We start from the raw sequence: 144,179 nt of genomic DNA on the forward strand, positions 1-144,179 counted from the left end.
TGAGAGAGCTATGAGATAGCTAAGAAGAATGCTGTTAAATTAGCAGAGCGTAACAAGAGAAGGTTTGATGAGCAGGTAGTTGCTTCTACTTTGGAGGAGGGTGAAAGAGTTCTTGTGCGCAATGTTAGGTTGCGAGGGAAGCACAAGCTCGCTGACAAGTGGGAGCAAGGTGTCCAAGTAGTAATCAAGAGAGCAGGAGATTTACCTGTATACATGGTTTGGCCAGTTGGACAGAGTGGTCTCCTCAGGACGTTGCATCGTGATTTGTTGTTGCCCTGTGGATTTTTGCAGTCAGATCAACATGAGCGGCAGCCTAAGCAGAGAGTTTGCAGGCCTAGGACTAGAGTTTGTGCAAATAATGAGTCACAAGAGCCATAATCTGTGTGTGAGGACTCTGGGTCTGAGGATGATCAGTTTCTTAGTCCTCTGTTTAGGGATAGGCCGAACTTTGAAACTCGAGTTTTAGTAAATCCTGAGCCATTACCCTGCCCAAGACCCCAGAGCGTCAAAATTGACCTACCTGTTGGAGAACCTGTTGTAGAGAGTTTACCTACCTGTAGGTTATCAGGGGAGAGCTTAGAGGAACCTGTAAAGGAAGTCTTACCTGATTGCAGACCTGTAGAGGAAAGCTTACCTGAGTCAGGAGAAGTAGGAACGTCTTCTGATGAGTTAGAGTTAGGTCACATCGATACAGGACTGGATCTCTGTTCCAAGTCGGTAGATGAGTTGCCTGCCCAAGAGACTGAGATGGAAGCAGATTGTGAGGGTGAGAACAGTAGAGAGAGTCCAGTTCAGAGCGAAACTATGGATGCTGTAGGTGACCAGAGTGAACAAGTGAATGACACCGAGTTTGAGCAAGGAGTGATTCCCAGGCGTTCACAAAGAGAGAGGCAGCCTGCAAAAAGACTTGAGTATCCCCATTTGGGAAACCCTCTTACCGTGGTGATTTAATCTCTGTTGCAAGGTCTGTGTGCCACATTCAGCACTTCTTTAGAGACGAATGTTGCTTCTGCTGATACTTTGCCTGTGGTTGCAACCCCAAAAATATGCAGATGCAGCGGGACGTGCATGTATTCAGGAGGGGAGGGTGTAACCCAGGTTACCAAGAGCCCTATTAATGTGAAATAGAAAATTTAATAAAAACTATAGCACTCGAATATGTAAAGTCAGTACTTAATTTTAATAGCATTTGAGAAATAGAAAATAGGAAAATGCATAAAATTGAAAAAGATATAAAATTCATTTGAAAAGTTGGATGTTTAAATAAAGCAAAGTGCAGATTGGACCAATGAGGAGAGCATAGAGTTAGCCCCGCCCTATGATCAGAGCTTTGCGGGAGAGATGCACGAGAGAGAAGCAGCAGTTCCAACGCGGTCCTGGAAAAGAAAGGAGAAACAGAGTAAAAACACTTAAAATAAGTGAGTGTGTCAAGAGAAACAACATATTTTGAGAAAAAAAGTGTGCGTTGATCATGGCTGTTGCTAGCACAAGCTGTTACTGAGGAGAGAGAAACTTCCAGAGGTTGGAATTTCGCCTGATTGGAAACTTCATAAGTAGAAAATTTGAATTAATACAGAGGAATATCGAGTGCATTTGTTCAAATAACTAATGTTCAGGTTTAAAAACTACTTTAAGCAGTTACAAGTGTTATTTAATGTTTTTTTGTCGTGTATTTGAGTTATGTGAAATGGCGGATGGTGACGCACATGTAATACGGGCAGACGAGGCCTAAGCGCGCCATTTGAAAAATGCTCTTAGCATGTCTATGCAATTTCAATGTGTTAAGGTTAAATGAACATGGAGTTAAATATGTTGAAATGTTGTTTATTCACAGATTAGCTGCTGTGATGATGTACATCTTGAACGGAATTGTCTAACTGTATCTTTGCCTTGTCTTTTGCAAGGTTTTTTTTTTTTTTTCCATTGCTCCCCTTTTCCCGTTCTTCTCTTCTATTCTTCTATTTTCCTTATCACTTCCTGAGTCGGATGCTGCACGTTTGATGTACACTGGACGAACTCTAAAGAAGATTTTGAACCTGTATTGTCCCTGCTTCACTTCGAGAGTTACTCTTGCAAGCAGGAACTGGCGAGCCATGCCCATATAAGGATCGAGCTACAAGAAACTGAGTGGTATGATTGTGCACACGCTTTTCCTTCGCTTTTCTGACCTGAACTGTGTTGGTCAGAACTAAATTGCGGAAGAAGAATCTCATGTAAACAGCATCGAATGGGAGCTGAACTCCAGTGAAACCCTAATTCACATTGGGACTGGTATTGTAAGCAGCAAGATTGATTAATTGTGATTCCCTTACGAGAGTACTCTCGTATTGCGTTTTGCTAAAACGCTATGGGGAATTCCTTTCCTCGAGATATTGAAGCAAATTTTTATCCAAAAATACCATGTACACGCAGTGCAGCTGCACAACTCTCAGCAGGAAGCAGCTGCGTGCTGATTGGCTGTGCCGCTGCAACTGCAGCAACCTATGGCGAGACCGTGGGGCGGGACGGACCAATCAGGTCCTTCCAAATTCCCGCCACAAGGGGCAACAGAATTTGCATAGCCAAGGGTATATAAGACCCACTCTCGCAAGGTTAGTCAGATTAATTCTTCTTCAGCGACTTGCAATCGTTGAGCTCCGGATCGAAGCCCGCCGTCGACACGCACCCAGCGGAACACGCAGCCTGAGGATGTCGGATTCTCCGCCTTCAGCCTGCCTTCCAGCTGCGCCATCCGGCGTTAAAATATCCTTTATACTATGTATGTGTGTTTATGATGTGTGCGTTGCTGCCAACGCCACTTCTAAGAGCTTCTAGCTCTCCACCTCTCTTCTCTCGTGCCGCCGCGTGTTTACGCCGCGAACAGAGAACATTGGTCCTCCGCCGCTTCAAATAAAGCCGAGGACAGACGGAGCGCTCCTCTTCTCTCGTTCCGTCGCGCTAATGCGCCGCGGACCGAGAATGTGATACCCCCCGCCGCTCTATGGCGCCGCGGGCATACGGAGCTCTCCCTTTCTCTCGTTCCGTCGCGCTGAGAAGCGCCGCGGACGGAGAAGGTTTTCCCCGCCGCACTGATGACGCCGCGGGCATACAGAGTTTCACTCCTTCCTCTCTCATCCCCACCGCTCTAAAATGGCCGTGGACAGAGAACATTATATCCCCGCTGCGGACATACAGAGCTCTCCCTTCCTCTCATTCCGTCGCGCTGAAACGCGCCGTGGACCGAGAAGGTTATATCCTCGCTGCGCTGATGACGGCGCAGATAAATGGAGCTCTCCACGCGCCTCCCTCTCTCTCCTCCGCCGCTCTAAATGGCCGTGGACAGAGAATGTTATTCCCGCCGTGCTAATGGCTCCGCGGGCATACAGGGCTTTTCACTCGCTCCTTCTCTTACTCCGCCGCCCTGAAATGGCCGCTGACAGAGAATGTGATACTGCCGCCACGCGGATGGAAGATGTGCACTTCTACACACGAGTGAACTCAACATAAGCTCTCCTCACTCTTCCTTCTCTCTCGCCCCGCCGCCCTGATATGCCGCGGGCAGAGAATGCTAGAGGAGAGGTATGCGAACTCAGGCTGCTGGATATACCGAGAACGCGCTTATGTCACAGCCGTTCTCGCTGCAGCAGCGCGCGGTCGCTGACTAGAGCGCGTCATAACACGCAGAGCGCTGCAGCGCTCGCAGCTGCAGCGCCCTATTTCCCGTCTGAGCATAACGATGTCATAAAATGGCTGCCAAGCTTGCGCCTTTTTTCCCTCAAATATCACTTCTCCCAGTTCCCCTATTCAGGCGGCTGGAGATGTAACATTGCAATAACTAGCCTGTGGCCAAACATGCTCAGTTGCACATTGACGCTGTTATGCGTTTACCTCTGTGAATTCGCTCGCTGGCGTACGCCGCGAATACTCTAATGTAGTGGCGCCCATTATACAGTGCGCGCCACCACACATTATTTACAATGAATCAGAGCTTTTCTAGTGGCTAGGTAGACCCGCGCCTGCAGAGCACGCGCTATCCATTAGCCCTGCCGCTAACGTGCACGTGGACTAATCCGCAAGAATGCGTCCACTTTACAGTAACACTATCTAAACACAGTGTTACGAGTTCGTCTGTAGGCAGGTGCCAACATCAAAGTTGTACCCCTACACTCAAGCGCTTCCCTATGTTCCCCAGCTCCCTGCACTCAGGTGGCTGGAAACATTATTCCTACAATCGACGAGCCCGCAAACAAACGCGCTCGCCTGTACACATGCACCATTTCCCCGGCGACACAAGCGTTCGCCGCTATTCTGCGTTCTCCGGCCCCTTGCACTCAGGCGGCTGGGAACACTATTTCCCTATTTACTATTTATGAGCCCGTGAGCAACGTGCTCTTCTGTACACAAACACAATCCCCTTTGGTAAGCGCCACTTCCAAGGCGACCCAATAAGGCGTGCGTCACCATTCAGTGCACGCCGCCTCTCACAGTGCTACTAGCACAATGCATCCGGGCTAACAGGTCCCTGTTATTCAGTGACCCGCCCCACAAATTAATTCAACCCTTGGCTTCGATAACAAGGTTACTCGCTACAGTTCGCTCACAGACCACCGTGCTTTCGCACTGTGGTAGAGACAGCGGTGAGAAGTGACATGAGTCACGTGCTTCGAACCGAAATATCAAACTGTTAAATTAAGGGAGCGGTGGAAACCGTGCACCCCTCACAGAGCGAGTCAGGCTTTTACAGTCGCTACTTCCTTGTACCAAAAGAAGGGTGGTGGTCTCAGGCCATTCTAGATTTCAGACATCTGAACAAAGCCCTTATGAAGCGCCCGTTCAGAATGTTGAGAATGAAACAAATCCTCACGCACATCCGCCGGGTGATTGGGTTTTCACTGTGGATCTAAAGGATGCCTTTTTCCACATACAAATAGCCCCTCATTACAGGCCATTCTTGAGATTCGCCTTCGAGGGGAAAAGTTTACCAATACAAGGTGCTAGCTTTTTGGTCTATCTCTGACTCCCCGCACGAAGTGCATGGAAGCGGCGCTAACCCCGCTGAGGCTTCGGGTACAGAATTCTCAATTATCTCGACGACTGGCTCAGAATAGCTCAGTCAGAGATAAAGTTGTTAAACCACAGATCTTGGCTTCTCAACCATTTAGAATGCTTGGGACTCAGAATCAACGTGGCAAAGAGTTTATTGTCTCCCACACAGAAAGTTTCGTTTCTGGGAACAGTATTGGACTCACTGCAGATGAGCGTGCGACTGACGTCACAGCGCGCGCTCTCTGTTCAGAACCGAGCGGTTTCCCTCAGGTCCGGTGCACACATTCCTCTCAAACACTTTCAGAGGATGCTGGGTCTCATGGCCTCGGCGGCGCTAGTTCTCAGACTGGGTCTGTTGCACATGCGCCCCCTACAGCACTGGCTGAATCGCCGCGTTCCAGCTCACGCATGGCTCTCGGGCCGATTGCAAATCAAGGTAGACCACAGCTGTGTGTTGGCTCTGGCTCCTTGGAAAAATCCCGTCTGGTACCAGACGGGCGTGAGTTTGGGCACTGTTACGAAGTGGAAAGTTATCTCGACAGATGCATCCAACCTAGGTTGGGGAGCCCTTCACGAGGGCAGGCCAGTCTCCGGTCTCTGGTCAGACTCGGAGAGGAGCCTTTACATAAACTGTCTAGAGATGAAAGCGGTCACGCTATCGCTAAGAGCTTTCCTTCCGTACATAAAGCACCACCATGCCCTGGTCCGAACGGACAGCAGGTCGGTGGTAGCCTATATAAATTGCCAAGGCGGTCTGAAAATTATCGATCTGCACACAATGGCGTAAGAAGTCCTAATATGGGCAGAGCACAATACGCTGAGAGCGACTCATGTGCCAGGCATTCTGAATTTGGGTCCGGACATGCTGTCCAGGTGCAATTCAGACAATTGGGGAAGTTCTTGGAGAGGCAAAAGTGGATCTTTTCGCCTCACAAGACTATGCTCAATGCCGAATATAATTCTCTAAGCACAAGGATGCGTTGGCCCACGAATGGCCCAACCTTCTTCTTTATGCTTTTTCCCCAATCTCAATGTTACCTCAGGTCATAGAGAGGATTAGGGAGAGCAGATGCGCTGTGCTTTAATAGCCCCGCTTTGGAGAAATCAACCTTGGTTCTCACTACTGAATCAGATGTCGGATACAGATTCGTGGCCGGTCCCGATGAGGAGAGACCTCCTCATGCAGGCGGGACGGCAGATCTGGCATCCCCGTCCCGATCGATGGGCGCTTCATGTCTGGCCCATCAGCGGGTACATGAGAACCTCTCTGAAATTTTTTTGAATACCATTACTGAAGCTAGAGCCCCCGCGACCAGGCGGCTCTATTCAGACAAATGGTCAGTCTTTTCGGACTGGTGTTTCACGATTACACTTACAAATAATCAGATAGTAAATATAGTATACATAATAGTATGCGTGGTAGTATGCGTGTTTGGCGTGCTGTCCGAGGAGAGGGCTCCGAGCTCGGTATTTGGCCCGAACCCAGAGTACTCCCCAAAAATTGCAACCAATGCAGGACAGCAGCCGTAACATTACTGATAGCCCCCCAAAAAATGCAATGCGTAGGCTGAATGTGCTCATTGACCTCCTGCGGGAGCAGAGTAAATCATCACTGCTGCGGCAGTGGAGAATTAGTCAGAAGAGCTGGCTCCTGCGGGAGCAGAGTAAACATCACTGCTGCGGCAGTGGAGAATAAGTCAGAAGAGCTGGCTCCTGTGGGAGCATAGTAAACATCACTGCTGCGGCAGTGGAGAATTAGTTAGAAGAGCTGGCTCCTGCGGTAGCATAGTAAACATCACTGCTGCGGCAGTGGAGAATTAGTTAGAAGAGCTGGCTCCTGCGGTAGCAGAGTAAACATCACTGCTGCGGCAGTGGAGAATTAGTTAGAAGAGCTGGCTCCTGCGGGAGCAGAGTAAACATCACTGCTGCGGCAGTGGAGAATAAGTCATAAGAGCTGGCTCCTGCGGGAGCAGAGTAAACATCACTGCTGCGGCAGTGTAGAAATAAGTCAGAAGCTGAGCTCCTGCGGGAGCAGAGTAAACATCACTGCTGCGGCAGTGGAGAATTAGTTAGAAGAGCTGGCTCCTGCGGTAGCATAGTAAACATCACTGCTGCGGCAGTGGAGAATTAGTTAGAAGAGCTGGCTCCTGCGGGAGCAGAGTAAACATCACTGCTGCGGCAGTGGAGAATTAGTTAGAAGAGCTGGCTCCTGCGGGAGCAGAGTAAACATCACTGCTGCGGCAGTGGAGAATAAGTCATAAGAGCTGGCTCCTGCGGGAGCAGAGTAAACATCACTGCTGCGGCAGTGTAGAAATAAGTCCGAAGCTGAGCTCCTGCGGGAGCAGAGTAAACATCACTGCTGCGGCAGTGGAGAAATTGGTCAGAAGAGCAGAGCTCCTGCGGGAGCAGAGTAAACATCACTGCTGCGGCAGTGGAGAATTAGTCAGAAGAGCAGAGCTCCTGCGGGAGCAGAGTAACATCACTGCTGCTGCAGTGGAGAATTAGTAGGAAGAGCTGGCTCCTGCGGGAGCAGAGTAAACATCACTGCTGCGGCAGTGGAGAATTAGTTAGAAGAGCTGGCTCCTGCGGGAGTAGAGTAAACATCACTGCTGCGGCAGTGGAGAATTAGTCAGAAGAGCAGAGCTCCTGCGGGAGCAGAGTAACATCACTGCTGCGGCAGTGGAGAATTAATCAGAAGAGCTGAGCTCCTGCGGGAGCAGAGTAACATCACTGCTGCGGCAGTGGAGAATTTGTCAGAAGAGCAGAGCTCCTGCGGGAGCAGAAAAAACATCACTGCTGCGGCGGTGGAGAAATTAGTCAGAAGAGCTGAGCTCCTGCGGGAGCAGAGTAAACATCAACGCTGCTGCGGTTGAGAATTAGTCAGAAGAGCTGAGCTCCTGCGGGAGCAGAGTAAACATCAACGCTGCGGCAGTGGAGAATAGTCAGAAGAGCTGAGCTCCTGCGGGAGCAGAGTAAACATCACTGCTGCGGCAGTGGAGAAAGGAAATTTCCATTTATTGGAATGATTGTATTGGCAGTGGATATGTCTGATAAAAAATGGATTTAAGGATTTAAGATTTGGAACCAAAACCGAGTGACAGGGCTTGAGTGAAGTGTTTAGGAGGAATTTCAGTGAATGGTTTATGGGAATATCAACTCTGAATAATGAGGTACTGGGGTTGGGAATGGGTCCGCCTCTGGTGCCAACAGCTTGAATCTCTGAAAAGAAAAACGAGAAAGAGAGTCAGCTATTTGATTTTTGCATCCGGGGATATGTTTGGCCGTTATAATAAATTGATCGCATGCTGAAATCCAAATGAGGCGCCTTAGGAGAGGCATCAGCGCAGGCGAGTGCGAACGACCTTTATTAATGCAATGTACTGTTGCTTCATTGTCGCAGTGCACTACGATGCTGTTGGCAGACCATTCTTTCCCCCACAGGAAGGCTGCTACTACAAGAGGGTATAGTTCGAACATCGCTGAGGAAGTTGCAGACTCCTGTGCATCCAAAAGCTGAGGTGGCCATGTAGACGCAAACCAGCGACCTTGGTAAAAACCACCGAAACCGATGGAGGGAGCTGCGTCAGTGAACAGTTGGATATCGAAAGGGAGCGCGAGCAGATTGTTATAGAAAAAGGAAATACCGTTCCACTGTTTAAGAAAGGTTATCCATAAACTAAGCTCGTTGCAGCATGAATTATTTAATGAGATTTTATCTTCTAACGAGTGAAATGAAGACGCAAGGGAGAGGAGATGAGAGATGAAGGGGCGGCCTTGCGGGATTATGCGCATCGCAAAGTTTAAATGACCGAGCAAAGATAACAGTTCGCGTTTAGAACAGTTTGGACTGTCTAAGAGGGCGGATGCGATCAGTATTATCCTGTCAATTTTCTCTTTGGGCAATGAGGCCTGGAAATGTACTGTATCCAAGTTAATGCCCAAGAATTCAATGGTCGTGGCTGGACCCAAGGTTTTATCTTGGGCGATTGGGATCCCGAGCTCAGCGAAAGCTTTTTGGACTATGAGAAGATGTGCGGCTGGAATGGCTTCGGGAGGCGAGATGATTAGAAAATCGTCCAGCAGATGAATCACGTACGGAATTGAATAGTTATTAGATAGGATCCAGCAAATAGCTTCGGAAAGCATGTCGAAAATCTTAGGGCTGCTTTTGCAACCGAAAGTTAAGCGGACGGCAAAATAACACTTCCCGTGCCAGCGTATGCCAAACAAGTGCCATGAGTCCGGGTGTATGGGCATCACTTTGAATGCAGAAGTTATGTCGACTTTAGCGAGCCAGGCACCGTGGCCGGCGTTTTTAATCAACGTTATTGCTTGCTCAATGTTGTGGTAATGAAGAGAAAATTCCTCAAGCGAGATAAGGCTATTTATGCTTGGAAAAGGCGAATTGTGTGGGGCTGAGAGATCAATTATTAATCGCTTTTTGTTTTTTTTGTTTTTTGAGAATTTCCTGGTAGCCACTCCAATAGGGCTAATACGGAAAAAATCGAAGGGGGGTATGTCAAAAGGGCCAATCATGAAACCTGATTCCACTTCTTTTTTGATTAAGAGGCTTACTGTGTCTGGTTCGGCGAGAGCAGACTGAAGATTATCGCAAATAATGTTCTGCGTAGGTAGGCTTTCCACTCCGGGTTTGAAACCGTGCTCGAGACCAGACAGCAAATACTCCTTAAAGTTCTGCCAGAAAGACTCGGGAGAATAAATACTGTGACAATTATCCATTTATTAACAACCCAGCAAGCAATAAAGTATATTGGCATAGGCCCCGTCCGTAGCTCGCAATCTGAGGGTCCGGACTCTGCATATCCTGCCTGAAGACGAAGGCAGAGGCGCAGCCGACCCCCACGTGAGGTATGGAAGGGACCATCCTGGTGGTGGTGGGGTGGATGTAGGGAAGGATTTGACTTGGAGGTGGTGGGGAGGATGGCGGTGAATGGGAGCGTCAGCATCTGCGAACTCAGACATGAGTAAGTACCGATCTTTTATACCCAGGTATTTAGCATGTGATTGGATAGATAAAATTAAAGTGACATGACAATTAAGTCTTCCTGGCAGAACTTACGCTAAAGCTTCCATTTCTGCCAGAAAGACTCGGGAGAATAAATACTGTGACAATTATCCATTTATTAACAACCCAGCAAGCAATAAAGTATATTGGCATAGGCCCCGTCCGTAGCTCGCAATCTGAGGGTCCGGACTCTGCATATCCTGCCTGAAGACGAAGGCAGAGGCGCAGCCGACCCCCAAGAATAAGTGGAAGAATACTTCCACCTGGACAGAGCCTATCCTACCCCCAAAAAATGGTGAAAAATAAAAATAGACCCACCGGTCTTGTATCCTGGGATTCCTACAAAGAAGAAGAATAAGAGTTAACATGTTAAGCGTGAACATGGAACGCCAACTGCTGATGGCTAAAGGCCGCTTCATGATTAAACAGAACTTGAATTTATAGTTGTAGATGAGTACTACACGTGAGCAATTCATATCTGCTGCTGCATAAATGTACATTTGGCCATTTTTGTTTTATATAATATATATTTATATATAAAACATGTATAACCACAGAGACAAGGCCGCAGGGCCACGAAGACAAGGCCGCAGGGCCACAAAGACGAGGCCGCAGGGCCACAGAGACGAGGCCGCAGGGCCACACGGCCTATTAGACCACAGAGACGAGGCCGCCGGGCCACACGGTCTGTTAGACCACAGAGACAAGGCCGCAGGGCCACAGAGACAAGGCCGCAGGGCCACAAAGACGAGGCCGCAGGGCCACAGAGACGAGGCCGCCGGGCCACACGGTCTGTTAGACCACAGAGACAAGGCCGCAGGGCCACAGAGACAAGGCCGCAGGGCCACACGGTCTGCTAGACCACAGAGACAAGGCCGCAGGGCCACACCGTCTGTTAGACCACAGAGACAAGGCCGCAGGGCCGCACGGTCTGCTAGACCACATAGACAAGGCCGCAGGGCCGCACGGACTGCTAGACCACAGAGACAAGGCCGTAGGGCCGCACGGACTGCTAGACCACAGAGACAAGGCCGCAGGCCGCAGGCCGCACGGACTGCTAGACACAGAGACAAGGCCGCAGGGCCGCACGGTCTGCTGGACCACAGAGACAAGGCCGCAGGGCCGCACGGACTGCTGAACCATAGAGACAAGGCCGCAGGGCCACAGAGACAAGGCCGCAGGGCCACAGAGACAAGGCCGCCGGGCCACACGGCCTGTTAGACCACAGAGACAAGGCCGCCGGGCCACACGGCCTGTTAGACCACAGAGACAAGGCCGCCGGGCCACAAGGACAAGGCCGCAGGGCCACAGAGACAAGGCCGCCGGGCCACAGAGACAAGGCCGCCGGGCCACACGGCCTGATAGACCACAGAGACAAGGCCGCCGGGCCACACGGCCTGATAGACCACAGAGACAAGGCCGCCGGGCCACACGGTCTGGTAGACCACAGAGACAAGGCCGCAGGGCAGCGCGGTCTGCTAGACCACAGAGACAAGGCCGCAGGGCCGCACGGTCTGTTAGACCACAGAGACAAGGCCGCAGGGCCACAAGGACAAGGCCGCCGGGCCACAGAGACAAGGCCGCCGGGCCACACGGCCTGCTAGACCACAGAGACAAGGCCGCCGGGCCACACGGCCTGATAGACCACAGAGACAAGGCCGCCGGGCCACACGGTCTGGTAGACCACAGAGACAAGGCCGCAGGGCCACAGAGACAAGGCCGCCGGGCCACAGAGACAAGGCCGCCGGGCCACACGGCCTGATAGACCACAGAGACAAGGCCGCCGGGCCACACGGCCTGATAGACCACAGAGACAAGGCCGCCGGGCCACACGGTCTGGTAGACCACAGAGACAAGGCCGCAGGGCCGCGCGGTCTGCTAGACCACAGAAACAAGGCCGCAGGGCCGCGCGGTCTGTTAGACCACAGAGACAAGGCCGCAGGGCCACAGAGACAAGGCCGCCGGGCCACACGGCCTGATTGACCACAGATAAAATAGACCCACCGGTCTTGTGTCCTGGAGTTCCTACAAAGAAGAAGAATAAGAGTTAACATGTTAAGCGTGAACATGGAACGCCGCCTGCTGATGGCTAAAGGCCACTTCATGATTAAACAGGACTTGAAGTTATAATTTGTAGAGGAGTACTACACATGAGCAATTCATATCTGTTGCTGCATAAATGTAACAGGTTTTATATATATATATATATTTATTTATTTATTTATTTATTTATTTTTTTCCAGAGACAAGGCCGCAGGGCCACACAGTCTGCTAGACCACAGAGACAAGGCCGCAGGGCCACACGCCATCTTTGATATAGTAGAAAGACCATGCTATCATAACGTACCGAGCCGAATTGGCCGGAACACCACCACCAGTAGTTGCATAGGGATTTACCAGAACCATTACTGGAGAGCTTGCTGAGCTTCAAGGATGATTTTAGAAACTGTCTTATATAAGACTTGAATGCAGAAGAACATCATCTTCACGGTAGCTTAAATGCTGGCCTAGAATTTCCGCTATCGTAGCTGTAGAAAGTCTGATATGAAGAGAAGGAGGTAAACTGCAGCTTTTAAGTCAGTATAAAAGTGGGTCTGAACCAGGCCTTAGAGAGAGGTGCTCCATTAGATAAAAATAGGGGGGAGTGGTCAGAAGTCTTAGGATGAACGTGAAGATATTTAACCTTAGAAGTGAAGGGACAGTAATTATTCTTCATCTTAGAAATTGTTCATGTGATACCAGAACCTTTAAAGTCATTCTAGAATGCTTAAGTAAAAGAGTAAATAAATTGGGTGAGAAGTGACGATCAGAACAGGAAAGACCGAGAGTAGAATCAAACTGATTAGTTTCTAAAGTGAATTTCCCTGGACACATGAAGCCGAAAGGCTTATAAAACATGGCTTCTATCGGAATATCGGTGTAAGTGGAAGATCAACCTTAAAAGCTTTGAACGTACCTGATGTTTGTTAAGACAAGTAGGTAATCCTAGTTTTACCTTTGGAATTATGGGAGAGTTTAATGAACATGCCTGATGGTTTAAGCATTGCTGAAGAAACCATCTTGACCATCATGGAATCCTGCATTCAAATGCTTCTTGATAGGAGAGACCTTAGTAGAGGATGCCAACTCTGCGCGTTGAGCTATGTTCGTAGCAACACCAATCTGAAAGAATGGCCCATGCACAGGCGAGTTAGAGATCACACATCTTTCCATCTGCAGTTAGGAGGATTCTAAACCCCTGGGCGTAGCTCCCGCTCACATCTTGATAGAACACCATCTAACCGTCAACCTGCTGAGAGAACCCCCAAAAGAAAATAAACCAGAACAGCATGACAAATACATAACATGCGCATGTGATTGAGAACACCGGACGATGCCCTTGCAAAAGGAAAAATTATGTTTTATATGTTTAAGCTTTACTAGCTAATAAAACCATAACTAGCTATATAGGAACCGACACCGCTACCGAACCTATGGAAGAGATCGAAGCGAAATCTTCATTTGATACCTAAGCCAGGATAATACTGTGTGATTTTAGCCACGTTTGGCAGTATGAGACAATATCGCAATCCTAAAAATTCCTAGAATAAAATCTGATGTCTTTAATAATTAGTTTGACATGTTCCCCAACGCCATGATAATTTAGTGAATTAGTTGATGTAAAACTCCAGACACGTCTTCGTGCGTCTGATTAACATACAGCCTGCTGTAAATGCACTGAGATCCCCCAGGGTGGCATCAGGATCGCAGTCTGAAAAGCAACAAATCACAATGGCCCTCATTTATCAATCTTGCGTAGAAACGGGCGTATATGTTGGCGTAAGATTATGCTTACACTCCTCTCACCGCCTGATTTATGAAGCTGTGCGCACTTCTGAAATCCAGGCGTACGCAAAACCTGCCCTTGATAAATGCAGCGGCTGAAAACGATCGTCATTAGAATAACACGCCCCGATATATTCAAGTCTCTGCCTCCCCCACGCCCTCATTTTACGCCATGGACACTCGGAAGACGGCAAAGAAGCGAAACTTCTCTGACGTGGAGATCGAGACCATCACCAGGGAAGTGGAAAAAAAACTAAATTGTTTTATTTGGGAGTTTAAAGAGTGGAATTAAAGGCGCCCATAAAAATGTGTAAGGTGGAAATCCAGTTTAAATAGCTTTTTGGATGAGAAATTACCTATCACAATTCATTATTTTACAGCACGTGTTTTGAAATAATATGCATTTAATTTCGTATCACATCACATGTATTGGGGTGTACAATAGTGATGATGATGATGTGATGTGGAGTACCATTCATTCACATTAATAGTTGCATGACAATTTGTTAGATTCTTATTATTATTATGATTTGTATTATTAATGACGCTTATTGCTATTTAGAAGAAGAATGTCGTTATTATTATTATTTATTTTATTATTATTTAAAAGAATAAGAATGTCACTTTTATTATTTTGTCAGTCTGGATTATGTTCAGTCCCAGTCCGTGCGCAGCTGCCGGGCCTAACCAACGTCAGGTAAAGCGCACAGGCTCGCAACTGGAGGAATACATATGCCTACAAATCAAATGCTTTGGTAAAGTCACACAAATTAAACATTGAAGTCCATGTTGCACAAAAATAAACACTGAAGTTTATAATTACTTCCCTATTCGCACGGGATTAGTATATGTGGGGAGCTCTGGTGATTTGTAATAATTGCAGAGAATGTCTGTGATCTTAATCCCGAGCGAATCGGCCATGTCTGTAATATGTAAAGTAAAAATTCCCCCGCAAATGACCTACCATATTTCGCCGAGCACGAGGTCCTGTGATAATATTAGTCCTGTGCGAATCGGCATCTATTTGGCTGGGATTAGGCGGATCGTAAATAATTTTTGCAAGGTTTTTGTGTCCTGTGCGCATTTCTATCTTTATCTTTCACGAAGAATGGAGCTAGTGTGCACCGTTATGAATTCCTGTGCGGCCGCGCGGATTATAGGCTATACTTTCACTTTAGAATGAGCACAATTTGGGAGTAATTGCTTGAATGGTGTGTTTAATATTATTCTTAATGAAAAACACAAAAACAGAACAGTACAATGACAACTCGCTTAAATGGGCACTTTTACATTTAGCTTTGAAACTGAATCTTCCTATATTGTTATTATATTGCTCAGTTACGTTTTTAATTGCGTCTGTTCTCTAACTGAACGAAATTATTTGTATTCCTATAAAACAATCAAAATGATATCGATACGACTGTTTATAATTTCATACAGCTATATAACGAAAAAACATTTTCAAGTAACATCATATCCGGGAGATAAGTCAGTAAATTCGAGTAAAATCACAGCTTATCCCGTGCGAATGCGCCACGCAAAACTCAGATGTGGGGGAGTAATTTCTAAATCACACGAGGTCCCCAGATAATACTTATCCCGTGCGAATAGGGCTTTATTTGTTGTTGTTGTTGCTGTTTTTTACAGTGGGTCATAATATAGCATATCTTTGTCAGTGCGTTTTGTGGTGTTAGGAATTGTTTTTCTGCGTATTTTCGCACTAACTCAAAACGTGCGTACACCACCTCCTGAGCTGGCGTAGGATTTGAGCGTGCCGTACGCCAACGTCCATATTGATAAATCTCAAAGTTACCGTGGTTTTGGGTGTACGCCAGGTGTACGCTGGAAAATTGGTGTACGCACTTTTGATAAATGAGGGCCAATGTCTATAAGCGCACCGTGTGTGCCAGCTTTAGTGAAGAGAAAAACTTACTGCGAGAGAACTCGCTGTTTGCGGCGCAGCCAGAAATCAATACGCATATGCAGACTGTGCAACAGTCAATGCTATATTTACTCCCCTGTATATTGTTTTAGTCACGATAGAATTCAGTGTGAGTGTAACTGATCACAGGCATGTCTTTTCTGTAGCTCAAACAGTAGAGCATGGCACCAGCAACGCCGAGCCGCGGGCCCGATTCCCAGGAAAAGCAAGACCCGAAAACGCCAAATGTGCACCCTGAATGCAACTTAAGGTGCCCTGACAAAAGCGTCCGCCAAATGCATAAATGTAATGTCCGTTGGGCACTCGAATACAATGCCCAATTGGAGGCGCTACACAAAACAGAAAACACACAATCAGGATTGAATGGTTCAGAGCTTGTTCACCGCTAATTCTGCCTTCCAGTGCATACGTTTGACCAACGAATAGTAGAACATCCAATAGATCATGATTCGGTGTAGTCAGATTGACCACAGCAGTTTCCACTGAGTTTATCTGAACTGAAGCATCTGGCAGTTTCATGCGTTTATAAAGGAGTGCACTCTGCTCACTATATTCATAAAAGATTTGAATAATTGTATTCCCGTGCTGCCATTTAGATGCTGTGCGATGCAATCTTATGTTAACAGGTCGGATTGAGTAAGGAATTAAATTAGTACTGCTATCGAATATCAAGTCAACCTTGTTTTGTATGCAAACCTTACCCAACATATGATGCTGAGAGTACAAGCGAGATACACATTTGTTTTATTCATGAATGTAGCCATGGCGTCCTAGCACGGAAGACCAAGGGAGACATAACACCAAATTCTAAGTTTCTAGAAATATAAGGGTGATTCTTCAATTGGGGGCTATTTTGCCATCTTACATTTTGATGAATGAAATTTGGTTGAATTTTGTTAAAATTATGTCAAGACAATGTTTACATGCTTTGATGTAAAGATATAAAAATGGCCACGACTGAGCTTAAATGTAATTTGAGTATTTTATATCCATTTGCCAACTGGCACTGCAAAACGTCATTACCATCACAACATCAAAAAGTATCATAATGCAAAGAATGTATCAAGGAGATAATTTAAACTCATTTATCTTGCAAACATTGTTAACCTTCAACAATACGTATAAAAAACGAAATGTTTCCATTCAGCGAATTACATATATTTTCTTGTTCTCACCATCAAAATGTGTTTTTCTGTGTTCATCAAAGCACACTTTTGTTTAATTTCTGGAAAATTAATTTGAGATGTTTTTTTCTTTGAATAGGTGGATGAGTATTTCATTAGGCTTTCCATGTAGCACCTGAAGATTGAACATAAAACAGCACCTTTATATGAGCACAGAACGCTACAGATCTTCCTCATAGGGAAGGAAGCCATATCGAATCACGAAAGGAAGCCGGTCCAACGCTTGGTGCCCCGTATGTTTGAGCAAAATATGTACTCTGCTGGATGACAGCCAACACTTCAAGCTTGAAACTTTGTTGTGACAGTTAAATTGCATATGTGACGAACTCACAACACTTGGAAGATGAATCTAACGCCATTGAATCAGACCGGATCAAAGCACTGATGTCGGTGCTGTACCTAAATATGCTTATTTGCTCAGCATAGTTTTTAAATTCAATTTTAGTGATCTGATAACACTGAACCCAATCGCGATTTCAGCTTAACTTCAGTTCAACATGAAGCCCCGATTAAATGGGTGCATGTTGCTTTAAAACCCGTGTTAATTTTCCTTGCATTCGTAGGGAGAATGATAGAGTCAAAATATGCTGTGCATATCTGTTCTGTTTCAGTTTTATAACAAAATACTATCTATAGCGGTAACCGGTGTCATGCGAATCATTTACGAGCACTATGGGCACAAACGAGTCACAACGAGAGATCACGTTGCACGAGCAGACCGGCAAACACCTGTGCGCGTCTCACACGATGCATGTGTGTGCTCTATACAGACATGCTTGCGACAAAGTTGAAAAAGAGTAATATACTACACCCAATCGGCATCGGAATGCATAACCATATTCATATCACTGTGATAAATGCTGATGTAGTGATGTCGCCAGAATGGTGATGAAAACCACAGCCGTGTCTTTGATAACATGCCCAGATAGTCCTCATGAAGCGATTGATCTGAGTCTGACGTGAGACTTGCTCTTGTTAGTGAAGCACTCGCGTCTGTTACTGCGGTAACCCATTGAACAGAATGAAAGGCTGACATGGACTTAGAACGCCACTGTAAACACATTATTAGTTATCGTAGGACCAGCGATCGACCACTACGGAACGCCCGGATCGTCAAGTGAATGGGAGCGTCAGCATCTGCGAACTCAGACATGAGTAAGTACCGATCTTTTATACCCAGGTATTTAGCATGTGATTGGATAGATAAAATTAAAGTGACATGACAATTAAGTCTTCCTGGCAGAACTTACGCTAAAGCTTCCATTTAACGTCAGGGTGGTGAGACAATTCGGCCGACAGACGAGAAATATTCACAGGAGTCGACAAGTAATTTTTAGAATTTTTATTTTGTGATCTTTTAACAGGGCAAATGGTGCGGGAATGAGCACCGCCGCAGTAATTGCAGATATGCAGGAAACGGCACCGCTGTCGTGCGCATCCCCACGAGTTGAAATTGATGCAGACTTGATCGCGGGAGTTGAAATTGATTTTCTTGAAATCTTTGGTTGAAGAGTCGAAATGCACTGGTCGTGGGACATAACTAGTGGATCTTTCCTGGGAAGGAACTGGACAAGGGGGAATTGAAGGGTTAACCAAAGGACATGATATGGTGGAGTGGGCGAGTGATCTGCAGACTGCGCAAGATATATTACGGCAGCCCAAGAACACTTTGTTGTGAAGCTCTGTATCCAGAGCACCCCAGTAAGGACACTGGTTCCATTGAGAAACACGCACAGCGCATTTTGCTGAAAACAGTTTGATATGTGTAGAAATGGGATCCCCCGTAAGACAGCGCAAGCTCTGCAATTATCGCAAGATAATCACTCAGCTCTCGTCTCCTGTGGGGAAATGCGCTACAAATAATTTCGCTGAAGCGATTTAAAGGCAATAGAGAATTCAGTGAAAGAAAGGAGGCGAGATGGATTAACAGCCGAATTTTTTAAAGTAACTGAAAAGTCACCTACGTCAATTTGGCGGTCTGAAGCGGACGGAGGAAGTAGAGATAACAAGGAGGATAAATCCACGTCCACACCTGATAGAATTTGGGTCCTGATGTTGTGGGCGACGGGAGTGGGTTCCAAAGCTGTTGCGTTTGGTGGGATGGCAACGGAGTTGCTGAGGACAGGGTGAAGGGAGTTTTGGTTTGGGGAATAGTAGGAGGAAGAGAAGCCGGGGCAGAAGCCGTTAGCGGAGGCAGCCTCACACTCGGATCGACCCCTGAGGCCTGAGGAGGAGCGAGAAAGTTAGGAAAAGAAGGAGGCTGAGAAGAAAAGTAAGGCATCTGGACCGGCGCCGTTAGCGGAGGCAGCCTCACGCTCGGGTCGGTCCCTGGAGCCTGTGGGGGAACAAAGATATTAGAAAATGAGACAGGCTGGGAAGGAAAGTAGTGCGTCTGAGCCTGTACGGCTAGCGGAGGCAGCCTCGCGCTAGGGTCTGATGATGGGGCTGCAGGCCACAGACAGGGAGGAGGAATGGAAACAGTGCGAGAATTTTGCGGCGGCCGAGCCTGTACTTCTAGCGGAGTCATACTTGCATTAAAGGAGCTGCCTGCGTGCAGAGCGGAAGGAAGAGGAGTATTAGGCCTGGCAGACGCGGAGTCCGGGGTGCGGCCCAAACTTGCTGACGGCCTACTGCCACGGCCAGAAGCGCGAGGAGGCCCTGGACTTGCGCATGAAGGAGACAGAATTTTTTTTGTGGACGTGAAGATGGAGCTTTGCGACTCATGCTCGCTTTACTCTTCTTGGAGAGAGAAGTCGATTTGGGAAGAGAGGTTGAAGATTGAAGAGACACGTACAAGGCATATAACTGTGCCTTGGTCATTTTTTTTTTTCGGGAGAAATGGACCTCTGCGCTGATGAGTGCTTGTCTTAGGCTTAAGACGGTCCATTTCTCTATTGCTGGAATTGTCTGATGGGCTGAGGTGTAAGAAGATGCTGGAGATGCTGGTTGGTGTCTTGTTGGAGGAGGTGAAGGTAATCCTCTGCGTCGTGGAGTACGAGAAGCGCCCCGCATGGGCTGACGTCCACGTATTGGTTCCGGAGTTTGAGAAATGGCATCTGGTGGAGCATGGATGCTCATGACATCTGGTGTATGAGGTGAAAATTCCCTGGAGATGAGGGACTCATCGTCAGAGGGGTAGAGTTGGATTTCTGACATTTTGCAGACAACTAGAAGAACAAAAGCTGGGAACCTGTCCAATGCTGGGAAACTGTCAAAGAACTTTGGTGAGTTGACTGGGTATTTATGTAGTCCTTCCCTTGTGCTGATTGGGTAGACATGTTGATTGCTGATTGCTGACAGCTGGTTTAAATGATGTGATTATTGGATAGATCATTTGAATGTGTTCCTCCCGAACTTTGTTAGTAAAACATCATAAAGCGCAAAGTCTGACCCCACAGGATTGTGAAGTGTCAGAAGTGCTTACATTTTACAAGAGCTTCTGGACGCGGGTCGTTCCCCCTCCACACTCAAAATTATGTGGCTGCTATAGCAGCGTATCACATTCAAGTGAACGGACTAACATTGTTCGCTTCCTTAAAGGGGCTAGAAGGCTTCACCCACCTCGCCCCCTCTTCAGTCCCTGTATGGGACTTGTCCAGTGTCTTGGATGTCATGAAGAGCTCTGCACTTGAGCCTCTGCATTCGGTGAGCTTTAAGCTCCTGTCACTAAAGACCGCTTTTCTGCTGGCGATCGTCAGTTAAGCGAGTGGGTGATCTGCACGCGCTCTCTGTGAGCGCCTTCGTGTCTGGAATTGGGCCAAACGACTTCAAGTCGTCCTCAAACAAAGACATGGATATGTACCTAGTGCTTTCAACTCCGTTCAGAGCACAGGTCATTTCACTCTCAGCACTTTCATCACCGATAGATGAAGAAGATGCTAATTTGCTCTGTCCTGTCAGAGCGCTGAGGATATACATAGAGCCAGGGCCGGCCCTGACCAATTTGCTGCCCTAGGCAAGATTTTACTTGGTGCCCCTTGTATCAAGGTTTAGCACTACACGTTATCAGTCTAAGTTGTGGAAACACTGCTACGGTTTTATTTTTGTAATGCATTGATGTTTTATTTTTATTGTTGTTGATGTTTTATATGATGTCCAGTCCATTCTACCCCGTCATTATGTTCATGATATTTTTATATTATTTATTTTTTACTGGAGAACCCAGAACAGCTGCTTGCATAAAGTTTAAGGTAAAAATAACTGGAATTAATTAGCAAACATTAGTATTTTACTACTATGCAATTAAATAAACTGTTCATTAATTTGCCTACATCACTTTACTTTACACTGCAAAAAATGCTCTTCTTATTTAGAATCTTTTTCTTGTTTCCAGTCCAAATATCTAAAAATTCTTAAATCAAGGTGCATTTACTAGATAAGTAAAATGACAGAAGAAAATTTTCTTGTTTTCTTGAAAATAAAATCAAAATGAAGTGAGTTTTTGCTTAAAACAAGCAAAATTATCTGCCAATGGGGTGAGAAAAATAATCTTATTTCTGTTTGGGACAGAAACAAGATTTCAATCAGAAACAAGATTATTTTTCTCACTCCATTGGCAGATAATTTTGCTTGTTTTAAGCAAAAACTCACTGCATTTTGATTTTATTTTCAAGAAAACAAAAAAATTTCTTCTGTCATTTTACTTATCTAGTAAATGCACCTTGATTTAAGAATTTTTAGATATTTAGACTAGAAACAAGACACAAATACTACTTAAGAAGAGCAGTGTATCCCTTATCTTCCCTGCATCAGAGGGCTTCTGTCTTTTTCGACACTTCAACTCGGCCATCCGTCATGAATAATCAGGCAACTTACACCGTGTCAACACCTGGCGCGAACGGCCAAGCACCCTAAAAAATGAAAGCAATCCTGTATGCGTTGGATGCGGCGAGAGGTGATGCAACACAACAAATTCCCCTAACGATAAACTGATCGCGCGTTGTATTTCTGACGCACTTCAAGAAGATCTGCGGGGGGAGATTGATGAGGCGGACCGGGAAGGGGCGGGGGACTTAGTTACGTTTTTTTTGCGCTTTATTTGGTAATATTTCAGATTAATATTAATAAAATAGTATCATTAATACATTTTGGCGCCCCTATGGATGAGTGGCGCCCCTAGCATTTGCCTATTCCGCCTATGCCACGGGCCGGCCCTGCATAGAGCGTTCCGCTGCTTAGGCAACTGAACAGCTCTTTGTATGCTTTGGCGGCCGCACCCGAGGGTGCGCGGTTACAAAGCAGACCTTGTCACGATGGATAGTAGATGCTATCTCGCTGGCTTATGAGTCTAAAGATCTCAGCTGCCCTTTAGGCATTAAAGCCCATTCTACTAGAGGCATGGCCTCTTCGTGGGCTTGGTCTACTGGCATTTCTCTAAATGATATCTGTGTGGCGGCAGGCTGGGCCTCCCCGTCCACTTATCAGATTATAATTTAGATGTCCCGGCCTTATAGGCTGGGCTTCTTGCTGTGTACAGTTTTAACCCCTTAAGGCTCAAAGTCCGGTCTGGGTTAAGTATTGTATAAGTCATAGCACATTCCTTATACGGCTCGAATTATCTGGCCATTCATTATTCCTGGCCCGACTATGTCAGGTCTATACATTATATTACACGTATATCGTGTTCATTCTCATTAAGGGCTTGACTCAGGTCTGGCTCATTTTGGGACTTCTTGATATCATATTACGGGCCCACCTAGGTTGGCCTGGGTTTGGTGTCGTCGGCGTTAGAGCCGTTAAGCAAGCACGGCGGTTTGCATTGGTCCCCCATAGCGTTTTAGCAAAACGCAATACGAGAGTACTCTCATAAGGGAACGTTTCGGTTACTAACGTAACCTCGGTTCCCTAAGATGAGGGAACGAGTATTGCATTTTGCTTGCCGTGCTTGCTCACTCGCTCAGGAGTCGCTTCAGTCGATTAACCTGACTAACCTTGCGAGAGTGGGTCTTATATACCCTTGGCTATGCAAATTCTGTTGCCCCTTGTGGCGGGAATTTGGAAGGACCTGATTGGTCCGTCCCGCCCCACGGTCTCGCCATAGGTTGCTGCAGTTGCAGCGGCACAGCCAATCAGCACACAGCTGCTTCCTGCAGAGAGTTGTGCAGCTGCACTGCGTGTACATGGTATTTTTGGATAAAAATTTGCTTCAATATCTCGAGGAAAGGAATTCCCCATAGCGTTTTAGCAAAACGCAATACTCGTTCCCTCATCTTAGGGAACCGAGGTTACGTTAGTAACCGAAACGTTTTATTTTCCACTGATTTTCTACTTTCAATTCCCCTGTTCTTTTGTTTCATTTATATATTTTGTTTCATTTAATTTTTTGTTGTTGTTTTTCTGTCGAGCCAGAGTGAAAGGGTATTTCAAGGTGTCATTTGGGGTAAATTGTACTAAAATTCAAAGTTATTCTCTATATTAAAAAAGCTAATTAAAAACAATTTGAATAAATAAGTGAAAATAAGTCAGTTAATTTTATTAGCTTGAACCTAAATAGGTCAAAAATAAATATATCAATAATAAGAAGTACTAAAACTAAATAGAAATTTAAATATATAAGGATTATAAGAATACATTCATTCCTATATTTATTTTATTATCCATTACCCCTTTTTGGTCACTATTTCTCTTTTCTTTTTTTTTTCTTTTTGATGTATTGAATCTCTGACGTTATTATTATTATTATTATTATTATTGCATTATTAACACTCTCCTAATACAACTTACCTGTTTCTAATGCAGCCAGTGTTGTCGTCATTCCTTCTACCCTTGTTGCTGACACAGTCTCTTGAGCGAATCTGATTCTTCTGGTCGCTGTATTTTCCGCTCATTTCCGTTATTCACTTTTTGGGAGGGAGGGTCGCACTTGCGCCGTGACGCACGTTACACATATTTAAAAGTAATGCGTCACTTTACTAGTTACTTGAAAAAGTAATCTGATAATATAACTCGTTACTTGTAATTCATTACCCCCAACAGTGTTCGTAATTATGCATAATTTACTGTTATTACTATACTAAGTACATGTAGTAACGTGTAACTACGTCACCTTAAAATAAAGTGTTACCACACTCGTGGCACTGCATGCTTTTGATTAAATCATACTTTGCTTGCAACCCATGAAAACTCAATAAAAATACATGTTTGTTTGTTTTTTGCTATTTTATGGCACTTTATGGACTTAAAACTGTGCTGTATGGAAAAGCAGCCGATTGGTTTATGACATCGTTGCTGCGTTCGACATTCCTCGCTCATTTACTATTTCACTATTCCCTATTTAGGAATTATATAAAGAATAGAAAGCAATTACAGACAAAGCAAGTACTGTACTATAGGACTGGTTCAGTGTAGCACACCTCGACAATCATAATCAATATGACATCACATTAAAATGATTATAGTTTTTAACAAAATAATGATTGAAGATACTCGAAGAGCTCAAGGAACATTTATTCGTAAGACTTGTCCTTCAATCAAGGGCAAGGCAAACTTCCAAAAGGGGTACAGGTTATTCATGAATCTTCTCCTTAAAACTTTCCAATTTGGCATCCAGGCAGCTTATGATCTTATGAGCAACCTGGGGTGCCTGTAATGTAATACTGGTCCCCTGCCAGCATTGTGTTTATACTGTAACAGTTAAAGTAAATCCCAAATTGCCACTCCAGAAGCTCTTAAGCTGGTCTTGGGCAAACCACTTAGCAGTTGCCATAGGGACTAAGAGTAATAGGATTGTTGTTCTGTTACAAACATGGATACCACATAATTATGGCAATTATGTTGAGCACGAGATAGCAGAGCGCTTTTTACTAAATCACTGGGAACAACGAACAAACATCTAAAGAGCAAATACTGCATGCTTGGATGGTTTAGTACAATGACATGTCCCTGTTCTGAATGCAGAATTGCAGGTTTATTAATTCACCACTCATCCAGCATTGTGTTAACATTCATAGTATAATACCTTGCACATCAATACACTCCTCCCTGACAATAAAAGCAGATAACAATAATGAACACAAAGTCTAATTTACATGTCAAAGTTGAAATCTGTGCAGTGTTGCTTATATAATATATTATACTATTTAATGTTCAAGTACCTGCGACTGACCACTTTAAAGATCTATCTATCTATCTATCTATCTATCTATCTATCTATCTATCTATCTATCTATCTATCTATCTATCTATCTATCTATCTATCTATCTATCTATCTATCTATCTATCTATCTATCTATCTATCTATCTATCTATCTATCTATCTATCATCTATCTATCTATCTATCTATCTATCTATCTATCTATCTATCTATCTATCTATCTATCTATCTATCTATCTATCTATCTATCTATCTATCTATCGTTTTTGTTGTGGTAAAATGATCTAATAATTAGTATTCATCAGTTTATGTATACTTCTTGTAATTCATTGGCTAGTTTTATTAAATTTCAGATAAATGAGATTCATTACATTTGTTTAACCCCTAAATACATGAATGTTTTGCTTGATAGATGATATTACACTAAGTGCAAATAGCTGTAGATGATATTTACTAAGTGAAATAGCAGACTACGTGAAAATTGTGATATATTATTATATTCACACCATATAAAAATAGCAGTTCTTTGCTATATGTGTAAATAGTAATTACATGCAATTTAGCCTATACTTTATTTTGACAGATACATACTTGCACCTCAGTATTGTTGTACATTAACATGATGCAATATAAAAAATTGTGTAAATTATTATATTTTTTAAAATGATTAAATTAATGCTGCCTTAAATGGACAATAAAAACCCTTCCTACCTACCCCTAACCCTCCCCAATAAATGTTTTTATTATTATTAAACACTTCGTTAGGCACTTTATTTCCACATTTATAACATTTTCTTAATTTTTATTGAAAGTAAATGCATTTCCAATGTGATTTGTGATGAGAAAAGGGATGAGAGCGAACTCTGCAAAAGGCGTATTCGAACCTGGGTCGATTGCGTCAAAACCAAGATCCTTAAGATTTACTGATTTCGCCACTGAAGGTGTTGAAATTTTCAACCACACATTGTTAGGCGGAGCTAGAGCGCATAGCTTGCCAATAAGGTACGATTATTGTCCTCGTCAGAGCTCATTTCCCAGTACATTCGGCTCATATTCGCAATCTCAAACACCTATTCTCAAAATTATGATTTTCAACATCTTCAAAATCAATATTTTGATCGCTAACATCTTCTTCACCAGATCCACCATCAAGTGACAGTGACAATAGCCTAATACTGTATTTGTTTGTGTTCAGCACTTAGTAAATCGCTGAGCCATTTCAAGTTTTGCTGATGATTCTTCTTATTCTTTTGTTTTCTGCCTGTGAGAGTGTAATGTCACTTCATCATTATGTATCAGACATTGCCACCTTGTGGAATAAAGGTGAATTGCACTTATTCAGACATCAGATATTAAATTATTGTTACAAAATATACTTACACAGTTACACACCTCGGGTCCCTATACAGTTTTTACAAAATGAATGTGAAAACAGACATACTTTTATAATTATTTTATTGTTATATTGTTTATAATGAATTGATTGAGGAATAATAAAAAGTTTGATGTCTAACTTAACAAATGTTAATGAAATATTTACCAAAGAACTACATTTTTAATTTTTACAGTTTGTTATTGATTTTACAATTTGCAAGTGTTCTGTGCAATGCTGAGCATTAAACAGTTACAGCTCTCTCAGCTGCTCACGATTGCTGGGACTTAGTGTTACAACAGTCCGTTCTCTAACCTGCATCATCTACCTGCACACCCACAATGCACTTATGTCACTTCAGTTTGGACGTCAAGCCAGCAGAATGAACATGAAGTGCATGCATCACATTTAATTATCTGAGTTCACATTTGAAGATCATAAAGAAAGCTCTTGAACCACATGAGAAAAAAATTTCAGCTGTCAAAAATCTTGCTGATTCATGTGAACACCACTGTTACCACATGGAAAAATAGTGTCAGTATATGGAAATAGCACTGCAGTCTGCTGTCAATTAAAGGACATTCTTTTTTTCCACATATGACATTGTTTCAAGAACAGACATTTTGAATAGTGCAGTGCTCTGTTTCCTATTTTCCTTATAATCGGGGACTGTGACCAAAAATCCATATAATATTTAACATCTCTGGCACTTGTGGGCAAAATCTCTAAGGAGGGAAACATCCATTTTAATGGTTCCAGAAACTGGTGGTAAACCACGACTTAAGATCCCCCAGAGAATCCCTGCTTGTAATATGTTAAATTGAATGTATTTCCTTCTGCGGGTCCTTTTGTTCTCCTGTGGTGCAGCCCTCATACTAGGCAGTAAAACAGCTTGACAGGATCCTTTCAGTAGTGCAATACTGTAAACACATCTCAATATCTGGAGGCCTTTATGTAAATGTTATGTTGCTGATTGGTCAATCTTTGAATATTTGCCGTCATCCAATGCAATACTGGATCAGTTCCCTCATTTCTGTAGTATACTTGTCAAATACGGTATTTAAAGTGCCCCTATATGCTGTTTTAAATGTTCCTCCTTTTATTTTGCAGGTCTCCTACAAATGGTTTGCATGCATCCAAGGTCAAAAAACACTTACATTTTCTCATAATATATACATTAGATTCACCTCTTTTCTCACAGTCTGAACTGGTTCGATAAAGGATTCAATCTTTCTAAACCCCTCTTTTCTGAGAGCTATTCTGCTCTGATTGATCATATGGCCCAGTCTATTATCATATCTGAATTTCAGCTCCGGATGCTTCCTTAGCCCTTGATACACAGTGATACTGTAATGATGGTGTCAGTTTTACTGTATCAATCAAATCCTGAGTCCTCATCCTTTGAAGGTGCTTGGAAAATGGATTTGCTTTCGGAGCGCAGAAAACTTATTTCCAATTTACGTACAAAGTACTTGATACAAAAATCAATTCTGCAGTCTCAGCAACATTTGAGATAGTAATCCTTTTGAATTCATATTAGATGTTCTTTGAAATGTTTACATACTTCCAAATATGCTTCCATATACTGTTGATGTCTAGATAAGTCAATTGTACGCAATTGCACCAATGCCACATCGGTGGCATTTTTTTGCGCACAATTTGCAGACACAACAGGTTCAAACCAGGCTTAACTGAAAACGCCTATTTTTTAGCAATAGCTTCAAGATTAAATATACACCCATCAGACATAACATTATGACCAGTGAAGTGAATAAAACTGTTTATCTCTTCATATCGGCACCTGTTAGTGGGTGGGATATATATTAGGCAGCAAGTGAACATTTTGTCCTGTTTTAGAAGCAGGAAACATTATTTGAGCGAGTTTGACAAGGGCCAAATTGTGATGGCTAAATGACTGGGTCAGAGCATCTCTAAAGCTGCAGCTCTTGTGGGGTGTTCCCGGTCTGCAGTGGTCAGTATCTATCAAAAGTGGTCCAAGGAAGGAACAGTGATGAACCGGTGACAGGGTCATGGGCAGCTCTTTGCACATGGGGAGCGGAGGCTGGCCCATATATGGTGAAACAGGCGAGCTACTGTTGCTCAAGAAGTTAATGCTGGTTCTGATAGAAAGGTTTCAGAATACACAGTGCATCACAGTTTGTTGCGTATGGGTCTGCATAGCCGCAGACCAGTCAGGGTGCCCATGCCCACCCCGGTCCACTGCCGAAAGTGCCAACAGTTGGCACGTAAGCATCAGAACTGGACCACGGAGCAATGGACAAAGGAGGCCTGGTCTTATGAATCACGTTTTCTTTTACATGACGTGGATGGCCGAGGGCATGTGCGTCGCTTACCTGGGGAACACATGGCACCAGGATGCACTATGGGAAGAAGGCAAGCCGGCGGAGGCAGTGTGATGCTTTGGGCAATGTTCTGCTGGGAAACCATGGGTCCTGCTATCAATGTGGATGTTACCTTGACATGTTGCAGACCGTGTACACCCTTTTATGGAAACGGTATTCTCTGGTGTCTGTGGCTCTTTCAGCAGGATAATGCGCCCTGCCACAAAGGAAAAATGGTTCAGGAATGGTTTGGGGAGCACAACAACGAGTTTGAGGTGTTGACTTGGCCTCCAAATTCCCCAGATCTCAATCCAATCGAGCATCTGTCGGATGTGCTGAACAAACAAATCCGATCCATGGAGGCCCCACCTCGCCTCTTACAGGACTTAAAGGATCTGCTGCTAACATCTTGGTGCCAGATACCACAGCACACTTTCTGATGTCTAGTGGAGTCCAAGCCTCGACGGGTCAGGGCTGTTTTGGAAACAAAAGGGGGACCAACAGAATATTATGTTATATCAGGTCATAATGTTATGCCTGATCGGTGTATAGGTACAATTTTATATTATTTACCTGTTATAAAATGACAATAATAAATCATTATTTAATTTCCACATGACAGTTAGCGAGTCATTACACCAATTTAATCCCCTGTTTATCACATAAATCAAGCTTGAATCTCGAACCTTGGTAGAATCCTATGAATATCAACAAACTTTACTATATCACAAGTGGCATCTTCCTTTTAGGTTATTATAATCAATTTGCATCAGTGCATGTTAGCATTGGTGCACACGTGGAAGCCAGCAAATGAGTCTTTGTAGTGCTGGCAGATGCTAATTTTGGCCTCCTATACCACAGAAATTTAGTAAAACTGGCAGCATTGAGCGAACACAACTTCTATTAAAAAACTGTGAAGATTGGACATGCTTCGTCTGATTGTAATCTACTGCATGAGTATACAATGAGCAAAATCTTTGTGGAAAATGGGATCATCATGGATAAAGAATGATTTGCTGATATTTCAAGTGACTTGCTGTGGTATAAAATGACTCATGGTCCAGAACTGGAGACTACACACACCGAACAACTGGAGCACTATTGCATGCCTTTTTTATTATCATCTCTATTTAAACAGTTCTGCATATTTAAATTAAATAATTGTCATATTTTTAATCTTTTTTATGCAAATTAGACTCATTATAAAATGCACCATACACTATATTGCCAAAAGTTTTAGGACGCCTGCCTTTACATGTACATGAAATTTAATGACATCACATTCTTAGTCTGTAGGGATTAATATGGAGTTGGCCCACCCTTTGCAGTTAAAACAGCTTCAACTTTTCTGGGAAGGCTTTTCACAAGGTTTAGGAGTGTGTTTATGGGAATTTTTGACCATTCTTCTAGAAGTGCATTTGTGAGGTCAGGCACTGATGTTGAGAGAGAGAGAGAGAGAGAGAGAGAGAGAGAGAGAATCCTTGACCATGTGACTGAAACCAAATGTATTCTTTCAAACAGACCAATCAGACCAAACTCAAACATTACATTCAAACTGACCAATCATACCAAGCTTCCCCCACTGTAAAGGTGTGGCACCCCATGTGGCCTACAGCCCTCTCTATTGTCTTCCAGATGGCCCTTCTGATAAGCAAATGGGGGGTGACAACAGTAAAGCAAATTTCTTTGTTGGATTTCAAATATCTTTGATTATTTTCAATTCCTTCAATGCTGAAGCATTTTTATGCCTTTCATTGGAACTAAGGGGCCAAGCCCAACCCCTGAAAAACAACCCCACACCATAACCCCCCTCCACCAAACTTGGCACAATGCAGTCAGGCAAGTACCATTCTCCTGGTAACCGCCAAACCCAGACTCGTCCAGCGGATTGCCAGACAGTGAAGGATGCTTTGTCACTCCTGGGAACACGTCTCCATTGGTCTAGATCCCCGCTCTGTGATTTTACGTGGCCTACCACTTCGTGGCTGAGTTGCTGTCATTCCCAATTTCTTCCACGTTGCTATAATAACTCTAACAGTTGACCGTGGAATATTTAGTAGTGAGGAAATTTCACGAATTGACTTATTGCAGAGGTGGCAACTTATCACGGTACCACGCTTGAATTCCCTGAGCTCCTGAGAGCGACCCATTCTTTCACAAATGTTTGTAGAAGCATCTGCATGCTTGATTTTATACACATGTGACCATGGAAGTGATTGGAACACCTGAATTCAATGATTTGGAGGGGTGTCCCAATACTTTTGGCAATATAGTGTGTTTTGTGGCCACATTTCCACAATTCTCTTATGGAATCTGGGGCTAAAACAAACTAAACAGTGAATTACCCTCATGTTCAATCATTTCATTATTGTGCTGAAGTTACAATGACAGTTTTGAGAAAAATGAAAATTGTCTCTTCTTTTTTGTTCTCCTTCATGAATAAGTAGGACACGGGAGAATTTCTTACTCGTTTCAGATCAGCGTTGACATCTTTAAGGTATGATAAAGGTTAAAATTTGGATACAAGAAAATGAATCCTCATGGGATCCATAGTTTGCTGGAAAAAGTACCATAAAAATGGAGTGACACATACAGCCTCTTTTATGTCAAACAGCACCCAGTTTTACATATTATGTATGTGAAATAATGACAAAGGTCTATTTTAAGGTTGATTTTTATCACAAGGCTGAGTTTCACTGAAAGACTATCCATGTACATTATTCTGTTTTTTGACTGAAGTCATGTAGAGCCTAAAAATAGGTCAAAGAGTGTGCAGGAATCATTAGAGTTTGTATTCAAGTTAGAGGTGAAAGTGATGAAACCTCAAACACGTGGTTATCTGTCTTCCTTCAGGCCTGAACTGAAAATGTGTTTCAGACTTTTAAAATAGGCTATCAGTTCAAGGGTGTTGAGGTGGTTATAATAAATACTGGACATGAGACAGAAGTAGGTTAGGTAGGTCTGTGAATAGCAGAAGCAGCAACGCTAGCTCAATGTTTTACCATGTTTTTCAATTCAGTTATGTCAGGAGATTTTCTGAGAAGATGATAACCTTTTAGCATTATCTTATAGTTCACATTATAAGTCGTCATTAAATTAATTGAATTCATCATTCCAATTGGGGGCACTTAAATGGAATTCCAATGTTGCACTGATCCTCAGAGGTAGAGTGATCCTTTTTCAATTTGATTAATTCACTCAAAAGTTTCATTATTTTACCCTTGTGTCATTCCTAACTTGTGTAACTTTCCTCTGTGAAACACGTGTTAGGAATAATTTTTGAGCTGCTTTCATATAATGTAAGTGGATGGAGAACAGGGGCTGTCAAGCTCCAGAAATTTGCAAAAATCCCAATAAAACTTCATAAATGTACACTGAAAAAAAAAAGCATGGATGCAACAAATTGATCAAAAGTAAAGACATTTATAATGTTCTATTCCACAGGAAAGCTGCTCTTTGAATCATAGAATCCTAATGTATGAATTATTGGCTCAGTAATATTTTTTAAAGTCATAAGAAGAAGTCTTTTTTATATTATCATATTATAACAATTTAAAATAACTGTTTTTAAAATTTTCAGCATAATTACTCATCTTGTCACATGATCCTTCTGAAATTATTCTAATATGCTGATCTGGTGCTCAATAAACATTTCTTATTATATTATAGTATTCTTTGATGAATAGAACAACATTTATTTGAAATATAAATTATAAGATTATAAATGTCATTCCTGTCACTTTAGATCAATTTATTGTTAGCTGAATAGAAATATTGACCCCAAACTTTTGAAAAGTACATTAGTGTACATGAAGTGGTAGTTTTCACATTTTCACTATTTTTAATCTATAAGCAATCTTCTCTGGATATGTGTTTGTTTGTCTGTCTGTTTTATATATCGGCAGGCAAAAAAGAAAGAAAAGCTGCACTGAGATACATGAAGTGCTTGCTTAAAACTTAGTTCCCTTTCAGTCGGTCACGTTCGACGTACGTCGGAACTGACCGACGAATTGGGATCTGATCTCAGAGACCAATCTACTTCGAGTGTATTAAAAACGAGCCAATGGAGATTGGCATGCGATCCACGCATTCCACGCACCGCCCCGCAGCGCGGGTATAAATAAGGAAGTGGAATGCTTGATCATTGCCTTTTTTTTCGGAGCCGAACAGCGTCATTGCTGTGTCTACGAAGAGTGTTATTCGAGTCTCGTGAGAAGGATTGCTGTTCCAGTGCGGGTGTGACGGCGCTTTTCAGCGGGTGGCCGCTTCAGAGGAGATAAAGAGCTGGTTTTGTTGGTTGGCTGGGCGTTTCCATTTCTGAGTGCTCACGCAGGCTTGCACTATCTGAACTGCGTGAGCCGCGGTCATCTCCCTGAGTGCTTCAGCACTGAAAGAGCGGTTTTCCTTTTCTAAAAGAGCAACACGGTTTGACCCTGCGTCTTTTTCAAGATGTCATTCAAACCTTGTGTTTCTGGATGCGGTTGTTTCCTGTCCTCATTTGACGGCCACGATCTCTCTCACATATAAACATATGTGATTGCGTTCGTGGGTGATCCATGCTCTCTCAGGAGAGCATGGTCACGTCGGCGCGTTGTTCGTCTCACCTTTCTCGTAAGGGCTCGAGCGTTCAGCGCGCCGTGTGCCGTCGAGCGCCGGCTGACAGCGGGGGTTGCCACGGCAACCCAGCGCGTCACTCGGCACTCTCTAGATGCGCGGTCCAGACTATGAAACCTCAAATGGGGTTGAGTCCCTTTCCTTATTCCCTGATCTAGTTTCTTTTCTGGTGCATCAGAAAAGGACTACTTTAGTTAATAAGCTTTGGTGGACCTGAGGATTACAGTGGGGCATCCCCGCCGGGTACATCTCTTCGGGCCCCCACTCCTCTATCGCATCATGAGCATGCCGAGACTTTGTTCGTGGGTGGTTCATGTTCTCTCATGAGAACATGACCACGTCGGTGCGGTGTTCGTCTTGCCTTTTCATAGGGCTTGAGCGTTCAGCGCACCGTGTGCCGTCGAGTTTGACGGCCACGTTCACTGTTTCACATGCCTGCTGGTAGCTTACAGATGGGATTGCTGGTCCTTTTAAAACAAGGAGACCTAATGTTTCATTTGTGGCTCTGGCAGAGGACAGATGTCAATTGCAGCATCGGAGAGAGGGCTGTTATGCACTGGAAATGATGAGGCTGAGTTTCCCACTATAATGGTGTGTGCTTTTGCTGAATCAGATTCAGAGTTGGCAGCCATGCTTTCCCGGGTGGCTGAGGCGTAGTGCAACGCTTAAATCGCCTTGCCTACCCCCGTGCCTTTTTTCCCGGATGGGCATTGGAAAAATTAGCAGTATGGAACTATTTGGTGTCAAAATATGGAACACCAAAAGGGCCGAAATCTGTATAAATTTTTCCCTCTCTCACTACCCTCTGTCCTGCATGTACGAGGGTAGTCCCGACCCAGGGGTTATGCAGGAACTGCGTGCGGTGGTGGACCTCGCTCTCTGGGCGACGGAAGTCACTGCACGCTCCCTGGGTCAGGCGATGTCCACACTAGTGGTCCAGGAACCTGGGGCTAAACCTGGCAGATATGCGTGAGTCCGACTAAGTTCGGTTCCTTAACGCCCCTGTCTGTCAGGCTGGCCTCTTCGGCGACGCCGTCGAGTACTTTGCCCAGCAGTTCTCGATGGCCTAGAAGCAGACAGAGGTGGTTTAAAAAAAAAAAAAAAAATCCTAATTCGCAGCACCTCTGCCTGCTTGTCGCCGAGGGCGCCCCCCCTGCGTCCGCCTCTGCCCCTGCGAAACCCAGGCAGCAGCCTCCATCTGGGAGGCAGGGTGCCGGACGTAAGGGAGGCGCCCAACCCACTCAGGGCTTGCTAGTCTACAAGCAAGCGTAAGGGCAAGCGGCCCTGAGATGGGCAGCCCAGGGAGAACAGGAGCTGCTCCGAGGGAGTTGGTGTCCGCACCCCTCCCTCACCCCCCCGGAGGAGGACCGGGGGCCCTGACTGGTGTCAATACTCTGCCGCTGGCTCTCCGGAGTCCAGCGGTACCCACATTTTCAGAGCAGTTTCCTCTCTCCCTGGGCCCCAAGAGGGCCAGGTTGGCAGTGTGCGACGCCCCCGGGCCTTGTCACTTCTTTCCTCCCCTCCCTTCGCCAGGGGGCAGCAGTGTGGGCACCGAGAACGCCCCCGGGCCTTCTCACCCACACTCTGCCCCACCCTGGAATACTCAGACAACACTCCGGGCCGCCTCCGGGCCTCCCGAGTCGGGTCTGTCTATTCCGCCTCGCTGCCCCACCCCGGGTACGTCTGTGGTGCCGTTGGTCCCGCTTGTGCGGTCTCTGGGCTTCGGCCCCCAGGCCGTCTCGCTGGCTCATCCGTACCAACAGACTCGGCTACGCGATTCAGTTCGCTCACCGGCCTCCCAAGTACAAGGGCATCCTCTTCACCTCCGTGCGAAGCAGCGATGCTCAGGTCTTGCGGTCAGAGATCGATGTCCTACTGGCGAAGGACGCGGTCGAGCCGGTTCCTCCAGCCGATATGAAGGCGGGGTTCTACAGCCCCTACTTCATTGTACCCAAGAAAGGGGGTGGGTTACGGCCAATCTTGGACCTGCGTATCCTGAATCGGGCCCTGCACAAGCTCCCGTTCCGGATGCTAACGCAGAAACGCATCTTCGAATGCATCCGTCCCCAAGATTGGTTCGCAGCGATCGACCTGAAGGATGCGTACTTTCATGTCTCTATCCTTCCTCGACACAGACGTTCCTACGTTTTGCGTTCGAGGGGAAGGCATATCAGTACAAAGTCCTGCCCTTCGGGCTGTCCCTGTCGCCTCGCGTCTTCACGAAAGTCGCAGAGGCAGCCATTGTTCCGCTCAGAGAACGCGGCGTTCGTATCCTCAACTATCTCGACGACTGGCTCATACTCGCCCAGTCTCGGGAGCAGTTGTGCGAACACAGGGACATGGTGCTCAGTCACCTCAGCCTGTTGGGCCTTCGGGTCAACCGAGAGAAGAGCAAACTCTGTCCCACGCAGAGGATCTCTTATCTCGGTATGGAGCTGGATTCGGTCAGCCAGACTGCGCGCCTCACGGAAGAGCGGGTCCGGTCGGTGTTGAACTGCTTGAATTCGTTCAAGAACAGGACAGCGGTCCCACTGAAATTTTTTCAGAGGCTCCTGGGGCATATGGCATCTGCAGCCGCGGTAACGCCGCTCGGATTGCTTCATATGAGACCGCTTCAACACTGGCTCCATGGCCGAGTCCCGAGGTGGGCGTGGCAGAGCGGCCAGTACCGGGTCCCCGTGACTCCTTACTGCCGCCAAACTTTCAGCCCATGGTCCGACGCTTCGTTTCTCCGGGCCGGGGTGCCCTTAGAACAAGTGTCCAGGCATGCTGTGCTCTTCACGGATGCCTCCTCCATGGGCTAGGGGGCCACGTACAACGGGCATGCAGTTTCAGGTCTGTGGACGGGACCTCAATTGCATTGGCATATCAATTGCCTCGAGTTGTTAGCGGTACACTTGGCACTGCGCCGCCTCAAGGGGCCGCTACGTGGCAAGCATGTACTGGTCCGTACGGACAGCACTGCGGCCGTTGCGTACATCAACCGTCAGGGTGGTCTACGCTCCCGTTGCATGTTCCAACTCGCCCGCCACCTCCTCCTTTGGAGTCAGAAGCATCTGAGGTCGCTTCGTGCCATTCACATCCCAGGTGCGCTGAACCAGACAGCCGACGAGCTCTCTCGCCAGTCGACACCTCCGGGGGAGTGGCGACTCCATCCCCAGGCGGTCCAGCTGATATGGGACCTCTTCGGAGCCGCACAGGTAGACCTGTTTGCCTCTCCGGACTCAACCCATTGCCAGTGGTACTATTCCCTGACCGGGGGCACCCTCGGCACGGATGCACTGGCGCACAGCTGGCCCCGGGACCTGCGCAAATATGCGTTCCCCCCCCCCAGTGAGCCTTCTTGCACAGACCCTGTGCAAGGTCAGGGAGGACGAGGAGCAGGTCTTGTTAGTTGCGCCCTACTGGCCCAACCGGACCTGGTTCCCAGAACTAACTCTCCTCGCGACAGCCCCTCCTTGGCCGATCCCCCTGAGGAGGGACCTTCTTTCTCAGGGACGGGGCACTCTATGGCACCCGCGTCCAGACCTCTGGAAACTCCATGTCTGGTCCCTGGACGGGACGCGGAGGTTCTAGGTGGTCTACCACAGGCAGTGGTGGACACCATCTCTTCTGCTAGAGCCCCCTCTACGAGGCGCCTCTACGCTTTGAAGTGGAACCTGTTCGTTGAATGGTGCTCTTCCCACCGGGAAGACCCCCGAAGGTGTTCGGTTAGTGTCGTGCTTTCTTTCCTGCAAGATGGGCTGGAGCGAAGGCTGTCTCCCTCCACCCTCAAAGTGTACGTCGCAGCAATAGCGGCGTATCACGATGCAGTCGAAGGTAAGTACATAGGAAAGCACGACTTAATCGTCAGGTTCCTCAGAGGTGCGAGGAGGCTAAATCCTCCTCGTCCAAACTCGTTACCCTCTTGGGACTTAGCTCTAGTGCTCAGAGCACTTCAGAGCCCTCCCTTTGAGCCTTTGCAGTCTGTGGAGCTTAAAATCCTGTCAATGAAGACAGTGCTTCTGACGGCATTGGCCTCCATCAAGAGGGTAGGGGACCTGCATGCACTTTCGGTCAACGAATCGTGCCTAGAATTCGGGCCGGCCAACTCTCACGTTGTCCTGAGACCCCGGCCTGGATACGTGCCCAAGGTTCCTACCACTCCCTTCCGGGACCAGGTAGTGAACCTGCAAGCGCTGCCCTCGGAGGAGGCAGACCCAGCCCAGGCTTTGTTATGTCCCGTCCGCGCTCTTCGCGCTTACGACGACTGGACTCAAAGCTTTCGGACCTCAGAGCAACTCTTTGTCTGTTACGGAGGCCAGCAGAAGGGAAAGGCTGTCTCCAAGCAGAGGTTAGCCCACTGGATAGTGGATGCTTCGTCTTGGCTTACCAGTCCCAAGACGTGCCTTGCCCGTTCGGGTTGCGAGCACACTCAACAAGGAGTGTTGCTTCTTCCTGGGCGCTGGCTCAAGGCGCCTCGCTGACAGATATATGTAGAGCTGCGGGCTGGGCGACACCTAACACGTTCGCTAGATTCTATAGCCTCCGTGTAGAGCCGGTATCTTCCCGCATCATCGCCCCCAGTGGCCAGTAGCGCTAAGTGCCCGTTCTAAGTGTCGGCTTGCAACGCCACTCCCGCCCTCTGGGCCGGATACGTGCGTCTATTTTCTCCAGTTGTGTTCCCCGGAAACGGCTAACCCTGTCGAGCTCCTCCGTCACCCCTGCGGTGCCAGACGTTGCGGTCGTCTGACGCCAGGCCTGCACCCGTATGCTTGTGAAACGTGTGTGTAGGCTGGGTTCCATATGTAGCGGTCCCCTCACGGCTACCCCATATGTGTATTCTTCCACGGTACCAGCTGCCCTACTCGGCTAGCCCCGTGTCTTTCCCTTGACAGAGCCCGCTCTGTCGTCTCTGGGCGTGTTCTTTCCCCCCTGGGACCAGGCTGGAACCACCCCAGAGACTGCCATATGTTGCACTACCCTGCCAGGTTAGTCCTTATGTGTATTCTGCCACCTAGCCTTCTACGAAGGACGTGGCTCCGCAGCGTACCATCTCCCGAGACGGGCACGCTTTCCCAGCGTTATCCAATAGTCACACTGAGTGGGTCTTGCAGAAACAGCAGTGACTGACCTCCCTGCTTGGAGCCCTGACTTCCGTACCATCTAAGACGGTCCAGTGCGCTCAAGCAGGACGCTGGAAGGGCCAGCGCCCTGGCGTTTTGGTAGGGATCCCAATTCGTCGGTCAGTTCCGACGTACGTCGAACGTGACCGACTGAAAGGGAACGTCTCGGTTACGTATGTAACCCTCGTTCCCTGAAGGAGGGAACGGAGACGTACGTCCCGTCGCCAGGTGCTGTGCTTCCGCTAGGGGGCCGAGTCACTAGTTCGGCTCCTCAGCAGAAAAAGGCAATGATCAAGCATTCCACTTCCTTATTTATACCCGCGCTGCGGGGTGGTGCGTGGAATGCGTGGATCGCATGCCAATCTCCAATGGCTCGTTTTTAATACACTCGAAGTAGATTGGTCTCTGAGATCAGATCCCAATTCGTCGGTCAGTTCCGACGTACGTCTCCGTTCCCTCCTTCAGGGAACGAGGGTTACATACGTAACCGAGACGTTTCCTCCCTAGAACTCCTTCAAAAGTAACTTGCCCAGAATAGCTAATGGAGCCACTGGAGATGCTAAAGAACTTTTTTAAAGATGTAATTTAGCTAAAATATCACATAGAGTTCAACAAAACTGTGTAGAGGGAGTTATGTAAGAGCATAACTGAGTCCGGCCACATCTTGTCAACTCAGTATGTGTTAAATCAACACGGTAGGATTTTCTGCTGTCATTACATTACCAGTCACAATTTAAACTGTCAATCAAAGTTAAATTGGCAAAACCGCTGAGATATAGCGGCCATGCGGGTTAAGTTAACTGTGTTATATTATGAAGCATTATGTTTCCATGAATCCATCCATTTTCCAAACGGCTTGTCTTATATATTTTAGGTTTGCAAGGATGTGGGAGCCTATGCCAGTGTCTCAGGCAGGGAATTTTCAGTGGTTTTCTTCTTATAAATCACTCTTGATACTTTTTTCTGATAGTAGAACATATTCTGCAGTATTATACATTGCTATAAATAATCATACTTTTATTCCAATAACAGAGCTTAAGATTTGTCTGACAGTTGTGGACGAACCAAGATGGCGCCGCTATGTTTGGCCGGCCACTTGCTCGTCTGTTTTTCCGTGTTTGTTTTCGCTACAGTCTCGTCGCTTACTGTTTACGACCGTACCACGCTACTGGAATTGCGTTTCACAACTTACCGCCTCCTGAACTCACAGTCCTTTAATCTTCCACCATTGTTGTCATTAATTCCCCCTTCTCTGAGACGCCCTGTCTGTCTGCTACCAGGCAGTAAGCGCCGCAGAAGGCGCGGTCGGAGAGGCGGACAACATGTCAGGCTGAGGATTTACCTGGATTCATCGTCACAGAGGTGTGGAAATCAGCCTGGATTTGGCGACGCTAGAAGATCGCGGGAATGCTACCGGTGGCTTCGGCCGGTAAGCCCCTTCACTGGCGTCCCTTCTCCGTGCTCCCGCCGTGTTGGAACATCCACCCGGGGTTGCATCCATGGAAACCTCCGTCCGATCCCGTGCGTTACATCGCCGCCTGTCAACAGCTTGACTACGCTCCACATGGCACTTTGCAACACCAGATCACTCAATAACAAAACATTTGTCCTCAATGACATCATCTCTTCTCATAATCTGGATTTGTTTTTCCTCACCGAAACCTGGCTTCCCCCAGGTGACGTCAGTGCTTTCTCTGAGCTCCTCCCATCTGGCTACCTTTACCTAAACTCCCCGCGGCAAGCGGGTAGGGGCGGGGAGATAGCCACCGCACATAGACAGTCCCTGAAGTGTCGCCAGTTGTCCACTAGAGGGTATTCCAGTTTTGAGCTGCAAGTATTTGTACTAATACTACCCAGTCCTATTCTTTGTGCAGTAATTTACCGGCCGCCCAAATTAAATAAGGTTTTCTTAACTGAGTTTGCAGAGTTCCTAACTGAGTTCCTGGCAAAGTTTGATAACATTTTAATTTGTGGTGATTTTAACATTCCTGTTTGCTGCCCCTCTGATAAACCAGCTAATGATTTTAAGGCACTTTTAGCTTCATTAGATCTGGTTCAGTCCATATCTGGTCCTACTCATAGGTTAGGTCACACTCTTGACCTTATCATATCTCATGGGGTGATTGTGACAGCTTGTGAGGTTGTGGATTTTGCCATCTCCGACCATTCCCTCATTCAATTTGACATCTGTGCTGTTACACCAGAACCTACAACTACTACCCCTCATCGTCGTCGCATTATCACCTCATCTACTGTTGAAGATTTTATTGCTTCATTTTCCGCTTCTGACTTTGCTTCTGTTGAGTTAGCATCACCTTTTTGCCCGGACCATTTCATTTCTTCCTTCAACACCGTCTGCTCCCAGATTATGGACTCTGTTGCACCCTTTAAGGTGAAGTCGACTAATGGTCCTCTGGACCCGTGGCTCAATGATACATCTAGGTCCCTTAGGCGCCAATGCAGACAGTTCGAGCGAAAATGGAAGAAGGATAGGTTGCAGGTGTCATTGGAGATGTTTAGAGCCAGTCTGGCCACATATCAGAGAGCACTGAAAGAAGCTAAAGGACAATACCTCTCACATCTCATCAACAGCAATAGCCACTGCCCTGGAATCTTATTCAATACTATTAATTCTGTTATTAATCCGGTGTCTGTAGCCTTGATTGATGTTTCTGAAAGAACATGTAATGCATTCAAGCAATATTTTGTGGACAAGGTCGTGGCTGTTAGGCAATCCATTATTCAAGACTCTACTGTTGTCATGCCATCTCGTGCTGCGCAATGTGTGCTGGAGAACTTTGAGGCAGTTACTCTTGGGGAGCTCAGAAAAGCTGTCCTTGAGTTGAAACCTACCACCTGCCCTTTAGACATTGTTCCTGCAAGGATTCTGAAGGAGGCTGTTGACATCACTGGTCCCTGCCTTGTCTCCTTCATAAACAGCTGTCTTACTTTGGGTACTGTTCCTACAGTTCTCAAACATGCCATCATTAGACCGTTGCTTAAGAAACCCAACCTTGACCCCTCCATTCTATCAATCTTCCGCCCTATTTCTCACCTATCCTTTCTGTCAAAGTTGATGGAGAAGCTTGTTTACTCCCAGCTACAGGCTCATCTGCAGTTACACAGCATTGGGGATACATTCCAATCTGGTTTCAGGACCAGGCATAGTACTGAATCTGCGTTACTGAGGGTACATAATGACATTCTTGAAGCACTTGACAGAAAAAAAACTCTATGGTTCTATTTTTACTGGACCTTACCGCTGCATTTGACACTGTGGATCATGCAATTCTCATTTCTCATCTACAACATGTTGCTGGTCTGCAGAAAGTGGTGCTGAATTGGTTCTTCTCATACCTCACTAATAGAACCTTTTCAGTAATGCTCAATGACTTTGCCTCCTCAGTTGCCCCTATGTCATCTGGAGTACCGCAGGGTTCCATTCTCGGTCCTATTCTGTTTTCACTCTACATATTGCCACTTGGGCAACTCATCTCCAGACACAACGTTCATTTTCATTTCTATGCCGACGACCTCCAGATTTACCTCCCTGTGATTCTGAGTAATCGTTCGTCACTGGATCCTCTCTATAATTGTCTTCAGGACATCAAACAGTGGCTTTCCCAGAATTTCCTTCATTTAAACGAAGAAAAGACTGAGTACATCCTGTTCAGCCCGGATTCATCTAATAGTGCTTGTAGCTTTGGTCCTATGACACCTCAGTTTGCTCCGTTTGTACGTAACCTGGGTGTTATTTTGGACAAAAACATGCAGTATGATAAACAGATTGGTGCAGTAGTGAAGGCGAGTTTTTACCAGCTACGACTTCTTAGTAAGGTCAAATATTTTTTGTCCAGAGCCGACCTTGAAAAAGCAATTCACGCCTTCATCAGCTCGAGGATCGACTACTGTAATGCCCTCTATACTGGACTAAATACATCACTCATCAGTCGCCTTCAATTGGTACAAAACGCAGCCGCTCGTCTTCTCTCTAATAGATCGAAATGGTCACACATCACCCCTGTCCTCCGCTCACTTCACTGGCTTCCAGTGCAGTTTAGGGTGGAGTATAAAATTCTGTTGTTTGTGTTTAAGGCCATCCATGGTTTGGCCCCAGTATACCTCACTGATCTAGTAAAAACATATCAGCCAGCCAGAACACTCCGTTCCTCTGATCATATTTCTCTGGTTACCCCAACATACAGGTATAAAAAGTTTGGAGGCCGGTCATTTAGTGTTCAAGGACCAAAGTTGTGCAATGCACTCCCTGTGCACCTCCGAAACATCACGGTGCTGAGTGTTTTCAAAACTCATCTGAAAACACACTTTTTTAATCAAGCTTTTGACTCTTAGTGCTGGACTTGCTTGGTTGGACTTGTTTTTATGTTGTCATTTGATGCATGTTTTGGAAAGCGCTTTGTGCACCTTTTGGCTGCTGTAAGGCGCTATATAAATAAAAATTGATTGATTGATTGATTGAGTTGTAATTTAATATGCTGCAGTAAACTTAATCTTAATAATTTAATAAAAACATATTCAGATCCCCATTAGTTTACACAAAGTGATCAAAATTTACAGTGTGACAAAAAAAAAGAAGGATAACGTTGTTTAACCATTACCAAAATTTTTTTTTGGTAATTAAAAAAACTTTTTTCCCACACTTCGTTCATATAGTGAACATTATGAATTACATTAAAAAAAGGGGAAAATTAAAAAGAAAAGTAACTAAAATACCAAACAACCCATCACAAGAGTGAAATAAAATAAAATATATAAAGCAAACTAAAAAATACCTTTTCACATTTTAGCTTATATCGCATAATGACTTTTGAAATAAAATTTTAGTTGTTTCCATATTGCAAGCAGCAGATGTTATGTATTAACATTTTTCTTCATGAGGTAACACTTTGGAATAATGGTCCTTCATTAATAGGTAACTATGGAGGAAGTAATGCAGAACAAAGGAGTAGTACTATACATTAACACTACTACTATTAACTAATATAGAAACAAGCTTAAAAAATAATATCCCATTTAGGACTGAGACAGTTCCTTATTAGGCAAATACAATAATTCCTTTTACACTCAACGTGGTCATACAATGCATCACAAATTCCGCAAGTGTTACTTATGCTAATGCTGCTAATGATGTGGACCATTATTTTAAAGTGAAAAATAGTTTTTCACTTTAAAACAATTGTCCAGATAACTAGTGAATGAAAAATGAATGAAAAACATACCTCTTAAACCAAGGCCACTGAAAAAGTACGATTTCACTGTTGTGCTCTACAACCTAGCTGTAAAACAAAAATACATTGTGCTAGTACAGTTTGTCTGCCTTGGCCTAGACACATGTATGTGGGTGTGTTTTTGTCTTTTTATATGTGTTTGTGTCTTTTGTGTAGTCTACACCAGTGCAGCATTTGCATTGCGTTATTACTGTACCTGAACATTTAGAACAGTTTCTGTGGAAATGACATTTGTCACAGCATGTGCACAGCAAAGTGATCTCTGTTTGTCTAATCTTCAAGATCCTGCAAAGAAAAGTATTTCAAATGGAGCTGAGGCTCCATTCAGTGGCTAGTGTTTTCTAACTGCCAATATGCAATCTGCTCAAATGTCTTTTCAGGCAGACTTTTAGTTATATTTCCATGGCTTTCTGCTTAATTTTGGTGGACATCTAAAAGCTGTCTGCTTCCAAACATGCAGGTCTACTCCATGAATGACAAATGCATACATGGCCAGCATGGTATGTCAACCAAGGGACGCTACTGAATGAAGTCGATTCAAGGCTCTTGTGAAAATGCCAGAAGCTTTCAAATGGAGAACAGCATAAGCTGGATGACATAACCAGCAGAGATAAAAAGGCACTCTTACCCATTTTCCACTGAGTAACTGGTGTTCAATCTGGTGCCTTAACACACCTCTTCATCGAAGGAAATATGATTCTGCGCAGGAAAAATTGGCTCCGCATAAGCCCCCTAAATGACTCAACTTCAGGTGAGCACTGGCTCTGACTCAAACAGCAGTAACATTTTGGTGGAATTTTTTTTTTCTACTACTCTCTACTGTACTTTCTACTACATTTTTATTTATTTATTTAAGATTTGAACCAACAACAATAGCAATTGGTTCAATGAATTATAATGCTTTTTTCAAATAGTTTAAATAGACCCATACTGAAAATAATGGTTAATTCCCAATCATACAATTCCCAGCATGCACTAGGGCATTACTAATTCTCATGGTTACAGGGTTTGCCAGTTTGTAATTTTATTTACATTGCTGTAGAACATTTTTGTCTTCAGATGTCAGAATGACTTTTCTCCTCTAATCAAAATGATCAGTTATTTTTACCCTTGTTCTGTTTCATGTTTCTTGAGGTCAAGTCAAGTAAAAAATAATAGTATGATCATTCGAATATACTACCGGGTTTCTACTGATACAAAGCTTAATGCTAAATCACTGAACTAACCCTTTAATTCAATTATATTCAATTCAAATTTATTTGTATAGGGCTTTTCACAATACACATCATTTCAAAGCAGCTTCACAGAAAATGCATGCATCTACATTACAATTTAAAATGATTTGTCCATGTTATGCATTTCAGAAATGCACATATACAAAGCACACAGATTAGCTAACAATCTATTATTAATCAATATAATAATTAAGGCACAGAAATAAGTGAATAGGAATACATGTTGTTAATGAAAAGGGTAATCAGAGATGTGCATGGGTGCGTGTTAATGCAGAGCTGTATCATCTGAAGTCCTCGCAGGAGTTTAGTCATCTCTTCACAGGTATTGGTCATCTGAAGTCTATATGAGAAGCTCGATCCAGACTGGAGCTGACGGACTCTCTAGTTAAATCGGGATGGGCGTCCCGAGATAAAACAGAACAGAAAAATAATTAGCGTAGCTGCTGTTCAAAGCATTAAGCAAATACAGTCATGTGCACTGATATGTACAAGGTTATGAGATGCATCATGTGAATGCCTGGCTAAAGAGATGAGTCTTTAATCTAGATTTAAACTGGAGGAGTGAGTCTGAGCCCCGAACATCATTAGGAAGGCTATTCCATAGATTAGGTGCCAAATATGAAAACGTTCTTCCTCCTTTAGTAATCCTAGGTATTACCAGAAGTCCAGAGTTTAGTGATCTTAAAGATCGTGATGGGTTATAAGGTGATAGAAGATCAGTTAAATACACAGGCGCTAAACCATTTAGGGCCTCATAGGTCAGTAGCAATACTTTATAATTGATACGAAACTTAACATGTAACCAGTGTAGGGATGTTAGAATTGGTGTTATGTGATCATATTTTCTTGACCTAGTAAGAACTCTAGCAGCTGCATTTTGGACTAACTGTAGCTTGTTTATTGATGATGCAGGACAGCCAGCTAGTAATGCATTACAGTACTCTAGTCTAGAGGTCATGAATGCATTTCTGCCAGAAAGACTCGGGAGAATAAATACTGTGACAATTATCCATTTATTAACAACCCAGCAAGCAATAAAGTATATTGGCATAGGCCCCGTCCGTAGCTCGCAATCTGAGGGTCCGGACTCTGCATATCCTGCCTGAAGACGAAGGCAGAGGCGCAGCCGACCCCCACGTGAGGTATGGAAGGGACCATCCTGGTGGTGGTGGGGTGGATGTAGGGAAGGATTTGACTTGGAGGTGGTGGGGAGGATGGCGGTGAATGGGAGCGTCAGCATCTGCGAACTCAGACATGAGTAAGTACCGATCTTTTATACCCAGGTATTTAGCATGTGATTGGATAGATAAAATTAAAGTGACATGACAATTAAGTCTTCCTGGCAGAACTTACGCTAAAGCTTCCATGAACTAACTTTTCCGCATCAGAGACAGATAGCATGTTTCGCAGCTTAGCGATGTTTCTGAAGTGGAAGAAGGCTGTTTTTGTAGTATTTGAAATATGATTTTCAAAAGACAAGTTGCTGTCTAATATAGCACCCAGGTCTTTAGCTGATGAAGTAACAGTACATCCTTCTAAATGCAAGTTATAAATTAAAGCTACACTGTGTGATATTTTCCCCCATCTAGTGGTGAAAAGGTATATGATCATCCAGTGAATTTTAGTTTCTGTTCCTCTCAATTCCGATTTCGTTTCAACTCCTACGGTGGCAGATTTAGTCCAAGATTAACATGGCTTCCAGTTCGACCTCGTCCACATTCGACACGGTGCCTGTGGGATATTCTGTGCGCAGTGGGATGGTTGGAACTCAACTGGCCTAATTATTCGGCTAGAAAGAACTGCAGCTAATCCAGAGTGAACTTTGATGATAGTAATGTTTATTCAGTCATCCAATTGCAAGGCATAAACAGGTTTGCGTGGATATGTACATAAATGTGGTTTCTGTGAGAGAACAAATAAGGATGGTAAATATACATGATAATGACATGACAGAAGATACACAGTTAAGAACTGTATAACTATTCTTATAAGTTACATTTGTATAATGTAACCGTAAACCAGAGCTTATTGTACCATATATAGGCGCTAAATGCAGCTGCATTAAAAGGAGCGGAGCTGCTGCTGCTAACAAGCGGTGTCGGATTACAAAAGTGTGTGCGCAGCTTTAGCACTGCAGTGCGCTCTGTATAACAATTGTTAATATGCCGATCAGACCTGATACATATTTCCATCAACATACATTACAAGCAAATATTTTCTATAAACGAATAAACATTGTTGATAACAAAATAACTGAATGATTATTCAAATAGGTGAGCATTACGCTATTGTATGTTGACACAAAAATACTTCTGAGGTGACATCAACTGAATTACGCGATGACACACTCTGAAACACATCCACAATGACAATAACTATTATTACTTACGGAGTTATTAACGCACAGAAATACCACACAAGGAAAAACAGATTTTTGAGGAATAAACAAGCCAGGAAAACGTCTCGGTTACGTATGTAACCCCCGTTCCCTGAAGGAGGGAACGGAGACGTACGTCGAACGTGACCGACTGAAAGGGAACTCCGTATAACTCTGTTACTGGACGCTGCTGAGATGAAAACTCTCTGCGCATGCACCAGACAAGTCTGAACAAGTTGACACGCACATGCGTGAGGCAGGGAATTTTGTACAGTGCCATCAAGTGTTAAAACACGAAAGGCGAAACTTGAATTTACGGTTATATCCCTCTTTGGCTAATGTACTTTCAAGATGGAGGGGCAACATGGCGACCTGCATTCGAACCCCTACCCGTATGTATTTTAAATGGCATATTATAAACTTACGAGAATACTTTATTACTTGAAAGAAGTAAATATACATTAATGAGCACATATATTTTTGAAAGAACTAAGTGTTTTTAGCTAAGAATAAACTAAAAAAGTTACACAGTGTAGCTTTAAGAGATTCTGTGTACCAGTTTTTGGCCCAATAAGTAATACCTCAGTCTTATCTGAATTTAGTAGGAGAAAATTACAGGTCATCCAATATTTTATATCTTTAACACACTCTGTCAGTCTGTATCATCGGCATAACAGTGGAAACTAATTCCATGTTTTCTTATAATATTACCAAGTGGCAGCATATATATTGAGAATAGCAGAGGGCCTAACACAGATCCTTGCCCACTCCATAATTTACCGACATTATCTTAGATTGTTCCCTGTTTAAATAGAAAAATTAGTAACGCTCTGATAGATACGATCTAAAACACTTTAATGCCTGTCCCTGAATACCAGTGTAATTTTGTAGAGGATCTAAAATCTATTTTATCATCTATGGTGTCGAATGCAGCACTAAGATCAAGTAAAACTAGTATTGAGATACAGTATTGGTCAGCAGCTAAGAGTAAGTCATTTTTTATTTTAACGAGCCCAGTTTCTGTGCCATGATGGGGTCTGAATCCAGACTGAAATTTTTCATAATTGAACAGAGCATAATTGAGCAGACACAATTTTTTCTAGTATTTTAGACAGAAATGGAAGATTTGAAATAGGTCTGTAATTTGCTAATTCATTTGGATCTAGTTGTGGTTTCTTAATGAGAGGTTTAATAACTGCCATCTTGAATGGTCTTGGGACATGACAGAGTTAAAAGATGAATTAATAATATTGAGAAGAGGCTCTTTTGTTACAGGTAACAACTCATTCAGTAGTTTAGTGGGTATTGGATCTAATAAACATGTTGTTGGTTTAGAAGCAATGATACGTTTATTTAGCTCTTCCTGTCCTATAGCTGTAAAGCACTGCAGTTGTTCTTCAGGGGTGATCATTGAGGCTGAATTGTAAAATGCAGTCAAAGGTTGTACATTTATAATTGTATTTCTGATGTTTTTAGTGAAGAAATTCATAAAGTCATTACTACTAAACTGTACTGGAATATTTTGTTCAGGTGATGTGCATTTATTTGTTAACCTGGCCACTGTACTAAATAAAACCTGGGGTTGTTTTGGCTATTTTCTATCAGTTTATGGTAATGCTCAGCCCTGGCTGCTTTTAGAGCCTTTTTATAACGGGAAGTGCTTTCTTTCCACGCGATTCTAAAGACCTCTAAATGTGTTTGTTTCAATTTGCACTCTAGATTACGAGTTTCTCTCTTGATTAGACTTTTGTCTAATTTTGCCATTTTGATTTTTTTGAGGCCTATGTAATGTCATTTATAATTTAATTAACAAACAAGAAATATTAACAAAACAATATTAGTAATAAATGTGTGCATATTGTAAATTTAATAATTCCATGTGTAGCTCCCAGTAAATAAAAAAGCTAAAAAATTTTCAGCCTGTATTGGGCATAAGATAAGTAATGAATTTGTGCATATTGTGAATTAATGTAATACATTTATTTAACTAGCTTTCCTGTTAGCCTTCTGTAAATTAAAAGGTCTACAAAAATGATTCATAAAACAAATAAATATCAGTTAAACATATGTTTACTTTCTTCACTGACAAAAATGGAAAAACTTTCAGTCATATCTGCCCACTGACATGGTTTTCAAGCTATTGTTATCAACATTTTTGGTGTTCAGAACATTTTAAAATGCACATATGTAGATCATAGAAATCAAAATTTTCTCGAGGGGCCGTGCCCCCCAAACCCCCCTAACCTCACGTTTGGGATCTCATTGATTATAAACCTGCCTACATTGTATGATTAAGGGATGGACAATATGGTCATGCAGAATGAGGCATTAATATTTTCTTTATAGGTATAAGTAAAAATAAACAGCCAATATCCTAATATGCATACTAATAAGCTACTAGTTAAAATTGGACCCTAAACTAAAGTCTTACCAAATTTTTTTTTTCATATCCTCACTGGGGGCTGAGCCCCCCTAAAATGAAAATCCTAGAAACGCCCCTGCCTTGACGTGCAACATGAGTTGAAGTGCAAAAGGTTCACTAAGAAGCAACTCATAGAAACTGTCGCAGAGAAGCAAATTAGAGACACAAATGTGAACACCAAGTTGATTTCATGGTTGGTCTGTCGATTGAAAGCCTGGCCACGGTAACATAGCCCCCATCAGTTGTTGATACAGACACTAATTAAATCTGAGAAGTTTATCCAGGATCTTTGCATTGGACCTCAGCTCCCATCACATTCTGTCGTGAAAGCCCCTTTTTCCACATTTTTGGCATCTTTCTTCCACCCTCCACATCTCTCAGCTGTCTCCCTGGGTCTTATTTTCTCCAGAAGTCTCTCACCCCTGTCGACAGCAGCTCTACTTAATTGGAAAGGACAGCATCTCTCCCAGCACCCAATAATCGCCCTTGACGGCCTCAGAGCTTGGCATCCCAAACTGCCCCTCCTCCTCTGGATTTCACAGAACTCACATTTAACATATGCCAGCCTTAATTACCCATAATCTCGCCTGTATTTTAAATGGGGATTGAGCTTTTGTTTTACAAGGGTTAGTGTTACAAATTGTATATATATTGCAGTGTGTATGTATTTGTGTGTGTGTGTGTGTGTGATATATATATATATATATATATACACACAGACACAAATATGACTGGATTTTTGTCTCTCATGTTCTTAAAAAAACATTTTGATCCAAAGATTTGTCATGAATTCTTTATCCATCACAAAACATAAAAATACCTTGATCATCCAAACTTTTAAATGGGAGTCATTTTTATTAATATAGCTTATCCAGGGCAGTATACTTAAAGGTTCCATGGCATTACATTTTCATTTTATGATGTTTTTCAACATTAATATGAGTTCCCCTAGCCTGAATATTGTCCCCAAGTGGATAGAAATGTTGATCGGTGTAAAACCGAGTTCTGGCTGTCTTTCTCTGCCTTTGAGAAAATGACAGCCCAGACGAGCCAATCCTGAAGTCTCCTGGTTTGACGTCCAAGCAGGAACGGTTACCTCCCTTTCCTCCGCCCAGAGAATCTGGCACACCCATGCAAACGCTCGAGAGAATAGAGATCATTGCTTGTGAACGAGTGAACGCTGGCAGTTTCTCAGTGTTTGGATGTACAAATGAAAACAGAAGTCTTTTTTCAGTTCCTTCTGATCTGTGATCAGTGATTTCTGATGTGTAGCTAATTATTTATTATTCGTGCACACGCAGCTCTCTCTCTCCAGACAGAACGGTGTTTTCTATCTTGTGAGTCAGTGTTTTTGAACGTTCTCGTCGCATCTATCGGTTCTAAAATGTGCATACAGTCATGAGTTTCTGCTCAAGATCGGCAGAGTCAGATCTTTAGAGATAAACTTCACACATGCCGAAGCTCGGGCTGCACTGGCCGGTGGCCTTCAACATCCCCGACCCCCAGTACTGCATCTGGCCCACAGCGGAGGCACCAAACGCGGCGTGAGATTAAGCAGAAGGGGGGTAAGCGTGAGCATATCCGGGCTAGCCAGCCTAGCCCCACAATAAACTGGATTACATTCGATTACTGCTGTTGTGTCTTTGTTTGCGCTGTGTACTCAACGCGCGTCACTGACGCTTTTATTTTATTTTAAAAATAATGCTATTATCAACACTTACTTTTAACTCGTTTATCTCGACAGCTGTAATGGTACTTTGCATGTGTTACAAAGTTGGTAATAATGATGAAGACGGACTCGGTGTGACTGGGACTCGTGTTTATTCAGAACTCTCAGATACAAACACAATAAACTCGCGCTGACTGACAGCGCTCTCATAACTCAGTAGGTACTATAAATAATTTTGTTAGCAATCGCTTAGCTCCATCTCTGGTACATTAGTGATGTCCGGTTCGCGAACGATCTTTCTTTTGAACCAGTTCTTTTTAGTGAGCCGAATCAGTTCACCAAATCGGACTGAATCGTTCTAAACGTTTTGCGTCTCCAGTCAGCGCTGATCCATAATTTACTAAAGTTACTAACTTTCTGACATGAGTGACAGTCCCTCCGACTAGAAATAGACTAATAACCTGAAGTATATGCTGTAACTACAACAGTTCAGACATGCTGAGAACTGATGTGAAGTGAACTCAGGTCCATCCGTCTCTCTGGCAGCAGCTCGTGCCTGCTCCTGCCTCGTAGACCTCGTTAAACCACGCCCCCTCCGCTCATTTAAAATGCAAAGATGTCAGCCAATCACAACAGTGGCCGTTTTTACTGAAGTCTCACAGCAGACACGCCTCTTGAAGCAGGGCATTCAGCCACAGGGCAAACAGCAGTATAGAAAAAATGCCTTTTATTTCTAAATTATGACATTTTATGATGTAAAAGTCATACTAACAATATAAGTACACTTCAGGAAACATTATAAAATAATAGAAAAATGCCATGCCATGGGACCTTTAATACATTCTTTTTTCACTTGGCCATATCTATGGTGGTTATGGCCCTGCATTAAACAGACATTTTTCAGATAGTCATGAACAGTTTGAAGCCATTAATATTGAGTGGAACAACACTGACTCTTCTTGATGTAAAAAGCTGTCTTCAAGTTTACACACGCTGCTTAAATATTTAAAGAAAACAAAGGGAAAGGCTATTCAGTGCTACGTTACTTTATCTACAGTATTTGTGCATTCTTTTTAATTTCCTGACTAATTATTTGTGATTAAAATGGTTAAGACTATTAAAAGATCACAACATATTTAGCCATTTTTGGCTTGGCCCATTTTTTTTTGCCCAGCAGTGCATATAATCTCTGCTGCTGCTTCTGGGACAAATGGTTGCAAGGACAGAGATAAAATCCCAAGTCTCTCTAAAATGTATTGAACCCTTTTCTAAACTTCATCCACCCAAACTGGACTCAGAAACAATGCAAGTTAGTTCCTTTGTCACTTAGCAGATGCTTTTTATTTAAAGTGACTTATGGTACGTTATTTGCAGGGACAATCTTCCCCTTGAGCACCCTGGTGTTAAGTGCCTTACTCAAGGGCAAAAGACAGAACTGCAGTAGTGCTACACACAAAGTGATGTGATGTTTATTTCAGCCAAGAAGGAAGAATGTGACACTATTCACTAAATCAATAGATAGCTACAGCAACACATATTTATCTTTCAAAGTTTGGCATGCCGTAATGTGCATCTCCAAAGGTCCGGGTATACTTCATTTTCCCTATATACTCCTTCTTGTGCACAGTGAGCATGTGAGCCTTTAAAGTATACTCCTTTGGCTGTGAGCCCGGAAACACGCATTCGGCTCGTACGCACTATCTAGTGGATTTTATTTTCAAGTGCTCAAGTCACTCGCATATGCGCTGTTGTACGTGCACTGTCCGCGCAGTCACAACTGGGCTGCAGACCAATGTTAATTTCGTTAATGAAAAAATGATGAAAAATGTTTGTTGACAACCTTTTTTTCCAAGTCGAGATGAAGACGAGATTAAACGATAACTGTGACTATCAACATGCAATATCTTTGTGGAAAAAAGACAAGACTAAAATGTAGTTGAAAAAATAAAAACTTGTAAAATAAAAAAAATAATTCTTTGTTTTTGTCAGGGGAAAAAGAGGAGCGTTCATGTACACTCGTTCATTAAATCCCCCAATCAGAGCTTTTCTAAAGAACACGTATTCTATCCAATTGTGCCACACGAGTCATGAAAAGTGTAGCCAAAGCGTCTCGATCGCCCCCAGGTGGCTGGATGCAGTATAGGTCATAAACTCTGCCCTCACCATGAAATGTAATGTAATGTAATGTAATGTAATCAAATTACACTTCAAATTATTTTTTTCAAAAGATGGTTTCTGTCATTTTAGGCAGTTTTTATCATTTAATCAGTCAAATAAGGCAAACAAGACAAGAGAGACAGGCAAACGGGTAATCTACGGAACAGGCACCGCATCCAAAATCAAGAGACATGAAACCAGGGAGAATGCTCAGAAATGCAGTATAGACAAACAAGACTTCGCCATGAATGAAAGACACGACCAGGCTTATATGGTGTGAGCTAACAAGGTAATGGGGTGCAGGTGGATGTAATCAATGAGTGCTGATGAGTCCGGGCAAAGGATTATGGGAGATGTAGTCCTTGATGGAGTGACAGTCCGGGGTGGAGTGCCCTCAGGTGGTAATCAGGGGCACTCTCACTGGTGATTGTGACATAGCCCCCCTCAAAGGAGTGTCTTCCAGACGCTCCTAAACTGTCCAGGAGGGAGGTAAAGCGGAGGTGGGACCAGGGGGCGGGATGGAGGGCCAGGCCTGTGGAGCGGAAGAGGGCCTGGAGACTCAGGCAGAGTAGGCAGCCAGGACGGAACAGGCTGAACAGATGACCAGGGTGGTGCGGGCAAGGCAGGCAGCCAGGGTGGAGGAGACTAGGCAGATGACCAGGGTGGCGCAGGCCAGGCAGAGGACCAGGCTGGCGCAGGAAGAGCAGGTGGTCAGGGTGGCGTAGGCGGCCAGGGCGCAGCAGGCAGGGCAGATGACCAGGCTGGCGCAGGAAGAGCAGGCGGCCAGGGTGGAGCAGACAACCACCACAGCAGCGCAGACGGTCTTGGAGACCCCCACGGAGGAGCAGACAACCACCACAGCAGCGCAGACAGTCTTGGAGACTCCCACGGCAGAGCAGACAACCACCACAGCAGCGCAGATGGTCTTGGAGACCCCCAGGCAGAGCAAGGCGCCTGGGCGGTGCAGGCAGAGCAGGTGGCCCAGGCGGAGCCCTCTCTGGGCTCGTGACAGGAGGCGGCGGAGCCCTCTCTGGACTCGTGACAGGAGGCGGCGGAGCCCTCTCTGGACTCGTGACAGGAGGCGGCGGAGCCCTCTCTGGACTCGTGACAGGAGGCGGCGGAGCCCTCTCTGGGCTCGTGACAGGAGACGGAGCCCTCTCTGGACTCGTGACTGGAGGCGGCGGAGCCCTCTCTGGACTTGTGACAGGAGGTGGCTGGAGCCTTCTCTGGACGCTGGTCAGTGGCTGGAACCATCTCTGGATGCTGGTCAGTGGCTGGAACCTTCTCTGGATGCTGGTAAGTGGCTGGAGCCTTCTCTGGACACTGGTCAGTGGCTGGAGCCTTCTCTGGACGCTGGTCAGTGGCTGGAGCCTTCTCTGGAGGCTGGTCAGTGGCTGGAGCCTTCTCTGGATGCTGGTAAGTGGCTGGAGCCTTTTCTGGACGCTGGTCAGTGGCTGGAGCCTTCTCTGGATGCTGGTCAGTGGCTGGAGCCTTCTCTGGATGCTGGTCAGTGGCTGGAGCCTTCTCTGGACGCTGGTCAGTGGCTGGAACCATCTCTGGACCTTGGTCAGTGGCTGGAGCCATCTCTGGACGCTGGTCAGTGGCTGTGATGGAAGGAGACTCTGGACTGGCGGGTACTGCGGGAGTGCAGTGTTCCTCCTCTGTGGCTCCTACAGTAAATGCAGAACCACACAGTTGCAGTGCCAGATTGATATAAAATTCCAGAGTCCAATTAGGGTTGTGCAATGGCATGATTAAGCTGAGTGGCTCAGATAGTCCCCCCCGGAAAAAATCATAAGACATACAGAATCCATAGTAGTCAAATGTGCCAGCTCAATAAAGTCCATTACATAGTCCTCAATAGGACGATTTCCTTGACGGAGACACAGGATTCTTGGTGCTGGATTAATTTCTGGCGAAGTCTTCTGTAACGAACCGCTCCGAGAGTCAAAGGTTGAGGATCCACATGGAGTTTTATTAAAGGGTAATACACACTCATAGTCAGCAAACAGGCAAAAGGTTGTAACATGTAATCAGTCCAATAAGGCAAACAAGACAAGAGAGATAGGCAAACGGGTAATCCACAGAACCAAGAGACATGAAACCAGGGAGAAACCAGGGGGCCAACCCACGCAAAAAAATTATTAATATGACTTAAAAGTAGTCAAATTCCACGGGAAAGCTGCAGACTTAGCAACACTGTGCAGACATCCGTGAACCCTCCAGATGACGTAAATTACGTCATACGGACAGTGTGCAGACCGCTGCGAAGATCGCAAGGGGTTAGGGTTTCATTTGGGACAGGCCTTAACAAGAGAAATATTTGAGCTGAGTGGTTTTATTCATTTATTACCAGTTATTTTTATCTATTTTTCCTCCCACCAATTAAAATTGCACACAGCAGTAGCTTTTTGAATGAAAGTGTTTTGAATTAACCGAGTTCAGTGACTCATTGAAATGTAAATAGACTTTTGTTCAAATTAATAAATGAATCAGTTTTTTTGAACAAATTGTTTGAGTGAATGATTCAGTGACTCCAAAAAGATAGTAGTGATAGTAACCCTCAAATCCAGAAAAGTTGGGACATTTTGTAAAATGCAATAAAAGCAAGAATCTGTAATTTGTTCATTCTCTTTAACTTTTATTTAACACACTCCAAAAAAGTTGGGACAGAGGCAAAATAAAAGTGAAAAGATTATAGAATATCCAAGTTAAACTCTTTTGAAACAGGTAAGGGGATTCATGTTTGGGTATAAAAGGAGCATCCACCAAAGACTCTGTCTTTCCAAGTAAAGATGGGTCATGGCTCATAATTTTGTGCCAAATTTCACGAGAGAATCATCAAACAATTGAAAAAAAAAAAACACATTTATCAATGCAATATTGCAAAGTATTTAGGTATTTCGTCATCTAGCATAACCTACATGATATTGTGAAAAGTCCTCGAGCCCTCAGATGGCATTGCATGAGAAACCATCATGCTACTGTGTTAAATATAACCAAATGGGCTCGGGAGTACTTTGGAAAAACGTTTTCACTTAACACAATCTGCCACCGTATCAAGGAATGCAACTTGAATCTCTTTTACGCAAGGAGAAAGCTATTCATCTGTTCAATGCAGAGATGCCGCTGAGTTCAGATGCTCATCTCAGATGGTCCAAAAGACAGTGGAAATGTGTGCTGTGCTCAGATGAATCCACTTTTCAGCTTATTTTGGGGAAAAACTGACTTTGAGTTCTCAGTCCCAAAGACTAAAAGGACCATCCAGACTTTCATCAGTGATAGGAGCAAAAGCAAACATCTGCCATGGTGGAGGTGTACAAACAGTATGGGTGACTTGCAAATATGTGAAGGTACCACTGACGTAGAAGCGTATATTGGGATTGTACAGGGACATTAACTGCCATCAAGATAACATCTTTCCTAGGAAGCAAGACAATGCCAGACCTCATTCTGCACATGCTAAAACAGAGTGGTTTCAACTCCACAATGTTGAAGGGATGTGCTTGACTGTCTGCCTGCAGTCCAGATCTGTCTTGAAAATGTATGGCCCATCATGAAAAGGAGAATCAGACATCAATGATCACAGACTGTTAAGCAGCTGTCTTGTATCAGGCGAGAAAATTCCACTTGCAAAATTTCAACAATTAGTGTCCTCATTTCCCAAACATTTAAAAAGTGTAATTAAAAGGAAAGGTGATATGACACAGTATTACACATGCCTCTTTCCTAACTTTTTTGGAGTGTGTTGCAGCCATCAAAATCTAAATTTGTTTATTACAAAATAAACTTAAGTTGGTCAGTTAAAACTTTGGAAATCTTTTCTTTTGTCAGGTAAATAAAGGTCACAGAGAATTAACAAATCACAGGTTCTTGATTTTATTGCATTTTACAAAATGTCCCAACTTGGATTTGGGGTTGTAGTTGTTTCGCTACTTAATAGGCTAAACAATTTTTTTGGAATTAATCAATTAAGTGAATGATTGAAGCAATTGAAGAATGATTGATAGCAAATCTCTTGTCGCCAAATACTGGTGTAAGATGTAACCTACAGAAAAGAGTGAAAACCCCACCACTGATGCACAGACTGGCAGCCTGTCTGGAACAAAATGTTATAACATATTTGTCATTCTTTGTGAAATACTGAAGCTGAATTGGAAAGATGCCACGGAGTGACGTTAACCAGGACTCTGGGAAAAAATGTCCCAGATAGTTCAAACAATGACTTTGTTGTGTTTGATGTTTGGCATATTTCATAACATTTCATAATATTCTATTCTAGGCCTATCCTATGGGTTTAATATTGGTTTAGTGCAGACACTGTAGTGACCTTTAGCTGTCAGATATCTGTATTCAATGTCTCAGAGGCAAGTGTTGTTGAATGTGTAGCTTATGTGGATTTTGATAGAAAACATGCTCCCAACCTTCCCATGCTTCTAAACCCTGAAACAGTGATAAAATGAATACAAACCGTGACAGTAGCTATAATCTAACATGGAGCAGTTATAGGCCAATTATTCAAAGTGCATTATAGCTAGGCATGTCACGATCTTGAATTTAGGGCTGGCAATTAGTTGCCATACAAATAATTGCAATAAACTATTTAATTCTGTTTCGTTCATTTCACTTATGGCGTGGAATCATGTTATAACAATATAGGCCTGTATAATACTGTAAATATAATATAAATATAATATAATATAATATAATATAATATAATATAATATAATATAATATAATATAATATAATACAATATAATATAATATAATATAATATAATATAATATAATATAATATAATATAATATAATATAATATTCTGCTGTACCCTAATATAATGCAGTCTGATTAAACCCACAAACCTTCATTTCGTATGAGGGAAGACCTTTGACTACCTTTGTGTGCTTTATAAGTGTTATATATTCTTTGGCAAAATGTGATTGACATTTAATCTGCCCAATAAGCTTATCTCAAATAATCGTGATTAGTCTGATTAACCACGATCAGATGATTAATCAACGATATAGCCTACACATAATTCCAGCATTGTTTATGGAGTTACCTTGTGCAGTATAGTATACTGTATTTGATGTTGGTTATTATAATTAACAGCCATAAATCTTCAGATTCTTAGAATTGATTCAATTGAATTAGCTGAACCATTTGATTCAATTTAGGTGGTTAGAAAAATGCCCCTGAAAATTCCAGAAGGCAAAATAGGTTTTTGATGTAAGATGTCAGGTTTGATATTCAGCTTATATATTTTAGGATACAGGCAGAATAGCTTGAACAAATGAGCAATTATGGTGAATTGCGAACAAAGTGACAATGACTGTAATTCACTTATAAAAAGCGTTTAAAAACAGCTGCAAAGCAAAATCATAGGGCTCCAAATATGAAAATTAATTCCCCATGTAATGCTTGCCAGAGCTAAGGGTAATTATGGTTTCATACAGCTAAGATATCAGGTTCCTGACACAAGGAAATTAAAAGATTTTTCGGGGGACAAAGCTGGACATGAAGTTACATTTTCTGTAATTCATGTTATTGTTAACTTTATGTTTTAACCAGCATTCAGAATTTGTTGTGATTGGCATCTTCAAGTAAAAGCTGTTTATTTCACTTCAGGAACAATGTCGAATGAAACAACTGCTGTTGTGAATACCTGCAGTATCCTTGACCTGTATGACATACAGGAGTTAGTCATTAAAAATACATTTTCTCCCCTCTGTGAATAGACCTATGTGGAAACATGAAAAAAAGGACACAGGTGCACACTTTGATCACTTAAAGGAGGCAACAGTGTAAATTGTCTTTTGTCACAAGGCTGTAATAAAAATGTATCCTTGATAGATATGAAGGAAATGGTTTATAGAGCCCTCTTTTGAGTGCAGGTCAACTACAAGGAAGAAGCACAGCGTTTGATTTCATTGGAAGACTTACACATACACTTATACACTATCAAAAAAGTCTGTAAAAATAGGGCCCAATGTACTTTTAATATCGGAATTGCAAAACTATAGTAGGTTTTGAGTAGAGTACCTTTACTCTAGTCAGGGAATGAGTTGCTCTCCCCCAATGACAGTTGGACCTTTAAACATTGCCTGAGCTCCCCTGTTTCTCCCTTGGGGTTATATTAGAGCCTGGATGATCAGAGTTACAGGGCACACTGCACTATGCCATCCTTTCATTTTCCTCCCTTTCTTGAGTATGAGTAGGGATGTAGGCTCCCGCTTTTGAGGAGCGGCAACATTGAAGGGGCCTGAAGGACTATTTACTGTGGGTTTTTAGCAACTTGCTTGCTCCTTGTGACAAGCTGTTAAATGGAACTTTGTTGGGCAACTCTTAAACTCCCTCTGTTTAATTTACCTCACTCCACAACTATTTTTGGGTCTTGAATCAGGTATATTGCTTCCCTTTTTTGGAGGGATGCTCGACTATGGCCCTGTAGAACTAAAACGTTGAGGAAGTTTGCCCCTAATTATTAAGGTTTTTAGCACTTTGCATGCTACCTTTTTTCTTAGCTGCTCTGAAGATACCCAGCATACATTTAACAGGCATGTTTATTCAAAGCAACTTACAAATGAGGAGAGCAATAGAAGCAATCAAATCAACAGTAGAACAGCAATATGCAAGTGCCGTGACCAGTCCCAGTCAGTCAGCACAGTATATGTAGCAAGGATTTTCTTTTAAATAGAATAGTAGGTGTTAGTATTAATGGGTCATGTGTTGTCAAAAAAGATGTGTCTTTAGCAGTTTCTTGAAAATAGCTAAAGACTCAGCAGCTCAGTTTGAGCTAGGCCAGCAAGCAGGGAACAGTCCAGGTAAAGGTCTGTGAAAGTGATTTTGTGCCTGTTTGTTATGGAACCACGAGGTACCATTCACTTGCCGAGTGTAAGCTTCTGGAGGGCACATAGGTCTGAAGTGGTTCTGTAGACAAACATCAGTGCCTTAAATTTGATGCAAGCAGCAATTGTCAACCAGTGCAGTTTTATGAGTAGAGGTGTGGCGACGTGGGCTCTATTCAGCTTGTTAAAGACCACTCTTGCTGCAGCATTCTGGATCAGTTGAGGTTTGATAGTGCATGCTGGAAGGCCTGCCAGGAGAGCATTACAATAGTCCAGTCTGGATAGAACAAGAGCTTGGACAAGGAGTTGTGTAGCATGCTCTGATAGGAAGGGCCTGATCTTCCTAATGTTGTATAAGGCTATCCTGTAGGGAGAAGTTGTGATGAAGTTTTGGGTTGGCCGAGACCACAAACTGCTCCGTCTTCGCAAGGTTTAGTTGAAAGTGGTGGTCCTTCATCCAGCAAGAAATATCTGTCAGGCAGGCTGAGATTCGCGCAGCTATGTACATCGCACGCACATCTCTGCTTTGATGAGAGTGCAGATTTCAGTGAGTGAACAAAACTCTGGTGTTTCAGCGATGACTAATCTGATCGTCTCTGATTATGACATTGCATTTATAAACTCAACAGACTTGCATGTGATTGGTTATAATGCACATCGCGATTATAACAGATGCCTTTTGAGAAGACCCGCCAAAGTGGCTAGTGGGAGTGACTGTGTTACACGCCACAGCTGAAATCCACCCGCAAATGGCGGGTTGGTGGGTGTTAATGTCAAGCCCTGGACGTGTGCCAACACTGGTAATATTGGTCTCACCGGGAGGGGGAGTTTTCCCTCTTTTGCACCTGGATTTTAAATCGTTAATTCACCAAGCGAAAGAAAAAAATGCGCACAGCCACACTGCATTCATAATGATGCAGAACAGAGCGAGTGTTATTTAGTTGAGCGTTGAGTGCGTATTTTACTTTCGCTTTAGAATTGCCGTCAATTGAATGAATGGTGGCCTTATTATTATTCTTAATGAAAAACACAACAACAAAAAAAGTGCAATGAAAAACTTGCTTAAATAGGTGATTTTTCATTTAGCTTTGAAATCAAATCTTCCATTATCATCTTCATCATCAGTCAGCTCCTCACTCTCGTGATAAATGAAATTCACACGGCATGACTTTACAATAGGAAGAATCGCAGACAACTCTGTCCAGTCCGCAAACTACGTTTCACAACGAAAAACACATGCGAGATGGGACAAGGAAACAACGCAAGATCATGCGTGCATCAAACCAGAGTTCTCACGCAAGACTGGAATTGTTATTGAAAATTATAGCCTGCAGAAAGCTTGCGATCCAAATTGCGATCCAGAAAAAAATATGGAGGAGGAAATGGTTGGGGGAAATGCAGGGAGCAAGGATTGTGTTCTGCAAAGAGAGTTGGAGGTAAATAAATAATTTGGCAATATGCTACTGTTGCGGCTGGTCAAGCAAATGTTTTGCTTTGTTTCTGTTTTATTTAATTGTAAATATATCTATTAAAATATTGATAATCTGGTCTATAACTCCTCCCCAAACTTCCCGCCGCCCTGTATCTTGCTCTCTCATTGGCTGTAGGTCATCGGCGAAGAAATTTTCAGTCGTCGGCGATTCTCTCAGATCGCGTCTTTGATAATTCACACTGCGTGATTGTCACTCGCGTGAACAAGCACCGATTTGCCCATGATTTCGGCATTTGTCTGCGATTTCCCAAAACCTGATGGCAAGTCAAAATCAGGGCCAAAATTGTGGAGGAGGAAATAGTTGGGGAGAAGCTGGGAGCAAGGATTGTGTTCTGCAAAGAAAGTTGGAGGTAAATAAATACTTTTGCAATGTGCTACTGTTGCGGCTGGTCAAGCACATTTTTTTGCTTTTGTTTCTGTTTTATTTCATTGTAAATATATCTAATAAAATATTGATATTCTGGTCTATAACTCCTCCATGAACTATATTTTATTATATTATTTATGCTGTTCAATTGTCCGTTTTGGAGTTTGTCATTGTAAATCATCCACTGTTATTTAGCAGCTCAGACATTCAGTCTAGTGTTTCTGTTTGTGTTTCATGGAGCAAAGAAAATGATAATATGGCATCATAATGACAAATGAAAAGGTGAATGAGTAAATGATGATAGTAACTATATCTTTAAACCATTTCACACATTTAAAGCACTTTGTGCACCAAAAGAGCACATTTTGAATGGTGCAGAAATCACAGAAAATTTAAAAGGACTGACTTTCAATAAGGAACATCTCACAGCAAAAGCAATGACACAGTAGGTACTGAGATGGACATGTATTATAAATACAAAACAATATGCTCAGTCACGTAGAAGGTATGCTTTTGTGTCCATTCAGTCATTGCCCCACTGTTCTGCGGTCTTCCTCATATCAGAGGGCACAATTCAGCCCGTGTGTATAGGCTTTGTAGGGGGGCAAGTCTCTGATAGATAAAGGCTAAAAGGGTCAGATGGAACAGAACATGGTCTTCATTCATGTAGACGTATAGGCACACATGAATACACAGACAAAAAGGTGGAAACAGAACACTATTACAGTGATGTCTTGTGTTTTGAGGGGAAATGTTTGTGTGAGTGTGATAAATGTGTGTTTGTGTTGGAATAAGGCCTGTTTGAAGTGAATTTAGGTTTCATGCTCCAAGAGTTTAATCCATAGCTGATGCAGAGTGAGAGTCTCTTCGCAGAATATGAAAGTTAGGGTGTACTCACACTAGCCAGTTTGAACCGTGCCCGAGTGCGTTTGACCACCAAAGCGCGGTTCGTTTGACTAGTGTGAGTGATCCGAACCGTGCTCGGGCGCGGCTCGATTAGCCGGCCCTGGCCCGCTTGGAAGAGGTGGGCCAGAGCACGGTTCAGTTGGACTCGGGCGCGGTTCGCATGCAGTGTGAGCGCTAACCGTGCTGGAGCACGGAACAGCTGCGCGCTACTATCAACATTACAACAGCAAACACCAAACTATTACTACTTGGATACACTTTTCAATTAATTCAATAATATTTAGGTTTATAATGGTTCTGGTTTTCACCTTATTGATGAACATGAATTGAAGTTTGCGGGTAAAGCTGCAAATTCCTCCGTCAAAGTCAGCTGCCTCCGTAATAATCTTCTGATATGTGCAGTGCAATCAAGTGAAAATCGCTGCGCGGCATAAATTATAAATGTATTAGGCAGTCTATTAGCGAAAGCGCTTTTCTTCCTGTCTTCTTCAAAACAAAAAGTTGCATCGTGAATGACTTAAGCGTGCTCCGGCCCGGTACGTTAAGTGCAATGTGAGTGCAGGCCAGCGGGGGAGTGGGGAGGGGGGACAATCGCGCTCGAGCACGGTACAAGGCAATCGTGCCTAGTGTGAGTACACCCTTAGAGGTGGTGGTTATCCAGAAAGCACAGATGTGGAAAATGATGACTATACGTTTGATCTCTGAAAGTCAGGTTTGGGTACCATTCTGAATATAAGAATAGGCTTCTTTTCAGTTCATGAGTTTAAATTGAATTGGTCACATAGAATGTTAAATTGGAAACTGAATGAAAAGACATGAAGGATTTATTAAATTGCAATTTAAGACTAATGCTTCTAACAAGCTGATGATAATTACAGCTTTGGCACAAGCTGATTGGTCCATAGATCTGCTATGGGTTATTGATATATGCTATTTGTGCTATATATTCTGTCTTATTCGCAGCAGCGTATCGCCGTATGTATTGGCAGTAGCAAGCTCCTGTACTTGCTCTGTAGCAGCAGCAATAATCTACAACAACAACAACAAAAATCAAAAGCAGCAGCAAGTCAGCTTGGCTATTCTGCCAAGACCAACTACATTAACATTGAAGAATTTTAGCATGGTAATGGATATGACAGAGTTGTCATGATAGAAATAGTAACATCAAAAACTACAAGTGTGTTCTGTGTTGATTTGATAACAAATTCAGCTGTAGATACACAAATACATGAATGAAAATACATGTTCCCTTTCGAAAGGGAACTCGCACTGCGTCGGTTTCGACACTATGGGATATAACGTCACAGCGTGACAGGTGTCTGAAATCACTATCAAATCACTGTAATCCTATTGACTGGCAACAGCCCATGACGCCATCAATCTGCGACCCGGAAGTAAATAGGGCGCCTTGCAAGCACACATACATCTTTTTGTCTTCAGGGATTGTCTGTCTGTAAGGAGCGCTGTCAAGTTTTATGTAGTATACAAGGTATTATAAAGAAAGAGAAATAAAGAGTTCTAAGTGCCCAAGGTTCTTGTTGCTGGGTGACACACGTGAGCTCTGTGTGATGTGTCTGGGAGAAGGGCATGCACAGGCAGTTCTCGAGGGAACTGTGAGCGTTTTTCCTAAAAACGTTCCGTTCTCGTCTGACTCTCTTCTCGAGGGGAGAGGGCTCAGCATCTTGCTGAGGCAGAGCGGCGACGCACATCATGGGGGTCCCAGATGGAGCTCGTCGATCATCTGAAGAGGAGTGTAAACCTCTCGGATGGATTGGCGGCTGGCGAGGGTGAGCTGCAGGTCGAGGTGGAAGATGATAGTCTTCCACCGAGCTCTGCAGCGAGTGCTCTGCTGGACGAGCAGGAGATGGCTGATGAGGGTGGTGGTAGTAATCACGAAGAGCCTGAATCCTCTCAGCCACCCTGCCCCGCGTATGCTGAGTTGCTGGATGTTGTGGATCGCGCCGCAGGCAGGCTGCAGCTGCCTTGGTGGCGCGCTAGGGGAGAGATCGCTCGCGGCAAGTTGGACAATTGATTTCTCCCCAGCCATAGACCAGCACCTCAGACGAGCCTTCCATTTCTCCCGGATCTTCATTCTAAGATCCAGGCGGCATGATAGAACCCGTTTTCAACCCGTATCCACCGACATCAGCGAGCTAGTTTCGCTGATGTTTAGGGGATGGCTGAACATGGGTATGTGTCAATGCCCCCCATGGACGAGACGTTCTTCTTGTTTCTGGGCAGACATTGACATTGAGAGCTTTTTGCCACCTATGTGGAGGTGGTGGTTGGGAAGTTCAGGGAGGCGAAGGCGCGCTCAGCTGCATTTAAGACATGCATACAGCTGAGATCGCGTCCACACCCAGGCAGGCGGGGCCTGGTCCTTCATGGCCCGAGGGCCGTAGGCAGGACCAGAGGGCTAGCGTCTCCCATCATGAGCCCCCTCCGTGGAGAAGTAAGGCTCAGAGGAGACGGGATTCCTGCCGGAAGAAGGATGAAGGAGGGTGGTGATCCAGGACAAACGCAGTCGGCGTTGGGGATGGATCACCTCTCTTGAGGGCGTTTTATATCTTAGCCCTCTCTTTCTACCATTTTAATCTTCCATTTTATTCCCAGGCACTTCTTACATCAGGCCTGAGGTGGGCCTTTGATGAGTGGAACTATGTTCTGATGGCCCGCTTTGGCTTGGTTAGTGGTAGCGTTGCTAGGGCGGAAGAACACCGCGGTCATATGAGAACTGTGTGGTGTCTACACACCGCAGGTGAGATGAGGTGGTCTATTTTGTGTAATAACACTAAAATATTTATTTCTTAAAGACCTTCGTTCCCTGTATAGTGTATGGGTTTTATGTCAACCGTTAGGAAGGTAGGAAGAAAGTTAACTGAAGGTTTCCCCTATAGGTGGCTGAATACAGCGCCAGGTTTTTGGGCTGTGTGTGTGAGTATATGTTGGCTTTCCCCTTTGAGGATTCACGGGGCAGGCCACCGCTCATGTTGTGGATGTGTATGTAAACTTAGGCTTCTTCTCATGGGGAGAGTTATGTTGAGGCCGCTGCTCATTTCCACTGGAATGTTAGCGGAGTACTGGAGTGTTTGCTGCTGCTTGGTGTTGTTTCACTATGTGTCTTCGGTTCCATTAGCCACCTCAGGTTAGAGTAGTTTTGTCTCTTCTAGAATGTGTTTGCTAGAGACTGACGCTGGAGCTTCAGTTGGGTATGTTGGTTTAGCTGGCCTAGGCTGTTAGGGATGATGGAGGTGTTTTGCTGAGGTACTGTCACCTCTGGCTGTTCACTACGTAAATTTGATCTCAGCTACCATCCCTGTGTTGTCAGCCTCCTCTCATGTGAGAGTCGTTTGGTCAAAGCCCGCCCTCTTTCTCTGTCTGGGGGACATGCATAGCAGCTGTGACCAGGTAGCTAGCCTTGAGAGGCCTCCTGTGGGCGGCCCCAGTTTTGTGTGAATTTGTGTGATATGCTTCCCAAGGACTTTTTGTGAAGACTTGTTACCAGCTAGTAGGCTCTACGAAGCCTCCCTGAGGTCGAGTCTCCATCTGTGATGGGTATTTATTAGTCAGCCAGTGGTCTAACTGTCAGGGTTTCATAGCAGTCAGTTGTAACTTGCTACCAGGTGGTAGGCCTCACCAGGCCTCCTTTGAGGCGAGTTCCAGAGTTGGATACTCGGGTAGCTAGCATGACTTGCTATCAAGTAGTAGGCCTCACCAGGCCTCCTTGAAGGTGAGTGCCAATGTGTGGCATCTGGACAGCTAGCCTGACTGGCTATCAGGTGGTAGGCCTCACCAGGCCTCCTTGAAGGCGAGCCCCCAGGGTCTTGTTGGTTACCTTGAAAATTTGTATAAATTGCTATCAGTTTGTAGGCCTCAATAGGCCTCTCTGGAGGGGTGCTCTGAGTCTCAGTCATCTCCTCTACCAATACCATCTATTCCTTTCCATTAATCTCTTTCTACCTCTTCAATTGTTCCTCTCCCTCTCAATATTACCCTTCCTCTATCCTCTCCAAAAAACGTCTCGGGTTATGACTATAACCCTTGATCCCCAAGAAGGCGACACTCTGGGGAACGCCCACAGCGTTACGCATCTGAAGTATGAATGAAATCAAGCCAATCTGATTGGTGGTGCGTCGTGACGTAGTAGATGACGGCATACCCGGAAGATACAAAAAGGAAGCTGATGCAAACACACACTAGCTCTTTTGCGATGAAGCAAGCGCTCTAGCCGTGATAGGTGTGGCGACGAGACGCAGTGTCTCGTTCCCTTCACGGGGAACAAGGGTTATAGTCATAACCCGAGATGTTCCCCTTCGAGGGAACTCGCACTGCGTCGTTGAGTGACGACACTCTGGGGAACGTTAATACCCACTAGGCCACACCAAATCACCCCCACGTCCCAGTGTAAAGCTGGAAACCCAGGCACACTCAGGACGCAAGAACTCGAGCACCAGGCGTCACCGGGAGGTGCAGACTGTAAAAACATATGAAGGTGTGCGGGGTGGCCCACCCGGCCGCCTCGCATACCTCTTGAAGCGAGACGCCAGAAAGGAGGGCCACTGATGAAGCCATGCTCCTGGTGGAATGGGCCCTCACGGCCATAGGTGAAGGCAAATTGCGCACCCTATAGGCCGTGGCTATAGCCTGGACGATCCCGTCTGAGTTGACGCAGGCAGCCCCTTCTTGGGTGAGCCAAAGCACACCAACAACTGGTCTGACCTCCTCCAATGGGAAGACTTCTCTAGATAAATACTCAGAGCTCTGACCGGGCAGAGCAGATGAAGTCTCCCCTCTTCCGCCGTCAGGTGGGGAGGGGGATGGAAAGCCTGAAGAACCAGAGACCGGGCTCCCTGAGATGGAACCTTGGGAATGTAACCCGGTCTAGGGTGAAGGATGGCCCTTACTCCGCCGGGGGCAAACTCCAGGCAGGTTGGCGTGACCGCCAAGGCCTGGAGATCTCCCACTCTCCTCAGAGAGGTAATGGCGAGGAGAAAGGCCACCTTCGGGGTCAGGTTCTTAGGCTCAGCCAGCTCCAGTGGCTCGAAGGGGGCGTCAGCCAGCCCTTCCAGAACCACCGCCAGGTCCCAGGTTGGGACCCTGGAGCAAGCTACCGGCCTCATCCTCCGAGCCCCACGGAGGAACTGTACAACCAGGTGATGCTTCCCCAAAGGTCCATCACCTAGAGGTGCGTGGAAAGCCCCAAGGGCAGCCACGTACACCTTCAGGGTGGACGGGGTAAGACCAGCGGAGAAGCGATCTTGGAGGAACTCCAGCACTGAAGCCACTGGGCAGTTAACTGGATCCACCTCATGCTCTCTACACCAAGTGGAAAATACATTCCACTTGAGGCTGTACAGTCTCCTGGTAGAAGGAGCCATGGAGCTGAGTAAGGTCTCGACTACCTCTGCTGACAGGCCCGCCTCTAGGTACCAAGCCCCCTCAGGGGCCAGACCCAGAGGCTCCACAACTCTGGCCGGGGGTGAAATATTGTGCCCCCTGCCTGAGAGAGCAGATCCCTCCTCAGAGGAACCTGCCACGGAGAGCCGTCTAGCAGAGCTATGATGTCCGAGAACCATACTCGAGTGGGCCACCGGGGTGCTACTAAGAGCAGGCTGATGCCCTCCCGGCGGACCCGCTCCAGAACTCCCGGGAGCAGAGCGATCGGGGGAAATGCGTACAGACGCAGCCTCGGCCACGTCTGCATCATGGCGTCCAGTCCCAACGGGGCTGGATGCCTGAGAGAGAACCACAGTGGACAGTGGGACGTCTCTCGAGATGCAAACAAGTCCACTTCCACTGGGCCGAATCTCTCGCACATGGCCTCCATCACCTCTGGGTGGAGTCGCCACTCCCCGGGCCTCAGCCCCTGCCTCGACAGGATGTCTGCTCCCTGATTTTGGTCCCCGGGAATGTACATCGCCCTGAGGGACGATAACTTCCCCTGGGACCACAGGAGGATTTGATGCGCCAGTCTGCATAGAGGGCGCGACCTCAAACCCCCCTGGTGATTGAGATACGCGACAACCGAAGTGTTGTCTGAGCGTATCAGGACATTGTGGCCGCGGAGGTCCGGGTAAAAGCTCCTCAGAGCTTTGTAGACCGCCAGCATCTCCAGGCAGTTGATGTGCCATGAAGAATGCCGGGTCTCCCACAGACCTCTCGCAAAGCGGCCTTCCATGACCGCGCCCCAACCAGTGAGGGAGGCATCTGTTGAAACGGCTTTCCAGCAACATGATGCTCCCAGCACTGGCCCCTGGGACAGGAACCAAGGTTTCCGCCATATGACGAGGGAACGAAGGCATCTGCGCGTTACCCTGATCATACGAAACGGATTTCCCCTCGGGGAAAACCCCTTGGCCCTCAGCCACCACTGTAGGGGTCTCATATGCAGCAGGCCAAAAGGTATCACGTTGGACGCTGCTGCCATGAGCCCCAGCAGTCTCTGGAACTGCTTCACAGTGAGGCTGCGGCCTGGCTTCACTCTGGAGACCGTCGCCAGTATGGATTCCACCCGCGCGGGAGACATACGTGCCCGCATCGACGTGGAATCCAATACGACTCCCAGGAACGTGGTCCTCTGGGAGGGCGTCAACACGCTTTTCTTCGTGTTGAGTCTCAGCCCCAAGCACCTTATGTGGGCCAGAACGACATCTCGATGCCGAACCGCCATCTCGCGCGATCTGGCCAGTATGAGCCAGTCGTCGATGTAATTTAGTATACGGATGCCCTGGAGTCTCAGCGGAGCCAGTGCTGCATCCATACACTTGGTGAAGGTGCGAGGGGAGAGTGCCAGGCCGAAGGGAAGAACCCGATATTGGTACGCTTCACCCCCGAAAGCGAACCTCATGAACTTCCTGTGGGTTGGAAGAATGGAAATATGGAAGTATGCGTCCTTTAGATCTATCGTGACGAACCAGTCCTCGGACTGGATCTGACTCACGATGGCTGGAATTGTGAGCATCCTGAACCTGAATCTCCTCAGAGACCGATTCAGGAGCCTGAGATCTATTATCGGACGCAACCCACCATCCTTCTTGGGAACTATAAAGTACCGGCTGTAGAACCCGGAGTCCCTGTTTGCCAACGGAACCCGCTCTATGGCTTCCTTGGCTAACAGGGCCTGTACTTCTTGTTCCATAACCCGAACCTGCTCTGGGCCGACCACAGTCCGGACCACCCCGTTGAACTTCGGGGGAGGAGAACCGAACTGTAGTCTGTAACCCAGCTCTACAGTCTGCAGGACCTATGTAGATACACTCGGAAGGCATGTCCATGCGCCAAGATAATCTACTAAGGGAACCAGCCTCTCGAGGCTGGCCTCGGGTGTCAACCGAGCCTCGTTCCCGATCCTCTGAAGCGGCTGACCGGCAGGGAGAAGTCGGGAACGATTTTCGGTGGGTGCACACGTTTGCTGTCCAGCCGCAAGTCCTGTTGGAGGCAGCGAAGACAGCACGCGTGTGCGGGAGATCAGTGAGGCCCGAAGCGTCTGTGACGGCGGGAACACAGCACTGATCTCCCGAGAGCTCCGGGGGGAAGACGACCTCGGTCGTTCCGTCCCGGGGGGGGCAGCTCTCAGCGATCCAGCCGCAGCTAGGACTGCTTAGTGGCAGCCTTCTTCGCCTGAAGGACGGTCCTCAGATCGACCTTAGGCTCGGAAGGCTTGCCACGAGAGCGCCGCCTCTTTTGCCAAGCTCCCTCAGGAGGGGCGCGAGAAGCAACGCTCTCTTTCTGCACCTGCCGGTGCGAGGAGCTAGTAGACGGCCGAGGCTGTCCCTTTGAGACAGCCTTCCCCGAGGAGCTGGATTGACGAGGGAGATACTGCTGGAAGGCCGCCGCCTGCTTTCTCACCTCCTGGAACCTCTCGACGACGGTGTTAACCGCGCCGCCGAAAAGCCCAGAAGGCGAGACTGGGAAATCTAGGAGAAAGTGTTTCTCTCTCTCCTTCATCCCCGACAGGTTTAACCATAAATGTCTCTCCACACACACCATACCCGCCATGGAGCGGCCGATGGAACGGGCCGTCTCCTTGGCGATGCGGAGAGGCAAATCGGTGGCCTTCCTTAGTTCGAGGACATCGTCCGGAGACGGGCCCCCGCCCTCGTCGAGGTCCTTGAGGAGGTCGGCCTGGTAGGCCTGCAACACCGCCATAGTGTGCAGGCAACTACCAGCCCGCTCAAGATTCAAGAGTTTTATTTGTCACATACAAGATTCAAGATTCACATTCAAGATTCAGCCGCCATATATGCCCTCCCTACCAGCGCTGATGTATCGCGCGCTGGTTTGGAGGGCAATACCGGGGTCTTCAGGGACGAAGCGACCTCGGGAAAGAGGTAGCTCGCGAGAGCTTCCTCTACCCTCGGCAGTGTCCCATAACCCTGTTCGGCCGCCCCCAGTACGTTACTTTTTTTTTTTCCAAAGTCGAGTACTGGAGGGCTGGTGAATCTGGCCGAATAGGGTTTATCCCAGGACCTGCACAACTCATTGTGTAGGTCCGGGAAAAAAGGCAGACCCCGGCGTGGAGGCTGAGGCTTGCGCCTGAAGAACCGTTCATCCAGCTTACTGGGCGGCTGGATTTCCGGTTCTTCCTGTGGCCAATGGATGTTTAACTTGGCCACGGCGCGGGTCAAAACCTCCACTAGCTCCTCTGGAGCGGGTGCGTGAAGCGATGGCTCAGGCTCCACTGCACCCGCCTCGACGCTCAGCACATCCGACTCCTTGGAGCCAGTCTGCTGAAACGTCGGGTTCCTCGCCCCGCGGGAAGAAGCCGCATCGCGGGCTTCCGCACGGGCCGGGAGAACATCGGAGTCCTCGGACGAGGATAGGGAAAGTGCCTCAGCAGTCCCATATCCTGTCACGAAGTCCCGCTGCGAGCCCCATGATCTACGGCGCCGCCGTGCCTCAGCAACAGCGGGCCCAGAACCCTGGGGCTCGCGGGCTTGGCCGGTCTCACTGAACACAGCCAGCCGTGAGCGCAACACCTTGAGCGGCAGCTTTTCACACTCGCTACAGGCGGCTCCCTCGAGAGCCGCCCTAGCGTGCTGCACGCCCAGGCATTGTACACACAAAAGGTGTGTGTCCGTGCCCGAAATGAATCGCAGACACGGGTGCACACACCTTGTGAACTGTTGCTCACTAGCCATCTTGGAGGGAATATTTTGTGACAAAACAACACCAAATAGACAGACAATTTCACATATAGCACTTCGCTGAAGAGCAAAGCTAGTGTGTGTTTGCATCAGCTTCCTTTTTGTATCTTCCGGGTATGCCGTCATCTACTACGTCACGACGCACCACCAATCAGATTGGCTTGATTTCATTCATACTTCAGATGCGTAACGCTGTGGGCGTTCCCCAGAGTGTCGTCACTCGACGACGCAGTTCGAGTTCCCTCGAAGGGGAACTCTCACATGCTTTCCCTATTCTTCTTCCTTTTTTTTTTCTTTTTCCCCTTTTATAGTTTTTGTAATTGGGTTAGTTGCGTAAACAATTAGGACATTTTCATTTCCTGTGTTGTGTGTATTACTAACTCAGCAGATATTTATTTGGGGCTAATTAAGAACATTCCAAGTGCAACTGAGAATTTGTGATTTTTGTAAAACCAATAAAAAGAGCTGCAATTGTTTTTGTCTGATACAGTATATTTAAGTTTTGGTTGGCTGTGCTATAAAACATTTTAGAATTTTGTGCACAGTGTTTTGAGAAAATTATGTGTAAGGCTGAAAATAATCAAAAATATTTGAAATCGAACAAAATCATTTGCTTTACTGTTGGCAACCCTCGTCGTGCCCAAAATATTTGAAATTGACTCAACCCCCTCCCCCCTTAACCTCATCAGAAGGGCCGTTTGGAATTTCTAAGGACAAAGGAAGGCTTGGCTTGCAAATATTTTTCACACCTTTGGTAATGTAGCGACTATGAGTCAGATAAAATAATAACTCAACGGGGAATTGAATTAAAATGAAAGAGACTCGAATGACACTATAATTTATAAATAATTCAGAATTAATGTTTACACCTTAACTTATTCGCCCGCCGATATGTAAGAACTTAAAGGGGGCTCTGTTAAAGGGAAACATGTATATTTAGCTCAAATTAATGAATTAATGAATTCATAGGGAATTTTGAGAGTCTATTTTACAGCCGAGCAAATGGCTCTTCCAGCGTTCATTTGAACGGGCCGTAAATATCAACTCTGCAGCGGATATTAATATCCGAACAATAGTGAAACACTATTTAACAGCAAGGTAACTTAGATCGGCAGTTCAAGACATTAAATTGATAAGCACATAACACAAGAACAGTTATCTTTGAATACAAACGGAACTTTATTGATTACTCTAACACATTAAACTATCTAACATAAACACACGCACTCGCACATTCACACGTTGCAGAGAGGAAGAAGATGAGGAAAGAATAAGTTCTAAGAGAGAGAAATTATGAAATCCTAAGCAATAAATGCATTCATGACACATGACCTGAAGAAACCATCGATCAGTAATTTAACCTCCTATCGTTTCTTAGGCAGGGTTATTACATTTGATCTAATGCACCAGTTCAGCTGGGAATCTAGAGGCATTACTTGCGTTTGTGTCTCGTGTGTCGTCTGACAAGGGGGTTCCCTTTTCCTGGCTGGACAAGGGTTTTCCCGGATCTTTGATTCGCTGAAGGTCTGGTCGACGTCTGGGGAAGCCAATCACGTGGCGTGTTGGCGGTTGGATGGAAGTCTTGTGGGCGTTGTTTGAAGTTGAAGCGCGCTTTTGGAAACTCGTTGTTGAGAAACTTTTGCGGCGGAACTTAACAGAACCCGAGACTTAACGGAAAGAAAATAAACTTTAAGTAAAAGAAAGGAAAGTGAGAGAAAAGCAGATGGCCTGAATGAAATCGTTGTTTAACCCATTTTCTCTGATCTGGGTCTGCCACGATCGTCAGATCGTCTCCTGGGAGCTCTCCGTTCAGAACTCAATCTGGTCAAACTGCTAGGACTTAACTCATCTCGAACAGGCCTTGAACCGGCTCGAACCGCTGGCTCTGAACAGGCCGCGAACTAGCTGTGACGTGAACTGGAACCGAACCAAAAAAGAACTGAACTGGATACTTTGTTCGTGTTCTGAGATTAAACTCAAATATTTGCCCATCCCCTGGATGGGTTCTGGCCAATTAGGCTTCAGGGGTGACTGTGTCTCCACCCCTCCCATAAAATTGGGTCATCTATAGTAATTTAGTTTCCTGCTCTTAAGCAGGCAGTAAATTTAGACCTAATTTCTTACTATAAGGACATGATCAATTCTATAAAGATTTCATTCAGCTCATCTGTTGGATTATACCCATACGAACAGACAGGTATCAAACACAGTGCCTTTTCATTCACTCATTCAATAGTTACATAATTGCATGGATTGGGAGTGATATACATGCATAATAGTCACGTGTATTCAGTTGTAAACACACTAACAAGCTATGTCGAAGGCTATTTGAATGAAAGTCCAATAATCAGTGATTTGATGCACTCCATGTGTACCAGTTTCTGTGAGTTTGCTTGGAGTATTAGCTGTGTCACGTGGAGTTCATTTACTGGTCATTGAAAAGACAGAGATCTGGTTTGTTTCTTTGTCTTGTGATCACAACGAGTCCTTTGTCCTCTTTAACTAAGTTTTGGTCACAAGTCCATAGGAAGTCGGTTAATTATTTCTACAACTGGTAGCTCCGGGCAGAATCGAGCCTCCATCTTTCTCGTGATCGATGGTCGATTTCCTGGGGTCTGGAGCTGAATTGGGCTTTGTGAAGGGGATTTTCATTTGATCAAATCATTTGGAAGATTCATTCATCTATATGTCTGCGCCCATAATTGCTACATTCGCTACAGTACAGTGGGAGAAGTTTCGTCTGATTGGTTAGTTTCAAACGTCTCACGTTTTGGTCTGATTGGTCAGTTTTAAATGAGTCATATTTGAGTTTTGTGACATCAGGGAAAAGGATAAAAGAAGATTGCAAGCTCTTCCTCTTTTGATTATCTGCCTTTCTCTAGAGAGATGCCCTTTGACTCTCTCTTTCTCTCTTTATCCCTCTCTCTCTCTCTCTCTCTCTCTCTCTCTCTCTCTCTCTCTCTCTCTCTCTCTCTCGCAGGTAACATTCTATGCATAGGCCTAATGAGTACAATTAAGGGTTTAAGTTTACATCTATTTGAAACTATTTTAAGTGTAACCATAACTAGAATTTGTGTTTCCATTTAAAAGAGGTCACCTGAACTCCCCGAGCCACCATGGCCACCTGAACTCCCCGAGCCGCCATGGCCACCTGAACTCCTCGAGCCGCCATGGCCACCTGAACTCCCCGAGCCGCCATGGCAACCTGAACTCCCGGCACCTCCATGGTCCCCTGAGCTTCCGGAGCCATCCTGGAGGCTTCCTAATCTGCCGGCATGCTCCCTGACCTTCGAGGACACTCACCCTCCCTCCCCGGTTTGTCTATTTACAGCGCGAGGCCATGCCTTCTGGGGCGTAATGTAACTTATGTTATGTTTTGTTCTATGAACTTCCTGTGTTCTTCCTGTCACATGTTGCTTTGCTCTAGTTTTCCGGCCACTCGTCTGTCATCATGGTCACCGTCATTAGTTCATTATGTTCCAGCTGTCTGTTATCATCCTCGTCTGTGTCCCTATTTAAGTTCTACCATTTCTGTCACTCCTGGTCCGGTACTGTAAGTCTTATGTTGTGTTCACATTTGGCTGTTGTACCATTGTACACACCTGTGATATCATTATATATTACATTCCTTTTGTTATTTGAATCTGTCCACCTTCGTCTTCCTACCAGCATTGAACCATGACAAGTCACTGGAGAAATGTGTAAAATCTTGTAAAAACAATTTTACATAGTGGTTATCTAAGATAATTCACTGATGTAAAAAGAATTCATTATATTTAGTTATTCATATCGAAAATTGCAAAAAGTTCTGTAGAAACTGTCTATAGAAGCAATATCTATAGGTGTACCAAATGATTTATTGATTAACCATTAACCATTAGCGCTTATTTTGTGTAGTGAAAAGGATAATTTGTGATTATGTGTATTGTACTAACACAATTGAAAATATGATGAAATGTTTGAAAAAAGTGCACTTTGATGATCTGTTGTGATATTAGTCCTAAGAGTTTTGAAAATTGACCAATTGCTTGTGAAAATTGCACCAATAACAATAGCAATAATAACAATAAAAGCAAATAATAACAATAAAAAACACTGTAACATGAGATGTTCACCTTAACACATGTCTGTGTAATCTAGCCTGGGGTTTCAAAACACTCCTTTGCTATCCCCTCTGACATATGAATTAATCTCCTCCTGCACATATTTAAAAGGTCATCCGTGTTGGCTCATTGCTGGATAATGATGACTGCTTCACTTCCCTTTGCTGTTGTACTGTACCTCTCAACCAGAGGATCTCAACCTTTTGGAAATAAAAGCCCCCCAAGCCTCCCCCTATCATGTTATCTATTCTATATATAACCTAATCTATAATCTGTTTTTGATAGATAGACAGACATAGAATTCAGGTGTTGCAAACACTTCCATGGTCAAATGTGTATAAATCAAGCACTAGGCGTGCAGACTGCTTCTACAAACCTTTTGTGAAAGAATAGGTCACTCTCATGAACTCAGTGAATTCAAGCGTGGTACCATGATAGGTTGCCACCTGTGCAATGAGTCTATTCGTGAAATTTCCTCACTACTAAATATTCTACGGTCAACTGTTAGTGATATTATAACAAAGGGGAACTCAGCCACGAAGTGGTAGGCCACGTAAAATCACAGACCAGGGTCAGCTCATGCTGAGGCGCAAAGTGTGCAGAAGTTGCCAACTTTCTACAGAGTCAATACCTCCAAATTTTGTGTGACCTTCAGATTAGCTCAAGAACAGTGCATAGAGAGCTTAATGTAGTAGGTTTCCATGGCCAAGCATCTGCATTCAAGCCTTACATCACCAAATGCAAAGCGTCAGATGCAGTGTTATAAAGCACGCCGCCACTGGACTGTAGAGCCGTGGAGACGTGTTCTCTGGAGTGATAAATCACACTTCTCTGTCTGGCAATCCGATGGACGAGTCTGGGTTTGGCTGTTTCCAGGAGAACAGTACTTGCCTGACTTCATTGTGCCAACTGTAAAGTTTGGTGTTTATGGTGTGGATTATTGGACAATTTCATGCTCCCAATTTTGTGGGAACAGTTTGGGCATTGCCCCTTCCTGTTCCAACATGACTGCGCACCAGTGCACAAAGCAAGGTCCATAAAGACATGGATGAGGGAGTTGGATGTGGAGGAACTTGATTGGCCTATACAGAGTCCTGACCTCAAAACATCTTTAGGACGAATTTTGAGTGGAGGCTGTGTGTCAGGCCTTCTCGTCCAACATCAGTGCCTGACCTCACAAATGCGCTTCTAGAAGAATGGTCAAAAATTCCCATAAACACACTAAACCTTGTGGAAAGCCTTCCCAGAAGAGTTGAAACTGTTATAGCTGAAAAGGGTGGGCCAACTCCATATTAAACAATAGGGATTAAGAATGTGATGTCATTAAAGTTCATGTGCATGTAAAGGCAGGTGTCCCAAAACTTTTGGAAACATAGTGTATGTATAGAGGTACTTGTATTGTACCTCTACACACAAACATCAAATGATTAGCCATAAGATATATAACCACACACGGAGGTGAAAAATGTAAAACACTACTCTCGTGTCTTTTGCTTGTTCAGTGTGCAGTGGAGTTTGTTATAGCACTTACACGTACATGTATGAACAAATACACTGTATAGGCCTACAGTATGAATGCTGTAACAAGTTCAATGAAGAAGGACAAAGATGTCAGGGGTGGCGAGTAATCCAGTCTTTTATTACTCATAAAATAAACACAAAATAAAACCTGTCAGGCTCTCTGCCACCGCCACACACACTCACACAAGCACAAACAGCCTCTGTGGTAATTAGTCTCTCTCCCTGTCCCAGGTCTGCAGGGTGCTTATATCACTGGAATTAGAGACAAGTATTAGTTATCATGCACTTGACCTCCTTGTCCCCGCTTTGCACTCATTTCCTAATTGCAGACTTCGCATTACCACACCCCTGAATCAACACTGAACTAACTTAACTGTGTATTGACACTATTGGTTTGTTTGAGCTGCTTTACAGCAGAATTTGAATTTGTTACTATTGTGAAGCTGCTTTGAAACAATCTGTATTATGTAAAGTGCAAAAACAGAATTGCAAAGGGTCAAAAATGTATTTGTTTCTCAAAACATTGAGTTTTGATTTCTAAGTGATACATTTATGTATAAGTGTTTTCACACAAGATCGTTGGGTGTAGATTATTGGGAAATGATTGTGACATATAAATAGCAGTCACACACGGATTATATATACATATTTTTGCCTCCCTTAGTCTCACTGAATTTGGTGTGAACAGGCATTTAAAGTCTTCATTAAGGTCATTCAAAGTTATAGATGTTTGTTGTTTCAGCCCACCAGTCTCACAGTAGCTGCGTTTCCATGACAGATTTGCGCAAAACATTTGCGATATTTTCTAAATTTTCTAAAACTATTGGGAAATGACAGCGTTTCCATTAACAGATGTTATGCGACTAAAACTTATGTTTTTCCTCTCGCAATAAGTCATTCAAAAACTATGCCACATATGTTGGTAGGTTTATGTCCCATCGCCCGCACTGGCCATTATTTTTAATGGAAGGAGACGTGCGTGTTATCCAAGCATTAATGGCAAGGAAAGCCCCTTACACTTGAGCATATGAGGTGTGTGTGTGTGTGTGTGTGTTTCTCCCTCATCTGCTTCAAGGTCTTCATGATAATGTGGCATTTCTTTGTTTAGAATCCGGTGTTCCTGTAATTATTGTCTACTATGAGTTTCATTAATAACTCTGTCTCATCTTCTGTCCAAACACACAGCGTCATTTGTAAAAAAAATATCGACTTCTACGTACGCCAGGTGACCTGTAAATGCGAAAAAAAACTGTTTAGATTAAATTGAATTGCCTGAAAAACCATCTCATGCGAGCGTAAAAACATTTTTTGTGTTATATGGTAGTTTTTGCGAAATTATAGTGTTTCCATTGGCCATATTTTCAATTCGCAATTTCAATTTGTGCAATTTGAAGGGTAATGTAAACGTGGTTAATGAGACAGTGGAGAACAAGAGAGTGAACTTGAATCATCCTTTCCTGCTCTCTGACACTCACTTGCTAAATCATCCTCTACTTTTCATTAAGTGATTTGTTCAGAGTTCCAAGCTCAGTTTGTTCAGAATTCAACTTGTACCTTATCACTGCTGTTTTCCGACCAACTACAACAAGATGAGACCAAGTGAAAAAATAAGGGACAGAAGAGAGTGTCAATGAAGAAGATCAAACTGTGTAGAGAGCAGATGGAGATGGGATTGCTTGCAAAGGTGCAATCAATTTCACAAATAGCCTCTTAGAAATCTAGAGAGGGTGTGCTAAGCAGAGGTCAATTCTCATATGTCTTTTTGGTCTCTTTATAGTCCACTAAAAAGGAAAATTCTGTCATCATTTACTCACCCTCATGTTGTTCAAAACCTGTATACATTTCTTTATTCTGCTCAACACGCACACGGACGCACGCACGCGCGCACGCACGCACGCACGCACGCACGCACGCACGCACGCACGCACGCACGCACGCACGCACACACACACACACACACACACACACACACACACACACACACACACACACACACACACACACACACACACACACACACACAATAAGATTTTAAAGAATGTTGGTAACCAAACATTTCCAGTTCCAGTTTTTTCCCCTATATGGAACTTAATGGGAACCAAGGGTGTTGGGTTTAACCCCTTTCCAGATTACTGTTGTTCAACATTCACATCACACTCTAACTTCATCAGGAAAAACTTGACATAATTATAAAGATTAAAGCCTCCAGCTTTGTTATTTGACCACTGTTTATATGTCAAAATGCCCCACTTGCCAAAATGGGGGGTGACAGGCAAGGGGTTAAGAATTTTTCTTAATTAACAATCTGTAATTCTTGACACACAAACTGCAATCTCAGAATGAATGTGCACAAATCACACAGACTGGCGTGGTTAATTTGCGACATTCATAAAACTGGTCCATTTCCTTTCATCTAAACATTAGACTACCAACTCTCCATCTAAATCTTTCCTCTTATTTTCTAATTTCATACTTTTTCTTTAAATCGTCATAAAAGCCATACATTGTATATTATTTCATACATACTGTATATCTGACCCATTTTCAGTGTCTTTAATCAACCAAAAAAGCCTCAACATGCACTGTGAAAAAGACAAGAAAATGTGCAGTTGTTGCTTTAGGAGGTAGTCTACCTATAAATTCTAATTTTGTTGTTGTAACCTAATTGACCAATCGGTGATTTAAATTGTGAAAATGAAAGTGTTCAGAGTTTACTGTGTTAACTTTTTTGAGAACATTGACCAGAGTTAGGAGAAATGTGTCAGATTGATTGAGAAAAACTGTAAATAAAATAAAATAGAATTAATTTGAAATACAATAAAATAAAATAAATAAATTATTATTAAAAATAAAGTAAGTTAAATAAATAAATTATTTAATCAAAATTAACACAATTTAACATTTTGAATAATTTTTGTTGACATAACTAACTGGGCTGCATTTCCCAAAAGCATCGTAAACCTAAGTAGATTGTATAGCCATTGCCACCAATGACTTTTGAGACTTTTGACTCAATGCTCACAATACCTTTGAGAAATGCAGCCCAGTGGATCTGTAGTTCTCAGCATGCTTTGCAAGGGACTGCATTAGGAGAGTAATTTTAGGGATTAAGTGTTATTTTATGTTTTTCAGTAAAGGGAAAGATGTTGGTAGTTTATGTTATGTTAATGTTCTATGTTCTAATAATGACATATCTGTTATTGAATTTTGTGGTTACCACTGTGCTAAAGAGTGGCTCTTATGTGTGCACTCAGTGTTCTATACTTAGTATTGTCAGTGCTGACACCTGTCTTTTCTTAGAGGTTCATTAGATGCATTGAGTGACGAATGATGAATGATACTACATATTTGACAATGAATCCTTATTTTAAAATTATGCCTTTTGAAAATTAATGTAAATAGGAAAATTAGGTTGGACCAACATAAACCAACTAAATTGTGTCAACCCAACTAAACTGATTTATTTTAAATGAAGTACAGTAAATTAAATAGTGTGTAAAATGTCTTCAATTAAATTAAGTAAGGGTAATTATTTATTTTTATTTACACCAATGTGGAAAAGGACTTTCATCATATAAAACAAAAAATATATATCAAACTTATTAAGTAATTTTACCTTGCTGGATAAATCAGGTTACATCTACTGACAGTTATGCTTCAGTAGGTTGGTTGAATTAATTTATAATCAGTAATCTTAAATAATTTATTTCATTTCAATAATACGATGATACCACATTAAGTAGATTTTCTAAGTTGAACTAACAAAACATGTTTTTTTTTTCAGTGTGTTGTGTTGCACAGTCTTGACAAGTTTAAAATTGTTACAGTTTTTTACAACCGCTATGAAAATGTTTTCAATACTTTTAACAATTTTCCTAAACTCTTAACGCAGTTAGCACAACATCTGTCTGTGTAGGCTACAATTAACACATTTCTTGTTGCTTTTACACAAAATGCATACAGTTAAAACAAATTTAAAATGCTTGAACTTCTTTTACACACAAGCTAAACCAAGACCAAAACAATGGATTTTTACTGCCAAATTTACCAATGCTTTAACACTGTATGTCAGAACAGATAACACCATTTTCTAAACCCAACATTACAGGGAGTGCAGAATTATTAGGAACGTTGATTTTCAGATCATATTTTTTTTCCAGGCACATTTGACCAAATCCAAACCACAGTAACCCTAATAACTACTATTGATTTAGTATTTAATAATGTATAAGTGATATATAATTGTTCATGAAGGCTGGAAATGAAAATCACCTTATATTCAGGTATGCAGAATTATTAGGCATGTTCCCTTTCAGTCGGTCACTACGACGTACGTCGGTAATAACCGACGAATTGGGATCACTTGAGAGAGCCCCTATCAGCTTCGAGATTTAGAGAACAGGCCAATGGGCCATTGGCGTGCGAGATTTGCATCTCGCGCTCCGCCCCGCGCCGCGGGTATAAACAGGAAGCGAGAGCATCGCACTGACGTCATTCACTTCGGAGCCGAACGGCGTTGATGAAGCAAGCCTGCTTTTCTAAAAGAAAGCCTATCTGCAAGAGAGATGCTCCAGAGAACGAGAAGGACGCTCTGTGTTGGCGAAAAGGCACAATCAGCGCGACCGCATGTTCACCGCTGCATCAGCATAAACAAACTGCTGTTCTCACAGCAACTGTCGGTTTGGTGAGGGCGTTTGTTTCAGTGAGTGCACCACAGGACTGCACTTACCACCTGTGTGTTGCCGCGGTCTTCCCCTGGGTGCTTCAGCACTGCTTAAAGAGCGTTTCCTCACAAAAGAGCAACACGGGTGTGACACTGCGTCTTTTTCAAGACGTCATTCCACTCGTGCGTTTCTGGATGCTGTTGTTTCCTGTCCTGACGGCCACGATCCCTCTCGCATAAACATGTTGAGACTGTGTTCGTGGGTGATCCGTGTTCTCTCAGGGGAACGGGACCACGTCGACGCGCTGGTCATCTCGCCTTCCGCGTGAGGGTTTGAGTGTTTGAGTGTTCAGCGCGCCGTGTGCCGTCTAGCTGCCGAGTGACAGCGCGGGTTGCCACGGCAGCTCAGCGCGCGTCACTCGGCGGCTACGCATGTTGAGACTGTGTTTGTGGGTGGTCTATGCTCTCTAATGAGAGCATAGCCACGTCGGCGCGCTGTTCGTCTTGCCTTTTTCATAAGGGCTTGAGTGTTCAGCGCACCGTGTGCCGTCTCACGGCCACGCCCACTGTCTCACATGTCTGCTGGTAGCTTACAGATGGGATTGCTGGTCCTAAAAAATAAAAAAATAATAAATAAAAAAAATAAAATAAAAAAGGGACCTAGCGTTTCGTTTGGGGCTCTAGCAGAGGACAGATGTCAATCGCTGCATCGGAGAGAGGGCTGTTATGTGTTGAAAATGAAGATGATGCTGAGATTCCCACTATAATAGTGGGCGCTCGTGCTGAATCCGATTCATGCTCGACAGCCATGCTTTCCCGGGTGGCTGAGGCATAGTGCAACGCATAAATCGCCTTGCCTGCCCCTTGCCTTTCCCGGATGTGCGTTGGAAAGCTTTTGCATTGTGGAACTATTGGTGGCAAAATATGGAACACCAATAGGGCCATAATCTGTATAAAGTTTTCCTCTCTCTCACTACCCTCATCGGTGGGGTGGCAGTGCCACTGGCAGGCCACCTCCGCCCTGCTTAGGGCATGAGGGTAGTTCTCAGCCGAGGTTGAGCTGCGCACAGCGCTGGCCCTTGGCTAGACGATGTCCAGAAACACCATTGACCCGGGTTTGGTTCTGTTCTTCCCCCGGAGGAGGGCCGGGTAAAAACCATTAGTAATTCTGTTCCGCCACTGGGGTTAAAAACAGCCAGTGGTACCCAAATATATTTATATATATAAAAAAAAAAAAAGAGAAGAACAGTTCCAATATCTCTGGGTCTCGGGAGTTCAGGAATGGCAGCGTGTGACGCTACAAGCCTTGCCGCCCTCATTCCCCTCCCCACAAGAGGGCGAGAATGGCAGTGTGTGACGCTACAAGCCTCGCCACTCTCATTCCCCTCTTCTCAGCGGTGTGCGGACGACAGTGCGCGACGCTATGCCTCGCCGCTCTTGTTCCCCGCTGAGGAAGGAGGTGAGGCAGACCGTGTGCAACGCCACAAAGCCTTGCCACGCTCAGCCCCTCCTTCATTTGGAGAGCGCGCTGGGCGGTGTACAACGCTCACATGCCTTGTCAGCCTCCGGTGCCTCTCCAAATCGCCAGCAGGGGGTGCCGGCTGTGGGAACGCACTCAAGCGGCCTTCCCACACTCGCGCACCCCCTCAGCGGATGCAGGTCGTGTGTCAGACCCAGACCCCTACACGGACCACTCCCATGTCGTCCTGGGGTCCCTGCATTCCGCCTCGCTGCCCTGCTGCGGGTACGTCTGTGGTACCGATGACCCCGCTTGTTCGGTCTCTGGGGGCCTGGCTAGCGCTCCCCAGCCCGTCTCGCTGGGTCATCTGTACCATCAGACTCGGCTTGCGATTCAGTTCGCCCGGCGTCCGCCCAAGTTCGGGGGCGTTCACTTCACGTCTATTGCGTGGGTGGATGCCCCCGTGCTTCAGGCGGAGATCGCTGTCCTACTGGCGAGGGACGCGATAAAGCCGGTCCCTCCAGCCGATATGAAGTCCGGGTTCTACAGCCCGTACTTCATTGTACCCAAGAAAGGCGGCGGGTTACGGCCAATCTTGGACCTGCCTTACTTGAACCGTTCCCTCCACAGGATGCTGTTCAGAATGTTAACGCAGAAACGCATCTTCAGGTGCCCCCGTCCCCAGGATTGGTTTGCAGCGATCGACCTGAAGGACGCGTACTTTCATGTCTCGATTCTCCCTCGACAGACCGTTTCTACGCTTTGCTTTCGACGGACGGGCATGTCGGTACAAAGTCCTGCCCTTCGGGCTGTCCCTGTCGCTCCGTGACTTCGCGAAAGTCGCGGAGGCGGCCATTGCTCCCATGAGAGAGCGTGGTGTTCGTCTTCTCAACTATCTCGACGACTGGCTGATTCTTGCCCAGTCGCGGGAACAGTTGTGCGAACACAGGGACATGGTGCTTCGGCACCTCAGCCGGTTGGGTCTTCGGGTCAACTGGGAGAAGAGCAAACTCTGTCCCGTACAGAGGATCTCTTTTCTCGGGATGGAGATCGACTCGGTCGCCATGACAGCGCGCCTCACCGAGGAGCGCGTCCAGTCGGTGCTGAGCTGCTTGAGTACGCTCAAACGCAGTACAGCGGTTCCACTGAAACATTTTCAGAGGCTCCTGGGGCATATGGCAGCAGCAGCCGCAGTAACGCCGCTAGGGCTGCTCCATATGAGACCGCTTCAGTACTGGCTACACGACCGAGTCCCGAGATGGGCGTGGCACAGCGGGTCCCTCCGTGTCCAAGTGACGCCGAGATGCCGCCAAACCCTCACCCCGTGGTCGGACCCTTCATTTCTACGGGCAGGAGTGCCTCTAGAACAAGTGTCCAGGCATCATGTTGTCTCCACGGATGCCTCACCCACGGGTTGGGGTGCCACGTACAACGGGCTTGCAGTATCGGGTCTGTGGACGGGGCCCCAACTGCAATGGCATATCAATTGCTTAGAGTTGCTGGCAGTTCGTCTTGCTCTCAGCCGCCTCAAAGGGTCGCTCAAAGACAAGCACGTTCTGGTCCGGACGGACCACACGACGGCCGTTGCGTACATCAACAAACAAGGTTGTCTACGCTCCCGCCGTTTGTCCCAACTCGCCCGCCATCTCCTCCTGTGGAGTCAGAAGCATCTGAGGTCCCTTCGTGCTATTCACATTCCGGGCCTGCTCAACCGTGCGGCCGACGAGCTGTCGCGGTTGCCAGTGCTTCCCGGAGAGTGGCGACTCCACCCCCAGGTGGTCCAGCTGATTTGGTCGCTTTGGGGCCGCACAGATCGATCTGTTTGCCGCCCACGACACGACCCACTGCCAGTTGTTCTATTCCCTGTCCGAGGGGACCCTCGGCACGGATGCACTGGCACACAGCTGGCCCCGGGCTCTGCGCAAATATGCGTTTCCCCCAGTGAGCCTTCTTGCACAGACTCTGTGCAAGGTCAGGGAGGACGAGGAGCAACTCCTCTTGGTAGCTCCATACTGGCCCAACAGGACGTGGTTCCCGGAACTAGTGCTCCTCGCGACAGCACCTCCTTGGCCCATTCCTCTGAGGCAGGACCTTCTGTCTCAGAGACGGGGCACCCTATGGCACCCGCGTCCAGACCTCTGGAAACTCCATGTCTGGTCCCTGGACGGGACGCGGAGGTTCTAGGTGACCTACCGCAAGCGGTAGTCGACACCATCGCTTCCGCCAGAGCCCCCTCTACGAGACGGCTATATGCGTTGAAGTGGAACCTGTTCGTCGACTGGTGCTCTTCTCGCCGAGAAGACCCCCGGAAATGTTCGATCGGATCTGTGCTATCTTTTCTTCAAGACGGGTTGGAGAGAAGGCTGTCTCCCTCCACCCTCAAGGTATATGTTGCCGCCATCGCCGCAAGCCATGACCTCATTAATGGTGAGTCCTTAGGCAAGCATGATCTGATCGTCAGGTTCCTAAGGGGAGCGAGGAGACTAAATCCTCCTCGCTCTTCTTCTATACCCTCTTGGGACTTGACTCTGGTGCTGACCGCACTGCAGAGGGCGCCCTTCGAGCCTTTACAGTCAGTAGAGCTTAAGATCTTGTCTCTAAAGACAATACTCCTGATTGCATTGGCCTCAGTTAAGAGGGTAGGGGACCTGCAGGCATTTTCGGTCGACGAATCGTGCCTGGAATTCGGGCCGGGTGATTCTCAGGTGACCCTGAGACCCCAGCCTGGATATGTGCCCAAGGTTCCCACTACTCCCTTCCGGGACCAAGTGGTGAGCCTGCAAGCGCTGCCTTCGGAGGAGGCAGACCCAGCCCTAGCTTTGCTCTGTCCCGTCCGTGCTCTCCGGACTTACGTGGACAGAACGCAAAGCTTCAGGACCTCAGAGCAGCTCTTCGTCTGTTTCGGAGGACAGCAGAAGGGAAAGGCTGTCTCCAAGCAGAGGTTGGCCCACTGGATAGTGGATGCCATCGTCTTGGCGTATGAATCCCAAGACGTGCCCTGCCCGCTCGGGGTTAGAGCTCACTCCACCAGGGGTGTAGCTTCTTCCTGGGCGCTGGCTCGTGGCGCCTCGCTGACAGACATTGTAGAGCTGCGGGCTGGGCGACACCCAACACGTTCGCTAGGTTTTATAGCCTGCGTGTAGAGCCGGTGGCTTCTCGTGTGCTCGCTTCCCATAGTCAGCTTCACTGAAGTGCCCGTTCTAGTGTCGGCTTGCTGCGCCATTCCCTTCCCCTGGAACGGATACGTGCGCTTATTTCTCCAGTCGAGTTCCCCAGGATTGGCGAACCCTGTTGAGTCCTCCGCACCCCTCGGCAGTCGGATGTTGCGGAGCGTCCGACGCCAGGTCTGGCACTCGTATGCATTGGTGGAACTTGTGTCAGGCTGGGTTCCGTATGTCGTGACCCCTACGGCGGTCCCATACGTGTATTTTCCACGGTACAGCTCCCTACGGCGAGCTCGTGTCTTTCCCTTGGCAGAGTTCTCTGCCGTCTCAGTACGGTGTCGTCCCCCGCCTGCATTAGGCCGGGGCCTCCCCTGGGACTTCCGTATGTTGTGCTGCCCACGGCCAGCCCATACGTGTTCTCTCCACATGGTAACTCCCTCCGGGCATGATGTGGCTCCCGCAGCGTCCTTCGGGCACGCTTTCCCAGCGTTATCCAATCAAGTCTGCTGAATGGGTCTTGCGGAACAGCAGTATGACTCTTCTGGCGTGAATCTTCCCGCCCGCTTCAGAACGGGGTCTGAGGGGCTCTCGCTGGGCGCTGGAAGTGGTAGTAACTGTGGCGTTTTCCATAGGGATCCCAATTCGTCGGTTATTACCGACGTACGTCGTAGTGACCGACTGAAAGGGAACGTCTCGGTTACGTATGGTAACCCTCGTTCCCTGAAGGAGGGAACGGAGACGTACGTCCCGTCGCCACAGTTCCTTCCATCACTGCCTGGCCGGTCTCTGGTTCGGCTCCTCAGTGAAAAACGTCAGTGCGATGCTCTCGCTTCCTGTTTATACCCGCGGCGCGGGGCGGAGCGCGAGATGCAAATCTCGCACGCCAATGGCCCATTGGCCTGTTCTCTAAATCTCGAAGCTGATAGGGGCTCTCTCAAGTGATCCCAATTCGTCGGTTATTACCGACGTACGTCTCCGTTCCCTCCTTCAGGGAACGAGGGTTACCATACGTAACCGAGACGTTTTCTTTTACAGATAAATTGAGCCAAAAAAGAGATTTAACTCAGACTGAAAAGTCAAAAAGTATTAAATGCCCATGAGAAGGATGCAATACTAATGCAATACTAGACATTGCAGTTAAGGCATGACCATTGGACAGTGAAATGCTCGTTGGGTCAGCAGGATCTGACAAAAACAGGTGGTGAAGAAAAGACACCTGTTAACTGCAAAAGAATTAAGAATTAAGGTGAAGAATTAAGGGTGAAACCATCAGGAACCCTTTAGTCTCCAGCGCCACCATTTTCCAAAGCTGCAACCTACCTGGAGTCTCCAGAAGTGCAAGGTGTCAGGATCTCAGAGACTTCAGTTAGGTAAAGAATCCTAAAAAATGACCCCCACTAGATAAGAATCACAAGCTGAAGTGTTGTAAAATACATGAAGAAGGTTTTTTTATAGGCTTTATGGACAGATAGGTTGAGAGTGACTCTTGAAGGACCAGCACCACATCCTCTAGTACCACTGTTTGAAGAATTCATCTTCCAGAATCTGGCAGTACGTTTTGGGAGTTCATTTTAGTCCATCCTGAAGTCCGTTTTGCAGAGATGGACTCCCAAAACGTACTGCCAGATTCTGGAAGATGAATTCTTCAAACAGTGGTACTAGAGGATGTGGTGCTGGTCCTTCAAGAGTCACTCTCAACCTATCTGTCCATAAAGCCTATAAAAAAACCTTCTTCATATATTTTACAACACTCCAGCTTGTGATTCTTATCTAGTGGGGGTCATTTTTTAGGATTCTTTACCTAACTGAAGTCTCTGAGATCCTGACACCTTGCACTTCTGGAGACTCCAGGTAGGTTGCAGCTTTGGAAAATGGTGGCGCTGGAGACTAAAGGGTTCCTGATGGTTTCACCCTTAATTCTTCACCTTAATTCTTAATTCTTTTGCGGTTATAGGTGTCTTTTCTTCACCACATGTTTTTGTCAGATCCTGCTGACCCAACGAGCATTTCACTGTCCAATGGTCACGCCTTAACTGCAATGTCTAGTATTGCATTAGTATTGCATCCTTCTCATGGGCATTTAATACTTTTTGACTTTTCAGTCTGAGTTAAATCTCTTTTTTGGCTCAATTTATCTGTAAAAGAAAACATGCCTAATAATTATGCACACCTGAATATAAGGTGATTTTCATTTCCAGCCTTCATGAACAATTATATATCACTTATACATTATTAAATACTAAATCAATAGTAGTTATTAGGATTACTGTGGTTTGGAATTGGTCAAATGTGCCTGAAAAAAAAATATGATCAGAAAATCAACGTGCCTAATAATTCTGCACTCCCTGTATAGGCTAAAGTAAAAATTAACAGCTGTTCATGTTGTGAATTGAAACACACATATATCCCCTGTATTTTATTAAATTGTTACTGAGAAATAGCTGATTGAAGTTATGCAAATATATAAATCACAGCTGATTCCCGTCTAGGAATTGTTCAGGTGTTGATGTTCTTTTAATCACATGGCCATATGGTATACAGTAAAAGAGGACATCTTTGGGCTGATCTTGTGTGGAAAACGAACAATATAGAGCAACACAAAGAACATAAGAAAAATGCCTGCATGAGGGAGAGGAAGATGAGTACCAGGACTAGGGAGAGGAGTGGGGCAAGGGAGAGGAATCCCTGGATGAGGACAAGGGAGAGATTGAGGAGTTGGAATGCATGGTGGCACTCAAAGAAGGGCCAGAATTAGGGTAACTGATGAAATAAGAGCTACTATCATAGACCATGTCATAAACCATAGGCTATTAGGGTGAGTGAACGAGTACAGCCAAATCTCAGCCGGGACACAGTGGCATCCAATATCCAGAATTTTCGAGAAACCAACAGGTAGGATATTGTATAAGGGCTTCTCTGCAAAGTGCCTCTGGTCTCTAATATGTAACTGTATTCTGTCTATCTAAGCATTCAACATCTACCTCCCTCAGGGGGCAGAGGAAAGCTCCTAAATGAAGAACATGAACTTGCTATTGTCAACACGGTGATTTCTGATAATAAAATAAAACTATAAACCTATTCTGAGATGGGCCATTCATTTTTTGTATTGAATTTCTGCAGCAAAAGAAACAAGAAGGCATGCATTTATTAACATAAAATAATGTAGTTTCTGTAATTCCATCTTAAGTGTTTTTATGACAGCATGCTATGATTGACTAAATGTTCCTGTTGGAAGAGAACATGTGTTAGGGTTTTGGTAAACATAGTGTATTGTGTTAGTGAAATATTGTATTTTGAAAATTAGTGTTGGAGTTTATTTTACAATGTTTGATTTTGAGCATGAAATTAACCATTTTGGCAATTGTGTGTTGTTGGTGTGTTAAGAGTATAGGAACATTTTTAAAATTATTGAAAAAAGTGTCATAGCGATCGTAAAAAACGGTAAATTATTCCTTTGTAAGGCATCAAATTATCTAAATTATCTATATCGTTTCAAGGTCTGTGAAAAAACAGAAGAATGAATGTTGATTAGTTGATTTCAACAAATGAATAACCTCTGAAGATTACTTAAAGAAATACTTTTTGCTGACCTCAAAAATGGTATTGAAATATATTAATAGAATAGATTGCTTTTCTCACCTATGACCATGCAAATAACATTTTATAAAACTGCAGATCTAGAGGTAATGAACAATTATGCAATGCTACAAATCATGTCTTAGTTTTGCTAATTTTAATCACTGGATATACCTGTCTCTAAGCAAAATGTTTAATCCAGGGCAGGTGGTAACTTAAAAATGTTGCCAGCATTTTTATGCCCCTTTCAGTTAGCTTGTACTGATTCACTTGTGGTTTTTCATGTCTAAAAGCAAAAAGACGGTGTTGAATCTTTAAGCCAGACTGAATAAAAGCAACAAATATATATTCTGGCATACATACAAGCTTAGATGTATCAAATTATGCTGTTGAGGGAGATCTATAGGGCCCGTCAGATGTGTGAGTGACACAAAGTTCATAGTTTTTTTTTTTATGTTATTGTAACAGAGACCATTTATCTCGTTTGGCCTCTGATGTAAACGAAGGGGTGGTGGAATCACCTTTAAGGCCTGTACACACCGGGACGAATATCGCGCGCGCTTATCGCCAGCGTTTTTCGTGCCGTTTTTCGGCGCGTCTTGAGTGTTCACACCCAAGCGATTTTCACTGGCGCTGCGCAGAGTGAACGTGCACATTCAGTCGATGCGCTCCCGGTACACAAGATGGTGCTGCGGCACTTTAAGCCTCTGACACTCGCTTGTCACACAGAAGGAGAAGAGAGACAGTATTTACGTGCTTGCCAAAACCATAGACATATTATGTATATGGACAAAACCATTCACACACTTTTTGCTAACTGGCAAGCAGCATTAGCAATTCATCTTCTTCTTTGTCTACTTACTACTTCTTCGTCGTATCAATGTGTGCTCGGCAAGAGCGTTTTGTGCTTGAGCGCCACCAAGTCGTGTTTTACTGTCACTTCAGCAGCTCCAGGCACGTGAACAAAAGCGCTGATCTCATTGGTCGGCCAGTTTTTTACGCGCCGCGTCAAAATAAAAAAACGAACCCGAGGCGTTTTTTTTAAAAATGACGCTTTTACGCCTGCCGTTTTGCGCGTCGGTGTGAACACTCACATTGGCGCCCATTGTTTAGTCCCGAGGCGTTAAACGTCGGCGATAAACGCGCGCGAAAATCGTCCCGGTGTGAACAGGCCTTTACTCTCTCAAATGCTGGTTTTCAAATGCAAATTATGTTGGAGGTTGTTTTCACTAAATGCATTTCTTTTTACAGTCTTTTTTTCAGCTTCAGAGAGATTGCTCTCAATGAAAAGTCTTAAAAAGCTATACGAGGAAGGGACTGACCTTTCTTTTAAAAAGAAGAAAGAGTCTAAACAACAATTTCCTCACATTTTCCTTGTATGTATTTTTTTTTTATCATTGTCGGTGGTCTGGGATTTTACAAAGCCACCCATAGCTGTGTTTGAGAGTGTGTGAGTACACACGTGTGGGCATGTGAGAAATGATCAGATTTGACATGCAGGAGGCTGTCAGTCAGATACAATAGGTGGCTGCACTGGGTGTCAAGAGGGTGTCAGCCAGCTGAGGATAATGCTTTGAAGTGTTGATCTCTTGGAGATATGATATCTCCAGGCAACAGCTGCAAAGGTGATGCTGCGGAAAGTAAGGCAGAAAAATGACAATTATTATACAACAGCAAAAATGAAAATCTAGTTTACAAAGCATAGTCACACTTTTCAAAATCATTTTAACAAATTTTAAGAGCTTTAACTTTCATCTTTTGTTTAGGGTGTCAGATTCCACAAGGCCATTTTAAAAGCTTGAAAAGTATACAGTATAAAAAGTTTAATGAGTTTGTAATGTAATGAGATTTGATCCTTATCATATGAGAACATCATATAAAAATGGTCTACACACTACCTTTTTAAGATTAAGAATATATAAACAATAAAAAAGTAAATTCTATATTAGTACTCAGTTCAAGCTTGTAATAATCTTGTAGTAAACAAGCAAGCTTGTTGATTGCACTTCCAAATAGCTCTTTGAAACCAACACTTGCAGCGACCCACTGCAGCCTGAGGCCCAAACCTCATACAGAAGAGTCTCTACGTCCGCATATTATCAGATTTCACCAATACATTGTTAAGAAAATCGTCATGAGATGGGCTAAATCTCTCAACAACATTTCTTACGAGGGTCACAAAATAAAGATGTACGAGGACTTCAGCACAGAGCTTGCGAGGAAACGTGTGGCATTCAACAAGAGCCTACTTTACAAGCAAGGAGTATGTTTTGGAATGCTGTACCCTGCTTATCTCCGAGTGAGTTGTAATTGTGTAGACCAGGGTCTCAAACTCAACTTACCTGGGGGCTGCTGGATGTAGAGTCTGGGTCAGGCTGGGCCGTGGTGAGTACATTGAAGACGGAACTGAAAGAGCTACAAGACAAATTCGAGGACATGGAGGATCCGGAGGTGCAATATTCGAATTGTGGGTGTCACGGAGGGACGGGGATCAGCTTTCACAGAGTCGGTCTCTAAATTACTATCAGTGGTTTTGAAACTGGATAAAGAAGTCCTGGTAGACGCTCACATTGCAGACCATTGACCCCCAGAGGAAAGCCACGGGTGACCGTAGCAAAGCTACACTACTATCAGGATTGTGTAGAGGTTCTGCATCGAACTCGCAGTCAGTGGCCTACGTTAAGAAGTATATCGTCGCTGGGGATGAAACCGGAATGTAACCGAAGAAGCTGACCTTTTTTATTTATTTTATTTTATTCTTTTTTCCTCTTCAATATAAATCCGATGGGATGTTTATAGTATATTTATGATTTTGGCTAGCAATGACTGCTTTTCATACATGTTGTTTCATTCTGGACTAATTGGGTGGGAGCTCTGCTTAGTTTGGTTTAAGAGCTACCCGGATAAACACAATGCGTGGACTCAATTTTGGGGGGTTCCTGGTTCATCATGTTCATGTTGATGACTAAGGTGGGGTAATGTCAAACCATTTTCTTTTCTTTCCTTTTTCTTAAAGGCGTATGCACTAATATTGACGTCAATGTACTTCAGGATATATTGCAACATTTTATTGTTTTCAGCTCCATGTGGCTAACACTAATATGTCTTTTCAAGCAAATGGTTGTTCAGTTAAACTGGTGAGCTGGAATGTTAAATCTCTCAACCACCCTGTAAAATGTAAAAAAGTGTTTGCTCATTTGAAAGATATCAAGACTGATATTGCATTCCTTCAGGAGACCCATCTATGCTATGCATCTCTGACCACTACCGACTTAGAAGTAAGTAGAAGCCAGACCTTTCATTCCAACTTTAAATCTAAGGCTAGAGGTGTGGCGATGATTCTTAGTAAAAATATAAATTTTGTGATGATGATTATCGAATCTGATCCGGCTTGGCGCTTCCTAATCGAACTACCGAACTGGGACAATAATTTTTTTTTTCTCTCTCTAAATTACCAAATATGGTAACACATCATCTTATTCTTGGCGGTGACTTGAACTGCGTCCTTTCTCCCAGCGCATCAAGAATGGTTTCAATGTCTAAATCAGCACATATGATCCAGAATTTCCTTAAAACATATGGAATAGCTGATGTTTGGAGATTTCGTAACCCTATCACCCGGGCATACTCCTTTTTCTCTCCGGTACACAATTCTTCACGAATAGATAATTTTCTCATAGATACAAGCCTTCTGACGTCAATCATAAAATGCTATTATGAAGCCATAATTATTTCAGACCTTGGTCCACTAGCTATGACAACGCAAATTGATACCAAAGAACCAAACTGCCGTCTGTGGAGATTCAATTCCACTCTTCTCTCAGACGAGACGTTTATCAGTTATATTGCTGCTGAGATAGACTCCTTTCTTAGTGTAAACATGATCCCAGGTATGTCTGTGTCAACTGTATATGAAACGTTGAAGGCATACCTGAGAGGCCAAATTATCTCGTTCTGTGCAGGTCAGAGTAAAATCAGATAGGATCGACTAAAGAAATTGACAGATCATATATTAGAACTTGACTCTTTGAATAGTGGTTCGCCATCTTCAGCAACACTTAAACAACGTATGTTGCTGCAAACTGAATTCAATTTGCTGGCACCTAACCAAGCAGACTATCTTATTTCTAAATTGAGGTGTAATTTCTATGAACATGGGGAAAAGGCTGGAAAACTTCTAGCTCATCAGCTGCGACAGCAATCAGTTCGTCATGTTATTTCTGAGATACGTGATGATCAAGTCCTGAAGCACACGGATAGTACAGAAATTAATTCTTGTTTTTATAAATTTTATCAGTCATTAAACTCCTCGGATCCACCCTCTGACCCGTTGACTTTAGAAACTTTTTTTATTCCTGATATTCCTTTGATTGACTGAGAAAAAGCAACACATTTAGACTCACCAATTACGATTTCAGAAATTAAAGTGTCAATTGGTGGTATGCAGACTGGAAAAACCCCAGGTCCAGATGAATATCCAAAAAATTCTGTACTCAACTTTCCTCGTTATTAGTATCTGTCTTTGAAGAATTTTTGTAATCTCAGTCTTTACCGTGTACTATGCGTCAAGCAGTTATTTATTTGATTCTTAAAAAGAAGGACCCCATAGAATGTGGCTCATACCGCCCAATTTCGCTTTTGAATACTGACGCTAAGATCTTAGCTAAGGTCCTGGCCCGATGAATGGAAGATGTTCTTCCAGCGGTAATTTCACCTGACCAAACGGGTTTATTAAGAATCGACTCTCCTTTTTTAATACCCGACATCTTGCAAATATCCTTTATAGCCCTTCACTGTCCAATACTTATTTTATTTATTTCGTAATTTTATAGCTTGATGCTGAAAAGGCGTTTGATGGGTGAGTTGGGATTTTCTCTTCTTTACTCATAAAAAGTTTGGTTTCGGATTAAATTTTATCTCTTGGATTAAACTTTTATATTCAGCCCCTTTGGCTGCGGTATGTACTAAACATCACCTTTTTTCAAATTAAGGTGCGGTACAAGGCAGGTCTGTCCTCTATCGCCACTCCTTTTCGCCAGTGCAATCGAACCCCTAGCAATAGCCCTGAGACTATCTACTAATATCAAAGAGGTGTGGAGGGGCAATCTAGAGAACAAAGTATCCTTATATGCAGACGACATGTTGCTATATATCTCTGACCCATCCTCGAGTCTTCCAAATTATTAAACTTACTTGATGAATTTGGTCAGCTGTCTGGCTATAAGGTTAAGTACCAAAAGAGTGAACTTATGCCAATTGTCTCCATGATTCCATGTGCCCCCCTCCTCAATCCCCTTTAAGATTACTACAAGAACTACTAAAGTTGAAAAATCTAGGGATCTGGTTCACGCATAACTTTAAGGAGCTTTATAAAGCAAACTATCTACCTCTTTTAACTAGTCTGAAGCAGGATTTTGTAAGATGGGACTCTTATCTTTCCCTAGGTGGAAGGATTAATATCATTAAGATGACTGTTTTGTTAAGTTTTAATATTCTCCAATGTTTGCCAATTTTTCCTCAAAAAATCTTTTTTTTTGTCATTTAAATGGTCAAATTATAAGCTTTATTTTGAATAAAAAATGTCCTAGAGTAATGGACAAAATATTACAAAGGCCCCGCATCTTGGGGTCTTGTTCTTCCGAATTTTCTATACTACTACTGGTCGGCGAATATCTTGGCAATTCTATACTGGTTGGGGGAAGATGAGAAAGCCAGATGGGCAGAGATAATCATCCATTCGACATAACCCTCTGTAAATATTATGCTCCAAGCTGCCACTGGCACACTCTTTATCTAACTTTACCATAGTCACCCATAGGATTCTGATGAGCCGTTCTGAAGCGCAAAGTATGGACGAGCTGGCCGTTGCCATCTTGGCAGCACGTGTCTCCCGGATAACAGAAAATGGGCAAAAAGGCGGGACGTTGGCGGAGCTTAAGTGACGCAATGACTAACAGACAAATAAATGAGCAAATAACAGAGCAGATAAATGGCTATCCACCTGTCACTCGAAGTGGCCACGCCCTTAATTATGCTGAACTTTAAGGCTTTATATAATGTAAACGAATGAGTTATAAAAAAATTCACCCCCCTCACAGTTGTCATGAAGGGCAAAATGAGCCGTATAGACCAAAAGCACAATTTGTACCAGGCTGTAAACATGTTTTATTCTGCTCTAAAACTGGCCATTTTAACATGGGGCTCAATGAGATTCTGCTCCCTTCTGGAGCCTGTCCCTAGCGGCCAGTCGATGAATTGCAGTTTGAGGCACTTCCGTATTGGCTTCAAGAGAAACTGCAGGAGGTTGCCGCTTGGTTCAGACGTCATTTTGCACTTAATCTTCCACTTACCTCACCTGTAGCACAGAACCACACTTCATCTACGACAGATACAGCATTTGATATATGGTCAAAAAATGGCATTAGGTCATTGCATGATCTGTATTTTGATGACACATTTGCCTCCTTTGAACAGTTAGTCCAGAAATTCACTATTCCTAACACACACTTTTATAAGTATCTACAGCTTAGAAGCTTTGTGTCATCAAATTCAAACTGTTTCCCCTGTTGTCCACGTCAATCTCTCATTGAAGTCTTTAGCCTACTCAATTTACACAATCTGACTGCTTTAGAATCTTTAAAACAAAAATGGGAAAAAGAAATGAAGGATCAAATATCAGATTATGTTTGGCAGGAAGTAATCCGGAGAATATTTTAATCTTCTATTAGTCTCAGGCATACGAATATTCAGTTTAAAATTGTGCATCATCTACATTGGTCTAAGGACAGATTGGCTAAGATCAAAAGTGACGTGGATCCTACATGTGACCGATGTAAACAAGCTCCTGCCACTTTATATCATATGTTTTGGCCGTGTCCAAAATTGCTAGAATACTGGGTTTCAGTTTGAGGCTTTTTCTAAAATATTTGATAAATCCATTGCTCCATCCATGTTGACAGCAATATTTGGAGTTGTTAGTCAAGATAGTAATCTAAGCAGATCCCAGTCTGATGTCATTGCTTTCAGTTCACTTCTTGCCAGGAGGCTAATCTTGATAATCAACAAAAGACAATCTTTACTTAAAAAAATTACAACTAACAAAAGGAAGCCGGGCTTCCAAGAAACTAAGAAAAAACAAAACAGACACAAGGGGCGAAAAACATAAAGCAATACAAACTTAGCTTGCGGCTAACAACAGGTAGCATAGGCTCAAGACTGAACAATAAAGCATGGCACAAAACCACTTAAATAGGACAAAACACAGGTGTCACGCATCAGGCATAATGAGTGATAGTGTTCAGCAGGAGCCTTGTGAGAGGCGCCGCCTACCGATCAGGAGGAAAATAGCAGTCCTAACAGAATTTTTCTGAATGTACATGTTTATGTATTGTTATTTTTTTATATGTGTATGTATTTTATTTTTATTTATAATTATTATATATATATATATATATATATATATATATATATATAATAAACAAAAAAATAATTTTTATAACAAAAAAAGGAACACCCTCCTCCCAACCCCATGTAGGTCAGACCAAGAAATTATATATATATATATATATATATATAATTTCTTGGTCTGACCTACATGGGGTTGGGAGGAGGGTGTTCCTTTTTTTGTTATATTCCCTTTGATCCTTAACGTTTTGATATTCAATGGATATTTTTATTATTTTAATGAAAAAAAAAAAACAACCTTGGAGAAAAAAAAAGAGCTGGGCTTTCCATAACACAAGTTTTGGGGAGAATGCCCTCACATTGTAATAGGCAGTTCATGTTCAGTACATTCAGTTCCTGTGTGATGTCAACAAGAAAAGCTAAGTCCATGAGCCATTTGGAATCACTTAACACAGGAACAGCCATCCCATCCTTCTCCATGAAGGCTTTTACTTCTGCTCTCAACTCAAAAAACCTCTTCAAGATGTTTCCCCTACTGAGCCAACGTACCTCGGTGAAGTAGAGCACATCCTCATATTCTGACTCTATTTCCTCCAAAAAAGGCGCAGAACTGCCGGTGCATTAAGCCCCTAGGTCTGATATGGTTGATGCATTTCACAACAGACACCTCAGGCATTTGCCGCAAAGGGCCTGCTGATGGATAATGCAGTGCAGAGCAATGGCCTCCTCCACATTCTCCTCTTCCAGTTTTCTTTGAACAAGTGCCACCAGTCCATTTTTCCTTCCTGTCATTGATGGCATTGTTGGTTGTTATTCCAGCAAACCTCTTCCATGGCAAACCGGCATCCTCAATAGCACCACACAGGTGGTGGCATATCTCCTGAGCGGTGGTCTGACCATGCATTGGAATCACAGCAAGCAACTCCTCGATCACTTCAAAATTGTCGTCAACACCACGGACATTTACTGTGAGCTGCGCAGTGTCAGTGTTTCCGTGCTCTCATCAAGAGCGACTGAGTAGCCTATACATAAAAACGTTCGGCTTTCTCACGCAGTTGATCATATATGTTTTCTGACAGTTCAGAAATGCGCTCTGCCACTGTGTTAGCTGAAAGGCTGATTTTGCTAAACTGACTCTTCTTTTCTGGACAGACTTTACTTGCAGCTAGTAACATGCACTTTTTGATGAACTCGCCTTCCTTAAACGGCTTTCCGGCCTTAGCAATAATCTCACTCACCGCGTAGCTAGCTTCGACTGCTGCTTCATTCTCTTTGTTTGCTTTCTTGAATAAATCTAGACATTTTTTAAGATTGGCGACCCGGTTCTTTCTCTCATCTCCCTGGTATTTTGTATACTCCTCAGCATGTCTAGCTGAGTAATGACGTCTGATGTTATATTCCTTGTACACCGCAACTTTCTCTGTGCATATGAGACACGTAGGGGTGTCCCTATGCTCGACAAAAAAATATTCCGTCTCCCGCTTTTTGTGAATTTGCCTGTGCTCGTCACCAACCTCTCTCTTCATGACATGTTTTGAGAGACACATGACTGGAACTGTGTGATGGCATATATTTTCAGTTCACTTGGTGTCACTCTGGAACACGTTTCAACTAGTGATGGGTCGTTCATGAATGAGCCGGCTTTTGTAGGTGAACGTCTGGAGCTGGCTCGCATATATGAAGAGCATATGTTTAAAAATGACTCTATGTTTAAAAATATAGCCTATAGAAATTAAATAATTCTGTAATAATGAATGATTTTAATTCAAAGAACAACAAAAAATTATTATATAGGCCTAAAGGCGCACACACCTTGTGCACATCTGATCAGCCTCACATTGGCCCTCATTTATCAAAAGTGCGTACACCAAATTTCCAGCGTACACCTGGCGTACACCCAAAACCACGGTGACTTTGAGATTTATCAATATGGACGTTGGCGTACGGCACGCTCAAATCCTACGCCAGCTCAGGAGGTGGTGTACGCACGTTTTGAGTTAGTGCGAAAACGCGCAGAAAAACCATTCCTAACACCACAAAACGCATTGACAAAGATATGCTATATTATGACCCACTGTGAAAAAAATAACAACAACAACAACTAAAGCCCTATTCGCACGGGATAAGTAGGCTATTATCTGGGGACCTTGTGTGATTTAGAAATTACACCCCCACATCTGAATTTTGCGTGGCGCATTTTACTCGAATTTACTGACTTATCTCCCGGATATGATGTAAAGACTTGAAAATGTTTTTTCGTTATAGATATAGCTGTATGAAATTATAAACAGTCGTATCGATATCATTTTGATTGTTTTATAGTAATAAAAATAATTTCGTTCAGTTAGAGAACAGACGCAATTAAAAACGTTACTGAGCAATATAATAACAATATACGACGGAAGATTCAGTTTCAATGCTAAATGTAAAAGTGCCCATTTAAGCGAGTTGTCATTGTACTGTTCTGTTTTTGTGTTTTTCATTAAGAATAATATTAAACACACCATTCAAGCAATTTACTCCCAAATTGGTGCTCATTCTAAAGTGATAGTAGTATAATCCGCGCGGCCGCACGGGACTTCATAACGGTGCGCATTATGCAGCCTAGCTCCATTCTTCGTGAAAGATAAAGTTAGAAATGCGCACAGGACACAACAACCTTGCAAAAATTATATACGATCCACCTAATCCCGGCCAAATCACAGAGATGCCGATTCGCACGGGACTAATGTTATCACAGGACCTCGGTGTTTAGCGAAATATGGTCATTTGCGGGGGAAATTTTACTTTACATATTACAGACATGGCCGATTCGCACAGGATTAAAATCACAGACATTCTCTGCAATTATTACAAATCACCAGAGATCCCCAGATATACTAATCCTGTGTGAATAGGGAAGTAATTATAAACTTCAGTGTTTATTTTTGTGCAACATGGACTTCAATGTTTAATTTGTGTGACTTTACCAAAGCATTTGATTTGTAGGCATAAGTATTCCACCAGTTGCGAGCCTGTGCGCTTTACCTGACGGTTCAAGGTTAGGCCCGGCAGCTGCGCACGGACTGGGACTGAAAATAATTCAGACTGACAAAATAATAAAAATGACATTCTTCTTCTTTTAAATAATAATAAAATAAATAAATAATAATAATAACGACATTCTTCTTCTAAATAACAATAAGCGTCATTAATAATACAAATCATAATAATAAGAAGAAGAATCTTACAAATTGTCATGCAATTAAATTAATGTGAATGAATGGTACTCCACATCACATCATCATCACTATTGTACACCCCAATACATGTGACGTGATACGAAATTAAATGCTAATTATTTCAAAACACGTGCTGTAAAATAATGAATTGTGATAGGTAATTTCTCATCCAAACAGCTATTTAAACTAGATTTCCACCGTACACCTTTTTGTGGGCGCCTTTAATCCCACTCTTTAAACTCCCAAATAAAACAATTTAGTTTTTTTTCCACTTCCCTGGTAATGGTCTCGATCTCCACGTCAGAGAAGTTTCGCTTCATTGCCGTCTTCCGTGTGTCCATGGTGTAAAATGAGGGCGTGGGGGAGGCAGATAGGGGCGTGTTATTGTAATGACGATCGTTTTCAGCCGCGGCATTTATTAAGGGCAGGTTTTGCGTAGACCTGGATTTCAGAGGTGCGCACAGCTTCATAAATCAGGCGGTGAGAGGAGTGTAAGCATAATCTTACTCCAACATATACATTCGTTTCTACGCAAGATTGATAAATGAGGGCCATTCTGTTCCTGTCAATCATGCGGTGTCAACCAATTGTACTGCATGAGGGAGGGCCGAGCCAACTCACACACACACACACACACACACACACGGACACACACGGACACACACGGACACACACGCACGCACGCACGCACGCACGCACGCACGCACACACACACACACACACACACACACACACACACACACACACACACACACACACACACACACACACACACACACACACACACATGTTTGTTTTTGTGAAATGTGAGGACATTCCATAGGCGTAATGGTTTTTATACCGTACAAACCGTATTTTCTATCCCCTTACACTGACCCTGCCCCTAAACCTAGCCCTCACAGGAGACTGTGCAGTTCACTTTCTGTGAAAAAAAACTTGTTCTGTGTGATTTATAAGCATTTTGAAAAGTGAGGACATGGGGAACGTCCTCATATTTCACCCTCTTTTTGTAATACCTATGTCATACCCATGTCATTATACACATTTGTGTCCTGATATTTCACAAAAACATGCCCACACATACACACACACACACACACACACACACACACACACACACACACACACACACACACACACACATACACACACACACACACACACACACACACACACACACACACACACACACACACACACACACACACACACACACACACACACACACACACACACACACACACACACACACACACACACACACACACACACACACACACACACAAAGTGAGGCAGAATGCATTTCTGAATGCAAATCTCTCATAAAACATTGTGTGTGTGTGTGTGTGTGTGTTCATGCTAATTATACATAACATAACTAGTGAGATAGTTCATGCATGCTGGTTATAACATGGCAATAAAGAAGAGAGAAAAAGAGGGACCAGTTTAATCCTTTCAGTTATTTGTTATTTATTTTTATTTAATATGGGTTCTATTATGTTGTTCAGATTCAGATTGTATTTGTTTTGAATGTTGTTTCTATACATTAAAAAGTTGTAATTTAAATGTTTAATAGTATTCTTTTTTCATAACAAATCAGTGCATTTTTTAAGAAATTGTGAGACATTGTGAGTATGATTTCATTAAATAATTTAATTAGAATTGTTTTCACACCTATCATAGTAAAAGTCATAGTTAATTTTTTTAAAGAGCCATTTGTGAGCCAAAAGAGCCGGCTCTTTTCAGTGAGCTGAGTCAAACCAGCTGGCTCACCGGAATGCCCATCACTAGGTCGCACTATCACTAAACTTTGATGTCAAGTAGAGGGCCACAAAATATCGTCCCGCTGGCCGCAAGTTTGAGACCCATTGTTAAGAGGCTCGTATACTGTCGATTATCAGATGATCAAACTGGCTTTATGCTGGGTTGCCAGTTTTCATCCGAAATACGTAGATTTCTGAATGTAATCCTTACTCCATCCAGGTTATCAAGGCCAGAAATGGTTATCTCGCTACGCTGAGAATGATTTGGACCTAGTAGAGTGGGATTATTTATTCATGGTTTAAATTTTTGGGTTCAGATATAAACTAATCTCATGGATTAATTTACTTTATACCATTTCCACAGCTTGTGTGAAAACAAACTCTGAAATGCCCCCTTATTTCTCACTTTCTCGTGGCACCCATCAGGTTTGCCCACTTTCACCTGCTTTGGCTATAGAGCCTCTCTCTATTGCATTAAAATCTTCTTCAGTATTTTCAGGTATTCATTGAGGAGGAAGGGAACATTGTGTCTCATTTATAATGACTGAAACAAATCACATAATTACTTGTTACATTTAACAAATATGCTTTAAATGTTTTATGCTTAGTAACGAACCTTCCCCCAAAAGAGCAGGAAAGGTCTCAGTTACCAGGGCTACCACCAGATAAGTCCTTGTTTATGGTTTAATATAAATGTGAAAAACAAGGGCCATAGGGAGATCCATAGCCCTTAAACAGATGATTATGATTAGTACTCTCTCATGTAATGTTTTTGTATGGTATTTTTGTTTTATGCATATTTTGCAATATATTAGTATTACAAGATTCTTCAATTGTTTCTTCATCTGCAACCAATCCAGCTGTACATGCAAAGGGACACGCTTGAAACAAAGAGCCATAAAATCTCCAACAGAGGAATCTTCCCGCTTGGAAGATTTGGCCTTCCTCGTTGGTCAAGTCAACCCTGAGGGGTGTGACCATAGACCGTAACAAAATATGGATATAGTGACTTCATTGACTTCCGCTGACCAGAGTTGAAGCTTTCGTAGGCCCGCACGGCACTGACATCTTGGGACCGAGTCTGCACAGTAGCGATCTCGGGACCAGAGTTGCGCAGTAGAGAACAGGAAGTAGAGGCACGATTATCAAAAGCCCGCCCACACTCTCACAGATGCAGAACAATTCATTATGTTGGTGTGAAATAAATAGTTATAGAAATGTAGAAATTAAAGCCTCCCAATTTCCTCCCAAAAATCCAGAAAAAAGTCTGTTAGTGCCTTAGTAACAACATCACTCAGAGAAGCCGTCAATCTCAGCTGTCAATCATGACGTCACACCCTCCGTTTTTATAATATAAAATAACTAACTAAAACTAAACTTATTTAAAAAACAAACACTTGAAATTAAATCATTGTGATAAAAACCTAAAATGACAGATACCATCTTTAGGAAACAATTATTTGAAGTGTAATTTAATAGTTTAGTGTGTCTCACGTCCATTCTAATACATGGAGAGGTGGGGTTTAGGAGCTATACTGGGACCAACCACTGGGGGGCGATCGAGGCAGGGAGGCTTCAGTTTCTGAGAGGAGACCTGTCCCAGACCTTTAAAGAGCCCCGCTCTCTCTCTCTCTTGACCGACGACTAACACATCACTTCTGCTGTCCCTCACCTGCCAAGCCGGCCAGGCTGGCAGGCCTACACACACCAAGCCATGTGCAACTTCCTCGACCACGATGGAGTTGAAATAACCATGCAAGTTCATCATATCTTCTTCAGTTAACGCAGAAGAAATCGATTGCAACTTCAACACCATTGGACCGAGCTATCAAGACTTTCACCTGTGACTGTACATTGGACGCTCTTCAACCGCTCAGGCAAATGCAAGTAACGTACAAAATACAAAATCGCTGTGTAGTTAGTTAAAGCTGTAAACTCCTTTGTTCAGGCAAAGGAGCTTGTAGTCACTGATGGTTCTCCCTGGTGTTTTTCATAGTTTCATTCCTCTATTCTGATCTGGTTTTTCATTCTGTAACTTTCCATCTTACCCATGTGTGTGTAATTTTTATGTATGCATTTCTGTTCTGACTCCCTGCCTGTGAACAAATTACCACTTAAATGATCGATTATGTTACACGCTCTAAGCACTGTAAATGCTAAGGAAGAATTATTTGTCTGTGGCCATGAAAAATACCCTTCTCTTAGAATTAATTAATAATCAATACTGAGTGTTCACAGGATGAAGTGATTGATTTATTGTAATGTTAATGTAGCTACATCAAGTTAACCTCATTATCTGATTAAAATATTCATAACTAATCATAAGGAATAATCATAATGATTTATGAATAATTATTAATATTTCCCCTTTGAGATTCCACCAAAAGTGCGTGGGCCCTTAGAATCGTCCTGCCAGTTGTTTTCTTTTCGATTTTGGTGATATTAATCTAGGAATATTAGTCTGGGAATTAATTTTGTCAGTTATAATGTAGCCACACATCTGTGTAGAATGTTCAGTGGCTTGGGGTATCAAACCTTCCTGCAGGTGCTAAAACAGCCACATCTCTGACTGGTTACAGTATTTATCTGTGCAATGTGAAACATGAGTACAGTGTTTAATGCTATCTTCATGAAGCTTTTAAGATACAGTTAAGAGCTGAATGAGACAGTATTGTCCATAAAATCATCAGGCTGAGTAATTGACAGAGAGGCCCTTGTGATTATCACCGCAGTGGTTTTGTGGAGCTAAATGCAAATTTATATGGACTTTCAAAGAAAACATGAAGCAAGTCAAAGCTCAGATAGCCTACGGCTCTCTGTAATTGACAAGTATAATGCAATGGACATCAAAATGACCTTGGCAGCCTTTGCAGGCCACACAGATAAAATGACAGTTTGCCATTAGACTTAAAAAAATAAATAGGTTTACTGTCTCTGTTGAGAAGGAAATTAATGCTTTCATCTTTCCATGACATGTAAATGCATTGACTTTTTACATAATACCTTTAAATTCTGCACAAAATAATGGGGATATGAATAAGGAGGCTGACAAAAGTTCAGAAGTTCATGATTTTTTTTTATAGGAAAAAGCTCAAGCTGACAATGACGTAAATACACAATTCCCATTAGACTTAATGTTTCAATGACTCACTCATGACGACATTCATCTTTTTTTCCTAAATAAATCCATGTTTAAGAAATCAGTTTAATGAAGGATTCAAAATACTTACTGATCAAAACTATGATATCACAATAATTAGCTTTCATAATAATTATCATCATTTGAACTTGTGGTAGAGTTAAGTTAAACCAGGTATCCCAGAGGAGGACCTCAGACCAATTTCCGAGAGAATCCCACCATCAAAAAGAATAAACCGTTTTTATAGAATAGATGTCAGAGCCTAGCCTGACGTCGTCATACTCAATTCTAGTCAGAATATGAGTCTGATACTGCTCCGTTGGGCTGTGATTATGGGGCGTGTTTCAACCGAACCAGGAAAGACCTCAATTGGATAGACCTACAACCAATCAGAGCAGCGGAGCGACGCATAACGTTAGTTATCAAATGTCAACAGAACTCAACTACACTGTGTTGCCATGTCCGCGGGTTGAAGCGACCCCAATTATGTGACATACAGACCCAGGAATGCGATTTTTAGCAGGCAGCCCTGCCAAAATAACACATATATTACCCCCCAAATGCCTTTTTTCCCGGAGAACCCCCCCTGGAAAGCTATTGGGCTTGTTTTTGGCTAGTTTTGAGGAACGTTAGCAATTGGGCGGGTTTTGTTGTAAAAACTTGGCAACCCTGTACCTGCACGCACGCTGGAATAAGTAGCCTAACGTTAGAAGAAAAAGATGAGTGTAAACGATCTTTGCCGGTGTTGTAAAAAAAGAATTTAAGGATACACAGAGTACTTATCAACACCATCATCATTTCTGAGAGAAATAGTAAAGGTGAATGCAAATACGAACAAGTTCTCCGTTTAGGATTAGAACAAACTCAACCCAAGCGCCTTTGATGACATGAGGGACAGAGGGACAGAACAAAAACAATACTTAGCCAGGAAAAAACACATGCTGAGAAGCAGTAAAAAAACAAACAGAAGGAGCAGGCTGGTACTGATGTTGTGGCAGGCAAGAGTCAAAGCCAGTAAGGTAGCCAGAACCAGTGAATGGACAGATTGGAGGTCAGGCTGCTCACAGAACACATTATCTTTGACCATTGGAGAATCCAGGAAACAGGCAGGTATGCTGGCTTGGTAGCCCAGGTCAGGAGAAAGAAGTGATCCAACAGGCCAGGTTAACAGAGCCAGGTCAAGAAAAGTGCATCTCAGGATCCCAGGCAGACCAGGGGTCCGTTCTTCGTATCTTGCTTAATACATCTGAGATGATTTGACAGATCCCAGATCTTTTAATCGTGATAACTGATCTCTGGCTAATTTGGTTCTTCAAATGAATTTGTGGATTGTGGATTATCTGAGATTACTGCGCATTCTTGTGTTCCCTGAAGATGGCAGATGCAGCGATACTTGAAACCATAATGCAGCGATTGGCTGGTGTCAAGACAGCAACGTAATCATATAATTAAAAAAGCCACCAGGCAAAAAACTTGACAAATTAAAAAAAACAAATTTCTGGACCTTTATAAGGAAACAGCCAAGTGACCAAAAGATAAATTATAATAGTTAAATTAAATGTGCACTGTAAAAAAAAAAAAAAAAAAAAAAAAAAACATGATTCACAATTATTTATATTCACAATGTTATAGTATTTGTACACCCATTACATTTTTATTTCCATGTTCTAATAAGCAATTCATTTAATTTTTTATTCAATTTGAAGCAGATTTGTTACGTGATAGCAGTAATTTAAGTTTCTTAAGGGTCAAGATCCTTGATGACGTCGACTGGGACATGTTCCGCGCGAGTTCTGAAGACGTCAGCGAGTTCACAGAAGTGGCGCTCTGCTTTATCAACACACTGACAGAGCAAGCCACACAAACAATAACTATAACGTCCTTCCCTAATCAGAAACCGTGGGTGGACAGTTCAATTCGCACTGCAGTAAACTCGCGCACTACCGCTTACAATGCCGGTCTCCTAACGGGGGATATGAGGGAGTACAAAGCTTCATGTTACGCCCTCCGGCGCGCCGTTAAAGCCGCAAAACTCCGCTATAAAGACAGAGTGGAATCTCATTTCCAACTCAACGACTCCCGGCGGATGTGGCAGGGACTGAGGACCATCTGTGCTTTTGGAACTAAATCCTCTGCAGAGGTGAGAGCTGATCCGTTGCTGGTGAACGAGTTAAACTCTTTCTACGCTCGCTTTGATGGTAATCGCGGCAGCGCGACTCCGGCGAGTGACGCGTCAGAGAGAGTCCCTCAGAGCAGCAACGGTCACGTGATCTCTGTCTCGGAGGACGAGGTTCGGAGGGCACTCAAACGTGTGGATGTCAGGAAAGCTGCTGGGCCGGATGGTATTTCAGGTCGTGTTCTGCGGTCCTGTGCTGATCAGCTCGCAGGGCTCTTTACATCCATATTTAACGAGTCCCTTGCTACATCTGTTGTCCCCACCTCCTTCAAACGATCCTCCATCATCCCTGTACCTAAGATCAGTAAACCCTCTTGCCTAAATGACTATCGTCCAGTGGCTCTCACATCTTTAGTCATGAAGGTCTTTGAGAGACTCATTAAAAACAACATTTGCTCCTCCATTCCTGACACTTTGGACCCTCTTCAGTTTGCCTATCGTCCCAATAGATCGACTGAAGATGCCATTTCTCACGTCCTTCACTCCTGCCTCACTCACATCGACAGCAAAAGTGGGAACTATGTCAGGCTGCTATTTATTGACTATAGCTCAGCCTTTAACACCATAGTTCCCATTAAGCTAACACACAAACTCCTGGATCTAGGCCTGAATTCTTCTCTCTGCCTCTGGATTGAAGATTTCCTCACTGGCAGACCCCAGGCGGTGAGAGTAGGCCAGTTCACCTCCACCTCCATCACCCTGAGTGTGGGAGCTCCACAGGGCTGTGGGCTGAGTCCCCTGCTCTACTCTCTCTACACCCATGACTGTTTGTCCACACACAGCTCCACCTCGATCATCAAGTTTGCTGATGATACTGTTGTCCTGGGTCTCATCTCCAACAACAATGAGACGGCATACTTGGACGAAGTGGAGCAACTGACATCATGGTGCCAGGACAACTGTCTCTCTCTGAATGTTAACAAGACCAAAGAACTGATTGTGGACTTCAGGAAGAGACAGCATCGGTCATACTCCCCTCTCATGATCAGCGGGACACCGGTAGAGAGAGTGAGCAGCTTCAAATACCTGGGTGTGAACATCTCAGAGGATCTGACCTGGACTACACACATCCAGACACAGGTGAAAAAAGCCAGGCAAAGACTGTACCACCTGCGCCAGCTGAGGAAATTCAGGGTTTCACCAGCCATCCTGAAAACTTTCTATCGAGGGGCGATAGAAAGTGTCCTGACTCAGTGCATCACAGCGTGGTACGGGAACAGCACCAGTCACGATTGCAAAGCCCTGCAAAGAGTGGTGCGCTTATCCGAGCGCATCTCAGGCTCAGCTCTCCCGTCTCTGCAGGACATCTACACCAAACGCTGCAGAGGTAGAGCTACTAAAATCATCAGAGACATTAATCACCCTGCAAACTCTCACTTCACCCTGCTGCCATCCGGTAAGCGCTTCCGTAGCCTGATGGCAAAGACTGAAAGACTCAGGAGGAGTTTCTTCCCCCAGGCCATCAGACTCCTGAACTCAGTCACGTGACTTCACTTCACCCCGCACACGCATAAACATCCAGTTTAAACATTAACATCCACATACTGCCATTGCACTGCACTTTACGTTCCTATTGTTACTCTGTAACAACCTGTAATAAACCTGTTTGCACATCATACTCCTGTTTGCACATTATACTCCGATTTGCAATTATACCTATTGCATGCACATCATACTTCTCTATATATAAATATATATATATATATTTTATGTTAACCACTTATTTTTAAGTCTACAGTTTATCTCACTTATCATATCCACTTACTTTATATTTTATATTTTTATTTTATTTTTTTATTTTTATCTTATTTCCTATTTTTATCTTACTTGATTTATTTATAACTCTACTTATGTTAATACTTTTTATTCTAATTTTATTCTATTCTATTTTAATTTCCCTTGTGTTCTTGTAACTGTTATTTGCACTGTCCATGGAGCGGACCTGTTTACATTTCACTGCCAGTTGTATATTGTGTATATAACTGTGTATGTGACAAATAAAACTCTTGAATCTTGAATCTTGAATCAAGTTATCTGCATCAAGGCACTCCCATAATAGCCATCATCACTCAAATTAATGCACAGCTCATCATAAAATGATAAAGTAGCTATTCTATCAAAAATAAATCTCTAAATCAAGTGGTATTATACACAACATTATAATATTATTTTCAAAAAAAAATTATATTATTGTTTTCATTTAAAATTATTATTGCCCCTGGTTCAGTAAGGAACTCTTGTTATAAAGAGTAAGTGATTGGGGACACATTTTAAGTATCAACGCAGCTTAAAAAGATGCAATCTTGCAATCATCCTCTTTACATGAAAGCGTGATCTCGAGCAGGTTTAAGCTTATGGACCTGTTGCTATGACAGCAAGTCCAGGATAAGCGTCGAAGAACCAAACAATCCAAGATCATGCCAAATCGTCAAAAATCAAATCCAGCTAACTGAGTAAGCGAGGTACGAGGAACTGACCCCAGATCAGGCAGACTAAGCTAGGCAGGAGTAGACAAAAAGGAATGCAGGACAGGCAGAGAATCCTGGAGGCAAAAGAAAAAAAGCAAAACGACAACGACACCTGACAAAAACACTAACTGGATGTTGAAAGCTCAAACACAAACAACAATCTTGCACAGAACAGCACACACTATAAGGGAAATAAATAGGGCAACAAATAAAGAGGGTAATAAGAGACAACAGGTGAGGCAAATGAACTTATGAAAAGGAAATGAGGGGGTGGGGCAAAGACATGACAAACAAAAGAGCACATGGCAAACACAACAAACAGAAGCCTAGAAACCACAAACAGAAAAAGACAGATCCGGTGATGATCAACCCCGAGTCCTGACAATAGGAGCATGGCAAAGGTGACATGATTCACAATATGATCCACCCATAAAGAAATGTTAGCTATACATTAATAAAATAAAATAAAAATATAACATACCATAACTATAACAATTAAACTGAATCAATTTAGTGAAACAGTACTATTTTAATTTCATTAATTCTATGCTACAGTATTTAGATGTCAGTCAATTAACCTGTTTCCAAATGTTTTTGAGAGATTATATTATTGAATTCAATATAAATTAAGTACATTCAGCTTGTTTGGATTTGTAGTGATAGAGGCCTTGATCTGACTTAGCACTGACTAAAAGTCAAGTCCAAAAGTCTCATTGACACACACGTCATTGTAAATATGCATCCTTTCCTGTCATTCAGACCTGCAACACATTTAAAAAAAAGTTGGGACTGTAAAGCATTTACCACTTTGTAATGTTGCCATTCCTTTTCGCAACACTTAAAAGATGTTTAGGGACTGAAGACACCAAGTGATGAAGTGTTTCAGGTGTAATTTTGTCCCATTCTTCCTGCAAACAAGTCTTAAGGTGGGCAACAGTACGGGGTCTTCGTTGTCACACATTCTTTACTGGAGACAGGTCGGGACCCGTACCCTCTTCCTCCGCAGCCAGGACTTTGTAATGTGTGCAGAATGTGGTTTTGCATTGTCTTGTTGAAATATGCATGGACGTCCCTGGAAAAGATGTCTTCTTGAAGGCAGCATAGTATGCTCCAAAATCTCTATGTACTTTTCAGCATTAATGATGCCTTCACAGAAGTGCAAATTACCTTTGCCAAGGGCACTGACACAACCCCATACCATGACAGACCCTGGCTTTGGGACTTGTTGCTGGTAACAGTCTGGATGATCCTTTTTTTCTTTGGTCCGGAGCACACGGCGTCCATTCCTCCCAAAAAATACCTGAAATACTGATTCATCTGACCACAGTACACGTTTCCACTATGTGATGGTCCATCCCAGATGCCTCCGAGCCCAGAGAAGTCGACGGCGCTTCTGGACACTGTTAACATAGGGCTTCCTTTTGGCACAGTACAGTTTTAACTGGCATTTGTGGATGTAACTACGTATTGTGGTACTTGACAAAGGTTTGCCAAAGTAGTCCTGAGCCCATGTGGTGATATCGCTTATAGATGAATGACGATTCTTGATGCAGTGCCGCCTGAAGGATCGGAGATCACGGTTGTTCCGCTTAGGCTTGCGCCCTTGTCCTTTACGCACTGAAATTCCTCCAGATTCCTTGAATCTTTTAATTATGTTATGCACTGTTGAATGTGAAATATCCAAATCTCTTCCTATCTTTCTTTGAGGAACATTGTTTTTAAACATTTCAATAATTTTCTCACGTATTTGTTGGCAAACTGGCGATCCTCGGCCCATCTTTGCTCCTATAGGATTAGACCTTTCTTGGATGCTGCTTTTGTACCAAATCATAATTACAATCACCTGTTGACATCACCTGTTTCAAATCACATCATTATTTAACCATTTTACCTCATTACAAGCCCTAAATTGCTCCTGTCCCAACTTATTTTGAAATGTGTTGCAGGTCTGAATGACAGGAAAGGATGCATATTTACAAATGACATGAAGTTGACCAGACAAAACATGAAATATTTTGTGTTCATATTGTCTGCAATGAAATACAAGTCAAAGTAAATTTAGAAATCACTTCTTTTTTTTTGCGTTTTCCATACTGTCCCAACTTTTTCTAATTTGGGATTGTGTGTATATATATATATATATATATATATATATAGGTTTTGGGGCAGCATTATCATATCAGTCACCACTGCATGCCATTTAGATTTCTCTCCCCTTAGAATTCCTGTAGGACCCCTCAGCTTTCACGCCACACAGCATCATCCAGATGGCTGTTAGTCACAGTCACTTCCTTTCATCCAAGAAAACGGCCTGATTCTGCTCTTCTGTGAAGCTGCCGTCCATGCATAAACATTTTTTGACTCGAGAAAAGACATAATAACTTGGTGACAACAGGGTCTTTGATGGAAAATATGGGTTTAAGCCTCTAACAGCTCTGTGGCTAAACTAGCACTGACAGATTTTGGAATTCAGCTTTCAGTCTCTGACAGGTCGACTCTGTAAAGCCAAGCTGTTGTTTTTTTTTAATGTTAAATTAATAATGATAACTTTGACTCTTTGACAAAATGACAAGCCTGATTTTCATGCCAACTATCTATTTCAGGGCATATTGTGCTTGGATCAGAAAAATGAACACATGCATTTAGTATAACAGCTCAAATGAGTGAAGGGCATTGATTTATTTAACGACTTGAGTGAATTCATTAATTTTGCAGCATTTCAGCAAGAAATGTTCTGTTAATCTCTCTTCCTATCCTATCCTATCCTATCCTATCCTATCCTATCCTATCCTATCCTATCTCATATCCTATACAGCATAGCATATAAACTCAAATCTGAACAAGGTTGATCTGATTTCTCACTGAGACTGTTTATGCTGACTGACACATCCAAAGCATGCACACATTCCTCTCAGACAAGTGTGTGATCCCGATATACAGAGAATTACAGTATTTCAAAATATCTGTCTTGGCGAGTATTTACACAAACATTGTCTGTATTGAATGCTTGGTTAACTGTTGGGAAAAAACATCTGATGTTTAACATTATATTAGATCTGTGCTTTACAGTAGGTCCTATATATAGGCTGTTTGTCTCATTAATGTTAATCAAACAATTGTGGTATCATGGAAAAAAAAAGTTTAATATGTATTTTTTCTATAGATATGGGTTTTGACTTGGTGTGTGCCAAATTTGATGGTTTTACTGGGGATTTTAAGGTATGGTTTCTACACTCTAAAAATGGCTGGGTTAAAAACAACCCAATTGGCAACCCAGCGCTGGGTAAATATTGGACAGAACACACGCTGGGTTAAAATAACCCAGTGGCATTTTAACCCAGCAAGCTGGGCTGTTGAGAAAACCCAAAATGTAGTCAATTTTTACCATTAGCCTAATGGATTTGCTATTCTGGGATATTCTTGCTGGGTTATTCTTATAATTTCTCCTGTGCATAGCCTACTGTAAAAATGGACTATCATGAAAGAACAGCCAATCAGCACGCAGCTGCTTCCTGCTGAGAGCTGTGCAGCTGCACTGCGTTTTACATAGTATTTTTAGGATAAAAAATTGCTTCAAAATCTCGAGGAAAGGAAATTCCCCCCATAGCGTTTAGCAAACGCAATACTCGTTCCCTCTTCTCAGGGAACCGAGGATACGTAAGTAACCGAAGCGATTCCATTCATTATGCTAAGCTAAGCTAGCGGTGACCCTGCCAAACTAAAACAATGCATGCACTGAGACAAAAATGCATTTGCCCACATATCTAAATGTAGGAAAGAAGTTGAATAAACCCCATTTCTAAAAACGGTGGAGTGTTCCTTTAAACATATTTCCTTAAACATATTACTGATTGCTGATAAATAAAAAAATAAATAAAAATAAAGTTTGAGCTACAACCGTCAACTCAAGTTAACTGAAAAAGGGCTCTATTCATTGAATGTATACATTTAAAACAACATATACCTAACAAATACACACATTGTAACTCTTTAATTCACACGACAGGGTCGTGTTTATCACATATTTAACCTTCTCATATTAGTGGCTTGTAAAGTCATTTAAATTTATTCAATATTCAAAAACAGCATTTTGAAACACAATCAAAAAGTGTTTCCAAACCGTATTTTAAGGATCCTTTACAGATCTTTTTACATTATTGAAATGGTGAGGTCACCAAAGTTATAAAAACACTTCCGACAGATGCCATGGAAAGAAACAAGATAATATGACAGGCATTAGTGACGTTCTGTGTGAGATGTTCAGACATTCTGCACACTGCCCTTACCTAATCATGACCAAAGGACATACTGACATGATTTAATTAAATGTGTTGTAAAGCTTTAGTGCCTTAACTGCATTTTAGTTGAAAGCTAATATTACTCACATCCTTTATTTTTAATTAAACAAAGACATAAATGGTGGATGAACTCTGTTTTACCCCCTCTGTCAGAATATAATACGACATGTACTGCTTAAAAAAACGAAAACAAACGTAAAAATAATTGCAGCATAATCAGTGGCACTTAATATAAGCCTAAAAGATTCAGTTTATTTATATATATATATATATATATATGTCAGTAAAAAAAAATGGGATGTTTTTTTTGAATTTCTTTCAGCTGGTTTTTTTTTTTTTTTATGTAACTGAAGTAATTACACGATACAGAATATCTATTAATTCTTCATTAAAATCCCCTGGAGTCAAGTTAGCAATGTCTAGAAGGGTAATGTTTATATATTGTGGATATAATTTGCATTCTTTTTCTTTGCGTTTCGTCTTACAATACAGGTGTAACCTAAAATCAGTCAACCAATCTCACACAGTGCCTCCAGTCAAATGTTTCCACCCTGTCTGAATCCATTTTGAGATTATGTTGTCACCAGACATGTCCGCTGATCTCATAATGCCTGAAACTAAGGCCAGTAAAGTAACTGCCTTTGTCAATTCTACTTGTGCTCATGCCGGGTTTTTTTTTTACCCTGAGGATGAGCATTGGTGGAAGTTTCTCATGTGTACAAGAGCTCAACAGATGGCCTTGTGTTTGTCATTGAGACTGTTGGCTCTACTCCCACACTGGACACAATCCAGAGACACAGTCCTGGAGTCTCTTCTAACCTTCATCCATCCATCACTAACAGATTCACCAGAGAAACTCAAGAACGAATATTCATACATACCCCTCAGAGAGCTCTGCTTCATGAGACATAAGGAAAGGATTCCCTCATTTGAAGACACTTTGAGTAAAATTGGATTTTCTTTGAAAACACATCTTTTGTTTTCATATGTTTACTGGAGAGAATGAAAAAAAATGTTTTCTTAATCAATATGTTATCTGATATTTGATAATGGTATATTGAATTGGTATTAAACAAATCTTAATATTGTAGCATCCCAGCATAACTCTGTAAATAGTTCTGCAAAGCATCATGGGAATGTCCTGTTTCACAATTAATCAAGTGCTGCTGTGAAACGTGTTGAGTTTAAACTTAATCAATGGATGTTTTCAGAGTTTTCTGAGTTAAGGCCCCAATATACACAAACTGGTGTGATGTCATTTTGAACACAATCAAGGAGTTCGAAACTGCTTGCCAAAGTGAACTTGTGTGCTCTGAGGCTCCGCCTTCTTTGATGTGGTAATCTTTTCTGGTTAAGTTATGTCCATGAGTAAAAACATGAACACACTGGAGAGTCATTTTACTGTAGAAAATTAAGTTGTAATACTAATTGAAAGAGTCACTGACATTGTTTTTTATGTTTAGTACTGTAAATCTGTTATATAAAGTGCTATATAAATAAACATGACGTGACTTTACAGGAGTTCTGAAATGCAGAGCTCATGCAAACATCCACACAGCTATAAATTTAGTTGTGTTTATTTTGTTATTGAAAGGAAAGTGCGCAACACATATTAACATATTCACCTAAATGACACTCATCAGCGTGGGCAGTGCCTGTCACGATTCTATGAGAGAGGACTCAAATGCAGGAATGAGTGATCAGGGGTTTATTGACAAACAGCAGACAAGAAATGGTGAGGAGGTGAACAGTCCAAACAGTAGGCGGGTTAGGAGCACAATCACAGGCAGGAAGAGCAGCCACAATAACTAGCTCCAGAAGGTGGTAGACGGGAGAGCAGTTCTGACAGAGCAGCATGAGACCAGAGGATACCAGCGATGGCCAGGCAGGATTCCTTGGGTAATGCAGTCAGGTCATATCAGGAAACTCACCAAGCTTTCAGGCAAGGAGAGCAAGCTGCCAGGGAAGCTCTACTTGCAGGACAGGAACTAGGGACAGAAAACAAGAGGAGACAAGACCAAAAGGCAGCACAAACACTTAGCACTACTAGTAAAACACACATAGGTATAACGAACCAGCAACCACATGAGGGAAAGAACACACTTTATAAAGGGAGCAGAGAACAAGAGGAACAGGTGAACACACTCAGACAAACAAGGAGCAGAGAACATGAAGAACAGGTGAACACACTCAGACAAACAAGGAGCAGAAAACATGAGGAAAGGGTGAGCACACTCAGACAAGGAACAGGTGAGCACACAATCAGTTAATCAATGAGGACTAGACAAGGACTAAACAAGGGGGCGTGGTAACAGGAAACAAGGAGGCAGGACACAGGGAGCACATGGCAAACACAAACCAAGACAAAGCCATGTGTTCATGCACAACACAAACAAAGACACATTAAACAAAGACAAAACATACAGAGCTGTCAGAGGAGAAACCTGACAGTGCCAGGATGTTTGCTAACAGTATACTGCTGGGGCACGTTCAAAGCTCAAACCGGTGCGCAACATTTTGCTACGGTTTCCGGTTGAACGCCATGTTTCCTGGAAACGGTGTGCAACGGATTTGAGATGCATTGAGATGTTTACAAATGTGTCCGCTGCAGCTCAGTATACACAACAATTGAAGGTAGAAGACATGATTGCCGTAAGAGTTTTAAAGTTATATATATATATATATATATATATATATATATATATATATATATATATATATATATATATATATATATATATATAATCAACATGATAATGTGTTTATTTATATCTTTAGCTTCATTGCAAGGCAAGTTTATTTATATACCAAAATTCATATATGGTAATTAAGTGCTTGACATAAAGTGAGAAAGAAAATACAAGCTATTAAAAAAGTAATAACTAGAAATAAATTATTTAAATTAGAATTGATTACCAGGAGATAAAAAAGTTAAATAAATGGGATTGGGATGTTGTCTTTTATTCTGGACGGCAAGGGCAGTGATTGCATGTATTTTGCAGTAAACACGTATTTATATCGATTTCATCAGGCTCCGAAAATTCCTCAAAAAGAACACAAAGAATGGCCCTCTCGGCTGCCATAGTTACAACTCTTGCGTCAACAGAACAGGGTGTTCAACGCAGCACCGTTTCCGTTTAAAAAACGTTTTGCAACGTTTTGTCGGGGCTGAACGCAGCCCTGGGGCCTCATTTATAAAACTTTGCGTAGGATTTGCGTCAGAAGTTGCGTACGGATGAAACATAGGACGTGCGTACGCACAGAATTTGTTTACGCACTTGATTGTGTTTGTGGAGTGCACTGTAACATGTGTTCATGCTTCGTTTAAAAAAAAAACATCATTATTTTTCATATATTTGACCTTTATTCTACACTGCTCTGTCCCTCCTTGTAAAACGGTCTGATGCTTTCCGGGTTGTATGAAGCCAGTCCCTCAAAAATACGCGATGGGCTCAGATTGGTTAGCTGGCCCAGTGTGTTGTGATTCGCTAACCGCCTAGTGCACGTTTGACGGAAACATCACGCCCCTTACCTTTACCGGTAGACTGTGCTTTGGCAGTATTAGAAACGATGGCGTCAATAAAACCATACCAATCTGAGCCCGAATCAGACCCAGAACATTTTAGTGAAGATGATCGAGCAGAACCTGTTCAGTTCTCAAGAGTAAAGACTGCGGATCTATAGTGATCGCTACTGAATGGCACTTTTACTTTTGTATTTTTAGAACGATTATAGCCAAATATCTGTCACAAGAACTAACCCAAAACGAACACTAAACACTGGCTTTACTAGTAAGTTAGCCAAATCACACACAGAACCATGTTTAGCATGCCTGTAGATAAATAATACATAAAAGCTCTAATCAAAGAATCATTTACACTAATGCCAAGTTCGCTGTTGAGATTTTAACGTTAGGTGTTCGTCGGATAACGTTAAGTATGAATGAGCATTTAACAGACTGGTTTGCAGAACAGCGTTGTCATCTGTTTACTTCCTTGCTACAACGTACAATTAAAGGAAATTAAACTTTCACTTTAGAATAGGGGGTCAAATTGCCTTTATTAGTACTGTATTAATGGTAGTTAGGCTTAATTATTGGCTTATTCTGGTTAATAAACTTAAATATCATTCAATAAGTGCAATAATTAATGAGAATAAAACTTTAACTTCAGAATAGGGGCTCAAATTGTCTTTATTACACTATTTTAGCAATTTATAACGGCAAAATCAGCAGTAATTAAACATAATTACTAGCTTATTGTTCAGTTAACTTAACAGAAAATACAGACATATAATTACACAGCTACAGAAAAATAATATATGGCTTATTAAGTTGTAAATAATGTCTAATATGCCCTTACTGTAATGTTAAGTTAATCATTAATAACTATTGTGTCCATGCTTAACTAATGCATAATTGTGAACAAGCAAATCATTAATTACTAGTTTAACTAATGCATAATTACGGACCCTTTAAATGTAAAGTTAATCATTAATTACTAGTGTGTTCGTGCTTAACTAATGCTTAGTTGTGCACAAGTTAACCCTTAATTAATGCTTAACTAATGTATTATTCTGGACCCTTAAAATAAAGTGTTACCGGTTTTTCTTTGGTCATTATATATCTTACACAATCTTGCTTAGTAAATTTTGCTTGTTTTATGATAAAAAAAATAAGTGATTTCATTTATTTATTTATTATTCAGTGGGAAAAGTGAATGAAAAGTTTGAGTTGTCGCCTAGTTTGTTATTTCACAGTTCAAAGTCTTCTCTAAATTAATTTGCTGAAGAGGCCAAAAAAGTAAGGCAAAAAAATATGAATTAAAAATCAGGGGCATTATATGTATAAAAATTTTATTCTTAAGTACGTCAAATTTCTAAGAATGACTTAATTTTACTCTTGTTCCTAGACTTAGGAATAATGTGATTCATAAAGGTTCCTAAGTGTTAAGACTAGGTCTCGGCTCCTAAATTATTTAAAGGTCCCATGGCATGAAATTGTCATTTTATGAGGTTTTTCAACATTAATATGAGTTCCCCTAGCCTGAATATTGTCCCCAAGTGGATAGAAATGTTGATCGTTGTAACCCCGAGTTCTGGCTTTCTTTTTCTGCCTTTGAGAAAATGACAGGCCAGACGAGCCAATCCTGAAGTCTCCTGGTTTGACGTCCAAGCAGGAACGGTTTCCTCCCTTTCCTCCGCCCAGAGAATCTGTCACGCCCATGCAAACGCTCGAGAGATCATGGGTTGTGAACAAGTGAACGCTGGCAGTTTCTCAGTGTTTGGATGTACAAATGAAAACAGAAGTCTTTTTTCAGTTCCTTCTGATCTGTGATCAGTGATTTCTGATGTGTAGCTAATTATTTATTATTCGTGCACACGCAGCGGCTTCTCTCTCTCCCAACAGAACGGTGTTTTCGTGTTTTCTATCTTGTGAGTCAGTGTTTTTGTACGTCCTCGTCGCGTCTATCGGTTCTAAAATGTGCATACAGTCGTTTCTGCTCAACATCAGCAGAGCCACATCTTCAGAGATAAACCTCACACTTGCCGAAGCTCGGGCTGCACTGACCGGTCGGCCTTCATCATCCCCGACCCCCAGTACTGCATCTGGCCCACAGCAGAGGCACCAAACGCGGCACGAGATCAAACAGAAGGGGGGTAAGCGTGAGGGTATCCGGGCTAGCCAGCTATCACCACAATAAACTGGATTACATTCGATTACTGCTGTTGTGTCTTTGTTTGCGCTGTGCACTCAATGCGCGTCACTGACGCTTTTCATATGATAGGAAAATATCGAAAATTAATGCTATAATCAACACTTACTCGTAACTCGTTCATCTCGACAGCTGTAATGGTACTTTGCATGTGTTACAAAGTTGGTAATAATGATGAAGACGGACTCGGTGTGACTGGGACTCGTGTTTATTCAGATTTCTCAGATACAAACACAATAAACTTGCGCTGACTGACAGCGCTCTCATAACTCAGTAGTTACTATAAATAACTTTGTTAGCAATCGCTCCGTCTCCGTGATGTCCGGTTCGCGAACGAATCATTCTTTTGAATCGGTTCTTTTTAGTGAACCGAATCAGTTCACCAAATCGGACTGAATCGTTCTAAACGGTTCGCGTCTCGAGTCAGGGCTGATCCATAATTTACTAAAGTTACTAACTTTCTGACATGAGTGACAGTCCCTCCGACTAGAAATAGACTAATAACCTGATATGCTGTATCTACAACAGTTCACTGAACTGAGACGTGATGAGAGAACTGATGTGAAGTGAACTCCGGTCCATCCGTCTCTCTGGCAGCAGCTTGTGCGTCGTAGACCTCGCTAAACCACGCCCCCTCCGCTCATTTAAAATGCAAAGATGTCAGCCAATCACAACAGTGGGCGTTTTTACTGAAGTCTCACAGCAGACACGCCTCTTGAAGCAGGGCATTCAGCCACAGGGCAAACAGCAGTATAGAAAAAATGCCTTTTATTTCTAAATTATGACATTTTATGATGTAAAAATCATACTAACAATATAAGTACACCTCAGGCAACATTATAAAATAATAAAAAAATGCCATGCCATGGGACCTTTAAGAGAGCTGAAGAGGTATCCTAACCGAGTTAGGAGTAACGAGATCGCAGCAGAGAGGAGGAGACAATGTATTGGAGTTAAATGGTGACAGGGAGTTTAAAAAAAATATAAAAGGTTGATCGTCAAGATATTCTTTTTGTAGCTGACCTAGTCACTTCTCCCACTCTACAAATCAATGTTGCAGAAATTAGTCTTAAATAGCGCTATTGTGGCACTGACCACACACCAAACATACAGTAGGGTCCAAAAGTGATGTGCGGAGGTTTTTAAATGACCCTAAATTTGACATACCATTTTACTTTATGCAATATATGGGTAAAATGGCAATAAATGTAGTCCCATTCAATTATATATATTTATACACTGTATCAAATTTGTATATTAATGTGTTCTTGGGAAACATGTAATGAAAAAAATAAGTGTAATAATGGGAGTAATAATTTAGCAATTTAATAAAGCAATATTTTCATAATAATATCTAATATGTCATAGGAATATTGATATGTATTTTATTTCTCTATTCACTTGTGTTTCCCAGAATACCATGAACATGATAAAAGTCCTGTTGTCCACTACAGTGAACATGTATGAAATCAATGCCCTATTTTGAAACTGAATGTAATATTTTGATTAGAAACCCCATACCATTTTCCTGAGATGTTGGTTTTGAAAAATAGTCAGATTTAAATGATAATTATATAATATTATTATATTTCCATAAGAGTGCTAAATTTGATTACTTAATTAATGTCAGTCATTTTTAAAGACCAAGGATATGTTGTTGTCATGTTGAAACCTCCAAACATTTGGTATCTCTGTAAAGCCCTGAATGTGCTCTTTACAAATGTTCACTACAGTGGAAAAAAGTTTATTCCTGGGTCCCAGGAGGATATGAGGGAAGAACAAAGCACTAAACGTAGTGAAGGTATATCTGACAAAATTATTTGGCAAACTACTAGGCCTACAGGTTTTAGAAGAAAAAAAAAAAAAACAAAACATACGTTTACTGCAATATAATCAGAAATGAATATTTAATTGGTCCTCTCTTGTTTTTACATGTGTTCATAATTTCTTTGTATGACTATTTATTTGTTCTTTCCTACTGATCTTCAAACCATGCAGCAAAATCAAGCCACTTTTATGAGGATTTCGGGCTTCCCTGGAGTTGTTGGAGACGTTGATGGAACTAATGTAAATGAGAAGACTATCAATAGAAAAGGATTCCACAGCATTGGTACTTGTGATAATTTTGCGCAATGCAAAGCAACATTTTTTTAATATAAATTTAAATATTAAGTTTCAGTGTCCTAATTAAATGATTTTATTATAATGACATTAAATGATTGGTGTCATGCTGCTGTGACTTCACCCTTGCAGGCTCACTATTCAGTGATTCATGCTGATTCAGGCGGCAATTTTGGGTTGACATCATTGTAGTCCTTTGCTGAAAGTTGCTTTTAGCTTCTTTATAAATGTCTCCTACTCTTAGACAAGTCCTACTTTTTACTAAGAACTTTTTTTGGCACTTAAGTCAAAGCTTAAGACTGTTCTTAAGAGCATTTTTGATAAGTTTTATACATATAGGCCCAGATCTTATATGCCCTTCAAGACAGCACTTAACCTTTAGCCAATCTTTACAGTCTTAACCCCTTTTGATCTCAATGATTGTATTAAATCACAGAAAACAAAGCCCTAAAACATGACTTGAGTGATGACATTTTAATCACTGCATTTCAAGGAGGAGGGGTAATTAAACTTATATTTTGAGTCAGATAGTTTTTCACTTCACATTTTACTGTACAGATCTTAATTACTGTTTTTTAGGGTGCTGGACTGAACGTATATTCCATCTGAAGAAAAATGATGTCATGGCAACACTGATTGGCCGATAAGAACACATAAGAACCATAAGAACACCATAAGAGCACACTCAGTCCCTAACCCTTCGCTGGTGACTATTCTGAGCTGTTAGATCAAGGAAAAATAAGTCCATTTCACACTTTTAAGAGCCCTCCAAATTAAATTGAAACCAATTAAATATTAGCAAACATACATTGGACATTGGATAGTTCCCCAAAACATTTTTTCATCATTTCGAGTCTTGTGATATCACATTCACTTTTGTCCAGTTGTTTAGGGGATGTACTGTACAATAGTTCCCACAAATGCAGATAAAATTAAACTATTTACTGTCTTCTGGGAGTTAGTCAGTCCTCACAATAGGTAAAAAAAAAAAAAAAAAAATATATATATATATATATATATATATATATATATATATATATATATATATATATATATATATATATATATATATATATATATTTAACTTAATTTAATTTAATTTAGTGAAACATAGATAATGACTTGATGCAATGAGTTTATCAGTGCATCTCCAAAAAACACAACAAAAACAACAACAAACAAACACACACACACAAAAACAACAACGCATGGTTATAAGTATGAGATGTTGAATTTAAAGGTAAAGGGTTTTGTTTGAAAGAAATGTAAGAGAAGAGAGTGATGGACAATAATGCAGGAAGACACTTGAAACATTTTAATTCTGTAAAGCTTTGGCATATGCCCAACCCCATTAAAAAAGCTTTTACTTTGCCATCTAGGGCCTGGAGCATTATTGCAAAACAAAAAAGTTTTGTTTAAGTTTGAAAGGTTTTATGGAAATGTTTTCTGGGGGTGTAATTGTGCTAACTGCATTGCACTTTAGATGTTATTGTCTAATTCTCAGAGAGCTGATCAAGTATTTCCCTTGCCTTGATTAATTTAAAGGGGTCATGAACTGCGTTGTTTTATTGTTTTATGATGTTTCCTGGGGTGCACTTATAATGTTAGAATGCTTTTTACATCAAACATTGTCATAATTTATAACTAAAAGGCATATTTTCAGGCACTGCATAATATAATTGCACCTGCTGCACCCATGGTATGAGAATGGATGTAAATGGTATGTATGGACTTACCTCTTGTGCATTGCAACCCGTGGTGTTGCCGGAGGAGGTCGCTGGCCAGTCTCGATCCGGAATTTCCCTATCGGTAAGCCCCACCCCTCGAATGCCGATGAGCCAATGGCAGTTGGGTATCAGTTGCGCTGGGACCAGAACACAGACATCTTTAGGTTTCAGCGCCATTGAGAAACAATGGAAAATCCGGAGCTCTCATCGGTTTGATGGTGTTTATACTACAAAAATGGTAAAATGATGTGTCTGGGGTACTGTAAAACGGATTTTAGGTATCCTGAGAGGATTTTCTGGTTGTCATAGTCTCATTAAATTACGATTAAAGTTAGTGCTAACATACAAACCAAAATAACTTAACTGTTCTCACGTCATGTAACGTTAACAGTGTAGGTCAAAAACACATAAACGAAGGCCAACATTTCAGTGCATCTCTCCATATTAAACTGATTTAATGTAAATTAATTAAATTTTACCCTGCGGTACATGAACAGTGTTGATCCTAGATATTGATCATTTGCGTTTGTGACGACCGTAACATAAGGCTTCTCCCGTTTGCATTGTGATCTGTAAACCCTCGCTTCCAAATTAATATCCCACCATATTTATTTTAAAATCTTTTATATATTTGTCACTTGAATGCTCCTCGACGAGAGGTGATCCTTCTGTGTCACAGACTTTGTGATTTACCGTCTGATTTTTTTGTATATCTTTTGTATATTTTTTATATTTTTTTATATTTCTGTGATATTATGTTATATTATGTTTCTGTGTTTAGATATGTTTAAGGTCTGAATTATCTGTATTACTAAGGAGGGACTCCTATTTTGATGGGAATAGTCTACGGAGCAATGCGGGCAGTGCAAGGGAGAGATTGCAGTCGCAGTTTATCAGAGTTGTTTTCAGAAACAATGTTTACAGTTTATTAGCACCCCGAAAAGGCATACAATCTGTATATGTAATGTTTACTGTTAGTTTTATGTTATGTTTAGAGTGTTTTGAACAATTTGCTGTGTATGTTAATGACAATGCAATGGAGAGATTTTTTTTTTGAGTGCAAAACGATGTAATAAACTTCATAAACTATCAGTAAAGTTTGGCCATCAATTGGACGGGGTCCGCGCAAAAACATTCTTGGGATAAGGTTTTCACACCAACAGCTGTCATTGTAAGACTGTTAGCAACTTTGTTTGTTTGTCCGAGTTAGCAACAGTAACTAAGGGGGGCGGGGCTTACCGATAGGTCAATTGACTGCCATGCTTTCCTGGGCAGGGCTTGAGTGGAATCCTCCACCATGTCCCGAGCACTCAATGCTCGACGATTGTTTTTTGGGGGCGGCGCGTGTGGACGTCTGTCAGCACCCGGCCCCAATTCCTTTCTTCCCGGAAGTGCACGAAGAGATCATGAAATCGTGGAAGTCGCAGCGACCTTTTCTACCTTCTCTGTCCTTGACGGGGTGGCCGCCAAAGGGTACACTGGGGTCCCCCCGGTGGAGCGTTCTGTGGTAATGTAACTGTGTCCCCAGAGCGCCTCCAGCTAGCGCGGCGACCCAAAGCATCCCTCCAAGGCCTGTAGGTTTTGTTCCACTCTGGTTGTGAGGCAGGCCGCCTCCTCCTTGCATGCTATGGCCATCCTGCAAGTTCATTAGGCACAGACTAAGTGACTAAGTGCCAGACTAGAAGCAGACTAAGGCTATTAACCCCTTTGTAGTCAAGGATCACCGACAGCCTTAAGCCTAAAGCTTAAGCCTAAAGGTTAAATTTACTGCATGTTAAAGCATCACATTCTTGCTTGATCTGGACAAACTGACTATTGTTAGATAAATGAAAGACTCCAGCTTTGATATTTGACCACTGTTTATGATAAAACTATGTTGCAGTGACATTCATTTCTTAATTTATGCCAGGAGTGCAAAATAATCGATCTGTAATTAACAATATTTTGAATGGAATATCAAAAAGAATAAAAAGCCAGGCACGTCTTCTTGTTTTATTTGTGGTCACATACATGACTGGAGATGACTGGAGGGTAATCAGTAGTGATGTTACGTTCTGTGCCAAGGTTTCGAAACTGCTTCGACACGAAGGGGTGGAGATCCAAATGCAGCTTTAATAGAGGGACAATCCATACACGTAATCCAATGTATAGGGAATGGCAATGTTCAATAAACAGGCAGGCAGTCCAAACAAACAAACACACAAGGCTGGGAACAAAGGCAAACAGGTTTTCCAAAGACAGGCAAGAAATACAAAAAAACAGGAGACATGAACCAGGAAACCGCTCAGAGATGTATTGTAACACTGTTGTGAACTTCCTTTTCCTCGTTTGAAGAAGAGACCAGGAGACGTTGGGATATCTTTAAAGCAGACGTTACTCTTTATTGAGAACTGTGCAGTTCTTCAGCTGAGGTCATCCAACAAGTCTAATTTAACAGTAAAGAATACTGTAATTTATCTACATTTCAGGGGGAGGGATTATACAGCAGGGGAGGAGACACTTTGAACAATACAATGCAAATGTTGTATAGGAAATAGGGACACACCCCAAACATTCCTGTCATCAGTCCTAATTCATTCAGCATAACAATGTCATTCAAATGCATAGATGCTAATCCAATCAGCCAAACGATATTGTGCTCTGAGATTATGCTAAATGGTCAGGAAGTGCATAAAGACAAAATACTTAATGTCTCAAACACTTACACTGCCTGACTTTATCTCCTTAGAATGTCCTCAAGTTTACCTCAAAATGTAAAACACAATATAGATAATGTTTTCAGTTATATTCTATTACAAATATAGATAATGTTTTCAGTTATATTCTATTACATTGGAACCTAGATATAACAATTTATAAATTTGTTATCCCACAACACATACAAAACCTTGCAGTGCATGACAGGGTGAACAGGCTAGTTCCCCTTCGAGGGAACTCGAACTGCGTCATCGTGACGACACTTTGGGGAACGCCCCTCGCGTAAAGCGTCTGAAGAAACTGTAAAATCAGCCCAATCCGATTGGTGTTGCGTGATGACGTCGTATGTGACGGCATACCCGGAAGATACAAAGAGACGTCTGAACGAAACAGAGATAGCTTTTTTGCTCTTCAGCGTTAGCGCTCTGTGTTACCAGTCTGAGAGTATTTGGTGTTGTTATCTACCAACGTTGTTTTCACAAGCATACAGGGCTCGCGAATTCCATGGCCGGTCCCGTGCTGTTGAGGCAGCACGGTTGATCTATCATGGACTCGCAGATGGGTCTGTCAGGGGAACTTGAGAGTGCTTATGCATCTTCTCCTTCCCGGTGACAGCTCCATTGTTCTCCTTCCCCGCGTGGAAGCCCACGCTGCGGCTTCTTCCCCCGGGGTGGAGGACCCGATGCGTGAGCTGTCTGATTCTGAGGAATTAGATGGGCTCCGTATCGAGGCTTGCCTTTCCTAATGCAGATTCAACCTCGAGTTGCCGAGGCGGCGCGCAGGTTTGGGTCTGTTATTAGAGTGATACAACGTGACACGGTGAGAAGGGATACTGTGGGTGCGAGGCATGCAGTCAGCTCCTGAGGGGGCGGGCTGTTTTCATTCAGAAATATCTCGACGCGGACTGCCGTGCGCCTTCGGGTGTTTCAGCCTCGCGCCCTTTGGCTTTTTTCTCGAGGGATGAAAGCCAGTTGTATTATAGCGGCTTGAACCGCGTTGCTGAGGCAACGTGTGGTTTACGAGCCGTATATAATACAATTAAGCAGTATTGTCTGATAATTGTGGCTGCGTTTTATTCTGAGGAATTAAATGAAATATGATCTGACTTTGAGGAGTTAGATATTCAGCCTATTATTCAGACCATGTTCACCGTATTTGTGAAATGTGATACTGTTTGGCTTTCTTCTCGAGGGAGGAAGGCCAATTGTATTATAACTGCTTGAGCCGCGTTGCTGAGGCAACGTGTGATTTTCGAGCCGTATATAATATAATCGAACAGTATTCGCTTTCACCTTACTATGGCTGCATTTAATTCCGAGGAATTAAATTAAAATATTATCTGACTATGAGGAGTTAGATGTATTTTTTACTCAGCCTATCATTCAGACCAGGTTGCACGGTTTGGGTGATTATGATGGCATTTAATTCTGAGGAATTGAGTGTCATGTTATCTGACTTTGTTAAGTTAGATACTTAATCAGTCTGTCGCCCAAGCGTGTTTGACTTGTCTGGATATCCATCTAAGATTGGAGGTTGCGGCCCTGTCGAGCTGCTCCCTTAGATGAGGCCCCTGCTGGCCGGCCCCCTCTCCCGGGTAGGAGCGATCGAGGTCGCCTCCCCTGTGGAGCTTTTGGGAATCGATGTTGTGCTCCCGCCGTCTAGTACGTTTCGGGCCACATCGTTTCTCAGCGCACGCGCGCTGCACCAGCCGCCTCTAGCAAAGACCTGCGGCGGTCCAGCAAACGCGTACGCACACCGAAAATCTTCCTCGATTTCGCCCTGCCGGTTAGCCGCTTCAGGGGGTCGGGGAGGAGGCTCGGTTGACACCTGAGGCCGGCCTCGAGAGGCTGGTTCCCTTAGCAGATTATCTCGGCGCATGGTTATGCCTCCGAATATATCTGCATCTGGGCCCTGCGTACTGTAGAACGGGGTTACAGGCCGCAGTTCAGTTCCCTCCCCCGAAGTCTAACGGGGTGGTCTGGATTGTGGTCGGCCCAGAGCAGGTGCGGGTAATGGAACAGGAAGTACACTCCCTGTCGGTTAAGGAGGCTTTGAACGTATTCCTCCGCCAGTCAGGGAGTCCGGGTCCTACAGCCGGTACTTCATAGTTCCTAAGAAGGATGGCCAGTTGCGTCCAACTTTAGATCGGAGGTACTTGGATCGTTCTCCGAGGAGATTCAGATTCAAGATGCTTGAGTGTCGTGGTTCAGATCCAGTCTGAGGACTGGTCTGTCACGGTGGATCTAAAGAGGACACATACTTCCATGTTCCATCCTTCTATGTCACGGGGGATTCCTGAGGTTCGCTTTCGGGGGCGAAGCGTATCATTATCAGGTTCCTCCATTCGGGCATCACTGTACAGCAGTTTAGGACTGCTGGGACTTGCGGCAGCTGCGTCCAACAGAATTTCTCTTGGCCTGCTGCATGAGACCCCTACAGTGGTGGCTGGGAACCAGGGAGGTTTTCCTTGAGGGGAAGACCATTCTGTATGATCAGGGTAACGCGCAGATGCCTTCGTTCTCTCGTCATATGGAAGAGACCTTGGTTCCTGTCCCGGTGGCCAGTGCTGGGAGCTTCATGTTGCCGGGAAACCGTTTCAACAGACGCATCCCTCACTGGTTGGGACACGGTCATGGAAGGCCGCTTTTTCAGAGGTCTGTGGGAGACCCGGCATTCTTCCTGGCACATCTACTGCCTGGAAATGCTGGCGGTCTACGAAGCTCTGAGGAGCTTCCTCCCGGACCTCCGCGGCCACCATGTCCTGATGCAGAAGTGAACCAGGGGGTTTTCCTTGAGGGGAAATTCATTCTGTATGATCAGGGTAACGCGCAGCTGCCTTTGTTCCCTCGTCATATGGAAGAGACCTGGGTTCCTGTCCCAGGGGCCAGTGCTGGGAGCATCATGTTGCCGGGAAACCGTTTCAACAGACGCATCCCTCACTGGTTGGGACACGGTTATGGAAGGCCGCTTTTTCAGAGGTCTGTGGGAGACCCGGCATTCTTCCTGGCACATCAACTGCCTGGGAATGCTGGCGGTCTACTAAGCTCTGAGGAGCTTCCTCCCGGACCTCCGTGGCCACCATGTCCTGATGCGTAAGTGAACCAGGGGGCTTTCCTTGAGGGGAAATTCATTCTGTATGATCAGGGTAACGCACAGATGCCTTCGTTCCCTTGTCATATGGAAGAGACCTTGGTTCCTGTCCCGGGGGCCAGTGCTGGGAGCATCATGTTGTCGGGAAACCGTTTCAACAGACACATCCCTCACTGGTTGGGACACGGTCATGGAAGGCCGCTTTTTCAGAGGTCTGTGGGAGACCCGGCATTTTTCCTGGCACATCAACTGCCTGGAAATGCTGGTGGTCTACAAAGCTCTGAGTAGCTTTCTCCCGGACCTCCGCGGCCACCATGTCCTGATACGATCCGACAATATGTCGGCAGTATCGTATCTAAACCACCAGGGGGGCCTGAGGTCGCACCCTCTTTGCAGACTGGCGCATCAGGTTCTCCTGTGGTCCCAGGGGAGGTTGTCATCCCTCAGGGCGATGTACATCCCCGGGGACCAAAACTAGGGAGCAGACATCCTGTCGAGGCAGGGGCTGAGGCCCGGGGAATGGCGACTCCACCCCGAGGTGGTGGAGGCTATGTGCGAGCGGTTGGGCCCGGTGGAAGTGGATCTATTCGCGTCTCAAGAGACGTCCCACTGCCCGCTGTGGTTCTCCCTCACTCATCCGGCCCTGCTGGGGCTGGATGCCATGGCACAGATGTGGCCGAGGCTACGTCTGTACGCTTTTCCCCGATCACTCTGCTCCCGGGAGTACTGGAGCGTGTCCGCCGGGAGGGCATCAGCCTTCTCTTAGTAGCACCCCGGTGGCCCACTTTAGTATGGTTCTCCGACATCATCTACCTGCGGGACGGTCCCCCATGGCAGGTCTCTCTGAGGAGGGACCTGCTATCTCAGGCCGAGGGCACGATTTAAGCCTACCCCCGGCCAGAGGTGTGGGGTCACTGGGTCTGGCCCTTGAGGGGGCCCAGTACCTAGTAGAGGGCCTGTCTGCGGGTGTTGTAGAGACCCTACTCAGCTCCAGAGCTCCTTCCAGCAGGAGGTTGTACAGCCTGAAGTGGAAGGTTTTCCACTTGGCGTAGAGAGCGGGAGGTGAACCCAGTTATCTGCCCGGTGGCTTCAGTGCTGGAGTTCCGTCAAGATCGCTTCTCCGCCGGTCTTTCCCCGTCCACACTTAAGGCGTATGTGGCTGCCATTTGGGCTTTCCACGCACCTCTAAGTGATGGGCCGTTGGGAAGGCACTATCTGGTTGTACGATTCCTCCGTGGGGCTCGGAGGATGAGGCCTGCGGCTCATTCCAGGGTCCCAACCTGGGACCTGGCGGTGGTGCTCGAGGGTTTGGCTGAGGCCCCCTTTGAGCCGCCGGAGTCGGCTGAGGCGAGAATACTGACCTTCAAGGTGGCTTTTTTCCTTGCTATCACTTCTCTGAGGAGAGTGGGGGACCTCCAGGCCTTGGCTATCACGCCGACTTGCCTGGAGTTTGCCCCTGGCATGGTTAAAGCCATCTTGCATCCCAGCCAGGGCTACGTGCCCAAGGTGCCATCTAACAGGGCAAGGTCAGTGGTTCTCCAGGCATTCCATCCTCCACCTCACGTGACGGCGGAAGAGAGCAGACTTCACCTCCTCTGCCCTGTGCGGGCATTGAGGATTTATCTGGAGAAGTCTGCTCAGTGGAGAAAGTCAGACCAGCTGTTGGTGTGTTTTGGTTCACCCAAGAAAGGGCTGCCTGCGTCAAAGCAGACGATTAGTAACTGGATTGTCCAGGCTATAGCCATGGCTTATCGGGTGCGCAACCTGCCTTCACCCTTAGCCGTGAGGGCCCATTCTACCAGGAGCATGGCCTCCTCGGTAGCCCTCCTTTCTGGGGCCTCTATGCTAGACATCTGCGAGGCAGCTGGGTGGGCCACTCCTCACACCTTCATTCGTTTTTATAGTCTGCATCTCCCTGAGACGCCTGGCGCGAGAGTGCTCGCCCCCTAGTTGTGCCTGGTTCCAGCTTCACACTGGGGTGGGTATGATTGGTGCGGAATAGTTGGTACTCGTTCCGCAAAGTGTCGTCACGATGACGCAGTTCGAGTTCCCTCGAAGGGGAACGTCTCGGGTTATGACTATAACCCTTGTTCCCCGAGAAGGGGAACGAGACACTGCGTCTCGTGTCCACCCAATCATCAGAGCACTCGCTTCATCGCAAAGAACGCTATCTCTGTTTCGTTCAGACGTCTCTTTGTATCTTCCGGGTATGCCGTCACATACGACGTCATCACGCAACACCAATCGGATTGGGCTGATTTTACAGTTTCTTCAGACGCTTTACGCGAGGGGCGTTCCCCAAAGTGTCGTCACGATGACGGGGAACAAGGGTTCCTTCTCGGGGAACAAGGGTTATAGTCATAACCCGAGACGATATAGGCAGAGGAAATGAGGTAAATGAGACACAGGTGTGGTAAATGAGGTAAATGAGACACACTCAAACAATGAGTGCTGATGAGTCTGGGCAAAGGATTATGGGTAATGTAGTCTTTGATGGAATGACAGTCCGGGGTGGAGAGCCCTCTGGTGGTAATTAAGGGCTCTTTCATTGGTGAATTGTGACAAGATTAGTCTATTTGGAAATACATTTTTCTCTCCACCGTTATATCTAAGCCTTAACTGGCTTAAAATAAAGTGTATCACAGATCACTGTAGCGAATTATCTCAGAGGGGAAATATTAATAATTATTCAAAACATCATGACTATTCATTATTATGATTATTCATTATTATTAATTATGCATATTTGAATCAGTTAATAAGATTAACTTGATGTAGTTACATTAACATTACAATCAATCAATCAATTAATTAATTCTAAGAAAAGGATATTTTTCATGGCCACAGAAAAATAATTCTTCCTTTGTATTTACAGCGCTTAGAGCGCATGATCATTTAAGTGACAATTTGTTTGCAGGCAGGGAGTCAGAACCAAACATATATTGTGCACAAACTGTATTAACTAAATCACAAACATGACTAAACTAAACAAATCAGAAAACACATCCATACAGATCACACATACATTAGTAAGATGCAAAATTAAAGTGGTTGAAGAACCAGGTCAGAACCGATGGATGAAGCTATGAAAACACCTGGGAGAGTGACTACAAGCTCCTTTGTGTGAACAAAGGGGTTTATAGCTTTTACTAACTACTCAGCAATTTGTATATCATACATTACTTGCATTTAGCCTGAGCTATTGAAGAGCATCCGATGTAAAATCACAGGAGAAAGTCTTGATAGTTCGGTCCGAGGGTGTTGCAATCGATTTCTTCTGCGTTGACTGAAGAAGATATGATGCACTTGCAGTTACTTCGGCTCCGTTGAGGAAGTTGCACATGACTTGAGGTGTTGGGCCTGCCGGCCTGTGACCGTATGCTCTGATCGGGTTTCCGGTCTCACACACACACACACATGGCTTGATGTGTGTGTAGGCTTTACCAGCATGGCCTGCTTGGCCCGGCTGAGAGACAGCCAAGGTGACACGTCAGTTGTCGTTTCAGCAAGAGAGAGAGAGAGAGAGAGAGAGAGAGAGAGAGAGCTGTTTAATGGCCTAGGAAAGGTCACACCTCTCAGATGTGAAAGGTTAAATTTTCAAGCGAGAAGATTCCTCTGTTGGAGATTTAAAGATTTAAAGGACTATTAAAGATTCTTGTAATACTAATATGTTGCGTCGCTCTCGACACATCATATACATGATCATTTCAATCTTCAAAGTACAAATTTATAGAACCAAACATTACATACACATGATTTTAGTTAACCATATTATGCAATTCTGAAACATAAATCTAAAAGAGACTGAATTAATATATAGGCCAAACCCTATAAAAGAAAAATCATGAGATATATGGATATATGTTCTGTATTTCTCAAGTTCTCAAGTGGTCATAAATAGGATATTTGGATTTAAGCTGGTTTATTTGTTCTTTTCAAAAATAATTAAGTGAGAGTCACAAGTCTTAGGAAAATTCATTCTGGTCATAAACCTTAACAGTTCCCATCCCATCCCATCCCATTCCCTCTGTAACCAGAGGGCTCTTCTTGCTCTTATGAGTCTTTTGGGGGATGGGTCCATTTACCCCATAGTGAGTTTTAAACATTATTTGTTAAATTTTACACTCTTTGACCAGCAGTTGGTATTGTGAGCAAATGAAGCCTCGAGAAATTAACCCTTTTGTGAACCATTTGGCTGAAAAGCTTCAATGCTTCATGAGGCTTCATCTCACCACCACTAGTAATCAGACCACAGGAAGATGACAGTAGACAGATGACGGGTAAGGATCTTTGTAGCCGGCAAGTAGCAGGTAAGGATCGGGTAGAGTCTGTATCATGTTCATAAGGACAAGACCAGACAAGGGAGTGAAGGAGAAGTGTCTCTTTATAGTGAGTGCTGATGATGAGGTGCAGGTGCAGTGAATCAGAATTCCGGGGAGAGTGAACGAGGGGGCGGAGCGTGCGGCTCTGGTGACGATGGGTGTACTTGTGATGGTTGTGTCTCTGTGACAAATGTACTCCTGGGCTGAATCTGAAATTGCCCCCAATACCCTTAAATAGGGCAATATTTGAGGGGACATCCATTTATAGTGGTGTTCGAAACCATAGTGGACGCATTGCACAGCAATAAAGAGTGTACAGCCGATGTACACACAGCAAATTCCGAATTCGCTCACTTGCTTTCATTCACTCCATCAAGTGAACTGTATTGCTGGGTCACACTAGGGATGCACCGAATCCAGGATTCGGGTTCGGATTCGGCCGAATATTGGGCTTTTTGACGGGGTTCGGTTTCTGCCGAACCTCAGAATTGTTTCCACCGAACCGAATCCTAAGCTTGCACTACGTGCGCTCCGGTAGTCGAACGTAATGACGCCGCCGTTGATTATGGGAAGGTGTTTACTAGGTGGACTGTTCGAATGCAGTAGGCTGTGACTGTGAGAAAGTGAAAATGGAACTCAAGAAACAGAAAACGTGGCAGTACTTTAAGTCAAAAGCAGGCGATTCAAGTCGAGCTATATATTCAATTTGCAATGCCCATTTGTCTCGTGATGACAAGGACCCTAAACAATAGCTGCGGTTAAAACATTTGCATATGAAACATCTGAAAGAATACGAGTTGTGCATGAGGGAATCTACAGACTGCAGCCAAAATGCAGCAACTTCATGTATGGCAAAGGAAGGACAGTCATCCTGGCATAATGTTGCCTATTCTTAGTTAAAATTAAATTAAATAAAAAAAACACTGCTGTAGGGATGCTCATTCGGTTAATTTTCCCAACCGAAAACCGCTGCTCATTATTAACAGTTAACTGATAAGATTATAATATTGAATTGGCATTAAATAAAACGTCTCGGTTATGTATGTAACCCTCGTTCCCTGAAGGAGGGAATGTAGATGTATGTCGGAACTGACCGACGAATTGGGATCTGTTTTCAGAGAGCAATCTTGAGTGTTTAAAAACGAGCCGATGAAGATTGGCACGCGATTCACGCATTCCACGCACCGCCCCGCAGCGCGGGTCTAAATAAGGAAGTGGAATGCCGCATCATTGTTTTCTGCTGAGGAGCCGAACTAGTGACTCGGCCCCCTAGCGGAAGCGCAGCACCTGGCGACGGGATGTACGTCTCCGTTCCCTCCTTCACGGAACGAGGGTTACATACGTAACCGAGACGTTCCCTTTCAGTGGGTCACGTTCGACGTACGTCGGAACTGACAGACGAATTGGGATCCCTACCATAACGCCAGGATGATAGCCCTTCCAGCGTCCTGCTTGAGCGCACTGGACCGTCTTAGATGGTACGGAAGTCAGGGCTCCAAGCAGGGAGGTCAGTCACTGCTGTTTTTGCAAGACCCACTCAGTGTGACTATTGGATAACGCTGGGAAAGCGTGCCCGTCTCTGAAGATAGTACGCTGCGGGGCCACGTCCTTCAGTGGAAGGATTATTGTCGATATAAACTTAAGGACTAACCTGGCTGGGTAGTGCAACATATGGAAATCTCTGGGGTGGTTCCAAACTGGTTCCAAGGGGGAAAGAACACCACCAGAGACGACAGAGCGGGCTCTGTCTAGGGAAAGACACAGGGCTTGCCAAGTAGGGTAGCTGGTACCGTGGAAGAATACACATATGGGGTTGCCATGAGGGAACCGCTACATATGGAACCCAGCCTACACGCACGTTCACAAGCATACGGGTGCAAGCTCGACAGGGTTAGCCGTTTCCGGGGAACACAACTGGAGACAATAGACGCACGTATCCGGCCCAGAGGGCGAAAGTGGCGTTGCAAGCTGACACTTAGAACGGACACTTAGCGCTCCTGGCTCCTGGGTGAGAATGTGGGAAGATACCGGCTCTACACGGAGGCTATAGAATCTAGCGAACGTGTTAGGTGTCGCCCAGCCCGCAGCTCTATAAATATCTGTCAGCGAGGTGCCTTGAGCCAGCGCCCAGGAGGAAGCAACACTCTTTGTTGAGTGTGCTTGCAACCCGAATGGGCAAGGCACGTCTTGGGACTGGTAAGCCAAGACGATAGCATCCACTATCCAGTGGGCTAACCTCTACTTGGAGACAGCCTTTCCCTTCTGCTGGCCTCCGTAACAGACAAAGAGTTGCTCTGCTTTGAGTCCGGTCTATGTAAGCGCGAAGAGCGCGGACGGGAGATAAAGCTAGGGCTGGGTCTGCCTCCTCCGAAGGCAGCGCTTGCAGGTTCACCACCTGGTCCCGGAAAGGAGTGGTAGGAACCTTGGGCACGTATCCAGGCCGGGATCTCAGGACAACGTGAGAGTTGGCCGGCCCGAATTCTATGCACGATTCGTTGACCGAAAGTGCATGCAGGTCCCCTACCCTCTTGATAGAGGCCAATGTGGTCAGGAGCACTGTCTTCATTGACAGGATTTTAAGCTCTCTGGACTGCAAAGGCTCAAAGGGAGGACTCTGAAGTGCACTGAGCACTAGAGCCAAGTCCCAAGAGGGAAACGAGTTTGGACGAGGAGGATTTAGCCTTGCACCTCTGAGGAACCTGACGATTAGGTCGTGCTTCCCTAAGGACTTACCTTCAACTGCGTCGTGATACGCCGCTATTGCTGCGACGTACACTTTGAGGGTGGAGGGAGACAGCCTTCGCTCCAGCCCATCTTGCAGGAAAGAAAGCACAACACTAACCGAACACCTTCGGGGGTCTTCCCGGTGGGAAGAGCACCATTCAATAAACAGGTTCCACTTCAAAGCGTAGAAGCGCCTCGTAGAGGGGGCTCTGGCAGAAGAGATGGTGTCTACCACTGCCTGGGGTAGCCCACCAAGAACCTCCGCGTCCCGTCCAGGGACCAGACATGGAGTTTCCAGAGGTCTGGACGCGGGTGCCATAGAGTGCCCCGTCCCTGAGAAAGAAGGTCCTTCCTCAGGGGAATCGGCCAAGGAGGGACTGTCGTGAGGAGAGTTAGTTCTGGGAACCAGGTCCGGTTGGGCCAGTAGGGCGCAACTAACAAGACCTGCTCCTCGTCCTCCCTGACTTTGCACAGGGTCTGTTCAAGAAGGCTCACTGGGGGAAACGCATACTTGCGTAGGTCCCGGGGCCAGCTGTGCGCCAGTGCATCCGTGCGGAGGGTGCCCCCGGTCAGGGAATAGTACTGGCAATGGGTCGAGTCCGGAGAGGCAAACAGGTCTACCTGTGCGGCTCCGAAGAGGCCCCATATCAGCTGGACCGCCTGGGGATGGAGTCGCCAATCCCCCGGAGGTGTCGGCTGCCATGAGAGCTCGTCGGCTGTCCGGTTGAGCGCACCTGGGATGTGAATGGCACGAAGCGACCTCAGCTACTTCTGACTCCAAAGGAGAAGGTGGCGGGCGAGTTGGAACATGCGACGGGAGCGTAGACCACCCTGACGGTTGATGTACGCAATGGCCGATGCGGACAAAAATGCAAAAGTATAAATGAAAACCAACGCGTAACTAGCGGCGTAGAGGATACGGCGTAGGTCCGACGCAGAAGTATAAATCAGCCTTAAGCCTTTCGCCAAATCCAAAGATTGTCAATAAATTTAATTCTCAAAGTGGTCCTGACTGAAATAGAGCTTGATTGATTGATTGGAATTCAAGCATAGTTCAGGTAGACCACTGATCGCTAAACAATATCAGCTGACGCTCAGCTGATTCGTTACTCCACCTACTCTAATCAACTATAGTATTTAAGCTCATTGAAACGCATGCTCCTCAGTCTGTCGTACAGACATTTGCACCCACCTCCACCTCCACCTCCTAGCATCTTCATAATAGAGCATCTCGAATGAATCTCACAAAAATAACTTATTTATAAAGAAATAATTATAACAAACTGAATTTGATCAACACAAAAAATACAACAAATAACAAAAAGTTAAATTTCCCCTCTAAAGATGTCAATGACCAACTAACCTTCCATGAACCCCAACACAATCCCAGTTTAAATCACACATAATTCGAAATAAAGAGAAAAACTAATTACATAAGTGTTTCCAAAAATCATATTACACCAGAGGAAAAACACTGAAAAAAGACTATAAATCAAACCAGGAAAACATACACTCCACGGCAACCATAAATCTCATGCAAATGAATTAATGTGGTTTCAAAGCATCAATATGGTAACAAGGGTAAAAAGGTTGGCCGGCAATACGAGGCTGGGAAATGGCATACAAACAAAAACAAATAAAGACAACAACAAAAAAGAGCACCTCGCTAGCCAGTCCAGTTCATCACAAACATAATTTCTCACTGCGCTGGAGGCAGACCGTGCGCATATACATGGACTGGCTAGCTGAGGAAAATAAAACAAAAAACAAACACAGGAGGAACAGCAATCAACTAAGCCTAATAAATAAACAAAACACAAATTACTATACACCAAAAAAATAAACACAATACATTCTTTTACTTTTTAATCCTAAAAAGAATAAAAACATTTACAGACAACATTTACATGGACAACGTCCACAATCACACGAAAACGGACGTGACTAACGGCATGCAGACCCATGCTCTTTGCATCTGCAGTGCACTAAAACATGATACCCTATTTTAGTAAAAAAAAAGGCTTTATGAATATGCATCCCATCGATTAATGTTTACTCATCCTACCTGCTCACAAGACCATGTCCGCGCACACTCAGACACAGCGGTCTGCCACTGGTCAAATCGGTCAAATCCAAAGATTGTCAATAAAATGTATTCTCAAAGTGGTCCTGACTGAAATATAACACAAGCTGCATGGTTGCAACACCACCTGAACTGTCCAAACAGTTCCAATGCAGTCATGTTTCATATTAAACTATGGTTATTATCTTAGTTTCCCCTAGAAATCTCCTTTTAGTTTCTCCCCAAGTCTTTGGAGCTTCGTATCCAACAGTCATGCAGACCTGTTCTTTCGTATCCAACAGTCATGCAGACCTGTTCTTTCACAAAAGCCCATAGAGAAAGGCAGCTGTGTTATTAAATAGATCCTTTTTGGTTATTTCAAACGCCCAGCCTCTTTTAAACTTTCTTAAATGACTTGTGTTGTGTAATGATTTTCAGGGGTCCATGAACCTTTCTAAACGATTTGAAATGCTTAAATACTGACAGCCATAACTGTTTATTGAGGTCATTAGGATAGCTTAAGTAGAATCTCCATAATAATTATATTAAAAATATTTATTCCTCTTGATGTAATCAAAAAAAGAACATAGAATGAATTTTGATGTATTTTTTCAAGTGAAGTGTTTTTCCAGCACTGCAACAATCTGTTGTAGGCGGATTTTCACTCTGAAAGCTTTGATAGAATGTGACACAGTAAAAATTATAAGATACTTGAGGCACCATTTGGGGTTACTCAGATCATGGAGAAAAAACGTTCCTACAAGAACTAAAAAGATGGTCAAAGGTTCCTCCAGTAACTCCATTATAAGAGAAAAAAAAATGTTTGGAGAGGAATTTGGAGTGAATTTGATTAGATTTTTTTTCTATTAAGATTTAAATAACATTATCATTTACAATTTGATCGGTATAATATATCAAATAAATATATAAAATATTATTGTATTATTTAATTTTTTACTTTTTTGGTTCCTTAAATTTTAGTTGAACATTGCAGGCTTTTTAAGACTATAAAATCTAATATTAATCAAACAATGACTCTGATCTGTTTCTTTAAAGAAAATTAGCCTTATTTATTAGCTGGACGAAGGTCCCATTACAGTCCATAGGCAGCCATTTCAACTAATGGACCAGACTGTTTTCAGATGCTTTGGGGTACAAGGCGAGTTCGCTCCTTGTCTGCCATCTTGGTTACCACCACAAATGAACCCTTGACTGATGTCATTAGTCCTACACCCTCTTTGCAGATGCTGTCTTAGCATTACTTTCCTGCCCAGAGACACCAATGCCAGCTCTGCAAGTTACAATGAGGTTTCTCTTGGGGATTTCTGAGATTTTGTCTAGGTTAATTTATAACCCCTAATGTAAGTTTAAGTAAATGTCAAAAAACACAAAGGTTAAAGTTAGATGTTGTGTTTTGTTTGGATTACACAAACAAATCCGTTCATGTGAGTACAGTGGTTCAATATTAATATTGTAAAGTGACGAGTAATGAGTAAAATAACAATGTAGTAAATGCTGTTTCACTAAACGAGGTTCGGGAGGAACATGTCAGATAATTGACACAGGTGGAGAGTACTCAGCTAATCAACATAGAGGTACATATACGCAGCCGTCCTACCTCCATTTTGTTGACAGTTTTTTCAGCATAATGGCTCAACGAACAAGCTCCTCATCCAACGATGAAGCAGACCTCCGTAAGGATTCGCCGTTGCAATCCGTCGGCCCCAGTAACACCTGTCCGACGCCGGCTATCACAGCCGAGCCCCAGGCTTCTTCACGCAGCCGCACGCCTGCTCGAACAAGCTCACGCACGCCGAGACGCCGGGGCCAATCTTCACCACCACCTACAAGGCTTCCATCTTCCTCCCCGGCCTCCTCCTACCGCTCGGCTGTCCCGACGATCCCACCTATCGGGAAGTGGACCGTAGCGGGGTTGAGGCAAGTGCTGGGGAAGAGCAGAGCCCGCAGAGCTCAAAGCTCGCCCAGCCAGACACCATCATCATCCTCCAGCACAAAATCCGGCAGGTTTCACCCATCGAGCCGCCGCCACAGGCCTTCAGCAAGCCTGGGCCACGCCCAGGATCCCGCCGGTGCAGGCCTTCTCCAACCTCCTGATGCGGCTCAGCCCTTCACTGCGGCTTTTGCGGCCGCAGGGCCGCTCGCAGCCGGGCCCAGCGGCCTCCCCACAGCTTCGCATTTTAATGCCCCCGCTGTTCATAACCCTTTTTTTCCACAGTGGCCGCCAGCGCCAGTTGCAAACGCCAGCGCGATGATGCATCCGCTGACAGCACAGGCCCAAACATTGCATCAGTTCTACTCCACAGGTTATAACCCCACCCACTTTCCGTGGCCTGCAGCTCCAGTAGCGCAAACAAGCGCAGGCACACCTCCGCTTGCAGTACAAGCTCTCTCATCACAGTATCATCCTTCTTTTCCCTTCTATCCTCCAACAAATGTTCCTTTCCAAGCCACAGAGGGTAATCCAAGGGCTGAGCCACCGCCACCATCCGCAGCCCAGGCTTGTAATCTTCCCAGCTCTTTCATGCACTCAAAAACTCCACACACTCTCTTCTCAGCAGCTTCGATGCCCGTGCCATCCAACGCCACAGCCATGGAACCTCCACCAGTAGCCCAAAACATCCGCACTCAGATCCTTGCAGGTGCGGATGTAGATCTCTCCACTCTCCTCTCTCTGCTCCCCGCAGTCGAACCAGATCGCCGGGTAGACTGCGGGAATTTCTCCGTCACCCTAAAAAACACCAACATTCATTCATCCCGTATTCTGTCATTTTCAGAGTTTTCGATCGCGTTTTCACGCTTCACAGAAGTTATCTGTGCAGCTTTCCCCCACAGGCGACGCGAATTAAATGACTACTTGGCTATCATAGCCGAGCTCGCGTCGTCCTATGGGGGAGGGCATTTCTACACTTACCACAAGCTCTTCTCAGCCAAAAATGCCGCGCGAGTCGCCCAATGGAACCAATGCGCATACTGGGGGGCACTCAACACGGATCTCCACAGCAGGGTGTTTTTAGGTTGTAGAAATATTTCATGCGCGGTCTGCAGGTCAGTGGCACACTCTACCTCAACGTGCCCTCAGGTTAATCCTTCATCTTCATCATGCCCAGAAACAAGCACCGTGCAATCCACCAGTTACGTGCCACGGGCGGCAACCACCAGCGCAAACCCGGAAGTCGAAAGGAGAGTCTCCTCTTTCGACGAGAACAAACAGCCCTGCAATCATTTTAATTCAGGGAAATGCTCGAGACAGCGCTGCCGATTTATGCACATTTGTTCTTTTTGCGGCGGGGCTCACGCCCGTGTTGTATGTCCTGTGTACAAATCTGTAAATAAAAAATCAAAAAATTACTTATCGACTCCAGTAAATATTTCACGCCTGGACTTAGAACTAACTCATCACCCAGATGCCAGTTTTACAAATTATCTGCTGTCAGGGCTCAAAAATGGCTTTAAACCCGGAGTAGAATGCCCGCTCTCACAAAACACCATTTGCAACAATCTTCAATCCGCTCTCTCAGAACCAGAAGTAGTAAACAACCTGATTAAAAAAGTCGAGTCAGGCTTCATGATCGGGCCGTTCGATATTCCCCCATTTAACATGTTTCGTATTAGCCCCATCGGCGTGGCCACAAGAAAATTTTCAGGTTAAAAACGCCTAATAATCGATCTGTCAGCCCCGCACAATTCCCCATTCCCCAGCATAAACAGCTTGATTCCCCTCAACGAATTTTCGCTTAAATACCACGACATAGATCAGGCAATCGACATGATCAAAATCGCAGGAAGGGGTGCATGGCTGGCAAAAATCGACATCACATCGGCTTTCAAAGTAATGCCCATCCATCCAGATTCATGGCACCTCTTCGGAGTTCGATGGCTGGGGAAATACTACTTCGCAGTACGCTTAACGTTTGGATGCAAAAGCAGCCCTAAAATTTTCGACATGTTATCAGAAGCCGTTTGCTGGATCTTGTCAAACAATTATGACATTCCCCACCTCATCCACCTTCTAGATGATTTTCTAATTATCTCGCCTCCCGATGCCATCCCGGCCGCTGATATCCTCACAGTGCAAAAAGTTTTTGCTGAGCTCGGAATCCCCATTGCACAGGAGAAATCCATGGGGCCCGCCACATGCATAGAGTTCCTCGGGATTAAATTAGATTCAGACAAATTCCAGGCATCCCTGCCCAAAGAGAAAATCGACCGAATAATTCTCGTCTCATCTAGTCTCCTAGAAAAAACCGAGTGTTCAAAACGTGAACTCCTATCTCTGCTCGGTCATTTAAACTTCGCAATGCGCATCATTCCACAAGGCCGCCCCTTCAAATCGCATCTCCTCTCACTCGC

Source organism: Gobio gobio (genome assembly GCF_949357685.1).
Source record: "Gobio gobio genome assembly, chromosome: 1".
Classification (NCBI taxonomy): Eukaryota; Metazoa; Chordata; class Actinopteri; order Cypriniformes; family Gobionidae; genus Gobio; species Gobio gobio.